The sequence below is a fragment of the Phascolarctos cinereus genome, unplaced genomic scaffold (assembly GCF_003287225.1).
Source record: "Phascolarctos cinereus isolate Bilbo 61053 unplaced genomic scaffold, phaCin_HiC Scaffold_4;HRSCAF=312, whole genome shotgun sequence".
NCBI lineage: Eukaryota > Metazoa > Chordata > Mammalia > Diprotodontia > Phascolarctidae > Phascolarctos > Phascolarctos cinereus.
Window position 1 is genome coordinate 698,261,575 of NW_027555847.1, and position 144,179 is coordinate 698,405,753.

General features: G+C 41.0%; 1 protein-coding gene and 1 long non-coding RNA gene across 2 annotated transcripts; both read left to right on the forward strand.

Annotated features, from left to right (window-relative positions):
* The first annotated feature begins 12,683 nt into the window (after nt 1-12,683).
* On the forward strand, nt 12,684-85,403 carry IFT81 (intraflagellar transport 81). The gene is given in 20 exon segments (XM_020970272.2): nt 12,684-12,844; nt 16,594-16,758; nt 17,659-17,762; nt 18,320-18,500; nt 23,483-23,572; nt 24,411-24,476; nt 24,794-24,904; nt 26,115-26,199; nt 35,202-35,365; nt 36,700-36,795; nt 38,300-38,402; nt 38,405-38,445; nt 68,570-68,719; nt 70,035-70,163; nt 70,894-70,983; nt 78,339-78,425; nt 78,916-78,987; nt 79,069-79,154; nt 83,103-83,148; nt 84,640-85,403. Coding segments are annotated over 19 exon segments (2,028 nt in total). The 5' UTR covers nt 12,684-12,844; nt 16,594-16,614; the 3' UTR covers nt 84,823-85,403.
* A 30,141-nt stretch (nt 85,404-115,544) lies between these two features.
* Nucleotides 115,545-119,350, forward strand: LOC110196849 (uncharacterized). Its single transcript, XR_013486478.1, has 2 exons — nt 115,545-116,350; nt 116,934-119,350. It is a non-coding gene; the product is annotated as an uncharacterized LOC110196849 (long non-coding RNA).
* The last annotated feature ends 24,829 nt before the right edge of the window (nt 119,351-144,179 follow it).

Consider the following 144,179-nt stretch of genomic DNA (forward strand, 5'->3'; position numbering starts at 1 on the left):
GTCTGGTAGGTGGCTGGGGATACAAAAAAATGAAACCATTCACAATAAAGACATACAAAAATGTATATAGTATAAATATTAATATATGCATGTGATATAAATATATAATATTTTATATATACATACATAATTAGTGATTAGTACTTAGATACAAGGTAATTTGACAGAGAGGGAACTGGCAGCCAGGGGAATCAGGAGAGGCTTCGTGCAGAAGATGGCACCTGAGAGGTATCCTAACAGATGAGAGGTGCTCTGTGAGGGGGAGGCAAGGATGGAGTGCATTCCAGGCATGGGGATGACCTGGTTTCAAGTCCAGGCTCTGACACATACTGGTTTTGTCACCTCCTGGGCAAATTACAACAATAACAAACACTTATTAAGTGCCTGCTGTACACCAGGTACTACAGCAAGTGATATAGATACAAAGAAAGGCAAAAATGTGGTTTGGCCCTTGAGGAGCTCCCATTCTAACAGAGGAGGCAACACGCAAATAAGTATGTACGAACGAGACATACCAGGTCAATCTTCTCTTCCCTTCTCTGTCCAGGCCTGTGTGACTGAGGGGTCCTCCTGGCTGAGAAGCCAGATCCCAGAGGACAAACGAAAGGGGGCGACACATCCCTCCCTCTCTCTTGGTTGCCACTCTCCCAGGTAGCAGGATGGCACTTCATAGAGGGATGAAGAAAAGATGGCTCTGCCCACCTGGCACCAAAGTCCATTTTTTTAACAGTGTTATTGTCCTGTTGATACTATATGACTGTAAACCATGGAATAGCACAATTTTCAGAGAATTAATATCAAGGACAGAGAGATATAAAGATGTATGATGGCTGTAGTGAGCAGGCTATAGCCCATTAACAACATCCTGCCCCTCCCATTTGCTACCTGTGTGATCTTGGGTCACTTAATTTCTCTGAAGCAGCTAGGGGTACCATAATGCACAGAGTGCTGGGCCTGGAGTCAGGAAGACCTGAGTTCAAATCCAGCCTCAGACACTTACTAGTTATGTGATCATGGGCAAGTAACTTAAATCTCTGCTTGCCTCAGTTTTCTCATATGTAAAATAAGGATAATCATAGCACCCATCTCCCTAGATAGCTGTGAGGACAAAATTTGTACTTAGCACTTAGCCTGGCACATAATACATTTTTAAAAATTATCCATTTATTTCCTTCCTTCTTTCTTTCCTTCCTTCTTTTTCTTTCTTCTTTCCTTCCTTTTCTTCCTTCCTTCCTTCCTTCTTTCTTTCTTTCCTCCCTTCCTTCTTTTTTTCTTTCCTTCTTTCCTTCCTTTCTCCCTCTGACATTGCCATTGCCTGCTGGTTGGTCTACCTGACTTAAATCTTTCTCCTCTCCTGTTCATGTTCCGATCAGCTTCCATATTGATCTTCCCAAAGTTCAGATCTAACTTTCTCACCTCCTCCACATCTCCCCCACACCCATGTAATCAGTTCCAGTGATTCCCTATTACCTCTAGGATCAGTTATAAACTCTTCCGTTGGGTTCTTAAAGCTCTACATAATTTCCCACCACCATGTTTCCAGTCTTCTTCCACCTTACACCCATACTCCATTCTCCAATATATTCTGCAATCTAATAACCCTGTCCTCCTAGCTGTTTCTCAGACAAAACACTTCTTTAACTGGCTATCCTCCCATTCCTAGAATTCTTTCCCTCCTCCTCTCCATCTCTTGGCTCCTCCAGCTTCCTTCAGGTCCCAGCTAAAGTCCCACCTCTTACAAGAAACCTTTCCTGATTCTCCTTAATGCTAGAGACTTGCTCTTTTTATCTCTAATTTATCCTGTATGTATCTTATTTGTACATAATTGTTTGCGCATTGTCTCTTCCATTAGACTGCAAGCTCCTTGAAAGCAGGGACTGTCTTTTGCCTTTCTTTGTATCCCCAGCATTAGCATGGTAGGAGCCTAAAATGTTTGTTGACTGCCTCATTGACTGACAAGGCCAGTATCCCTTACTGTCCCTCTAGACCTAATAACAGGGCCTTGCATTTAGGAGAAGCTTAATAAATATTTATATATTGAAACTTAGGCTGGGCCCAGGTACCACCTACTCCAGGAAGCTATCCTTGACCCCATCCCATGCTTATCAATCCCTTCTTCCTCACAACTGCCAAAGTGATCTTCCTAAGTCTGACCATCATGGTCCTATTCAAGAAACCCCAGTGGCAGGGGCAGCTAGGTGGTGCAGTGAAGAGCACTCCAGCCTTGGAGTTAGAAGAACCTGAGTTCAAATTCAGCCTTTGACACTTATTAGCTTTGTGACCCTGGGCAAGTCACTTAACCCTGATTGCTTTACCAAAAAACAAACAAACAAACAAAACCAAATTCAAGTGATTCCACATCAACTCCCAGGATCAAAAACAAACTCTTCTGCTTAGTATTTAAAGTCTTTCACAATCCAGTCCCAAGTTGCTTTTCCAATTTTATTGCACATTATGCCCCTCTGCGCATACCCACATGACTCCCTTCTATAGACACCTGAGCTGTCCTTCACACCCTGATTCCTTGCATACTGTTTCTCCAACATAACTCCCCATCTCCTACCTCCCTGTCTTTGCACTGGCGTTCCCAGAACACACTACCTTTTCACTTTCATCTCCAAGAAACTCTAGTTTCCTTTAAGGCTCAGCTCCAGCATCACCCCTACATGAGGCTTTTCCTTAATTCCTTCAGCAGCTAACATGATCTCTTTCAAAGTCATCTTGATTGACCTATCAAGACACATACAACAGTCAGTCGACAAGCATTTATTAGCATGTCCTATGTGCCAGCCGCTGTGCTAAGCACAAAGGACACAAAGAAAGGCAAAAACATGGTCCCTGCCTTCAGGAGCTCAGGTTCCAAGGGAGGAGACAGCATACACATAACTATTCACATACAAATTATTTACAGTGCAAATGGAAATTGATATTGGGGGGCAGAGGGGAGGGGAGAGGCAGGGAGTTCTCCTGAAGAAGGTGGGCTTTGAGCTGCATCTTGAAGGAAGCCAGGGAAGCGAAGGATGCTGAAGTGAGGGGCCAGGGCATTGCAGGCGTGGGGCACAGCCAGGGCAAAGGCACGAAGGCTGGAGAAGGAAGGTGTGTGGGAGAAACTTTAAGCAGCTGGTGTTGTTTCCCGTTAAGAGGACTGAAGTAAGGTAGAAGGGAGTTAAAAGCCAAGCAGAGTTATTGTTGGGTTTTTGCGGGGGGGGGGGTTTTGATCCTGGAGTAATGGGGAGCCACTGGAGGTTACTGAGTGGGAGAAGGTCAGATTTATGCTCCAGCAAATTCACTTTGGCAGGTACATGAAGGATGGATTGTACTGGTTGGTTGGTTGTTCTCAGAGGACCAAAATGATATCGTTGTGTCAGAGTCAAGTTACAGTGCATCTGACTATGGCTGATCAGATCAGTAAGAGCTCAGACGGCTCCATCACAGGTCAGGCACAAATGGTCCATGTGAACATTTGGGGTGGGTTCTCTAAACCTGCACATCTCCTGGTTTCTTTTGAGCTACCACAATTCTGCTTTGCTCATAGAGCACGGCGCCTTCCTCGTTCCAGGTACGTCGTGCTGGGCAGTCCTTTGCTAGCATCTCCTAGGTGGCGCAGTGGATAGAGTACTGGACTTCAATTCAGGATGGTTCATTTTCCTGAGTTCAAATCTGGCGACCCTGGGCAAGTCACTTAATCATACTTGTCTCACTTTCCTCATATACAAAATGTGCTGGAGAAGGAAATGGCAAACCACTCCAACATCTCTGCTAAGAAAGTGCTAAATGGGGCATGAAGAGTCGGACATGACTGAAGAATAGCAAGTATATGGATTGTACTAAAGAGTAACTAGAGGGGCAGCTAGGTGGCGCAGTGGATAGAGTGCCGGCCCTGAAGTCAGGAGGACCTGAGTTCAAATCCAGCCTCAGACCAAACACTTGACACTAGTTGTGTGACCCTGGGCAAGTCACTTAACTCCAATTGCCTTTGAAAAAAAAAAAAGAGCAACTTGAAGCAGAGGGACCAGCTAGAAAGCTATTGCAATTGTCATGAGACTGTTTTCATGCCATGGTGAAGCTCTTCTCAGAATAATGTCTGTCCATGCATAGAACAAAAAACAGGATTGCAAACATGGTTATGCTGAAACAGTCATCAAAACATACTTTCAAACTCTGTGTTCATGTAGCCCAGGTTAAGAGCCCTTTTCTCAGATTATTGTAGGTACTAGAATTGAGCTGCCAGTCCTTTGAGGTAGACAAATGCAAGTTGTCATACTTCATGTCTCCCAGAGTCAGACAGGCTACTGGAACAGGGGACATTGGTGACCTCAGGAGGCCCCTGGCGGATGATGACAGCTCACACCTGTGGTGTTGCAGTTTTGAACCCTGGATCCCCTCCCCTCCACCCCCTATTGTCTTATCAGCATGTGACATCCCAAAGTGGCCAGGACAGGGAACGGGGTGCAAAGAATGCAGCCTGGACAAAAATAAACCTGTCGCACATTCCTTTGGCAGACCCCGGCCCCCTTCCCTCTCCCTGGGCCTGTCCCTGCTGGAGGATTTCAGTGGAGAAAGTCAGCAAATTGGAGTGGGAGTCTACAAAGGCTACACACACACACACACACACACACACACACACACACACACACACACACACACACACAGCCAGAGGGGAAGAGAGGAGGAGAAATGTGGCCTTATATGGATGGGAACGTGCACAGATTGTACATGGTGATGGCTCTGCTTTGGAGAACAGCAGAGGTCAGATACCAGACAGAAGGAAGAAATTAAACACGGGACGGAGAGTGTTCCCGAGCCCTGAAAGCGGGTCTGATTTCATAGAGATCCCTCCAGAATGCTGCCTGTTTTTCCTTTTCTGTGAAGCCTAGCAGGAAGCAAGCACTTAACTCTCTCTGTTTGATTTCCAAGCAAGCCCCTTACTGGAAATTGCTTTGCAGAAGGCCTGGATACTCAGGGCTCTGTTCCTTCCCCATTGAGGTTCTTTTCTGCTAATAAGCATCACAGCTGCTCTTTCCAGCTTGGGTTAGGACATTGGTGCCTGGCCCCAGTGCACTGTGGGAGAGAGATCAATGCTTAGAACACTTAGGATCCAGCACAGTGCCTGCCATGCAGTAGGAACTTAATAAATGCTTGTTGACAACACAGAGCAGAAGGGTGGAATAAAGTGGAGACAGCAAATGGTCTAGATGGAGTCAGAGGGCTCAGGTTCAGATTCCACCTTCTTCCCCCTTTGCTTTGTGACCTTGGACAAGAAATTTCATTTCTCTGGGTCCCAGGCCCCTCTTTTGTAAAATGATAGTGACTGAGAAAGATTGTTCTTTTTTCCAGGTATGGGTTAGACTCCATAGCTCTTCTACAAAGCCCCCACAGACATGAGTGGAAGTGGATTGGCAACACTGAAGACAACTCCTGAGTTGATGAGATCATAGATCAGTTTGAGGATTAAGTATGTCTGACTCTTACAACGATCCTGTGAGGAAGGTGAGACAGGTATGATTGTCTCCATTTGATAGAGGAAACTGAGGCTGAGAGGTCAAGTGATTTGCCCCAAGGTCAACAGTGACAGATTTGAGTCCAGGGTTCTCTTGAGCATGCTTCCTACTATGTTTCTATTCTGCCTCACTGTCTTTCTTAGTTTATAAAATGGGGTCACAATGTGATAATACTGACCATTAAAAAATGTTCACCCAGCTCTGTGCCAGGCACTGTCCTTAGGAGCTAGGGATGAAAATACAAAGAATTTTGAAACCCTCCTTGTTCTCAGGAGCTCATGTTTATGTTTCTGGGAGAAATGATAGCTCATGAATTCACTGGAGCCAAGATGGCGGAGAAAAGGGAGAGACTTGCTGGGGCTCTCCCCAAAACCCTTCCAAAAACCTTTAAATAACATCTCAAAACAAATTCTGGAGTGGCAGAACCCATGAAAGGACAGGATGAAACAATTTCCCAGCCTAAGACAACTTAGGAATGGACTTACTGATCTCACAATTCTGATCATTGTTGGGAATCTCTTTTGAATCCACATTTTCAAAAGAAGGCCAATTATCATAAACTCCCAGTGTCCACAATAGTACCTTGTGAGAGTGACAACACAGACTGACAAAATATCACTACATTTGTAGTCAGTACTCAGTTCAAATCCCAGCTCTGCTACTTGACTGCCTATGTGACCATGGGTGAGTCATTTCATCACTCTGTGCCTCAGTTTCCCCATCTGTAAAATGAGAAAGTTCTACTATAGGGTCTCTAAGGTCCCTTCTGGCTCTAAAACTGATTCTTTGGCATAGAACTCTGGATATTAAAACTAGAGCCCACTACCCACCTCAGATGCCTCCTACATGGGGTGACTATGGGCAAAGCCCCTCAGTTTCCTCATCTGTAAAATGTAGATAATAGCTACTCTTGCACTATCTATGTCACAGGATTTTTCTAAGCAAAGGGCTTATGCCGTATGGTGGTGGCTGACCTTGGAGCCAGGAAGACCTCTGATGCCTCCTGGCTGTGTGACCCTGACAATCTCTTAGAGCCCTTAACACTCTAAGACTATAAATTTTGGAGAACCTGCCAACCTGCATTGGTAGAGGAAGTTCTCTACATCAATTAAATTATAGGTCCATCATTATCCCTAGGTTGCTATAGAAATATGAATTATTGTCACTGTTATTATAGTAAGCATTTAGTAAATACTCACTCCCAACCTGAGGTTGGGAGTCACTAGCATGGTGCAAGGGGAAATCTCACTGCATGAAGGACATGGCAGACTTAAGTCTTCCCTGGTCTCTTCTTTCCCTCCCCATCATCCCTTGTCTTACACAATCTCTGGCTTCTCAGCAGCACAGAAAGCAGCCTCAAAGTCAGCACACTTAACTACTCCCCCTGAAAGCTATAAATACACCAAACGCTCAGCTAGGGAAAAAAAGGACTTGAAAGCCTTCTGAAGGAAAATTATTTGGTTTCTTTTTTTTTTTCTCCCACAAATGGCAAAGTTTTTTTTGTCTTCCTGCTCTGTCTGTCCTATTCCAGGTGCTCTCCTAGGTTGAGAGGGAGGGCCGGGGTTAAGCACCCAAGCTGATGACAAACCAGTCAGCCCACCAGGAGGAAAGAAGGAAGTCTGTGCCCCCAGAAGCCAGGGGAAGCAACTGCATGGAAAGCCTGCCGTTCCAGCAATATACAGAGGAGAAATTCACCAGAAGGCTCATCCTAGTCATACTTTCAGCAGTCTACTTAGATGAGAGGATGTCAGGGCTGGGAGGACCCTTACAATATAGAATGTCAGAGCTGGCCTGAGAACAGAGAATGTCAAAGCTGGGAGGACCCTTACAATATAGAATGTCAGAAGTGGGAGGGGCCTGAGAATAGGAGATGTCAGTGCTGGGAAGACACTCAGAACAGAGAATGTCAGAGCTGGGAGGGGCTTCAGAACATAGAATGTCAGAGCTGGGAGGGCCCTGAGAACAAGGAATGTCAGAGCTGAGAGGACCCTTAGAATATAAAATGTCAGAGCTGGGAGGGGCCTTATAACAGGAGATGTCAGGGCTGGGAGGACAATTAGAACATAGAATGTCAGAGCTAGGAAGGGCCTTGGAACAGCCAATGTTCAAACATATAATGTTACAGATGAAAGTTGATAGCTTCAGAGGCTATTTAGTGTAACCCTTACCACCCTCCTTTTTGTTTTCATTTAAGTATAAGTCTCTCCACTTTGCCCAGACTGGAAGGGCAGGGACTGCTCCCTGGCTCAAACCCACCACTGATCAATTTGGCTTGCTCCATTTCCAACATGGACCTGCTCTTTAGGCTACCTGGTAGCTACCCCCTTTACCCTAGGGCTTAATGATGATGTTAATGATGAGCTTACTACAGACACCCCAGTGGTTTAGCCCTCCATGGCTCAGAACTCCAGAGTTCAAGAGCTCCACCAGCCTCAGCCTCCCTGGTAGCAGGGACTGCAGACATGTACCAGCACCCTGGACCAATCCCCTCAGTTTACAGATGAAGAAGTGAAGCCCAGAGAGTTGTGACTTCCCCAAGGTCACTTAGGTTTTAGTATCATGGAATCCTAGAGACTCTGATGGCTGGAACCTTGACGGTCAGACAACCTTAACCTGAGCTCTGGTAACTTGGGGTGTTTTTTCCTGTAATATTTTGAAAATTTTGATTTAATCTAATAAGTTTTCTTGGTAATCCTATGTATTTTATTTTATGCTTCTAAAAACATGATTTTGAGTAAGGATACAAGTCTTCACCAGACTGTCAAATGAGTCTATGACATAGAAAAAGATCAGAACCCCCAATCTAGTCCAAATACCTCACCTTAAAATTATCAGTCAACCCACAAACATTTATTAAGTGCTTACTATATACCACACACTGCGCTAAGAATTGGGAATATAATAAATACAAAAAAGAAAGATAGTCCGTGCCCTCAAGGAACTTACACTCCAGTGAGGGAAAGCAATACACCAAAGGAAGCTGGAAAGGGGATGGGGGGAAGGTACCTGGGACATGGTCCTGAAATCCCAAAGTAGTACAGTCAGGGAAGAAATGAGGAGAGATGAAGATGAAGCAACTGATGCAAAAGAGGAAAGGACTCATCCTCAAGGTCACGGAGCAAGTAGCTGCCTCCTGCCTCCCATCTTCTGAGTCAAAGGCGAAGTTAGCACTGGGCCTGGACTCAGTGAATCCTGAGTTCAAATCCAGCCTCAGACGCTTCCTAGCTGTGTGACTTTGGGCAAGTCACTTCATCTCTATTTGCCTCAGTTTCCTCACAAATGGGGATCATAATAGCACCTACTTCTTAGGGTTATTGTGAGGAATGAATGAGATAATATTTGTAAATCCCACAGCCTAGTACATAGTAGGCACTCTATCTATCTATCTATCTGGTTATCTATCTAGTGCTTGGAACTCTACTTATTCCCTTCCTTTCTTTCCTCCTTCTCCTCCCCATCCCTTTCCAGCTCTGAGCTTGCCCGAACCATCCCTATGCAGCAGAACAAAGCTTCTGCTTCTGTAGCATAAGATACACTCTCATTAAAACCCCTGGCACATGAATTTATCTGCTGCCTGTCACCTTGGATTACTATTTGCTTTTCAAGAAAGACTTCAATAAGTCAACAAATTTGCAAGTGCCATTCATCATTACTAATGAACACTCCATGGATATTGGCTTAAAGCTGGGACTGTCTAAATAACTAGCCTTATTTCAGTCTCAAATTTAAATTTTTTTAATCTCTAAATAATCCCAATGGCAAGAGCATTAAATGGTGATGAATAGCAGAACGACTTTGCTTCCCAGATCATTCCTGTGGCTGGTTTTCCTTTTTCTAGGGTCTAAGGAATGTGATATGGAAATGGTCAGTATAACCACAGCCCCAGTCTGGATAACATCTTTTGTCCCTGCATTCCTTTAATATTTGTATGCAATCCGGAAATATCTCAGGGTAAAGATGAAAGATTTGAATTTAAAACTAAAATGCAGCCTGGGCCTTAGCTTCACCAGCATCCATGCAGGTGAGTTCTGGTTTGGAAGCCTTGGGAAATGGAGAGGTCTCCAGTGGGGTACCGCACCCCTAGACTTCTGGGAGAGCTAGGCTGGGCTTTGCACCTCCTTATGACCTTGCCTAGCAGGCAAGAGAGAATTCCAAGGGAAGGTCATCACTGATGGAGTCATACAATCACACTTTTAGAGTTGGAAGGGACCTCAGATACCATCTAGGGCCTAGACTAGGCCAATCCCCATCATTTGAGAGATAAGGGACAGACCCAGAGAGAGAAAGTAACTTGTACAACATCACACAAGTAGCAAGTAACAGATTTATTTCAGATCTCTGACTCCAGAGAAGGTGCTCCCCCCGTCTCCCTGGCCCTCCAAAGGAACTCTTCTCAAATTTTCTGGTCTTGGAAGGAAACTTAAGAGACTATCAAGGTGTGTACTGAGGTCCCCAGAGTTTGCTGTGTGGGAACTGAGCTGAGTAGCAAGACTGGAAAGTCTTATCACCTATCTCCTTGAAGGCTGCTCCAGCTGCAAATGCTTTTTCTGAGCCTATCAGGACTATGATTCCTATGGATGGAACTGAGCTGAGTCAGAAGGCAGTAGAAAAAATGCCAGGCTTGGATTTAGAAGATCTGAGTTCAAATTCTGATGCTGTTATTAGCATTTTAGATTTAGATTACTTGGGTGACCCCAAGCAAGTTGCTTTGCCTGTCTTGGACTCAGTTTCCTCCCCTTTGCAATGGGGGATTGGGCTAGAATAACCTCTAAGGTACCTTCCAGCTATAGATGTATGTCCTTACGATCCCTCATTTTATAGGGGAAACTGAGGCCCAGAGAGGGCATTCCTGGAGCTAGGATTCAAACCCAGATTTGCTCTTGACATCCCACCTGAACAGCTTCCTGACCCAGCTCAAATCTTACCTCCTTGGAAAAGTAAGCCTTCCCAGGCCACCATGGTCATTTTCCTTTCTCTGAACACATATGGCAAGGCTCCCAACCAATGATTATTCATCCCTTGTGGTAGAAGGAGGAAATAGAGGAGGCAGCCAACAGCCAATCCCTGTGTCCCTCTGCCAACTGGCCTGTGAATGTAGGAAACATACATCCCAATCTGCACCCTTTCTCTCTCTCTCTTATCTTGGGGGGGGGGAGGAGGCAGGGAATACTGGCACAAAAAGCTCAGGGACGCCTGTGCTAAAGCACTCATTGGTTCCATGTTTTATTCAGCAATTCACAAATACTGTCCCCCAGTGGTCTCTTAGACAGGGATCTCAAACTTCTCAGTCACCTACTGGAAAGAACACAGGATTTAATCCCCTCACATCTTCACATCTCAGTATTCTCCTTGGTAAAATATTAATAATGATGCTTATAGTATCTACTTGTGGTGGAGACTATGAACTACAAATGTGAACTTCCATGAAATGGTGGAAAGAGAGGTGTCATACTAGGTTGGGAGATCTAGGGTCAAATCCCTCCTCTGACATTTACTAACTGAATAGTAATGTCATTTAATCTCTGGGAATCTCAGGCAACACTAGGCTATAAGAATCTTCAATCAACAAACAAACATTTGTTTAAGTTCCGGGGCTACTAAGAAAAAGCAAAAAAAAAAAAAACCAGTCCCTGCCCTCACAGAGCTCACAGTCTAACGGAGGAGACCACTTGTCCTTCAGTCAATAAACATTTATTAAGTGCCTACTGTATGCCAGGCACTGTACTAAGTGCTGGGGTTATAAAGAGAGGCAAAAGCACATCTCTTGCCCTCAAGGAGCTCACAGTCTAATAGAAGAGACAACATATACACGCATGGGATATACACAAGATACAGACAAAGAACACCTATAGGCAGAGAGATAGCCAGGGCGAAGGCATAGATGGAATTTCATATGTGAGGAATAGTGAATGGGTCAGTATGGCTGGACCTTGAAGGTCCCCTTGGAGGAGAGATGTGTGAGAATCCAGAAAGATAAGAAGGGGCCATTGGTGAAGAGCTGAGTTGGTAGAGGACATTCCTCCACCAAGAAGTCCTAGTATAGTATTTGCATTCAGGTCAAAGAGTACTAAACGTGAAATTAGAGAAGCTGGCTGGGTTACAATCCTATGCATACTGCTACTTGTCAATAGCGTGCTTGACCTTGGACAGATCTGTGTATCTGTCAGTCTACTATTCTCTAAAGAGAGAGGGTTGAATTAGATGTCCTTCAAGGGTTCTTCCTGCTTTTGAGCTAATTTTGCCTTCCACCTTACAATAGAAGGTGAGATCCCTAAAGCCAGGCCAATGGCTAGAATGCCTATCTATTTAAGCCGGGACCTTTTTTGTGTCCTGGACCCCTTTAAAGGCAGTATCGTGAAGCCTGCTGACCGTTTCTCAGAATCACTGTTGAAAGCAAATGTAACAATTCCTGACAACCTCCTCATTTTACAGATGGGGTAACATAAACCCAGAGAAATGATTAAAATATCATGGATCTGGCACTGGCAAATCCCCCTGGCAAGGGGTTGGGGTGGGGGGAGTTGCCACCAAACGCCTCCGGGATTGGTCTGGGAAGAGAGAAAACTAACAAGAGATTCATAACATACACAGGATTACAACGGGAACCCATGATCAAGAAATAGTCAAAGTATCGTCCCAAGTCCAGGGACCCGAGGTTAAACATGTGTGATCTAGTCCAATCCCCTCCTTTTAGAGAAATTTGGAGAGGGGGAGTGGAATGCAAAGCTGGGCCTTCTTCCTATAGAGCCAGGGGTCTCTGTCTCCCCCACAGCACGAGATCTGGCAGGCAGCGACGCAGTTTGCAAGACCCAGACTCGCAGGGATACTGCATCCGCAGTCAGCTGCCTTTCACATCTTAATGCAGGCACCTAAATCCACTCTGAGCCTGCGGAGCCCTGAAGGGTAATGGATTGGGTTTTTTTAATCTTTTTTTTTTTTTTAACAATAGCATGCATATAACGGGCCTGGTTCCGATCGCTCTAATTCCAGCCCACTCCGCAGGAAATTACAGCGCCGTGGTCCCCAGGTGCAACCCTCTGCCGCGTACAGAACTGCAACATTCTGGAGCCCGCCTTGCACCCCGCGCACGCGCTTTGCAGCCAGAGCTGGGCGCGCACCTCCTTCCCTCCCCCACCAGCCACGCGCTCCTCAAGGAGAACGGGTGGAGGGCAAGCGTGCACCCTCCCTTCCTCCGTCCCGCCCCGCCGGAAGTGACGAACACCCCGGCCTAGCAACCGTTACCAAGCGGCTCCGTCTCCAGGAGCCCCATACCGAGGCTCTCCCCCGCCCCCAGCTCCAACCCTGGGGAAAAAAAAAAAGTCACGTCGTGAGGAGAAGTGGAGGTAACGCCGACCCCTTCCGGGCTCCGGGCTCGGGGGGCCCCCGCCGCCGTCCTGAAAGGCCCCTTACTCTTCTCCTCGATGCTCCCAGGCTCTGGGGCCTAGGCGAGGCCTGGGGGGTGGGGGGCGGGTACAGGGCGGGCCGGGGGGGGGGGCCCGAGAGAAAGGACGGTGGGGGTAGGGGAACCCGAGGGCCTCACCTCAGCGGGTTTCTTCGCCTCTCTGGCCTCAGTTTCCCCACCCTGAAAAAGGAAGGAGGGGGGCCTAGATAGCCTCTGAGGTTCCTTACAGTGCCAGATCTGTGATACTTAAACATTTTCTCTCTGGGTCTCAGTTTCCCCATCTGTAAAACAAAAGATTTGGACTAAATGGCCTTGAAGGTCCCCTACCAGCTCCAGTCCTGTGATATTTTAACAAATTTTCTGGGTCTCAGTTTCCCCATCTGTAAAACAAAAGAATTGGACTAAATGGCCTCAGTTTCCCCATTGGTAAAATGAGGGGAGTTGGCCCAGGTTGACCTTGAAGGTCCCCTCTAGTTCCAAGTCAATGATCTTGTGATCCTCTAATAATCCCCTCAGCCCCTTCTCTATGACGATTAACCTGGTTATCCACTGGAACCCACCAAGAGAGGATGATTCTGGAGCTCAGGGCAGAAGCCTCAAACTTGCCTTAATGTATATCTCACTTTTTTTTTTTTGATGGGTGGGAGGTGACTGAACCTCAGGGCTGGACACGACCAACCCGACCACCCGTTAAGCAGCATGAGACTTTCCTCTCTAAACAAGTCAGCTGCAGGGATGAGACCAGCATCTGTGTCTCCTGATTCCCCAAACCGAGGGGGTTTTGACTTGGGGGGGGTGTCTATAAACTTACCTCCTTTTCAACCCTATCTCACTCCTGCCCTTATTATATCTGACATACTAGAGCAGTATTGCTTTCTCAAACTTCATAAGATCCAGAGAGGACTTCAGAGGGCCATTTACCCCAATCTCCTAATTTTACAGCTGAGGGAATTGAATGAGGCCCAGGTAAAGTAATGTCTTCAAGGTCACTTAGGTAGTAAGTTAAAAAGGTGGGATTTGAACCCAGGTCTTCTGATTTCCAGATCCAGTGCTCTTTCTACTGTATTAAGCTACTTGAGAAATGTGTGATGTCCTGGTTTTAATTTCTTTCTCCCTTTGGGTTCTAATTTGGGTAAATGGTTTGTGAGTTCGTGTGATGACCTTCTGATGAAATTTGGAGATTAATTGCTTTACTTATTTTTAGAGCAGTGAACCCAGTGGGCAGAAAGATGGGCCTACCTGTTCAGTACATCAGTGTCATGTGCGTGGTGTGCCTTCATTAGGGAGAAATTGAGTATTTGAAAATCAGGATAATAAAACCTTAGAAAACAGAGGACCAGAAGTAGCATCGTTTTACTGTTTTGCAAAGTCATTTTGTTCATTTGTGGATGGCTTTTTAAAAAATCGTTACCAGGATGTATAAGAGGCAGGAATTTGCTTTTCTAGAGGGTATAAAATGAGAACTTGATCTTTGATGTGGGGTCTTACTGTTTTAGGTTTACTCCTTCTACAGGTACAGATCACAACCCATCAGAAATCTTTGATATACAGTTTGTGAATTAGGTGTTTATGTAAATACCATTTTAAAACATGAAAAGCTTGAGTACTTGTCAGGAAGTTCCATTTTCATAAAGGCTTTGATTTTATGGAATGACTCCAAAAACTACAAATCCTTTACTTGTTATCATTGTTTCCTATTATCATTATTGCCTTTGGAGAGGGGGCAAGAAGGTTTTCTTTTTTTTTTTCCCCAACCTCCGCAAAAGATTTACTTGAGCGCCTTAGAGGTGAACTAAGTATTGGTTATACCACCAAGGTCATAGAAGTAGAGATTTGGAACTGGAGGCTTTTTGAAAGTTATACCAAGCTAATAGACTTGTGTCTGACTCCAGAGGACCAGCCTCTGGGGACACTTATCACCTGGAGGTTGACTACCAGTTAATGAATTTTGGGGGCTGCAGCAACTCCAAGAGAGTCATCTAATTTGTGAAGGTGTGATCTGTGTCAATGGAATTGATGAAGTCAGAGATCTTTCAAAGTTCAGACAAATTTTTTTACAAGGGTCCGGCTTTTCAAATATTTGCTTCAAAATACCAAATAAGCATTTGATGTTATCACTTTTTAAGAATTCAAATAATTTATATATTAATATTTTATTAACTCCCACTGGCATAATTTTATATGCCTACTTCAGATTGAGATCCTACTCAAAAAACTCAGTTAAAATTTAATGCTTTCTGTGCTTGTAGGTGGTAAATTTTTCACCACCCCTTCCTTTGCTTAACTAGTAATATATCAGAAGTGGGAAACTTTGGTAGCTTGATAGAGCTAGGCCAATATATAGACCAGATTTTAAATTTAAGATCCTTTCATATTCACAATCCGATTTCCTTTAGTCCAGATCTTATATTTCTAGTACTTGGCCACAAGCCACTGTTAATTTGTATGACTGTTTTTGCTCCTTATTCCTCCAAAACTCAGATCAAACTCTACCTCCTACAGAAGACCTTTCTGGAAGCCTTACTTACCACTCCCCCTCTCCCACACACGTGTTACCTTGTATACTTATAACTTATAACACTTAAATATGAGCCTGCTAGTTTTCCTTTTAGAATGTAGTTGCCAGGAGGCAAGGACTATTGGATTTTTGTCTTTGTGCCCCCTCTTTCCCACCACGGTACCTGACGTATTGTAGTGCTTAATGATTGCTGGTGGGTTAACTGATTGAAGCATCAAATATTCAATTCAACAAATGTGGTCTCAGTAGCTGCTGTGTACAAGTACTGTCCTTGGTGCTGAGGAAGGTCGAAGGATGTTTGTCCAGCTTTTACCTGTGATCTGTTTGAGAGCCATCATTGCTTAGTGGGTAGAAGGTTGAGTCCAATGTGTGCCTCTGACAAATACCAGCTGTGTGACTATGGGATCATTATTGAAGCTCTCTGTTTCCCAGGTGAGATGCTGAATTACAGAGTCGAACATCTGCAAGCTGAAAGAGTTTCCACAGTTATGAAATAAGGCTCAGATACCCTCCTCCCCTGTCTCCCTTTAAAAAAGGATAAGAAGTGAAATAATCATAATAAAAATCAAATGTAATAAGTGTAGAAGAAAAGTACAAACAAAATACTGTAGCATTCAGGGGAAGGAGCTCCCATCCATCTGGGGAAATCATGGAAGACTTCATGGAGGAAATGACATTTGAGCTGGACTTGGAAGAATAGGATGGAGTAGGAGGAAAAGGCTGAGAGATGGGGAGAATACGCTAAGGGAGAAGAGTGGGTTCAGTAAGAGTGAAGAGAGCAGATTATTGTGGGGGATTTCAAGAGGAGCACCGTCCAGAGCAGTGGTTCTAAGTGTGGCCACTCCAACTGGTGGCCGAAGGGAGGTAGAAATGAAGGTTAGTAGAGGTGAGCGTCAGTTAATTTGATAACTTTTTTTCTGTGAGTTACATACTCTGAGTTCTCTGCATTAAAATGTCCCTTTTTCAATATTATTTTTGCTATGTTATACTGTATGGCATTTCCATGTGCTTTGTGATTCTTAATATTCATCTTTTATAACTTTTATTATAACATATATTTATTAATTTTATTTATAATATATTCATTTTGTTATAACTTTTATAACTTTTAAATAACATTTATCATAACTTTTATTTACATCATTGAAGAAGTTTGTATTCTTGTTCTTTAGTATAATTTTAAGGACCCAATTATGAGTGATCAAATCAAATTCATTGTGGAGAAGCTCAATAAGGAGCCTTTTAAGAAGAACTACAATTTAATCACATTTGATTCCCTGGAGCCAATGCAACTGTTACAAGTTCTCAATGATGTTCTTGCTGAGATTGACCCCAAGGTAAGAAGTGAAATTTGAAACAGAACTCAAGTAGAAATTAATTAAGGCCATGGCTGTATCTGCTACATTAGCCTCTCAGACTACAAGTGTAATTGGGCTGCACAGTGTTATAGGAGGGAGCCTGAGCTAGGAATCAAGATCTGGACGCTGCTGCCCGCTCTCACTGTGTCCTTGGGCCGGTAACTTGAATCTCCCACAGCTCCATTTTGCTCCTTTGTGAAATAAGGGAGTTGAACTAAACATCTCTTTACCTCTCTGATCTACTTAGCCCTGGTTAATAGAAACATACAAATGGGGTTGGAAGGGACTTGAGAAATTATCTAGACTAGGCCTCAAGGCCAAAGGTTCTCCACCCCTGATGTAGACCAACCCCTTCATTTTGCAGATGAGAAAACCAGCCCAAAGAGGGGAATTCACTTTTCCCACAGTCACTTAGATGGCTGGTAGATTTGAAATCATGTCATCTGCTTCCAAATCTAGCATGGTTTTTCACTGTGCCATGCTACCAAGGGCCCTTCTACTTTTAAAATTCTGTGACCTATTTGTACCTTATATAGGAATTATTCTCCATTTCCAGGGGTGAGCGTACTAGGCCTTGGAATGGAAATGCTTTCATAATAACTGCTGTTTTGGTGCAGGCTACCACATGCTTATACACTAATCCCTTTCCTTTGTTGGCTGAACATATTTTAGCTTGACAACATAATATGACTCCTGGCCCTATTTGTATGTATAATTTGGGGACCTTGAATGTTTCTGAAATAATACCTGCTTTATAAGAAACTATTGTGTTGCTTAACCTGCAATAAAAGAACAAATTTCATCAACATATTTTTCCTTTTTAATGTGTCCATTGTTCCATATTTGTAAAGTATGTGTTCACTTTTCTTTACTTACTAGCAAGTTGTTGATATAAGAGAGGAGATGCCAGATCAGACAGCTAAGCGGATGTTGAGCCTTCTTGGTATCCTTAAGTATAAACCTCCAGGAAATGCCACTGACATGTAAGAATCTGCTCATTTTTTGCTTCATTAAAACATATATTTTAATAAATTCAAAACTTTATACAGTCTGTTAAGGCAAGTTCAGAATTTTACTATGTTTTAAAATAATATTATACCTCTTATTATGCTTATATTCTGTCATTCAGAAGCCTTATGAGCATTTTTAAGTGGGTGAATTCTTTCCTTTCATCAAAGAAAGTCTAACTAATCAGATTTTCTTTCAGCTGAAATATTTCATCACTTCTGTCCTTTCATAGTTTTTTTTTTAAATAACAATATAAACACCACTTAAGTGAATTAACTGAAATGTTAGTTAAGGTTGACTGAACCAAGTAACACCTTTTTCAGATCTTATCCTAATTCTCAAATAAAACTGGTACTATGCTTGTTATGTGCTTCAATTTTTGGATGATAGATTTGCTTCAGAATAATCGTCTTTTAACTCTTCACAAACTTCATTTTTGACGGTAGTCACACATTAATTGGATTTTGAGCAAATATATCTGTGGCTTCAGTTTTTTTGTTCTTAAATCAGTGAACTTCTCTTGTTTGTTTAGGAGTACCTTTCGCCAGGGTCTGGTTATTGGAAGTAAACCTGTAATTCACCCAGTTCTACACTGGCTTCTTCAGCGGACTAATGAGCTAAAGAAAAGAGCATACTTAGCTCGTTTCTTAATAAAACTTGAGGTCCCAGCTGAGTTCCTTCAGGATGAAACTGTGGCTGACACCAATAAACAGGTACATCTTAAGTAAACTGTGAGTTTTAAAGCCAACTATAGTGGGCTTCTAGGTCTATTCTAAAGGATGTTAATTTCTCTACGTGATACCAGATATCCACAAAAAAAGTGGAAGGTGTTGAAAATATTCAAACATTACCATATATCTAAGAATTGATATAATACACGTCAAATAGCTGAATGATTTTTGTCGTATTATTTCAGTCTTATGTCAACAGAGACATTAGCAAAGTATTTTCCCTTATAAAATTTCTGGGTTGAAAGGTTTATGAGAATTATATTTTATGTTATACTAAGTAACAGAACTATTCAGAAACCTGAGATAAAGTACAATGAAATTACACTATCATGTTCCCATATAACAATTTCCTGTATATAATTACAAGCCAGAGTGCCTCAAAACCTCTGTTAAGAATGAGTTGATTGAGCAATGGCTAGAACATTGTGGTAGACAGTTCTATGGGAGAAATGAAAAGAATTAAAAGACTCATTGTTTGATACTTAAAGAATTTAAACTCTTAATAGGGAGACAAATGAAACATTTTTGACTCTACCCTCCCTCGCTTCCTGTACTCAATCAGTTAAAAAGCGATACTAACTACCTTTGAAATATTTCTAGCATTCATCTTCTCCTTTTTACTGCCATTGCTTTAGTTCAAGCCCTTATCACTTCTAATCTGGAATGTTGTAGTATCCTGCTAACTGGTCCTCCTGACCCTGGTTTCTTCCCCTTTCATCCTTCAGGTAACTGCCAAAGTAATGTTTCTAAAGCATTGGTCTGATCACATTGCCCTGCTGCTCAAAAGTCCTCAGTGGCTCCATATTGCCTACTTAAGTTAAAGCACATACTTTTGGGTCTAGCATTCAAGGCTTTCCACAGCCTGGGTTTTTCCTACAGTCTCCCTTATTTCACTTTCTTTCATGTACTTCCTTTCATGTTCTCTATGCTCTAATTAAGCTTTTTACAATTTTCTGCTTTTATCATGCCCTCTGTAACCTCCATGTCTTTGGATGTGTCGTCTACCTGAAATGGTCTGTTCTCCTGTCTCTGTCTTTTGACATCTTGTCTCTGTCTTTTGACATCCGGAACATCATGGTAGAGTGGAAAGGTCTGGCATCAGGAAAGATTTGAGTTTGTATTCCAACACTGAAGTTACTAGCTGTGTGACTGTGGCTAGGTCACTTAATTTCTAAGCCTTGGTTTTTTTCATATGTAAAAAGGAGGTAATAATACTCAGAAGGTAGTTATAAGAAGCCAATGAGATGCTTTATTAAAGCACTTTATAAACCTGAAAGCACTGTGTAAATATCAGCATTCTTCCCTTCCTGTGTGACTTTGTTCAGGTGTTCCTTTCTAGTGGAGAACATTTGGTGGAAGGTCAACAATAGAAACTCTGGGGCTCAGTTTCCTTGTCTGCCAAATGAAGGGGCTGGACTAGATGATTAGACACTCTGGTTAGTTTTGCTAAATTGATTTTATCCTTCTTATTCTTTGTTAGAGTAGATAGCTCACTGGCTGTCCACTAGAGGGGAGGGAAGAAGGGTGTATGTGGAAAAGATACAAAAACGAGATACTGTTTGAGATAAATCATATTAAAAGTATTAAAGTTCATAATTTTCTAAGGTTGGTAAGAAAAGCAAACAGTAAGAAAAGGGATTTTTTTTCAGTGTATTGGGGAAAAGAGAAGGACCAAAGATGGGATAGGCCTAATGAGATGATGACAATGAACACACACACAGAGAAGATAGAACTACTTAATTCCCATTTTGCTTCTCTTTCCTTTGCCATGGAGAATGGTCTTTAGACTACAATAGGCCCAACCAAAATGACAAATCAGAATTTGAAGCCCAGATAGGAAGGTAGCATGTCCTGAGTGAGTTGAGATCATTAAGCCCAGATGACGGTATATCAGGACATTGAAGGAAATGCAGATTGTGATCGTTGAACCATTGTTAGTGATCTTTGAAAGATTGTGGAGGAGATCTGTAACGCCAGAGTTTGTTCTGATTTTCAAAAAAGTGAAGAATGGCGCCTACAAAGAGCCAACAAGACTCTGTCAAAGGTGGGATATGCCAGACTAATCTTTTCCCCAAGGTGGAATATTGGGCCAAATCTAATAAGAGAAAATTTAATAGGCATAAATAGAAAGTCTTATACTTGGGTTCAAAGAAATCAACTTTAAACACACAAGATGGTGAAGTTTGTTTGAAAGTTTTTAGTGAATTGTAAACCCAGTGAGTTAGCAGTGTGATATGGCAGCTAAAAAAGCTAATGTGATCTTGGGCTGCATTAAGAGAGGCATGGTGTCCAGGATAGGAGGTCATGGTTCTGCTTTGAACTCTGTAGTCAGACCACATCTGGATACGACAAACATTAAGTACCTGCTATGTCCCAGGCATTGTGCTAAGTGTTGGGGATACAAATAAAAAAAGCAGTCTGCGGGAGGTGTGTTTGCTCTGCTTTCTAGCCCTCTGGTCAGAGGGGCAGAAGCAACCAAGGCTCCCGATGGGGTGTGAGTACCAGAGCTGAAGCAGTCTCCATGATGGTGAGTTTATCCTGGGGGCGTTGATGATGGTGGTAGAGTCGAAGCCAAGCCAAGTAGCTAGAGCCAATGACAAGGTGATTGTGTTCAGTCCTGATATCGTGTTTTAGGAAGGAGGGCAGCCTATATGCTGAAGGACACTGAGGTCATGCCATATGAGGATTAGTTAATGTCTGGACTGGACAAAAGAAGACTTAGGAGAAACATGGCAGCTGTCCCCAAGGAACTAGAGGGACTGCACTTGTTCTGCCTGATTCTAGAGGTCTGATTTAGGAACAGGGAGTGAATTTTGCAAAGAAGCAGATTTAAATTTGATGAAAGAAGAAACTTCCTTAGAGCTGTATCAAAATATATAGGTTGCTGTAGACCGAGAGGGTTGTTGGTTTCCTGTCACTTGAAGTCTTTACATCAGAACGGGCTGGCCCTTTGTCAGCAGTGTGGTAAAGGGGATACTATTGAGGCAGAGGTTGGTCTAGAATGCCTCTGAGAACCCTTCCAACTCTGCAATTGTGATTCCTCCAAGAGCCCAAGTTCAGTCAACAAGCCTTGTTGTCGTTCAGTCGATTTTATCAAGTGCAACTCTTCATGACCCTGTGGACCATACTGTCTGTGGGCTTTTCTTGGCAAAGATACTGGAATGGTTTGCCATTTCCTTCTTCAGTGGATTAAGGCAAAGCAGAGGCTAAGTGACTTGCCCAGGGTCACACAGCTAGTAAATGTTCAAGGCCAGATTTGAGCTCCAGGCCCAGAGCTCTATCCTCTGAGCCACCTAGCTGCCTCCTCAACAATCATTTCTTAAGCTCTTATTTAGGTGCCAGACACTAGTAAGTGCTAGGGATACAAATATAAGCAAAGAGACAACCCTTGCCCTCAAGGAGCTTTCATTCTAATGGAGGAAAATAACATATCAAAGGAACTGAATGTTGGTGGGGAGTGAGAAGGGGTGGGGAAGGTACTCACTAGGAGATATGGTGGAGAAAGTCCAGAGTCTGTAGTGGAGCACAGAGAAGAATGAAGACATGTCTGTCCTGGGCACTTTCCTTAAAATGGAAATTCTAGGAAGAATCAACCAGTCAGAAGAAGGGATTGAAGTAGTAGAGTGTACTTACAGGGTGAGGAGAATGCATTAGCAGAATGAACTTCCTGTTGTGAGACGGTGGAGAAAGTCTAGACAGTCAGGAGTAGAACCTGAGGAGGAATGAAGGCTCTCTGAGCCTTCTGTCATTGAGGTTTCTCAAAAGGATCCTTCTTGCCTTCAGTCTCTTCATTCACTCCATAAGACCTCTCTCTCTTTTGCTGTCAGTTACTTAAATTACTATCATGTTAGCCAACTCCAGGCACTTTTCATCACACCTTGGGTAACACTGGATGTTTTCAGGTTTTATTGATGGGACTTTTGTTCCAATCAAGATAATGTTTGTGATTCTGACCATTATTGATTTGGCCACTTGGAGCAAACTGAATAAAACATAATGAAAAAAAATTTTAAATAAAAACCTGTTATCGTTGTTTGTTTAAATATCTCAACTCTATCATATTATAAGCCTACAGTTTTATTTGTTGGATATATTCGTGAATAATGTTGTAAGAAATGAATTCCTCTGGAAGAAATTTATTAGTTTTACTGTATATACTCAGTTAATTAACCAAACAATTATAGATTATAAAGATTTGCTTCTTATAAAGCGGATCAGAGAGGTTTAAAATTGGAAGTCAATTATTTATTTTAATTCTTTGAATTGTGATAGCATACTGAATTGAACATTTATACTCACAAGTTTTTTTTAACTTTATTTCTTCAAGTACAATACGAGTTATATGTGTACTTTCTTCAGTGTGATATGTTTTATATTATGTATGGTATGCTCCCAAGTCACCTTTTGGTTTGAAGGGACTATACAGTGTCTTATGCACTCAATAAATCATTTAGTAACAGCAGTGATTAAGAAAATATGTTGATTATCTTCTTCAGTAAGAAGTACTAGATATTTAATGTGTGAATTGTTTAGAATGTTGAAGGAAAGAAAAAGGCTTAATTTCCTGTCATCTTCTTGTGGGGAAAAAAACCAACCTACTTTCTTCTCTAAATTCTTCCTTGATTTAAAGCTCCATTTTAAGGGCCTTGTAAGTTAGCAACCATGTTTTTAGAATGCTATACATAGAAAGTGATTTATTAAGAATATATAAATGCTAGGTGGTGCCGTGGATAGAGCACCAGCCCTGTAGTCAGGAAGACCTGAGTTCAAATCCGGCCTCAGACACTTGACACTTACTAGCTGTGTGACCCTGGGCAAGTCACTTAACCCCATTGCCTAGCCCCCAAAAAAAATAAAGAAAGAAAGAAAGAAATAATATACAAATTAGTATTAAATAATCTAATTAGGAAAGACCAATTGGACACAGGAATACATTTGTGGATTTCTTTTTCTTATGTTTTTAGTATGAAGAACTGATGGAAGGTTTCAAAACCTTACATAAAGAATGTGAACAACTCAAAACATCTGGATTTTCTACTGCAGAAATACGAAGGGTAAATACGAGAGGAAATGATAACTAGTTTAGGGGTATTTAGATAGCTTGAGATTACTTTTCCCTTCTAATTGAGGGGACTTTTCTGTCTCATTTAGTGTGAATTGTAGACTAAGCAGTAACAATTGGCAAGTTTCCCCAGAGAATGGGTCTTCGCTGAAGAAGGCACCAATAAAGTCAGAGTTGCGTTGCCTTTTGTGCGCTGCATGGACAAAGACCATGGAATTCTTTTTTTTAATATTTGTTGTTAGTAAGCTACTGGTACTTTTTTTTTTTGAGAAGCTTTAGAGAGTTGGTCAGAAGGGAGAGTGGGTTATTTATTAGGGACATTATTTTCAAGAAGGGGATAGATTTATTAGCAAAACTGGATAAAATTCGCTGTCTTGAGAAGGCCACTGTCTGGAAATAATTTTCATGGAAAATTGGCAGATTATAGGTCATTGTGATTCTACTCCGGGTTTTAGTATTTAACCAGTGCAAAATAGATGTAATTGCTGCAGTTCTTGAGGGATTAGGACACGTGTACCTCCCCTAGAAAGGTTTTTTTGTAAAAATCTCATGCTTATATTTGGAACCAGCACAGAAAACGTATTGTTGGCAACTTTACCTTGTTTCGTTCTAACCTGTTTTGGTTGCTTTTCTTGATTGAATGTCATGCTGCCAACTAAATTTTCCTACATAAACAGCCATAGGGAGAGAATAGAAGAGTGCACATTCTAACAGAGACTCTATTTTCCTTAGTGTTGTAGCTGTGAATTAGGAATATGGCAATAGTGTTTTATGCATGTCAGACTTACAGCCCATTGTCATTTTTAAGTATCTCCTCAATTGCTTTTTAGGACATCAGTGCAATGGAGGAAGAAAAAGATCAGCTCATTAAAAGAGTAGAACGTTTGAAGAAAAGGGTAAGGAAAAAGTTAACAATGGAAGGCATAAGTGTCCCAGTCCAAGGACTTGAAAAGCTTTAGGAATGCAAACAAGGATTAAGATGAACATAATGTTCATACAAGGATGAAATCAAGAACCTAATTGATGGAGAGGAAATCTCTGCATGGAGAAGTCCAGAGCTTTTCAAGGTCCCTAAGTCCAGAACCTTGCTGTCATATGGGAACACTAATGTTTACCAAAAGAAAATGCTCAGTGGATTTCTGAGTCACGTTATCATACCGCTTTTGTTCTCCACCCTGACAGTGATCTGGACTATGGATTGCTTTTTCTCTAGGTGGAGACAGTGCAGAATCATCAGCGGATGCTTAAAATAGCACGACAACTTCGAGTTGAAAAAGAGAGAGAAGAATTTTTAGCACAACAGAAACAGGAACAAAAGAACCAGGTATTTACCAGAAAGTCCCTATAATAACAATAACAGATAGTTTTTCCTGATAATAATCCACATGAAAGGAAAAGTGAAATTTCAGAATTTATTATAAAAGTTCCCTCAGGTCTATGTGAACATTTTGGCTTCTAGCGTTATGATGAAATAAAAATATTATACTAAAAAGAGCATTTTAGAGTGGGGGGTAGGCATTGCTCTTATCTGTAATGTTGATTCAGGTGGTCCTGATGCCCTGCCCTACACTTCAGGTGTCACAGCCATCAAACAGATCATTACTGCTGAATCCGGTTCACAAGGCCCAAACCCCAGCAGCTCTGTCACCTGCTTGCCTCTGGCACCGTCCTCAGAGCCGTCCTTGGCTCAGTCTGAAATCCTCACTATCAGATAAGGTCTCTGAATCCTTGAGGGTTCCCTTGGATCGTATAGACTGAACGCAAGTGATTACTATCAAAATTCAGAAAAAGATACAAAGAGATCTTGGTATAAAAATGAATTTAGTTTATGTTTAGCTATAAAGTTGGGGCTTTAACTTATTGGGCCCTATCTTGAAGTCTGAGTTAATTACAAGTAAAACGTGTTTGATTTCAAGCTAGTTCTTTCCTTGCTAATTTGGTAGTTCGTATATTTGTTTTTAGATTCAGCCTAACAGTGCAAATAATTTACTTCAGTTGAGCAACTTCTTGGTCCAAGCTTCAGAATGATAATTTTATATTTGCCTAGACGTTTCTTCTTCTAAGCTATTAACTTAATGAATACTCAGATTCTCTGCCTTTGAAAAAAATGTAAATTGCCCCAAAGTAGACATATAAGCTTCTTTTATTAACAAGTATGTATCGACAGCAGGGTTATGGTCTCACTCCCTCTGGACCTGATGCTTTTCTTAGCATACGTGCTTGAGTTGTCATAGCTTTTGCGGCTAAGATCAGACTATTGGCTTATTTTGAACTTCCAGTCCAGTAAGAACCCCAACAAACTATAAAAAAGAAAATGAAATCCATGAAAACAAGACTCAGAAAATAAAAGGTAAAAAGGCTGTAAAAGCTTCTTTACACTGAAAAGGTATGGCAAGAGCCCATGATATTTGACTTAAATCATTTCTCTGGTCCTTATTAGTGGTCATGTGAGGTTTGTATTTTTCATTGCACGAGCTTATAAATGGAATGATTCAGTGGGATATCTAAGTAATGCATCTGACTGTATTTTGAAGCTTTTTCATGCAGTACAGAGACTGCAAAGAGTGCAGAACCAGCTGAAAAGTATGCGGCATGCGGCAGCAGATGCAAAGCCAGAAAGTAAGTGAAGGTTACCTGGCGAAAGGTGTCTTGACGTGTTGGGGATTCTCAGGACAAAAGAAAAGATGTTTCAGTTGTGTTTTGTTGGGGAGACCAGTGATTTATTCATGGGCACTGATTAATGAGCTTTGGTTGAGGAATATTTGTCTAATTTAGAACACTATCTATAGCTTCCCAACTAGCTATCAGGACATTAATGAAGACATTTTTGGTGTGAAGCTTTGTCCTATGTTCCCTTGGTACCATTTTCTAGGTTTTAAATCTAGAGGGTAGAAGGAATAGAGACCTTAACTATGACATATTAATGTAAGTCAGGATGAATGGTGTAGCTGGACAAGTAAATGGATGTAAGGCATTGGGAGAGTACTGGACCCCCCCCTTAATAGGCTTCAGCAAGTTCACAAATTGATCACCAACTAAATACCAGTGTTTTAGGTCTAGAGTAAGGCATGACACGTGATGTGGGGCCATTGAAACTGAATATTACCCATAACTCAGTGATTTGGATCCATACTGTTAATGAGACCAAAGTACTTGCTCCAATCTCCTTCTGCCGTCTGCACTGAGATAATTTCTGTTCCATCATAGTTAGGTGACATCTACTGGCATCTTTCAAGTGTGATGTTGAGTCAAAGGGGAGACCTAGAAAGTCAGTGTGGAGCAGGATAAAGCAGTGGAAGGATATCAGAAAGCACATAGCTTCTGGAACGGGGGATCGGTAGTGTTGTCCTCGAATAGGAAAGATAGCTCTTAAATGACCACTGTACTCTACTGTACTGCCACCGTAAGATAATAATCAGATTCACTACTCATGAAACTGTGTATTTGGGAGAGACTGTAGATGCATATGGTCCCTGTCTTGACTTCAACCACTCTAAGTTCATTAACAGTGTCAATGTAGGCAAGGAAGATGTTGGTGATGATGATTATAACAATGATAAGGAGAACTGATATTTATATAGCGCTTACTTTGTTCCAGCCACTGTGCTAAGCACTTTATAATTATTTTATTTGATCCTCACAATAACCCTGAGAGGTAGGTGCTATTATTATCATCACCTTTTTACAGATGAGGAAACTGACGCAAATGGTTGTGACTTGCCCAGGGTCACATCTCTGGTAAGTCTGAGGTCAGATTTGAACTGACTCCAGGTCTGGTGCTTTATCAACTACATCATCTGAAGACAGTATCTGCAAACTACTTTGTATTGAGTTGCCAGTGTCTCCTTATTCTCTCTCATTACTGTCTGTAATCTTTAGCAAGATATTTAACTTTGCACCCAGAAAAAAAAATCTCTGTAAAATTAACTTTTTTCCTAAATGCTTAACTGATAGCATTTTATTGGTCTGTCTGGCATATACTATTTGATAGAGATTATTTTACCTTGAGGCTATGAATATCAGAGAAATATCTTCAAAACAAATCTGTTGTTAGGATCCTTTTTCTTACTGAATCAGTATATAATTTGCTTTCCTATGCCTGACCATTGCTGAGAAAATAATAAAACCAGTAGTTACTAGTGACTTTTTAGAAATAACAAAAATGGGACAAAGGACCCAAAGGTTTGGGATAGTGAAGAAAAAGTTGATCATTTAAGTGCAGTATGCTTGCACTATGCTATCCTGTGATTCTGCAGTATCGGTGATTCTTCATCTCATTTATCTAAATATTTCTTGGTATAAGTGTTCTTGTAGTGGAATAGTGTTAGCTATGATAGGGCTAGAATAAAGATCACTAACTTCTGAATTATGGCAGAATATATTTGCAGATAGACTGTAGAAGTATAGTATGGGAACTTATGACATATGCCTTTCAGATGCCCTTTCTGAAGAATTTTCTTTATTTTGCTTTGAATTTCCATTATTGCATAAATATAAAGTATATAGGCCAGAAGGAAGAAAGAAGTACTTAATCTTTCAGTCTTTAGTATAATGGACAGATACAGGTATTATTTTTCCCATTGGTTTCTGATGGTATTAAAATTTTGATCCAAGTAATATAACTATCTATGTATAGAGAAGCTCATCACCGATAAGAGTTAGGTTAATTCTGAGGTCACTTGGTGAGGCTGTTTTGGGCGGAGGGGGTGACCACATCAACCTAGAAAAGAAAAAACAAAATAGCTTCTTCCTCTTCTGTAGTGCCAGTGGCAGAGTGGTTTGAAAGGGGCAGAGAGTGCCAAGAACCACAGTTTTAGACCATAAACGGATTGCAGTTTGACCATTGGTACCCTAAATGTGAGATCCTTGTCCAGTGATCATGAAGGAGACATATTACTGGAGGAACTGAATCATATTAATCTTGATATTCTTGTTATAAACAAAACCAAAGTAAAGGAAGTTGCAACTAAATGGAAGGATAGCTTGCAAAAACTTCTTGGAGAGGCACAGAGAAGAGTTGGCAAGGGGACTTTATTATACACCCAAAGTCAACAAGAAACATTTCATAAACTATTCTAGTCATCAAGTATTGCAGTAGTGGTGATACATGTTGCAAAGAAACCACCATGAAAATAATCATAGTTTACGCACCAATGTTGGTTGTGTTGAGGTTGAAAAAGAGGTAGAGAGACTCCACAAAGATCTTGATGAGCTCTTCCAAATTAAATCAGCATACATTCTCTTGGTGGCTTTAATGCAAAGGTAGGAAAAGATGAGGCTAGTGAGAGATATTTGGAAAAGAAACCATGGTTCAGGAAGAAGAAACGAGAAAAGCCGGAGACTTGGAGATTACACTGAAGCCTCACGCATCAATATCAGGAACATTTTCAGATTGGTAGGTGCAGGACGTCATAAAACCCAAATGATGCCGTGAAGTATGACATAGAATACATAGTTATAGGTAGGAAAAAGTTTGTCATTGATATGGTAGTCATCTCTGAACCACCCACCTGTCAAGTCAGATTGTCAACTTAGAACACTAAGTTCAGAATTATTAAAAAAACAAGAAAAAAAATAATCATGACAAGGTATGGCATAAAATTGAAACAACCCTAAAATATTTAAACAAGTAATTGAAAATCATAAATGAGAAATGTACAACAGAAATGATATCAACACTGGTTATATATATTTACATATATAACATATATATATATGTGTGTGTGTGTGTGTGTGTATATATATATAATATATATATATATATATATATATATATATATTTATGCAGAAGTTTAACTAGTAGAAGTTTTTTGCCACAACAGGGAGACCAAAGGAGCCTAGAAAATGCCTTAGTGAATATCCGACTTACTTGCCAGAAAGAGATTACTGCCAAAGGCAGTAAAACATTTAGAATGTAAGCACCTGTTAAGATATAAACTTGTTTGTGAAATCAAACAGAGAAGGGTGTTGGGCAATTTATGAGCAGTATAGTCCCAAAGCAGAGAGAAGCAGTGAAAGATAAAACTTGTCAAGACATCCAATTTAAGCAAAGTCATCCCGATGGTATGGAAGGAGGAAAACAGGCAGAAGAAAAATGGAAAAAGATTTGTAAAATTCATTATAAAAAACTTTTCTCCATCAGGGATGGTGGTTGGACACTAATATTACTGTACAAGGTGTGTTTGTACAGGGAGATAAGATAACACAGATGAGAAAAGCAGCCATATTTAACCAACTGTATTTAGAAGAGATCCATGTGAAAGCAACACAATTGTGAGGAAATTGAAAGATCAATATATGTGGCAGCTGAAGGAAGGGAAGATATCAAAAGTTTGGGGGGAAAATCTGATCAAATACTGAAAAAAGAGTACTGAGAGTGTATCAATAACGTTTGACCCATATGCTCACACTCTCATCTACACAAAAAGCTTTATGAGAGTAATACACAAATCGAGGGTGTGTTTGATGAAGGTATGAATAGGGAACAAGCAGATTTTTGTGAATGTTATTCAATGATGGATCACGTTTTTACCATTTTCCAGTTAACTGAGAATATAAGATCCCATTATGTTTAGCATAATTTGGTAGAACAAAATGCCACCCTGTAAGCTGTTTTTCAGCAGAGTATCTCCAAAGAACAAAATCATTCAAGATTCCTTGGAAGATATTGAAAAGAGAAATAACCCTGTTCAATAGCCCTCTGATCATAAACATACAAAGCCAAAAATAGAGATTTGTGCTCACTGAAGGTGTTCACTTTGATGAAGCAGATCTGGCATGTAGATTCTATTTTGGAAGAGGGATTCCATGTGGGTGGTGAGGTCCTCCAGATGCTCATGATCACAGATGATATCAAGCCCCAGAATATTGCGAAACTTCCTGGAAGAGATCTGTAATCACTCAAAGGAGTTTGGCCTGATGAACCTTATGGGAAAGAACAAGAGGTTAAAGAGTGAGTTTTGCCCAGATTATCAACATGAATTTGAATGGACAACTTACAGTGCTTGTCCATCAGTATTTGTGTCTGGGACATAATACAGATCTGTACAGTGAGTTGAGCCCAGAGTTGCACAGGAAGAGAAAACTGGGTTACCTTCAGGAAGTTGGAAAGCTCTTCTAATAGTCCCAAACTTCCCATGAAAGTCAAGGCCCATTTCTTTTTTTGGAACAGCATTCTACCAGTGTTGCTACATGGCAGTGAGACTTGGTATACAACAGTTTTTAAAGAATTATAAATGAATATCCGACAGGAAGTAATGAAGAAGTGGAAGCTGAGTAAGAGCACACTACAGCAAGTAACAAGCGCGAAATTCCAGAGAAGGGCAGGAGTATAAGATGTCGTCAAGGAATTGTATGACAAGCAAAGACGGGCCGATCACATGGGGATGGCAGGGGATGACGGGTGGACAGCCAGAGTGTCTTTACAATGTTAGGAGAAAGAAAGGAAGGCCTTCTAACATGTTAAATGTGGGACCCACATGGTGAACTTCTAGGAGGGCCTGGACAGGAGTCTTAGGCCTAGATGGTTGTGATCTGCATTGTAGGGAAGGAGCTTTCAAACTGATGAGATCACAGATTCGTTTGAGTATTTGAGAATGTGATTTTTTAAATGCACTCTTTTTGGCCTTTTTGGTGAGGCAATCAGGGTTCAATGACTTGCCCGGGGTCTACCAGCTAGTAAGTGTCAAGTGTCTGAGGCTGGATTTGAACACTGGTCCTCCTGACTCAAGGCCAGAGCTGTATCCACTGCGCCACCTAGCTGCCCCGAAATGCACTTTTTGTCACAGTCTATTGCTTGCGTTGATACGTGGCAGTAGCTGCTAGGCTAAGATACAGGTTGGTCAGTTGGTGGTACTTTGACAGTTTGATGAGTCCGGGTTTTACTGATGTGGGTACTCCCTGCTCTGTTACAGATTTGAGTCCTTCCACATCATCTCATCTTGTGCAGGTCTTGCCGGTGTCTTTCCATAAATCTTTTTAGAGGATTCATCCAGCACGCTGCTTTTGATGCTCCATTGTACCATTCATCCTGTCAGTCTGACTTTGGCTTGCCGAAAGCACAGGTCCAACCATATCACCTCCAAGCCACCGGTCTCCATTGGCTCCCTCTTACCCTAGGATCAAATATTAATTCCTCTGGTTGGCTTAATACATTCTTAGCACATAGTAGGCATTTAATAAACTCTTGATTTGACTTGTCAAGAATTTAAAGCTCACCACCACTTGGCTGCAACCTACCTTTACAGTCTTCTTATACATTACTCTCCTCAGTGTATTCTGTGGTTACTGCCTGTCCCCAATGCCTGGAGTACTCGCTCTTTTCCCCTCTGCTTCTTAGACTTCCTGGATTCGTTCAAGATGCAAGTCCAATGTTGCCTTTTGTAGTAGGCCTTCCCCAGGCTCCCCAGGTACTAGTGCCTGAGTCTCTACGGTTACTTTGTATCCATTCTGCCTCACTTGTATATACCTGTTGTCTCCTTCATTCCAATGTAAGCTTCTTGAGGGCAGCAGCTCTTTTCAGCTGAGTTGTCTGCTGTTGTTACTAGGTCTGTAGACAGTTGCCATTCCATTACATGCCTGTCTCTCGCTTCCAAAGGTAAGGGAAGAAAATACCACTCCCTCATCCCTGCTTCCCTTTGGAAGAGGAGGAATGCTGTTCCATTACACCAGCTCTTCAGCCTGGGAAGAGGAGAAAAACATTTCATTATGTACCATTCCCTCAGGCCAAGTTTCCTGCTTGGTCTTCCTCCCTCTGGAAGAGGAGAAATGCCATTGGCTCCAGCAACAGAGCTTGCTGGAAGTGAGATCTTAACCGCAAGGTCTTAGTGTTGTTCAGGCTACTGATCTCCTTGGTGAACTGCTATGGCAGACTGCTTGTGTGGAGGGTCTTCACTTCAGTTTTCCCTCTTCTCACTTTGTAGCACCTAGTTAGCTATACCCAACTTTCTCTTCTCTTATTAACTTCTTGTCTTTTTTTCACTAATTTACTTTTACTCTTTATCTTATTTAAGAGCTGCCTTTTTCTGAGTCCTTCTATTTCTTTTCTTCCTCAAGTCTTTCTGATGAAGACCTTTCTCAGTTATACTCCTTCTCCTTCAACTTCTCAAGTCCTCTCAAATTTCCCCTTCCCAAATTCAGTCTTCTTTATAATTCCAAAGCCTTCCAAATCATCTTCATAATTCTTTCTCTTTCCACACAAACTTCTTCCGTGTGTAGTATGTGTCTGTTACCTTTTAAAGAAAGGAAAACCTAGTAATGAAATAGCTTAGATCAAAAAGATTTGATAGGAATGCTGCTTAGTTATTTTGTGACTTTCTATCTTCAGTTCTCCCTCAGTTCTTCCCCCAACCAAAAAAAAAAATCTGAAAACCTTAATGGAAAACATGAGGTTTGCTGTTAATATCTTTACATGGTTCGGAAAACATAACTAAAAATAATTTCAAGGCATTGGGCCAATTTTATTGTATAATTTACGTATGTAGATTACCTAAAGCTGGAAAGTCAGTATTTTTTAAAAGCCAAATCAGAATTTGTAAGTGTGTAATGGAAAGATTTCAAATAAGCTTCCAACAAGTATGCCCAAAGGGCTGTAAAACTGCATACCCTTTGGCCCAGCGATACCACTACTAGAACTGTATCCCAAAGAGATAAAAGGAAAAAGACCTATGTGTACACGAATATTTACAGCAGCTCTTTTTGTTGTAGCAAAGGATTAGAAACTGAAGGGATTCCCATGAATTGGGGAATGGCTGAACAAGTTGTGGTATATGATTGTGATGGCATTCTACTACTCAGTAATAAATGATGAGCAGGTTGGTTTCAGAGGAAAAAAAAACCTGGGAAGATTTATTATATGAACCGATGCAAAGTGAAGTGAGCAGGACCAGGAGAACATTGTACATAGTAACAACAATATTGTAACAGCGATCAGCTGTGAAAGACTTAGCTACGCTGATCAATGATCCAAGGCAATTCCAAAGGACTCGAAGAAAAAAATGCTATCCAACTCCAAAGAGAGAATTGTTGAACTCTTGAGTGCAGATTGAAGCACGCTTTTTTCATTTTTCTTTGTTTTTTGCTTTTTATTTATTTTTGCAGAATGGCTAATATGGAAATATATTTTGCATAAACAAAGAAATAATCTTCTATCTTAGCTCTTTAGTATAAGAGTTTAAAATGCAACTAATTTTTTAAAAAACAAACATTTTTGTATATATATGTACATATACGTTGTGCCAAAATAAAAAATTTAAACTATAATAATAAATCAGTACTAATACCCCTGACATTTATATAGAATTTTAAGATTTACAAAGCACTTTACCTTTATTATCTCATTCAGTCTCACTTTATAGAATTTAAGTAGCAGCCCGATTATGACTAAGATTTCAGAAGATAAAATATACTCAAACAAACATTAAAAACCCAGAATGAATTGTGAATGTAACTAGTTTCAGGTTTTAACTTGTTTTATGTTTTGCAATGTCATATTACTGGTTTGAAATTAAGAAATTCCATCACAAACTTTACTACCATTTTTGAAATAGTGATGATTTAGTAGTTAGGCCCAAGCCTGACCATTTCACTCCCTTGAGAAGAAGCTCCAGTGGCTCTTAGTTCCCCCTAGAAAAACGCAAACTCTTCTCTTTCATATTTAAAGCACTTTGCAGTCGGGCTGCAACCTACCTTTTCAGGCTTATAAGACAGTCTTGTCCCTCACATACTTTCTTGTTGTTCCCTATTTATGCCCTCTCTCCAAATCTGCGCCTTTGCCCAGGACCTAGAATGGCCCTCTGTTCCCCTCTGACTTTTAGAATCCCCAACTTCCTTCCAGGCCCAGCTTATACATCATCTCTTGCACAGCGCCTATCCTGGATCTCCCTCCCTTTCCTCCATCCCTGGCTGTAAGGATTATGTTGTATTTTCTTCTGCATGTCCATGCTGTTTCCCACCACAAGAATGTAAGTTCCTGAGGGCAGGAACCATTTTAGATTTCTTTTTGATTTCCAGTACTTAGCATACTTTGTAGCATGTAGTAACAGGTCTTTAATAAATGAGTGGTGAATGTATGAATGAATAAAAATGTAGCTTACTTGTATCTTTTTGCATCATTAAAATGTAAACTAAGATTATATGACTTGTCTTTGTGGGGCTGACTTTGTAACTCTAAAAAGAGAGCCTAAAACTTGAATAAACATGTAAAACAGGAATAGAAGTATTATTTGACCAGAGGTCAGACTGTTATCCAAGAATTCCATTTGTTTATTTGTATCTACCCTGGAACCAGCAGAGAGACAGTTTTCTCCTTTTCTGACTTAGAATTTTTTTTTAATAGTGGAGCCAAAAAGAATGAACCAGATAGAGAGTGTATGCTATTTTAAGTTTGTAGTTCCTTTCAGAAAACTTCCTTCTTCAGTTCTAATTATCATCATCATAATCATCATCAAAAGCACTTCTATAGCTAACTTTGTATTGTAGTTAGTTATACAGTGTACTGAATAATTTAAACACAATCAGGGTCCTCTAGCTCTTCCTGTCTGAGATGGAGGGCCGGGAGTATATCCTTGTGCCCTCTGCATTTTCAGCTGAATTACCCATTAATTTGATTTAATGTTTTTAAGGTGTAATGAAGAGACTTGAAGAGGAGATAAAGTTTAATTCATATATGGTATCTGAAAAATTTCCCAAAGAATTGGATAATAAGAAAAAAGAAATGCATTTCTTACAGAAAGTAGTTTCAGAGCCAGCTATGGGACATTCTGATCTCCTTGAACTTGAAGCCAAGGTATTGCAGAACAAATCATTTACTTTTATTCCCTATCCCATCACATCCCCTCCAAAATCATATCCCATCCCTGTTTATTTTAGAAGTTTGTTTTATAAAGTTTTATAAAGTATTCTCAACTCTTGAAATTAGGATCTATAAATTTTAGCAAGAATGACAACTTCCTTTGTAAGTAATTGTGAAATGTGGAGCAGTTACTTAATTTGTGCTTTTGTATTGTGAAAATGAGGAAGTAATTTATTTTTACATGAGAAGAGATCTTAACTTATGCATATGTATTGTCTCAGATTTTGTATTTTAATACAGTCATGTAGTGCAAAAATAATCTGTATATTCAGTCATCTTTCATTTACATTTTCATTTCAAATAGCAACATCATAGCTAACTTCTCCTTCAAAGCTAATGTAATGTATCTGATTAGTCGTTTATGCCAGATACTGCATTATTAAAATTTAAAACTATAATTCTCAAGGAAATCCTTGATCATAGTAGGATTTGGGGTTCTTAAGTAATAAACATTAATCAGACACATTTTTTAAATGATCACTTGTATTGAAAGACAATTTTAACTTAATGATTTGCTATTCCAATACTTCATGACTAAATACCTTATAAAAAGAAGCAATCATAGAAAAACAAGACATATTTATGAGCCAGTGAAGATAATGTATATTTCTATCCCATTCATTCTTTTAACTAACCTCAATTGATGAAACATCTAAGAGAGATTTGAAGGACCTTGATTTATTCCTGCATTAGATTGACTGAAAGCCATGCCATTATAATATGTTATTACTTATAAAAGCTTTTAATATCTGGACTCTGGATTTAATCAGCTTTAGTTTTCTAAAAATACATGTTTGTGTAAAACATATGTGTGTGTATATGTATATATATATGTATATATATATATATATACACACCAGTTTTTTCACCCAAGATCTATAAAATCATCTTTTTATGAAATATAATAGTTATAGAAATTTCATGGAAATGCACTGAATTACCAATTCATTGTGATACAGTATAGAACAATACAATACAATAAGTAATTGAAATTATATTGGAATTAAATTACTCTTTTGCCAAATGCCCCAGGGTACGTGAAAAGTGTATAGCACACCACATTTTCCATTTAGGAAGGAGTTCCTCCTATTAAATCATTAACAGTATTGCTTCTTGTGCATTTGGATACTGCTAAGAGGTATAGAGTTAAAGAATGGTTTGGTCCGATCATATTTGGTTTGTGTAGTCAAATGGATTCCCAGCTCAGAGAAGCATGGGAAAAACTTAATCTCTCTGTCTTCTTTTTTTAAACCTTGGACTTGTTTCAGATAAATGAAGTGAACACCCAGATCAATCAGCTCATTGAAAAGAAAATGATGAGAAATGAGCCAATTGAAGGCAAACTTTCATTGTATAGGCAACAGGTAAGAGTTCCAGCTGTTTAGAGTTGTAATACTAGTGCATTTAGAGTTGTAATACTATCACAGAGCTGCCTTTAAAAAACTCTGGAATGTGCTATCTGTGGGTTTCAAGTGAGAAGGAAGTAAAGAACAAATGTTCTTTTTCATTACTAATCTACAGATAAGAATTTGTAGAAAAACTACAAAAGGTGTGTGTTCAAGTATGAAACTGAATATATTTCCTGATAATGACTAGTTTCCTTAGAGTCTGCCTTCTGTAGAATTTCTTTTCTGCTTCCCTCTGTGAACATGAAGTTTTATTACGTTTTTCACGAAGATTCCTTTGGACCTTTAAATTTTTTCAAAATGTAACGAATTTAAAAGTATCATAACTTTTCTAGTTAAAGCTTCTTTAGGTTCGTCTGCGTAAATAAATGAGGGTACAGCGTTCAGAACTTTTTATTTTAGCAACAGCTATTAGATTGTCCTCCATGGAAGTCCTCCGTTGATGCCTCATTGTGGCATTGATTCCGGAAGGCCATGCTGGTAGAGCACAAAGCCTGGCAAGTCTTGGGTTGTCTCCTAGAGGACCCCTTGGCTGGAACTCTCTGCTGATTCCAGGGCAGATACAAATAAACAGTGATAAGGGAAAGGCTTGTCATTAGTTTGATTGAAGAATGATGAATCTTTCAGCCATAGTGACTCACAGGCCTTGATACAAAAGTGTACATGAATTGTGGTCTGGGTTAATGGAGAAAAGACTCGTAGGCAAACAAAAATCATGGATCCTTGACCTATTAGATTATGTGGTAGTTTGGGTTTTGATCAAATGCCTTTGGTAAGTGTGCTGCATCATAGCTAACTAGAAAGAGCTTCGGTGCCTCCTCTGGGTGGAGAACGTTTTACAGCCTTGGTTTTTTGTTTTGTTTGCCATGTTTAAGCTACCAAATAAAGCCCTCTGGGGACCTTGCAGCATTTTCTGAAAAGCTTGTACAAGAATCCTCATGGCTCTTGAATATTTTCAAAGAGCTATGTGCACCACTCCATATATAGACAGTTTGCCAGGTATTTTGACCTAGGATCCATGGCTCACTTCGGGAAGCCTCTCAATAGTTTCTAGTCAGTACAAAAGTCAGCAGTCATGGGTACAAGCAGAAATCAACCTAGTAGAAGCCTTGTCTAAATACAGTTAATCAATGGCACAGCTAGTTTTGAAACCTGTATTTGGACTATTAAAATTTAACCAAATAAAATAGAAACTTGGCAATATATTTCAATGTACTTACCTTCTTAATTAAGTGTATGTCATTTAGATCAATATTTAATTTCTTTGTGTACTCTGATTTAAGGAACTAACAATGTATGAGGGAATCAAGAATAACCCCAATATTGTTAATTTATCAGATTATCCACAGTGACTTACTTTCACTGCGGATAATTGAATTGATTTCATTATCCAACTAATTTTATTAGTGAGTAACAAGGCACCATTTTGTTGAACTGATGACAATATACAATGAACACACAGGCATCGATAATTTCTCATAAAAAAGAAGCCAAAGCTGAGGAACTCCAGGAAGCCAAGGAGAAGCTGTCCAACCTGGAGCGGGAAGTATCAATGAAGGCGACCCAGACCGGGAGTTTGATGGGACCGAAGTTCTGAAAGGAGACGAGGTAAATGCGCTGTTATTGGACAGAGCTATTAATGCACTTGTCATTCCAAGTTTGAATTAACCTAAAAAGCCAATTTATTAAAATAATGAAACTGAATAAAATAGTAGAATATAGCTTATAAACCTTTAAAAAGAAAATGAAAATGTTTTCATACTATTCCTGAGGTTTCCTTGATATAACATGACATTCAGAAATTTTCAAATTAATTATTTTTAAATAGTTATAGTCTGCTGTTTTTATTTTAAAACCAAATTATCTTTATTATTGGCTTTACTAGTAACTTCACAAATCAGAAATGTCCAAAATGAAGCAAAGTAAATGGGTATCAGTCAATAAATGTATAATTGTAGTTAAGTCTGTAGGATTGGCCAAGGCAATACAGTACATATAGTGGTAAAAACACCAAACTGTTGTCAAGGAGTCTGAAGACCTGAATTTTAATCATGTCTGTGCAGTCACTTCATATCTGTATGACCTTGGAGAAGTCACTTAATCTCACTGTACTTTAGTTTCTTCATCTGTAAAATGAAGGTATTGAACTAGAATGACTACTAAGTTCTGTGACCTTAAATTGTTCAGAAAAAGAAATTGACCAAGAGGTTTCTATCCGAACAGTGCTTGGCCATTAGAACCTGAACTATCACAACAATCATCTAGCTAATAAAAATGAAATAATGTCTTACACTTTGGTAGTACTTTTAAAATTTTTAATTGTTTTCACATTTTTTCCTCTTAATTGCCCAGTTATGTTGGACAAATTATATTTTCCAGATTTACAGAACTAAAGCAGAGAATTTAGTTGATTTGCCCAAGTTGACAAAGTGATTTAGTTACAGTGATGCAAACAGAAACTGTCTCCTGTCACTCAGCTTACTGTTTTTTCCCATGATATTAGAATTCTAGTCATAGAAGTTCTGCACATGCAGATAGTATCCGTACTTGAGTATCAAAAAATTTCTCAGTATTTATATGCTACCTGCATTAGCTTCATTTGGTTTTCATCCGTAAATCAGGTATTAGTGCCTGCTATGTGTTAGGGACTCTACTGTGCTGTACAGTTAGAATACAAATACAAAAACAAAAGTCTCCACTTACAGGGAGCCTGGATTCTAACGGTGTGGGAAATGTGTAGACATATAAATGAGTACAGAATATATACGGAGTAAATGCAGAATAATTTCTAAGGACAGGGCATTAGCAGCTGGGGATTAGAAAAAGCTCATAAAAGAGGGGTGCCTGAACTGAGCTTTGAAGAAAGCTTGGGATTCTCAGAGGCCAAGGCAAAGAAGGGGTGCGGTCCTGGGCCAGGGATTGCCCTGTGCAGAGGCACAGAGGTGAGTAAGGGAACATTGAGCTGGAAGAACAGCAAGAAAGCCGGTTTGGTTATCAATAAATCAAGCACTTAGTAAATACTTACCACGTACTTCTGCTAAGTTCTGGGGCTACAAAGACCAAAGTTCCTGCCCTCAAGGAGCTTACAGTAGGACAAGGAAGAGCGCAGATGCATGTACAGGGAAGCCACTGCAACTGTGCCAAGACTTTTGGGACGCCCTGTATAAGTGTATGTAGAATATATGTGTACAGAATGGATGCCAGGTAGTTAGGGGGATCAGGAAAGGCTTCAGGCAGAAGACAGCACTTAAGCTGAGTTTTGAAGGAAACCGGGGATTCCAGGAGGCAGAGGGAAGGAGGAGAGCATTCCAGCATGGAGGGCAGCCAGGGCAGAGGCCAGAGAGGGAAACGAAAACTCATATGTGGGGAAGGTGCTGGGCTGTCGAGTGTGTGGTATGTAAGAAGACTGGAAAGGAAGGAAGAGGCTCTGTTGTGAAGACAGAAGTGACAGAGAACTCCTCAAGCTTTTCTTCTTTTTTCTTTTCATTTTTGAATTATAAACTGGACAGTCATCAAATCATGAACATTCATATGTATACGAAGAATAGAAAAAGAGGGTTGCATATGAAATCGTACAGTTTGGGCTTTTATTTTTTTTTGCGTAAATGATAATGTTGCAGTCCTCACACTGCCCTTCTTGTCTGTGTCTTCTTCTAAACTTCTTTCTGCTCCCTTCCATATGTTTATGTGTTTTACAGATCATCTTTTTTTTTTTTTGGCATCAGCATCACTCCTTCCCCCAATAAAAGTCATTCCTTGTAACAAATTAGTTTAATCAAACAAAACAGATTTATGTTTATTGGCCTTGTCTGAAACTGTAGGTCTCAGTCTGTCTCTGCAGTCCATCCCTTCTCCTCCAAGAGGGGACTCGTGCATCTTCATCAGTCATTTGACTAGAGGTCAGCTGCCTTTGAGTGTTGTTTTCATTTTCTTTATTATCTTCATTGAGTATATTAGTATTCTCCTTGTTTCATTCTGTATCACTTTATAAAAAGTCTTCTTTCTCCAAATTCCTTATATTGTTTCTTATGCTATAATAAATTTAGATAACACTGTTCAGTCATTTACCAATTGATGGGCACTTAACTTTTCCCCATTTCTTTGTGACAGCAAAAAGTACTGCTATGGTATTTTGGGGTATATATGGAACTTTTCTTTAGAGCTTTGACCTCCTTGATGTATGTGCCCGTTATAGGGGTCGATGGGTCAAAGAATAACTTTTCTCAAATAATTCTCAATTATTGTTCAGACAGTTGGATCATCAGTAGTTTATCAAATATGCCTTCTTAATTATAGCTAGCATTTATATAGTGCTTACTGTGTGCTGTGCTAAGCACATTACAATTATTGATCCTCACAACAACCCTGGTAGGTAGGTACTATTATTATCCCCAGTTTACAAATGAGGAAACTGAACTGACAGAGGTTATGTGACTTGCCCAGGGTCACAAAGCTAATAAGTGTGTGAGGCTGGATTTAAACTCACTCTTCCTGACCCCCTGTGCAGTGCTCTATCCATTATGCCACCTAGCTTTCTCATTAACAAAAGTTAATTCAGAGGCACCTAATTAAATTCAACAAATGTTTATTGAGCGCTCACTTTGAATAAAGTACTATTTTGGATAGACTTAGAGAGATTTTGACATTGAAGGAAGGAAAGATAAGGGAGTGTTTTATGGATGCCCTTTCCTTTCTCAGTCAATTAGGATGTGAGCCCATTTACTGAGATTGAATTAGGAAGTTGACAATGAAATGTTTATAACACTCACTAGAGGAAATCAACAAGAAATAAATTGCCAAACCCATAGTGTGTCCCCCCACTAAGGTTAGATAGCGTCAATTTATTATGCACCAAATCAACCTGGTTTTGTTATTTTATTTTGCTTCATTTCATTTTATTTCATTTTACTTTTTGGCCATGAATAGCAGTCTGGAAGTGAGAGTTGAAAATGCAGGCTGTAGGGATTACCCAGGTCTGGGAATTGTCAAAGCAACAAGGGAAGGTATTTTGGCAAGGTATTTTAGGAAATATAGAAAACACATTAAAGTAACTGATTGTGGGGCACAGCAGGTCAGTAAGGCCATGGGGGACTGAGAAAAAGGGAGAAGTTGGCCAGCTGCAGGTCACAAAGGAAGACTGACAGGTTTGAGATTTTGAAGGCATGGAGCACTTTTGAGTGATCAGGTTCAAGTATGTCAGTGGATGTTTAAAGTGGAATGGAGAAAGGTCCTTGGAATTCAAGAGACGAAGAATGTGAGGCAAGAATGTTGAAAGGATTATAAAGATGAATATCAATATTGGTGAGGATAATGGCCCAAGGAAGGAAAAGGAAAACTTTGAACCAAGAATTGCATCATTGAAGTCATCAAAACCTCGGGTTTTTGCTTGGAAGATATTGAAGTTGGCAACATACCATCACTATTTCAAGACTAAATCAATTCTTAGTACAATGCCATTTTTCTCTGTACTACTAATTGTGGTCCTTTGGCTTGCCTTTTGATGTATCAAGGGAGTAGTATCCAGTGGGCCTAAGAAGACAATACTTGCTTGGAATATTTCCCTTTGGCCTTTAGCATCAATGCCCACATTTCCTGATGCTAAGAGAGTATTTTTAATGACGTTTGGAAGCTGACAGTCTGTGTTCTATGATAGCCCTACTGTTCAGGGGTGGGGGTGGGGGTGGGGGATGATTAATTACCCAGTGGAGAACCTGCCATCTACTAACAGTTTGCTCTTTTCCCACACACAAAAAAGTGCTGCACAACAATGGAGTATAATTCATAGGCACTGTACATGTATGAGGACATATTTGACACAGTGCTTGTAATTCAGTAAAATTAGACCATCTGCTGATGAGCTTTAAGCCAAGATATTCTATGTTATTTTTGAAAATGCATGGTAAACAGGATAAGTCCCTTAAGACTGCAAAAGGGCAAATGTAATGCTCATTTATTTCAAAAGATTTAAAAAAATGCCTCTGATTATCATGATAGGTAGAGTTGATTTTGATAGAATGCCTAGACAGTTATTAGAACAAACCATCCAATACTCATTTGACAGTTAACTGAGAGAACAGAAAGTACTGGGGAGCAGTCAGTGTGATTTTGTGAAGAGCAAATTATGATATGCCAGTTTTACTTCCTACTTTGATAAGGTGATAGGTCATGAGGAAAATATGTGGGAAGCAAAATATGTATTATGTAACATATGATTTTCAGGAAAGTTTCTGATCTTCTCATAGTTTCAACTATAATTGGGAAGTATGTTCCATTCCACTCTTATTAGAGTTCTTATAGTTGGCTAATAAGTGGCTTAGTGAGCGTCAACATGTGATTGATATCCCACAGGGGTCAGTTCTGACATCTAAATTTTTACCACAAAAGACCCTGCCTTTTCTTAAGAAGGTGTAACTGTCAGGCTACCATGAAACAGCTCACAAGCAGTGTGTGTGGATGACGTGAATAATATCACAAATTGGATGTAAACTAAAGTAGGAATGAGAGAGGTCTTGTGCTAAAAAACTAAGAACAAGGCATTTTGAATTTGAAAAAAAGAATCATTAGTAACTTTAAGCAGACTTAGGGGGAGACGTGATAGCTGGCTTCAAGTATTTGAAGGATTGTCATGTGGGAGGAAGGATTAAACCTGTTCTGCTTGACCCCAGAGTATGTGACTAGGAGCAGTGGGTGGAAATATGTAGAGAGGCCAATTTAAGCTTGATGTCAAGAAGAAGTTCCTATCAGAGCTGTGTCAGAGTGGAACGAGTTGCCTTTGGAGGTAATGTGCTCCTGCTCCTGTTCGTCCTCCCCTCTTGAGGTCTTGAAGCAGAGATGGATGACTACTTTGTTAGATAGGTGGCAGGGATTCTCATTGAAAGGAAAGGTTGGACTCAGTGGCCTCTGGGGTCCCTCTGTGTCTGATATTCTGAGTTTCTATGATTCTGGGAATATGTGTGAGTAAGATTGTACAGGGAATAGATACTTGAACCACTTATTTGTGGAGGTTAGCAACCAGAGGAATGAGAAAGACTATACAGTGGATAGAAAATGTTAACAGTAGCTAAGAGGTATATGACCTTGGTCCCTCATATTGCTATGACATTTACTATCTCTTTCTATTTGGGGGTTTCAGAACCAAAACTGAAGCAACTGTGTAATTCCTCCTAAGTACTCTATCTACAATTAATATACATTCCCACCAACTAGGTGGGAGTACTTTGCTTATGTACTAGCTTAACAGTTAGACTTCCCATGGACCTAGTTAATTTAGACAAAGAGATCTTTTTCTTTCATTTATGTTATTTTGAAATAAAAATGATAGTTCTTACTCAAATGCTCACGTGGGTCTCGAATATCATCAGTATGGGAGTCGGCTCCAGAGATGTAAATCACAACTCATAAAGTCATGACAAAGGGTCCCGCTGTGCTTGAGGCTTCCCTCACTTCTTCATGATGTCGTGAGGACGCAGGTAGAACACTCTTGCCTTCCCTCCTGTGATCCCTCATTAGTGCAGTTGACCAAACCACTTTCCCTTCCTAGCATATAAATCCTTGATTATATATTTTGTTCCTTGCTGTTCTTCAGAGTTCCTTTTTGATTACACATTTCAGCTTGCACTCTCCATTGCCCTCTGTGTGATACTCACTTTTCACAGGAAGTTTGGAGTCATTAAAGGAGCTTTGCAGTTTCCCAATCCAGCCTGCTCTCCTGTTCAACTCTATCCACCTCCTTGTTCATCAGTACTTCCAGGCCCCATATATGAACTCCTGGATAAGCTCCTTAAGTCATCCATCCACATGCATGTTGAAATATGGGCAGTAGATGTGCTTCATCTGCTTGGTCTTTCCTGTATGGATGGATGCACCAAGCTCCTTTGCATGATTTCAGATCTCTTCCAGGAGCCCCTGTGGTGCTCTGGGGCTTGACAGAATTAGCACAGCGTCATCTGCAAACAGGAGCGTCTGGAGGATTCTATTATCCTTGGGGACTCTGCTGGATCTCCTCCGTTCCAGCTCGTAGCGCATGCCTGGCACATAGTAGGCCGTTTATTAAGTGTTTATTGACTGACTGTTACAGCAGTGAATAACTTCGACAAATATCTGTCTCCCTATTTTATGCCTCAGCTGATGTTTATTATTAAAAGGTCATTAAACAGGGCTGTTGATGTGTGGAGATGAAACAGCGTGTTATACCCTCATCAGGAGTGCCCCTGATTCACACGTATAGATGATTCTCCTTAAGATTTTGTGTAGATGCGAAAGTCAGCACATGGGTCGGTGGTTGTTGCTGTTCTAGCTGTTGTGTTTTTTCAGTGTTGATAAGGTCTGAGTTTTTTCCCCACACATTTTTGTATCTTTCCCCTCCTTTGGGTACCTGGTGTATCCATCCTTCTATGCCTTCAAAACTGTCTCACTGCCAGCATAGGTCTTCTCTGTATTAGTTCAATTTGACTGCTTTTCCTGTTTTTGTTCTCTTCGGTGACATTTCTTCCTCTTCCATAAGCATATCTGAGACTGTCATCTTAGGGTCCAAGTAATATTCTATTGTCGTTAATGGAAAAAATTGTGTTTAAATGATTTTCCTAAATCTCTTTGGTTTTTCTTGTTTGTAGTTTTTCCATTTTTAATCCCGTAATGCATCTGCAATGACTTTGCTTAGTTGGACATCTGGCCAAGCTTTCTTTAAACCTGTTTTGCCCTCCATTACTTCTCTCTACTTAATGAGACCGCTCATAATCATCCATCATCCTTCTTCATAAGATTTTACAAGTGAGCTTATTTTCTATGCCAGTGTTACCTTTGGCATCCTCTCTCTCTGTTTGACGAGTAAGTCTGATGTCTGCTGACTAAGCCACTTTGGGGGCTCTTTTGATCTCATTGTGAAGATTAATTTACATTGCTGGTAAAATTACTTGATGCTGATGTCATTTCTGTTGTTCGTAACTCATTTCTGACTTTCCACTATGAGTTTAAATAGTTCAGGAATAAGTTGTTTCAGTTGTATACCATATCTTTTTCTCATTCTTTTTTTTTTAAACTAATTCTGATCTTAGCTTTAATGAGTTGATAGCCTAACTGTACATTAACAGCTGACTCAAGGATAATTCCTACATCACTAGCATGTCTTTCTCTGTCCTTTAATATATAATCTGTTTAATTCTCTCTTGTGTTATTTGTCATTTGTCATGTACCATACTGCCAATTCTTTTCTTAATGGAAGTATTCATGATATAGAGGCATAAGAATTTTGTATAATCTACAAGGATTTTGTCTGTCTCATTCCTTCTTTCTGAACTGTGCTTTCCCTTATATTTCCACCCCATCCTCATCTTTTCCCACCTTTGTACCATGTATCGGAATATACATTGATTTAATTGGAGGGTCTTGTCAGTTTCTTCATAGAATTTCTTGACTACTTTGTCTTCAGCAACCAGTGTTGGTGCATCAACTGCAGTTATTTTCATGGCGCTCTTTTTGCAATATATATTATTAGTACCATAATATATGATGACCAGGTATTCCACAAAATAATATTTCCTGTTACCATCGGGCATACAATAAAACCCATTCTTTTCTTTACCTTATGAGCCATCCTTCTATTCAGCTGCAACTACCTTCTTTCTTTTCATTTCATGTATAGTATGCTGTATGGCACAGTGGATAGAGCACTGGGGCTAGAGTCAGGAAGACTCATATTCCTGAGTTCAAATCTGGCCTCAGATACTTACTAGCCAGGTGATCCTGGGCAAGTCACTTTTCATCTGTACAATGACCTAGAGAAGGAAATGGCAAAACCACTCCACTGTCTTTGCTGAGAAAACCCCAGATGGTGTCATGAAGAGTCAGACATGACTGCAAAATGACTGAACGTGGCATGTATATCAAGATTAATATTATTCATCTCCCCTAACAGCATGTCCACTTGTTGGTTATTGAACAATCTGTCAGTCAATAAACCTTTATTAATGTGCCTTGGGGTGGGGGGGTGCCGCTATCTGACAGGGAATCATTGGAATATAATGGAGAAGTAATAATGGGGAAAGGATTGTAGCCAGGTGGGAAATGAAGAGATCGCTGGCCTGGTGTCCTCTTTAAATGGAGGTTTTGAGAGGAGCTCTTCACTCCCACCCTCCAACGAGAGAGGTTCCGGGGCAGAGGATACTGATGAGGTGTGAGGACCAGGGCTGATACAGTCTTGTAGGGTGATGACATTTCTGGTGATGAGTTCTTAGGACATGACAGAAAAGTCCAGAGGAGTGCACAAGGAGCTCACATTTGGAGCAACAGCAATCGAATTGAAGTGTATTGATGATCTGAAAACTGTGTGCTGCTTAGCACTTTCTGCCCTGTCGTTGCCCCTCTGCCACCATCACCACAGAAGCAGAAGAACCATTTTCTAAGTTTGCTTTGTTTTGTTGGGTTGCCATGGCCAAAAAAAGTTCATCATCAGATGAGCCTGCTGATGCCTCTCCATAGTTGATTCAGAAAACAAATAAAGATGATAACTTTAATCAGTATTCTTGAGTGTTTGGTTTTAAAATATTTTATAATATTAGAACTAAATTTTTAAAAAAGTAGTGACTGTCTCACTGATATTAATTGCCATCCATTGTTGCCTGGTCTAGCCCGAATTTACTGTATATACTTGTTGGAGAGAGATCATTTCAAAGTGCCCTCAATTTCTGAGTCTTTTCCTTCCGTTCCAAGGACAAGTTTGTATCTGTGGTTTTACAGCATTTTCAGAAACACTCGAAAACAACTTTTCTCATCTGCCAGCAGTTTCTTTTCACCCTTTGGCCTTTTCTCTCTGAGAATTTCATTTTTATAGTGTTTTAAGGTTTCTAACGTGCTTTCCTCATCAAAACCCCAAGAGCTGTAGAGTAAAGGCAATATTACCCTCTTTGTACAGATGAGGAAACAGAAACAAAGTGGCCTACTGAAGGCCATGCAACCATGTGGTTTCTCTGACTCCCAACCCAGCGCTTTCTCCGCTAGAACCTGGTCACTTCTCAACAAGCATCTGGAATGCCTACTCTGTCTTTATTCCACAAGAGAAACAGAAGGAAAAAAGGAAAGACGATAACTGACAACATTGGTGTTAACATAAATACCTTTGGGGCAGCTAGGAGGCTCAGTGGATAGAGCCCCAGTCTTGGGGTCAGGAGGACTGAGTTCAAATGCGACTTCAGACATGTGACACTCTGCTGTGTGACCCAGGGCAAGCCACTTAACCCCAGTTGCCTCGTCAAAAAACAAAAACAAAAACAAATACCTTTGATGTGAAAGAATTTCTCCTTAAACTCATATTTTCAACTTTTGCATTAAATTTTTTTCCTATTGGCAGTTATGGCTAATTTTGCCTGAATTTGAAATGAATGGTGTCTTAAGAAGCATAATATATGCATTTGCTTTTTATAGTGCATGTAGAATTATTTTTAAAATCTTAGCTGTAGTAAGACAGAGCTCTTAAAAACACATTTAAGCAGAGCAGAGCAAAAGAAGTCATTTGTAGCTGATTGTATAACTCAAGGAGAATTGATCAATGGACTAGGGTCATCTGAGAAAAGACTCTGGAAAAATGCCACCAGGTGTTCCTCCTCTGGCCCTGGCCCTGGTTAATCCTTTTATCAATGATATGAGCAAAACCAGAGATTTAATAAATGGGGAATGAATTCTAAGTGAATGAAGTCATACTTATCAAGTTTTCAGATAAAATAAAGCTGGGAGTAGAAAAAATTCAGTTTAGGCTAAAAAAATAGCTGACATTTATATCACTTTCAATGCTTGCAAAGTGCTTTGCACATATCATCTCATTTGATTCTTATAATAGGCCTACACCATTGCTCCTATAGATGGTATTGTCCCCATTTTACAGATGAATTAATGAAAGCAAAGAGGTTAAGTGATTTGTCCATGATCACCCAGCAAGTAAGTGTCACAGGTGGCATTCAAACCCAGGCCTCTCCTGATTCCAAGTCTAGTGCTGTTTCCAGGACGCCATACTTCCTCTGTTTGAAAAATCAATTGTGTAAACTCACGTTGGGGAGGGAGGGGGACCTGTAGCCTTGAGGCCATATATGGCCCTCTTTGTCCTCAAGTGTGGCCCTTTGACTGAATCCAAACTTCACAAAACAAATCCCCTTCATAAAAGGATTTGTTCTGTAAAACTTGGACTCAGTTAAAATGCCCCACCCCAAGGGCCTAGAAGGCCACATGTGGTCTCAGGGCCCCAGGTTCCCTACCCCTGGGACAGAGGATGCCTGGCATGTCAATTCATGTGGGTTTTAGTTACCACAAACTTATTATAAGCCAACAGTACGATATAGCTTCTATAAAAGCTAACATATTCCTAGGCTGTGTTCATTAGAAATTCAATGTCCATATTATAGTCAGACTATATCTGTAGCAGTATATTCAGTACATGTGCCATGATTTCAGAAGATTGCTGACAGATAAGACTTGTTCCAAAGGAGAGTGTCAGAATGATGAGGGTTCTGGAAACTCCTTTGAGATAAAGTGAATTTGGTGAAAAAAATGTGTAGAAGAATTGGGGTTTATCATGGAGACTACGGGAAGACAGGATCACTTGTTTTCTGGGGCTCTCATGTGAAAGAGGGAGTAGCTCTGAGTAGATTTGTTCTTTGTTGCCCAGAGGCCAGAAATAGGACCAGTTCAATATTAAGTTCCCATTATATACAAGAATAAACTGTCCCTACCGTCCTCCTAGCTGTCATCACGTATCTCTTCTCCCTTTTGCAGCTAAACTCCTTGAGAAGGTTGCCTACGATGGCTGCCTCCGTTTCCTTTCCTCTCGCTCTCTCAGTTCTCCAAAATGTGCCTTCTGGCCTCGTCGTTCACCTGCACCTGGTCTGCCAGACCCAGTGCTCTTTTCTCAGTCCTCATTCATCTTGACCTCTGCAGTCTTTGGCACTGTCTATTATCCTCTTCTCCTTGATACTTTCTCCTCTCAAGTTTTGGTGGCACTGCTCTCTCTTAATTCCCCTTCTGCCTATCTAACCACTCCTCCTCAGTCTCCTTGGCTGGCTTTTCACACCCACTAACCATGAGTGTTCCCCAAGGCTCTACCGTCCCCCCCCCATTCACCTTCTATACTCTTTTCCTTGGTGATTTCATCAGTTCCCATGGAATCAACTATTATCTCTGTGCAGACGATTATCAGATTTATTTGTCCAGCCCTAACCTCTCTCTTGACCTCTATTTCCCATCTCCAACTGCCCATTAGATACCTCAAATTCAATGTCCCATAGGCAGCTTAAACTTAACATATCCAAAACTGCGCCACCATCCTCCTGGTCACCCAGGCTCACAACCTAGGTGTCGTTCTCAACTTCTTACTGTCTCTTGCCCCCGTATCTAATCAGTTGTCAAATCCTGTCATTTCTACCTTTATAACATCTCTTATATGTGATCCCTTATCTCCACTGTGACACTGCCACCACCCTGGTGTTAGTCCCTCGTGACCTCACACCTAAACCACTGTAATAGCCTGCTGGTGAGTCTAACTGCCTCAGGTGTCTTCACTCTCCAGGCCATCCTCCATGCAATAATCAAATTGCTCTTCCTGAAGTACAGGTCTGACCATGTCACATACCTTCCATTCAGTAAACTCCAGTGGTAATCTGTTGCCTCTAGAATCAAATATAGAATCCCTTGTTTAGCTTTTCCTTCCTACCCTTTCACTTTTCTTACACCCTTCTCCCACCATGTACTCTGAGATCCAGTGGTCCTCACCTCCTTGCTCTTCCTCACACTCCATCTCTTTTTTTTTAAATTTTTTAAATTAATTAATTTATTTTTAGTTTTCAACATTCACTTCCACAAGATTTTGAGTTCCAAATTTTCTCCCCATCTCATCTCTCCCTTCACCCCAAGATGGCATGCATTCTAATCTGCCTTCCCTTCTATCTCTCCCCCCCACTTTTCTCTTATCCCTTTCCCCTTCAGTTTTCCTGTAGGGCAAGATAGATTTCTGTATCCCATTTCTTGTATATCTTATTTCCCATTTGCATGTGAAAACAATTTTTTTAACTTTTGTTTTTAAAACTTTGGGTTCCAAATTTTCTCCTTTCCTCCCTCCCCACCCACCCTCATTGAGAAGGCAAGCAACTGGATAGAGGTTATACATGTGTAGTCATGCAAAATACTTCCATAGTAGTCACGTTGGGAAAAACTAAGTATATTTCACTTCATCCTATCGTTTCCCCCATTTATTCTATTTTCTCTTTTGACCCTGTCCCTCCTTAGAAGTGTTTGCTTCTGATTACCCCTCCCCCAATCTACCCTCCCTTTTATCATCCTCCTGCTCTCTTGACCCCTTCTTCCCCCACTATTTTCCTGTAGGGTAAGATACATTTCCATACCCCATGGCACACTCCATCTCTTGATGAGTGTTTTCCTCTGGCTGTCCGCCATGCCTAGAATGCTTTCCCTCCTCATCTCCACCTCCTAGCTTCCCTAACTTCATTTAAGTCTCAGCTAAAGCCCCACCTTCTCCAGGAAGCCTTTTCCAGTCCTCCTTCATCTTGTGCCTTCCCTCTGAGATTAGTTCGCGCTTACCCTTTTTGTCCATAGTTGTTTGCATGTTGTCTCCCCACCTTAGACTGTGATCTCCTTGAGCGCAGAAGCTGTCTTTTGCCATTTTTTTTTTGTATCTCCAGCCCTTAGCACAAAGCGTGGCACATAGTAGGCACTTAATAAATGACTGAATGACTGACTGAGGGAGTTTACACTCTAAAGGAGGCTGTAGCATGAGCTTGGGCATAATACAAGGTCAGAAGTGAAGGGGACAAGGAAGAGATCACATGAAGTGCTGGAGGAGTATTTGAGAAGTGAAGGAACACACAACAGCTGGGGAGATCAGAGGAGGCCACTCGAGCAGCAGATGTGGGAGCTCAGTGGAGCCTTTAAGGAAGATGGGGAATCTGAAACACAGAAATCCAGAATCCCAGAGCTAGAAGGAACCGATGAGCCTGGCCCCTTCCTTTTACAAAAGAGCAGCCTGAGGCGTTCCACAGAAGGTGTGTGTCAGAGCTGGGATTTGAACTCAGGTCCTTTACCTCGAAATACACCTCACAGATGAGGAAAAGAGAAGAACTGCTACTTTTGAGAGATGGCCTACACACATGCATCTACATGGAACAACAAAAACTTAATTTGAATGAAATGTAGAATGTGGGAAGAGAAGGATGGAATAATAGATTGGAACCAGACTGTGACTGGTCAGTAGTTGGATTTTTTCCTGGAGGTATCTTGGAGCTATTGAAAGCTTTTGAGCTGGGAAAGTGACATGATTAAGCCTATGCCTGATGAAGGCTTGCTGGCAGTATTGTGGAGGATGGATTGGAGAGAGAAGACATCAGAGTGAGGGAGAGCGGTGACTAGAAGTTACAGCTAGGCAAGAGTTTAGCCTTATAGATAACTTGAATTATTCATTCATGGAATGTCTTATCAAGTAATGAGCTCCTTTTTACTGGAAGTATTCAAGTAGAGACCCCAGTGTGTTATAGAAAGTATCCCTCCATTAGGTTAGAGTTTAGACTCTAAAGCCTCTTGCTAGGATTGAGAAGTAAACCCTTTTGATCCGGTGCTATAACTGCTTGATGGGAGCCATTTTCTCCCCTGGGTTTCTCCATATCTCTGCATTTAACGATTTCTTATCCAAACTTCTCACTCCTAATAATGCTGCCCTTGGCACCTGGCCTGCCCAGATCTGTAGCCCAATGACTGTCTTGAGGATTCTTGGGAGAACTGGGCTGTGAGTCAGAAGACCCTGGTTGTGCTCTGGCCTCTAACACCAAATTGGACAAATTACTTCACCTCTCTGTGCTCTTATGTCCTCATGTGTAAAATGAGGAGGGGAGATCCAGTGTTTTCCCTGCTCCCTTCCATCTCCATTGTTCTGTGGTCAGTTACTCTCTTGGCAATTTCTCCAGTTTTTGAAAGGTCAGTCCTAGCTTGTATTTCAAGTGGATTGATATATGAGATAACATGTGTACAGCATTTTGCAAACATTAAAGTGCTAGGTGAATGCCAGCTGTATCATTAACATTATGATTATTGGCATTATTATATTGCTTTCTCCGTGAGTATAACAAGGAATTTCTATTATCAGTAACAGTAAGGGGAAAAAAAACGTGGATGTTTGCATCAACAGCAGGTGGTTGACAAGTTTTGTTATATAGCAAACGACACAGATTCTAGAGCAAAACCTCCTGCCCGGTTGTGAAGTCTTTACAAAGGGCTTGCGAGGGCCAGTGAACCCAGAGGAAAGCTGGCAAGTGTGGTGGCAGCTGTCAGATCTTGAAAAATTAGAAATCAAATTGTGACACTTCAAAGGGGAGATGCTTCAGTTACAAGTGATCCCTGGGTAAACCTTGGATATTTTTAGATCCTTTCAAATCATATTGTACTCTTTAGCTTTCACAGCAAGGCCTGGTGGCCCTAAATGTTCCTGAGAGTTGGAACAGAATAGAATCAAAGTAAATTTGGCTTCACCTGATGAATTATAAAGTAACACATTAAACAATATAGTCCAGGTCATACTGTAATTTTAAAATTCAGATTTGGGAGGAATTTTGCATTTTCTTTTCTTTCTGGAGAGCTATTTGATTTGTTTGCCAGAATTGTTTTAAGCTGTACAAGAAGTATAACAACAGCTGGTGGTATTTTGATTTATATGGCAGTACAGAGGCCTTGGAAGATAGTGTGAATACATTTCAGAGGCATGTCCCAATCCAGAGTTCAGAAAAGGACAAATTTCTCTCAGTACACCAGATCCTTTTTCATGAATCATCCACAGTAGCTGTGTTTAGTGACCCCTCTACCATCTGTACTGTTTATATTTTATTTTCTAATGCTGATCAGACACAAAATATAATACAGATAGAAAAAGGTCAGAATGCTATTTGTTGAGTTACATGGTACCGGTTGGGGTAGGTGACTTGAAAAGAATGCTGTTTTGGCATGAAATAATCAAAGTGTGTTGGCTGATCCAGAGCAGACCTTCAGGAGTCCGCATGATTTATTGGAGAGTTTTTGATGCTGACAAAAAAGATTGCTTTTTCATTTTCTCTTGAAGTCTAGGATCAAAAAGAGAAGATACACTATGACAAAAAGAAGACAATGTTTTGTGCATTTCCCATACAATTCTAAAATAGACTTTGATACTTGTCCTTGGCCTAGTCTTATAATTTTCCTGGGCTTTGAGAAAAGTAGCGTTATAGTATAACTGACATAAGAATAGAGCCTATTGAAAAAAGGGAAGCCAGTCACTGACTGGCTAGAACAAGGGGTTGAAGGCAAGAGAAATGGCTTATCTCATTTTTCTTTCTGACATGTATAACCTTGGATGAGTTGTCCTATTTTCTCTTTACCTGTTTCCTTCTATATAACATGGGAAGATGGCTATTTTTAGCACTTTGTGATTCTGAGATAAACAGTACAAAATATGTTATTATACCATTGTCTCTTACGTGCCAGTCTTCAACCTTACAATTCGTTGCTATGGAAATAGCAACTTGTCACATTAGAGATAAAGGTAGGAAGTTTACCGAAGGAGCAAAAGATCCTTTTTTCCGTATAAATATCTACAGTGATAGCTGCCTAGAGGAGACACTGTAATGGGCTAGATAGATTTAAAACATAGGCCTAACATTTGCTTTTGAAGTGGATATGTATGTAGATAGTACTGAAGAAAAACAAGGTCATTATATATGGAGACAGCCTGCGTTAAAACAGCAGGCAGAGTTTAGTCATTTGGGCCAAAGGCTTTATAAACACATGAAATGGAAAGAAAAGAAACACTACTGTCAAACTCCTCTGTAAATAATAATAAATACAAAGAAACTGATTCTATAGAATTGTTAGTGAAGTGAGAAGTTTGCACTAAAAAGCATTTATTTGTTATTGAAACCAAACTTGTGCTGTATTTCAGATATAAAATGCTGTTTCCCATGACTGAATGCTCTCTCAGCACCCTTTGGTAGGAATTAAGGCATTAACCTTGACCTCAGCATCTGGCATGGTAACTTTGTAATAAAACACTGTCCAAATTATTAGCACTATATACTATAATGGGCCCTCCTAGCCAGTGGCAAGCTTCCTAGAAAATACTTGGCAGTTCATATTTAATGAATAACTTACTTGATTTGACCAATTTGACAACATGCCATGAGATGTTTTTTTTTCTTTTAATGTAGCAAGAGGTTATTCTTTGGGTTCTGTGCTAGACTTTGCTGATCTATGTGATTTCTTATCATCTTCCAATAATGATCCCAATGGTTTGGTCCAAAAGAGACCTCTCAGAGCTTCGCTTCATTCTGTTTGAAGTGCTTGCAGATCTTTTATTGCTTTACTATTTGGACTAACTAAACAGTAACCATCTACTTAACTCCTTGCACATTTCTGGATTCACCTTAAGACATTCAGAAGCTGCTAACATTGTTAATTATTATTATCCATATTCTGTTTATTCAGAACTCAGATATACTTATGTCTTATTTAGAAGCTATAATGTATACTTTTATTTCAGATAAATAGTATTCTTCCTAAAACTTGACAGTGTCACAGGGGTAGGGAGCCTGCAGCCTCAAGGCCACATGTGGCCCTCTAGGACCTCAAGTTGAGGTCCTTTGATTAACAGTCCTGGAGGGCCACATGTGGCCTCGAGGCCATAGGTTCCCCACCTCTAGATGCCTTTATATACTAAAAGTATACTAAAGTACTTTACAAAATACTTGGTAAGCTGTATGCAAGAAACAGTTCCTAAACTGATCACTGTATTATGTTACATCCCATCCTTGTAACAGATAAGGATAATAAATAAATGTTTTCTGCAGCTAAAGTTCAGGAGATCATTATGGAGATGGAATTAATTATCCTCTTGGAGTATTATGCCTTTAAAATGTTGGCTTTAAATGACTATAATCTGATTAATTACTAAATTAAATCACATGAGGATCTGTGCCAGTTAAAATACCATCATCTTCACTACACAGAACTATCAGTAACTCCAAGTTCTTACTATTTGACAGTTTATTCAGAACTTTGATACCTTATGATACGTGTCATGTGTATCTTTGAAGACTGAGCTTTTAGAAGCCGATGATGAACTGACAACTTGTTTTAGCATCGAAATGTGCATTATTCTGTGATGTGCAAAAACTTTTTAATTTGATGTAATCAAAATTATCTATTTTGCATCCTGTAATGTTCTCTATCTCTTGTTTGGTCATAAATCTGACAAGTAAAATATTCCATCCTCACCCACTTTGCTTATATGACCCTTTATAGCAAAATCATGTACCCATTTTGACCTTAACTTGGTATACAGTGTGCGATGTTGGCCTATACCTAGTTTCTACCATACTGCTTTCCAATTTTCCCAGCAATTTCTTTCAGATAGTGAGTTCTTGTCCCCTAAGCTTTATCTTTGAGTTTATCAAACACTAGATTATTATGGTCATTTACCACTGTCTTGTGTACCTAATATATTCCATTTATCCACCACTCTGTTTCTTAGCCAGTACCAGATTATTTTAATGATTACCACTTTAAATAGAGTTTGAGATCCGGTTTTGCTAAGCCTACTTCCTTCACATTATTTTTTCATTGATTCCCTTGATATTCTTGACCTTATGTTCTCTCAGATGAATTTTGTTATTATTTTTCTAGCTCTGTAAAATAATTTTTGGTAATTTGATTGGTATGGCCCTGAGTAAGTATATTCATTTGTATAGAATTATAATTTTTATTGTATTGACTTAGCATACCCATGATCAATGAATATTTCTCCAGTTGTTTAGATCTGACTTTATTTGTGTGAAAAGTGTTTTGTAAGTGTTCATATAGTTTGTGGGTTTGTGTTGGCAAGTAGACTCCCAAGAATTTTATGTTGTCTGCAGTTATTTTAAATGGAATTTCTCTTTCTTTCTCTTCCTGCTGGACTTTGTTGGTAATATATATATATATTCATATATATATATATACACACATATACACACACACACACACACACACACACACACACACATATAATGATAATTTATTTGGGTTTATTTTATATCCTGCAACTTGGGGCAGCTGGGTGGAGAGAGTGCCAGGCCTGGAGTCAGGAAGATCTGAGTTCATATCTGGCCTCAGACACTTACTAGCCATGTGACCCTGGACAAGTCACTTAACCCTGTTTGCCTCCATTTTCTCATTTGTAAACTGAGCTGAGGGAAGTTGCAGACTGCTTCAGTATGGGGTCACAGAGAGTTAGACCCCACTGAAACAACTGATCAAGAACAGCAACAACAACAAAAACCAAAAAACTTTGCTGAAGTTGTTAATTATTTCAACTACTTTTTTAATTGATACTCTAATATTCTCAAAATATACCATCATATCATCATCTGTAAAGAGTGATATTTTTGTGTCCTCAATGCCTATTCTAATTCCTTCAATATCTTTTTCTTGTCTTAATACCATAGCTAGCATTTCTAGAATGATATTGAATAATAGTAGTGGTGATGGGCATCTATGCTTTACCCCCTGATCTTAGTGGAAAGGCTTCTAGCTTATCCCCATTACAGATAATGCTTGCTGATGTTTTAGATAGATACTACTTATCATTGTAAGGAAAGTTCCATTTATTCCTATGCTTCCCTTTGTTTTTAATAAGAATGAGTGTTGTGTGTTGTCAAAAGCTTCTTTTGCATCTGTTGAGATAATCATATGATTTTTGTTGGTTGTGTTATTGATATGATCAGTTATGCTGATAGTTTTCCTAATATTGAGCCAACCTTATTATAAATCCCACCTGGTCACAGTGTATCATCTCTTTTTTTTTAAATAGTATTTTAGTTTTCCAATTACATGGGAAGACAATTTTTAATGTTAATTTTTGAGTTCCAGAATTCTCCATCCCTTCCTCCTTTCTCCATCCCTAAAAAGATAAGATTGTAAAATAGGTTATATATGTGCAATCATGTAAAATATATTTCTATATTAGTTATGTTGTGAAAGAAAAAATAGACCAAAAGGAAAAAAAAACACAAAAAAAAGGTAAAGAAAGTGAAAATAGTATGCTTTGATCTGCATTCAAGACTCCATCAGTTCTTTTTTTGGATGTGGATAGCATTTTCTATCATGAGACCTTTGGAATTGTCTTAGATCATTGTATTGCTAAGAAGAACTAAGTTATTTATAGTTGATCATCACACAATGTTGCTGTTACTGTGTATGTACAATGTTCTCATGGTTCTGCTCACTTCACTTTGTCTCAGTTTATGTAAGTCAGATTTTTCTGAAATCTGCCTGCTTTTCATTTCTTGTATTCCATTACATTCATATGCCACAACTTGTTCAGCCATTCCCCAAATGATGGGCATCTCCTCAGTTTCCAATTCTTTGTCACCACAAAAAGAGCCGCTATAAATATTTTTGTACATGTGGGTCCTTTTCCCTTTTTTATTATCTCTTTGGGATACAGACATAGTATATGGTCTTTGTGATATATTGCTATAATCTCCTTAAAGTTTGTTTAAAATTTTTACATCAATATTCATTAGGGAAATTAGTCTATAGTTTTCTTTCTCTGTTTTTGCTGTTCCTGGTTTATGTATCAGCAGCATATTTGTGTCACAAAAGGAATTTGGTGGGACTCCTTCTTTATCTATTTTTCCAGATAGTTTATATAGTATTGGAATTAATTCTTCTTTAAAGGTTTGGTAGAATTCACTTGTAAATCCATCTGATCCTGGAGACTTTTTCTTAGGGACCTCATTGATGAGTTTTCAATTTGTTTTTCTAAAATAGGGTTAAGTATTTTATTTCTTCTTCTATTAATCTGGGAAATTTATATTTTTTATAAGTATTCATTCATTTCACATAGATTGTCAGATTCATTGGCATATAATTGGACAAAAAAGCTCCCAGTAATTGCTTTAATTTCATCTTCATTGGTGGTGACATCACCCTTTTCATTTTTGATGCTGCTAATTTGTTTTTCTTCTTTAAAAAAAAAAAATTAACCAGTACTTTATTCTGTTGTTTGTTTGTTTTTCATAAAAAACCAGCTCCTAGTTTTATCAGTTCAATGGTTTTCTTACTTTTGGTTTTGTTAATCTCTCCTCTGATTTTCAGGATTTCCAATTTGGTTTTTAATTGGGATTTTTAACTTGTTCTTTTTCTAGTTTTTTTAGTTTCAGGCTCAGTTCATTGATCTGCTTTTTCTCTACTTTATTGATGTAAGCATTTAGAGATACAAAATTTCCCCTAAATACTGCTTTGGCTGCATCCCATAAATGTTGGTATTGTTTCATTGTTGTCATTTTCTTTAATGAAATTTTTTATTGTTTCTATGATTTGTTCTTTGACCTGCTCATTCTTTATTATTAGATTAGTTTCCAATTAATTTCTGATCTATGTTTCCACAGCCCTTTTTTGAATAAAATTTCAATTGCATTATGGTCTGAAACATATGCATTTAATATTTCTGCTTTTCTGCATTTGGTTGTGAGGTTTTTATGCCCTTATAACATTGTCAGTTTTTGTGAAAGTGTCATGTTCAGCTGAGAAAAAGGTGTCCTCCTTTCTATTCCCTTTTAGTTTTCTTCAGAGGTCTATCATATCTAACTTTTCTAAAAGTCTGTTCATCTCCTATATCATCTTCTTCTTCATTTTATTTATTAGATTTATCTAGTTCTGATAGGGGAAAGTTGAGGTCCCCTGCTAGTATAGTTATACTGTCTATTTCCTTCTATAACTCAATTAACTGTTCCTTTAAGAACCTGGATGCTATACCATTTGGTGCATATATGTTTAATATCGATATTACTTCATTTTCTATGGTACCTTTTACCAAAATGTAGTTTCCCTGCTTATCTCTCTTAATTCGGTTTATTTTTGCATTTGCTTTCTCTGAAATCATAATTACTACCCCTACTTTTTTTTTTAATTTCAGCTGAAGCATAATAGACTCCCACTAGCCCCTTATTTTTACTCTTTGTGTCTCTCTGTTTCAAATGTAAGTGAAAATTGTTGGATTGTGGTTTTTAATCCATTCTGCTATCTGCTTCCATTTTGTGGGTGAGTTCATCCCATTCACATTCACAGTTATGATTATTAACTGTATATTTCCCTCCATCCTATTTTTCCCTGTTTATCCTCTCTCTGTCTCTCTGTTTTTCTCTCCCTCCCTATCCTCTATCCCTTCTCTAAAGTTTGTTTTGCTTCTGACTGCTGCTTCCCATAATCCGCCCTCCCATCTATCAGTCCCTCTTCCCCTTTTATAGATTTCTTTATTCAGCAGAGTGTGTATGTTATGTCCTCTTTAAGCCAATTCCAGTGAGAGTAAAGTTCAAGCATTTCCCACCACTGCTACCCCCATCTTCCCCTCTACCAAATAGGCTTTTCTTTTTGTGCCTCTTTTATGTCAGGTAATTTTCCCCATTCTTCCTTTCCGTTCCCTCTTCTCCCAGAGCATCCTTCTTTCTCACTCCTTAATTTTATTTTATTTTTAAAGTCGTTCCCTCATAGCTATCTCATACCTCTGCCCTTTTGCTAGCTATACTCCTTATAATTGTCCTAATAATGATAAAGTTCTTAGGCATTATAATTATCATCTTCCCAAATAGGACTATAAACATCTTAATTTTATTGGTTCCCTTATGATTTCTCTTTCATGTTTACCTTTTTGTGCTTTTCTTAAATCTTATGTTTCTATTTAGTGCTAATCTTTTCATCAGGAATACTTGAAGGTCCTCTATTTCATTTAATAACCATTTCCTCCCTCAAAGGATTATACTCAATTTTTCTGGATAGGTTACTCTTGGTTGTAATCCTAGCTCCATTGTCTTCTGGAATATCATATTCCAAGCCCTCTAATCCTTTAATGTGCAAGCTGCTAAATCTTGTTTTCCTGACTGTGGCTCCATGATATTTTAATTGTTTTTCTGGCTATTTGCAATATTTTCTCTTTTACCTAGGGGCTCTAGAATTTGGCTGTTACATTCCTGGGAATTGTCATTTTGGGACCTCTTTCAGGAGGTGATCAGTGGATTCTTTCCATTTCTATTTTACGCTGTGGTTCTAGTATATCAGTGTAGTTTTCCTTGATAATTTCTAGAAATGTGTTGTGTAGGCTCTTTTTTGGATCATGGTTTTCAGGTAGTCCAGCAATTCCTAAATTATTTTTCGTAATTCTCTTTTCCAGGTCAGTTGTTTTTCCAATGAGTTATTTCACATTTTCTTCTATTTTTTCATTCCTTTGATTTTGTTTTATTGTTTCTGTCTCATAGAGTCATTAGCTTCCACTTGACCAATTTTTATTTTTAAGGAATTATTTTCTTCAGTATTTTTTTGTGCCTCTTTAACCAAGCTATTGACTCTGTTTTCTTAATTTTCTTGTGTCATTCTCATTTCTTTTCCTACTTTTTCTCTACATCTCTTATTTAATTTTTAAAGTCTTTTTGAGCTCTTCCAGGAGTTCATGTTGGGCTTGTATCCAATCTACATTTTTCTTTGAGACTTTGCTTGTGGCGTCCTTGACATGTCTTTTTCTGGGTTTCTGTCTTGTTCTTCCCTGTCACCATAGCAACTTGCGGTCAGGTTCTTCTTCTGTTGTTTGTTTATTTTTCCAGTGCATACTGGAGCAGCCAGGCGGCATAGTGGATAGAGTGCCAGGCCCGAAGATAGGAAGAATCATCTTCCTGAGTTCAAATCTGGCCTCAGACACTTAGTAGCTGTGTGACCCTGGGCAAGTCACTTAAACCCCGTTGGGGCAGCTAGATGGTGCAGTGGATAAAGTACTAGGCCTGGAGTTAGCAAGGCCTGAATTCAAATCCAGTCTCAGACACGTAATAACTGTGTGACCCTGGGCAAGTCACTTCACCCTGTTTGCCTTAGTTTCCTCATCTGTAAAGTGAGCTGGAGAAGAAAATGGCAAACCAGTCCAATGTCTTTGCCAAGAAAACGCTAAATGGAGTCAAGAAGAGTTAGACATGAGTGAACAGCAGCAAATGTTTCTCTAACCTATTTCTTGACTTTGAACTTTGTATTCAAGTTCTACTCTGCTCCCAGGGTGGAGAGGACACTGTCTTAAGCCTCAGGCCTTTCTTGCTGCTGTGTTTAGAGCTAGATCTAGAGATCTGTGGGTTTTCAGTCCTTCCAAGGCACATTGTTCCCCTGTAGCCACCAGCACTAGCTTTCCTCCTAGCCCTGGGACTGTAACTGCGTCCCCTGCTTTCCTGCAACCGTTATTGCTGATATTCCCCTCAGTCTTGGAATTGAGACCAGGAGCCCTACTTTCCCATGAATTCCTCCTGTCCACCTTTGAACCATGGCCAATGTCCCTGCAGCCTCAAGTGCTGTCAGGTTTGGTTTTTTTGGCCCTGGGCCCGTGACCCAGAATTGCATCTGGGCAATGCAACAGGGTCCTGAACCCGGTGCCAGGAAAGGGTCCCCTGCAATCTCCTTCTGACAAGTTATTCGACCGCCCGCTCCCCCAGCCACCGTGATCGAGGGGTGAGAACTCCCAAAGAGGCTGCCGCTGCCAAGCCTGTGCTACCTGAGCTGCGCTGAACTCCCAGAGCCCCTCGCCACCCAGGTGAGACAGGCCTTTCCTGCCGACCTGAGTTGTCTTGGGCTGGAAAATTGTTTCACCAGACCTGTTGTTGGTTCTACTGCTCCAGAATTCTGGGAATTTGGGAGAGCCCAGCCAAGTGCTCCTCTGTGCTGCCATCTTGGCTCTGCCTGTGTCATATACCTCTTAAGTGGTATCTGGCCCCATCTCTCCCTGCTCCCTCCCCAGCATACACATCAGGGCCTAGCAAAGTGCTAGTACGTGCTCTCAGTGAATGCTTGTTTCATCGCATAGAATGCTAATAGTAACAGCCTGGGAAGGTAGAGTACAGGTCACAAGCCTCTTTGGACTTGTCCTTGCCATGCCATCTCCCTGCCAAAAAAGAGTTTTCAAATAGTCATTTAACCCCTTTACTGCAGTAGTTCTAGACTATAAAGAATTTTCAATGAAGAAAGTGTTTGGTGTAGTAATTGTGTTGTTACTGGATCCCAAAACAACCATCACAATATCCTTCTGTTCCGCTTTGAAGGAATACTTCATATTGTATTCTAGAAAAAAAAATAATAAGAGGTCCTTTTTTTAATTATAAAAAGATTTGAACTGAATTTGCTTGGTCATTTAATTAATGAGCCTCAACATATTCACATTGATTTCATAAATCTGTCTTACAAAATTATGTAATAGATAATCCATGTGTGACCACAGTAATTAGAGTAAAATCAATTATAGCAGAAAGTTCACTTAGGCCTAGCATGCTTTTGAAATTATTCATCTCTCTTCTAAATCTTTCATAGTTGGTCAAAGTATATGAACAGGCAGTTTTCAGAAGAAGAAATCAAAGCAGTTAATAGTCACATGGAAAAAATGCTCTAAATCACTAATAATTAGACAAATTCAAATTAAAACAGCTCTGAAGTACCCACCTCACACTCATCAGATTGGCTAACCTGACAGAAAAGGAAAATGACAAATACTAGAGGGGATGTGAGAAAATAGGGACACTAATGCACTGTTGGTGGAGTTGTGAACTGGTCCAACCATTCTGGAGAACAATTTGAAACTATGCCCAAAGGGCTACAAAACTGTGCATACCCTTTGACTCAGTAATACCATTCCTAGATCTGTACCCTAAGGACATCAAAGAAAAATGAAAAGGATCTATCTGTACAAAAATACTTGTAGCGGCTCTTTTTGTGGTGGCAAAGAATTGGAAATTGAAGTCATGCCCATCAGTTGGAGAATGGCTGAACAACTATATGATTGTGATGGAGTGCTATGGTGCTATGAGAAATGATGAACAGGATGGTTTTAGAAAAACCTCGAAAGGCATATATGAACTGATGCAAAGCAAAGTGAGCAGACCCAGGAGCACATTGCGCACACGAGGTTAACAGCTATATTGTAACAATAATCAGTTGTGAAAGACTTAGCAACTCTGATCAATACAGTGATCTGCCACATTTCCAAAGGACTCATCGGCCTCCAGAGAGAACTGATGGAATCTCCGTACAGATTAAAGTATATTTTTTCCACTTTCTTTATTTTTATTGCTTTTTTTTGCAGTGTGGCTAATGTGTAAATGTTTCATATAATTTCATATGTATAATCAGTATTGTATTTCTTGCCTTCTCAGTGGGTGAGAGAAGGGGTAGGAGGGAGGGGGATTATTTGGAATTGAAAAAACAAATTTTAAATTTAAATAAATATATAAATGAACCTTGCACAGTCAAGTCTACACAACCAAGGTAAAGTAGTGGATTTATCTATTATGCACTAAGTTTGTATAGCTTTGGGTAATCTTAAAAATAAATACATAAATGACAGAATAAATAAAGTGAGGCTTAATTGGTCTTCAGTTTTGGGGGTGAGTTTGATCATCATAGAGGTACACTGGAATGAATACTGCACTCAGAGTCAGAGGACCTGACTTCAAATCTTAACTCTCCTACTTATTTCCTTTGTGACCTGGGGACATTAATAATCTTTCTGGGTATATTGGACTAAATGATCTCCGGATCCCTTCCAGCCCTGAGTCAGGGACTCTCAATTTCTATGGGGAAGTTTTTGTCAATTTCTCCTCCGTTTAATAATAATGATAATTTCTTTGGTGCTTTACAGATCACAAAGCACTTTCCCCACAGTATCCTGTGATATTGGTATAGTACAGGTTTTGTGATTCCACTTTACAGATGAGAAAATAGAGACGCAGAGGTAAAATGACTTACCAGGGTCCACACTGGTAACAAGTATTAAAGTCTAGATCTGAACACAAGTCTCCTGACCTTAAGTCCTTTATCTATAGCGAAGCTACCTCTCTAAATGTAATGTGTTGTTATTAGTAGGATATTTATGTTGCCATTTTCTTTCTTAATGTACTGATTTTTCTTCCTTTCATTGTCAGCTACTAGATACTTTAGTAATTGTTAAAGGACCTCTCTTGAGGGCCAAGCTTGTGGCAGTGCTAGGTGCCTTAATGCAAGGTAGGGAAGCTGAAGAAGATCGGGGTGAGCTTGGGGGGGTGTCAGTCTGGTTCAGAACCTAGCCTCTGGAGCTCTAGAAAAGGTCCTGGAAAGAAGACAGAGGCTGGAAGGCAAGTGACCAGGATCGGGGCTTGGGTGGCGCACTGGGAACTATTCTAATTTAGCTGACATTTTTCTTCGTATCTTTTACTTCCTCTTTTAAATGAGTGAGAACATCACGTATCCTGTTTATCTTTGCATTACCCACAGCAACTAGAGAAGTTTGCTGCATTGTATACAGCAGGTGCTTAAATAATGGCTGGGCAGTGTGTCCAGCATGCCATTTTTTGCAGCTAGCTCCACAATATCAGTTTCTAAAGAAACATCAGCTGATATGGATAAACCCATTTTCTAGATGACTTCACAGTTGTCATGATGCTTTAAATATACCTATCCTTATGTGAAAGTATTTTTTCTAAAATAGTTATGATTTTTTTTTTACTGAACTAATAGTGCTTTAAGCACCATTGAATCAGAAAGATTTCTGACATTCATTAAAACTGCACTAGGATGAAGGGTTGGGCAGCTAAATGGCACGGTAGACAGACCCCCGGGCCTGGAGTCAGGAAAACCTGAGTTCAAATGCCACCTCAGACACTACCTGTGTGACCCTGGACAAGTCACTTCACCTTGTTTGCCTCAGTTTCCTCAACTGTAAAATGAGCTAGAGAAGGAAATGGCAAACCATTCCAGTCTCTCTGCCGAGAAAACCCCGAATGGGGTCACGGAGAGTCGGACACAACAGAAACGAGCAAACAAACACAAAAGAATAAGGGGCGGGGCGGTGAGGTGGCGCAGTGGATAGAGCACCAACCCTGGAGTCAGGAGGACCCGAGTCCACATCCAGCCTCAGACACTTGACATTTACCAGCTGTGTGACCCTGAGCAAGTCACTTAACCCCAATTGCCACACACACACATACATACACACACACACACACACACACACACACACACACACACACACAAAAGAATAAGGGGAAGGAGGGAAACCAACCCCATAATATGTTACTTATGAGAAGCACATGTGAAAAAGCAAACTCCCCCCCAAAGGAGAGACCAGAGTGAGAACAAGTGACGGTAAAATACTTTTTCCTGTAGTAGATCTTGGCCTGGAGGACTGATACCCTTGTTTTGACTGGAGCATGTGAAGATTAATTCTTTTGTTAAGGGAGTACTACCCTAGAATGCCTGAGCACTTTGTTTTTCCTGAGAACAAAAGTCCTGGAAATATGTATTACTTTTTCTTGTTAGTTGCATATATTTAAGTGTATGGTTAAAAAAAAAAAGCAGACGGTAGTGGTCTCCACACCCTGGTACCCAGCTGTTCCTTTTTTGATGTGGTGGGATGATTTATTCAACCTTGACTCTCCTTGCCACTGATAGTATGTACGATGTAAAATGGCATAGAGTTAGAAGCTTCGTGTAGTCCAATCTGCATATGGAGCACATTGAGTAATTTGTGGGTTTGTTCTTTCACCAAAAACTTTTATAGCTTTTCTCTTTAAAAATAGTTTTGGAGTACTGCAAGATAGAAAAAGCTCTGGCCTAGATCTTACAAAGGATGGCAGATGAACAGAGCTGATTTCATTTTGGGCACTTTGCCCAGGACACTTTTAATAGAACATATAGTTACTCTAGGGATTCTGAATCTATGGTCATGTCAGACTTGAGCATTAATTCTTCAAAAAGGAAATTCACAAGTTATTAGACACTAGTTAACTTTCATGCAATTTAAATTTTTGAAACTGGTTCTCATTTACTGTGAATGGCTTAGCCTTCTTTATTAACGAAACATTTAGAATCATCTTTCTCCCCTAATTCATAATATGGCTTCCAAATTCTTTTAAAATTTTTGAAGTAGAAAATCTTTTTCAGAGGGCCAAAAACTGGCACTGCAAGATTATTTAATATTAGAACTTTAGGTTAAGCCCCTTATGAATTGTCTGGCAATTTTCTTGCATATTCAAGAATCAGTACATTGAGAAAAACCATACTTTATAAATATTTAAATTTTATAAAGTGGAATATGTTTTTTAAAATCTTAAAATTTTAATAATATCTAGAAGAATTAGCCTTTAAAACACTGAACATTTTAAAAATAAGATAATTTCAAGAAAGATTCAATTCCATAAATATTTCCTAAGTGCCTAATATATGCCACACATTATGCAAATAATTATTTTGAATTGGCATGGATGGTTTTATATTTTTTAAAGCAGCAAGCTAAGTTCTTTCTGTTGAAAATCTTCATTAATAAACTAAACTTAATAGAAGTATGATAGTATGTATACAGTTTATGGTACACAGCAAAAAGCAGCTGAAATGTATATATGTGAGTATTATATGAGCTTACAAAAGAGGAATGCTGTGTCATACTCTGCAGTTTCAGAAGTATCAGAAACTCTTCCTGTTGGTTGGAAAGTTTTCAGGTGCTTTCCCTAAAAGCCACCAACTGGGAGTGGTGTTATAGTGTTAGCCATGAAATTCTTTTAAATACTCCACTGCCTTCTGTCCATGGCATTTTGTTTTTCAAGCTATTTGGCACAAACTTCGTAAGTACATATTCTTTCCGTAGTGATGGCACATTTGACTGTAATACCACTTTTTACTAGCAATGATAGCTAACCCCATGACACGATTTACCTCTATAAGTCTTCCTAGCAGCCTTGAGTCTCCTACAGCTTTCCAGCACTGGAAGGTGCATTTTATCCTGATGACCCAGACGCAAAGATCACGGCTTCTTAGTATGCATGAATTTCCCAAATGACAAATAGTAACTACAGTTGTTCAACTTCGTTTTTAATCCTAGTGTGTCTCGTGGTCTGCTCCTAAAAAGAACATAGCTATTGACCACCATTTAAAATTGGAGCCCTCTTTCCTTCTTTGTCTCCTACCCATTCACTTATTTCTTTTTAACGTGTGAATAAATGAATTCTGTCGTATAGAATGGATACAACAACTCACAACTTACTCCAGCCATTTGTTTCTATTGCCAGACCCTTATGGCAAGACAACATTCTTTTTGCTTTGGACCATTGTAAAGCCTTTGTAAATGAAAAGGACCAAAAATTAAAAATAAATAAAAATAAAAAGGACCAAGATTTCACACATTTGCATTAAATCTTGGGGGCTATTTAGGTGATCAATTTCATTTAGCCTATGATTTTAAAGTATTTTTTAAATGTGGTGGTCCCAGATTTCCTAATTCAGTCAAATGATTGCTGTTACCTAACTTTGTGACACATGAAATAAAGTTTTATGGCCTGTTGGGAAGTATAGCAGCAATAATAATGAGTATTTATACACCCTCCAAGGTTTGCAGAGAGGTTTACAAATATAATCTCCTCTTGAACTCACAACAGTCCAGGGAGGTAGGTGCTGTTTTTATCCCTATTCTTAAACGTGAAGAAATTAAGGCAGACAGAGATGAGGTGACTTGCCCAGGGTCACCCAGCTAGCTAAGTGTCTGAAGCTGGATTTCAACTCAGTTCTTTCTGAGTCCTGGTCCCATGCTCTATCCAGTGTGCCACCTAGATGCCTCAAGTGCAAGAGAAAATAACGTTATTCAACAATTTCTCCACTCTGCAAATAGAATTACGTGTCACTATATTCTCCTTTCTTCCAGTTTAAACGTTACGTTAGTAAACTTCGGAGTAAGAGTACAGTTTTCAAAAAGAAGCATCAGATAATAGCTGAATTTAAAGCGGAGTTTGGCCTTCTGCAGAGGACAGAGGAGCTGTTAAAGCAGCGGCACGAGAACATTCAGCATCAGCTGGTAACAGAACATCATCTGGCTCTCCCCCGGGTCCTTGTCAACATAAGAGCAAGAAGATACATGGATTTGTATCTCTCTGCTAAGTCAGCATTTTTCCTGATAAAACCAGGAAATTTGTGTTATTTGTTTAACTGCAAAGGAAAAAGCACTGGAGTCTGACGATTTAGTTTTGCCTTATGTTATAGAAATTCTTGTAAGATTGGTACTTTCTTTAGATTATTTTAGCCCCCACTTGAGCACATCTACTGATTTTGGTTGGCTCTCATGGAAGATGTTAGAACCCAAAATAAATACTAAGGTGTATGTCACAATAGGACACCCCCATCTTTTAAAATCTTGTCTTTTGACCATAGTAGTTACCATCCAGGCTCAATCTTTGGCAGCCAGGGTCCTCAGATGTACAGTTCTCATCTACTATATCCACTTTCCTCCTTAATCCTCTGTATTTGCATTTTTTCCTCTCCCCTAGCCAGTCATTAGACACTGTTCCCTCTGAAGTTCTCAATGACTTCTTTCCAAAGTCCTTTGCATTTTTGCAATCCTCGTTTTCTTTTTACTTTTTAATCTCTTCCAGGCTTTTGTGACCCTTCACACTTTCTAAAAGAAAGCATAGTTTTGCCTTTTTGTGAAGCATTCACTTAATAATTTCATTATAGGCAAACTTTTTTTTATGGACTGCTGCTTTTGGCATCTGTCTTTTATATATGATAATCATACATACATACACATTTACAACCTTTAATTTCCACCTTTAGTACAGATATAAGTATCGCAATATAAATTTTTTTAGTAAATAAAAGCCCCCCAAATTGATGAAATTAAAATGTCAGGGAGGAAAATGAAAATCTAGAACCAACCAAAACTTGTCTGGCTTCTGTGATAGAAAAATAAAGTGAGTGGTTTCTCATTTCTGTCATTTATGGAGCTACAAATAAGAAGGACACATGGAAGCCAAACACAGAGAGGCCAGTGTTCACCACCTGAGGATTCCCTTAGGCAAAGGTGCTGCAACTCTTGTGGTGTTCCTATTTGTAGATGCCATTGATCATTAATGTGGATTTTAAATCTAACCCTGAAAACATATCTTTTACATGCCGGTAAATACCACAGGTAAATTAAGTGTGCTTGTACCCACACAGGCATATAAATCTCTTGGATTTCAAGATGTGCAATGTGCTTTTAGGATTCTCATTAAATTTGTTCATTTGCCTATTTGATGCTATGCCATAATTAAATCTGTGAATTTGTTTTGTGAATTTCCAGGGCTTTCATATGCATTCTGTGGGATTTTCTTTTTCTTTTCTTTGCTCACCAGCAAACCATTGAGGACAAAAGAGGCATCTCTGGCTACAGCTACACCCAGGAGGAGCTAGAGAGGGTATCTGCACTAAAGAGTGAAGTGGATGAAGTAAAAGGACGAACACTGGATGGCATGTCGGAAATGGTGATTCTGTGGCTTGTTTCTCTTCGTTTATTGGGTGTCTAGGAAGCAGATGACAAACTGAAAAACAATGCAAAAAAACCCAATTCTGGACAAAATAAAGAGGAGTGGTTTCCAAGTAAAGTGTGACTGCATATTCAGACTGCCTTTATAAAATGTTTTGATACCAATGCACAAGTTCTCTATGGTACCTAGTAAAAATAATTGCAGGTCCAGTGTTTGCTTTTGGGGAAAGGTTCTAACTTTTGGCATCTCTCCAACATGTAATATTTTTCAGAGTTCTTCATCTCATCAACCTTTTTTTTTCTTAATAGTATTTTATTTTTTTCTAATTACATGTAAATATAGTTTTCAGTACTCATTTTGGTAAAATTTTGATTTCTCAGTTTTACTCCCTCCCCTCTCCCCTCCCCAAGGCAGCAAGCAGTCTGATATAGATTATACATGTACAGTCATGTTAAACATATTTCTACATTAGTCTTCATCAATCTTTTTTAAAAATTTCCATCATTAGGGGCAGCTAGGTGGCACAGTGGATAGAGCACCAGCCCTGGATTCAGGAGGACCTGAGTTCAAAATCTGGCCTCAGACACATAACACTTAACTAGCTGTGTGACCCTGGGCAAGTCACTTAACCCCATTGCCTAGCCAAAAAAAAAAAAATTCCATCATTATAATGAGATTATTAATCTAACAGTAGCACATGTGTTCATGCTTTTTGTTCTGGTAACAGGTAAAAAAACTGAATTCACTGGTGGCTGAAAAGAAGTCAGCATTAGCCCCAATTATCAAAGAGCTAAGACAGTTGCGACAGAATTGCCAGGTAGGTAGCACTAGTGGGGAGACACTGTCTGTAAACACGTTGGTATTCTGTATTGTAAATGTGTTCTTTCCTGTTTACTGAGCCGAGTCATGGAAATTATGATTCATCAAAAATGAAGGAGTAAATTATGTGTCATTAAAAGGGTTTTGTGTAATTTATTTTACTCAATTGTTGTAGACTTTAGGTTATCTGAAGAAATTATCTTAAACACAAATCAGTTAGATGACATTCCCAAGTTAACTTTTATGCAAGTAAGTGCTATAAATATATAGTCACACTCTTCTGTGACCAGGTGAAGCCTGAGAGCCTGCTGATGTGGAATGGTGCCAGGCTAACTCCAGAATAATGAAGTTACTGTGTGGTGTTCCATCATATCTTGTGATATGTAATGAGATGACATTACTTGGAAGTTAGTTCTTCCCGCCCCTTTAAAGATTAGCAGACTGAAGGTAAGTACACACCACAAATCCAGGTCATTTGGCCTCAGCCATTTGATATTAGCAGCATTCATTTAATCTCTCCACATTACAAATTTAGTTTTGAATCCCATCTGTTTTAATAGTGTGATGTATGCCTTGAGGATATAACGCTAAAATTATCATTAGAGCCAACAGTCTTTCAGTGACTAAATAGTGTCAGCTTCCAGTATTAGGACTATTGAAGGTCCATGAAGCACAGCAAATTTAGAATAAGTTTTATACCCTGCTGTGCCAAAGATGAGTTTTAGCATGGAATATGCCGTAATAGCTAAACTCTACTAACTGTGGAAAGTGATCTGAAATAAATGTAGCGCTCCCTCTGGACTACTCCCCTAACTTGTTGGGAGTCCCCAGAAGGTAGTTGTTAAAATTGATGGGCCAGCATCCTAACACCGTGGCTCACAAGTCCCCATATGGGGTGCTTTCTATTAACAGTCAGCCAGTAGATACAATTGGCCCTTAGCAAAGGCATTTTGCTAAGATAGCATTTTTTTTTAAAGTAGCACATGGTCAGACAGTCACCCGCAGCTGTCTCACCACAGGGCCTTGATATCTTTTCTGTCCACATGAAGTTCTCACAAAGCCCTACCCTGGGTAGGTTGCTTAACTGGGCTCCTAAAACCTGCTTTTCCCCTGGGGTTGTACTGCTAGGACAAAGGGTTTTAAGGTATAGAAAGTCCCTTCTCCCACTTGTCCGCCCCACAGCTAGGCTCTAGTCGGTGCAAATAGGAATCCCGTGAAGTGGTCACATGCGTTTGAATTCACACTGTCAAAAGTTACAATTATGCAAAATGCGGTCATTGGTTCCAGCCCAGTGGACATAGGCTGCATGAATAATAAATTAAGGTTGCTTATGTATCTGATGAAAAGGCATTTGAAATTTCCTTTGCTGTTCTTCCCAACTTTCTAGATCTCTGTTTATCTTGCTGTGGAACAGAGGTGTCAAACAGAAACAGATCCCTGCAGGTGCAAACCCAGCAGCAGAGGTGTCAGACTCACAACCCACCAGCTGCTGGGTTTGGGCTGACATGCCTGCCTTTGCCTTGTCACTTTGACCTTTGCTGACTCCTCTAACCTGACTTTAGGACAACCTAAATTGGAACCTTAGAATTAGAGGAGACTTTAGAGGTCACTTAGTCCACCTTCTCGCCTTTTGTAAAAAACCTTTTTCAACACCCTGGACAGTTGGGTGTCTGGGCTTGTGTTGCCTCATCCCTCAGCTGGCCTTGTGATTTTCTTAACTGTTTAACACTTTTAACCATTCTCTCCTCCTGGATACATTCTCCTCTCTTGGCCTCCCTAATACTACTCTTTCCTGGTTCTCCTCCTCCCCATCTGACCATTCCTTCTCAGTTTGCTTTGCTGGTTTGTCACCCAGATCACACCCCCTAAACATGAGTATTCTCTAGGGCTCTATCCTAAGCCCCCTACTCTTCTTTCTTCTTGTCTTCTTGGGAACCTCAGTCAGCCCTTGTGGGTTTAATTATCAGCTCTGTGCCAGTGACTCCCAGATCTATTTATCCAGACCCCATCTCACCCCTGAGCTTCAGTTCTGCATCAACTGGCATCAGTGTGTCCAATGGATGCATTGGTGTCCCATAGGAATCTCAAACTCAACATCCAAAGCAAATCATTCCCCCAGACTGCAGCCCTCTTCCCATACTTCTTTCCTTCTGTCAAAGGTGTCACCATTTTTCCAATTTCCAAGGTTCATAACCTTGTGACTCCTCACTCTCCCTCCATGCAACCTCTGGTTGCCAAAACTGGCCATTTCTTCCTCCACAACATCTCTTGCATCTCACCCTTGTCTTTGCTCACACAGCCACCACCTTAGCTGAAGCAATCACCACCTCCTGCCTAGGTTATTTCAATAGATTCCTAATTGGCCTTTCTGCTCCAAGTTTCTTCCCCACTCCACTTTCCACAGACCGTGTCACTCGCATAGTCACTGAACTCCAGTGACTCCATAATGCCTTGAATCAAATAGCAGTATTCTCTTTAGCTTATAAAGCCCTTGTCAGTCTTGTCTCAACCTATCTTTCTAGACTCATTGTACGATACTCTCCCTCCCATACTGCAGTCCAGCCAAACTTGACTTCTCTCTGTTCCTCTTACACTAGACTCTACTTCCTGCCTCCACGCTTTTGCTCTAGCTGTTGCCCCATGCCTATAATGCCCTCCCTCCTCACCTCTGTCTCATATCATCCCCCTTGTCCTTCAAGATTCAGTTCCAGTACTACTTTCTACCTTTTCTGATCTCTTCAGTTGCTAATTCCCTCCCTCTCAAGCTCCCTTGTATTGAACTGTTTTGCATTTATTTGTATTTGTTCACGTTCTATTGAGGCTGTGTATATTTATATGTATACATCTTGTCTCTCCCATTGGAATGTAAATTCCTTGCCGGTTCAGGTTGCTTCATTCTTGTATTTGCTTCCTTCATGCCTAGCACAGTGCCTAACTTACTTAGTTCTTCCTTAATAAATACTCATTGGTTGTCGTGATCGATTAACTGTGTGCTGCTCTCTCTTCTCAGTGGAGTGTAAACTCCTTAAGGGCAGGGACAATTTTGTTTTTTGCCCTTGTTTTCTTCCAGTGTCTAGCACATGACTTGTATACGTTAGATGTTTAATAAACATGCATTCAAGTGCATTGAACCACTGTAATTAAACACAAAATTTAAGTTGAAGAAACATCTGAAGTAGCATATGCAATGTCATGGTATTGTCTTCTGGTATGCAAGTTATATACCCTATTTGTCTGCTGTAATTTTTATATATTGGTTATACATGTGGTGAGTCACATACTGAATCATATGCCTTAACAAATTTAAATGCTTGGAAATGTTATAGGAATGTCATTTTTTTCTTTCTTTGATTCCTTCCACGGCCTTCTCTGCACATTGCCTCAGTCCCAAACTCTAGCAGTATACTATTGTCTTCTTCTCTCTCCTCCACTGCCACTGAATCCCCTCTCAGTCAGAGGAATAATTTAGCAATCTAAGCATTTTCTTTTAAGGTTTCTGTCTGCTACTGCTCAGTTTTTCCAGTTGGCGCTTAAGATCACAGCTGGAAAGCTGGATGAAGCCTTGGAAAGGGCATCTGAGCCAGCTTCTTATTTTATGGGCAAGGAGGCTAAGCCAGGGATTACACAGAGAATAAGGATCAGAGGCAGGATTTGAATTCAGGACTACTTAATCACAGTGATAAATGGTATGACCGTCATGAGTTCTTCTTTTGCTTTCAGCCCCAAAATAATCTTGATGTTTCTCTAGCACATTTTTAGGAAATTTCCCATGAATTGCCACCCTATTTCCTTATTAACTTGTATATTGTGATACATTTGACCAGTGGCATTGATTATAAAATACAACATGGTGGAGCTGCTCAGTACTCCGTTTAGTGTTCTGTTTTAAAATCAACCAGAAAGCAGTAACTTGAAAAAATATTGTATTAGACGTTTTACGGAGATAGGTCTAATGGACCTGTGACTTCACTGGAACTCTCAAATGAGAAAACTGCCTTTACCAATTTGAAGTCCAGAGCCTTCTCTGCTATTCATAGGCTTAGAGAGCAGCTCAGAGTACTAAGAGGTTTAGTGACTCACCCTGGGTCACATGGCCAGGACAAGCCAGATGCAGGACTGGCACTCAAGCCTTCCTTGCTCCAACGCTTGCTCTCTGTTGTCCCATGCTTCCTCTCTAGACTTTTTATCTAGAATATGTTATACTATTCCTAGTACCCTCAGCCTCCATTTGCTCCATTCTGCTGCTGTCATAGTGAAGCAGGAAGGATAGTACCACTCTGAGGGCATTTTTATATTTATACCTATTGCATGTATCCCCAAGGCCAAAACATCCCTATCGAGTGTCCAAGCCACTGGGAATTAGGCTTTCCACACTTAAAGATAAGGTCTTTGCTAGGGTCATGTTTGAAGTACAATATGCCAGGCCTCAGGCTTCACTGCTAGTTACTGACCATCTAGGCATGGATGCCATGATGAAATATTGGAGCAGGGCTGTAATTAAATCACCATGATCATGAATTACTACAGACGGGAGGAAAAGCTATAATACGTAGTCATACTTTAGATAGCACATAGATTAATTTTTATGGATAAATCTTTATTCCTAGTCTCCCACAACTGCTAGTACCTTCACACATAAAACTACCTCGTATTTATTTAGTATGTATACATATATATACTATATGTACATATCATCTCCCTCAAAAGAATGCAAGCTCCTTGAGGGAAGGTACTGTTTCATTTTTGACTTTGTATTTCCACCATCTAGTATAGTACCTGGCATACAGACACAGTAGGAGCTTAATAAATTTTTTAAATTAAGATTAACTTCTCTTAAATATCTTTATTAATATTAAGGGAAATGAAACGAGCATTTATTAAGCGCTTTCCATGTGCCAGGCACTGTGTTAAATGCTTTACAAGCACTATCTCAGTTGGTTCTCACAGCCACTCTGGCAGGTAGGTATTATTAAGATCCCCCATTTTACAATTGAGGAAACTGAAGCAGACAGAGATTAAGTGATTTGTCCAGGGTGACACAGCTAGTGTGTCACCCATAGTCTAAGGCCAGATTTGAACTCAGATTTTCCTTTCTCCAGGCCCAGCATTCTATCCATTCCACCACCTAGCTGCTTCTAAGAAGTAATGAACATTCCTATAAAATAGAAGAGGATAGCAGAAGAGATTAGAAACCAGAATCCAACAAAATATCATTTATGAGAAACATACTTGAAGCATAAAGTTACATAGTTAAAATAATCAAAATCTATGTTTCAGCTGAACTTAAAAAAGCAGGGAAAGCAATCATAATCTCAGATCAGACAATAATTAAAATAGACTTGATTAAAAGAAATAAATAGAACTGCATTAGGCTGAAAGGTACACTAGACGGTGAGTCAATATCAGTGCTTAAGATAAATGCGCTGAATGACATAGCATCTAAATACCTAAAAGCTAATGAATTACAGGGAGACAGAAATAATAAAACTATAATAGTGGGAGACTTTAATATATCCCTTTCAGATCTAGACAAATCTAATAAAAATAAACAAGAAAAGTTAAAAAACTGAGCAGACTTTTAGAAAAGTTAGATATGATTGATCTCTCACATTACTGAATGGAAATAAAAGGGAGCTTATGTATTTTTCATTTGGTTATGGCACCATTATAAAAATGCAAATGAGAAAACATATAAAGCATATGTAAATTTTAAAGCACTATATAAATGTGAGCTAACATTATTATTATTAAGATTGACCATAGATCAGAGCATAGAAAAAACTCATAAAAACAAAAGAGGTAATAAACATCCTTTATTGACCACAATGTAATAAAAATTATTTTTAATAAGGAATGTTGGATAAAGGATTAAACATCAATTAGATTAATTACTCCTTAAGAACTGGTGAATCAAAGAACAAATCTTAGAAACAGTAAGTATTACCATTAAAAATAATGGCAACAATGAGATAACATACTAGAATTTGGGAAATGTAGTCGAAGTAATCATTAGAGGAAAATGTATATCACTAAACATTTTCATCAACAAAAAAAAAGAAAAAAATCAAAGAATTGGGCATGGAGCTAAAAATGTAGAAAACAAAAAATTTAGATAACCTCAAGTAAATACTATAATAGAAATTCTGAAAATCAGAGAAAAGATTAACAAAATTGAAAGCAAAACAAAGCCAATCATTAAGTTATTTTTTAAAAACTAGGATTTTTTTTTTTGAGGAGGGAAGAAAATAAAATAGATAAGCCATTGACTAATTTGATTTTCAAAAGACAACTAGAGATAAGGACTATGAAGAAAAATAGGAGAGGCAGCTAGGTGGCACAGTGGATAGAGCACTGGCCCTGAATTCAAGAGGACCTGAGTTCAAATCCACCCTCAGACACATAACACTTATTAGCTGTGTGACCCTGGGCAAGTCACTTAACCCCATTGCCTAGCCAAAAAAAAGAAAAAAAGGGAAACAGCTAGGTGGTGCAGTAGGTAGAGCACCAGTCCTGGAGTCAAGAGGACCTGAGTTCAAGTGTGATGTCGGACACTTAGAGCTGTGTGACCCTGGGCAAGTCGCTTAGTCCCAATTGTCTCCAAAAGAAAGAAAGGAAAAAAGGAAAAGAAAGAAAGAAAAATAGGAGAAGTTGACAAATGTGGGAAATAGAAATGGCTGATCTGGGTCTACAATAAAATGCTTGTCAAGTTGGAAATTAGAATTAATGTCCATTGGGAGAAATATTGAACACATGAGGCACAGGTTTTTATTGCAAGGAAAATTAACATACTAAAAGTTTAAGTATGGTCCATTGAACATAACTGACAGATTTCTTATTTTTCATTAATAAAATCTTGTTTTTGGAAAGAAAAGTTCTAAATATAATTTAAAATGTATTCTGCAAAGTAGAGTATGTTTTTTACTAGTACTTCAAATCTTTCCTAATGCATTTAAGGTGATGTTTCTGTGAGCCCCCTCCAAAACCCTAAGTAACCTAATATTTAATGGTGCTTTTTCCCCCCTAGTATTGGTCTTTGTTGTATACATGATGAGCTTATCAGATTTAAAGCATAAAATCTTTATGACTGCTGAGTGGCACAAGCCAGCCAAATGTGATGGCACTAAATAAACATTATAGAAACATTAGAAGAAAGTCTGTATGTTGTTTATTAAACTGATCTCTTAATATGCGACTTGAGTAACTGCCTCATCGGTAATGATTCTCATATGTCCCCTGGGTTTACAGAAACTATTCCGAGTCTAAGGCTCAGTTACAGGATTAATAATAGCAGGTACTGCTTTAAAGCTGAATCCTAGTTTTCATTTTCACAGTTCTCTGCCCTTTTCCTACCAGGAACTGACACAGGAGTGTGAGGAAAAGAAAACGCAGTATGACAGCTGTGCAGCAGGTCTGGAGAGTAATCGGTCCAAACTTGAGCAGGTGAGGACAATGGTTTTGACCGCATAAAGTGTCATTAATGGCAGTAGCTCCTCCTGCTATAAAACACGTCCTCCAGCAGCCCTGTACTGCTGGTGGGTACGTATTTCTTCCATGGTCGGTTGGCGTGCTCATTTGCCCAAGTCTTCCTGTGTTCACTCTCCTTTGCTATGTTGGGCCGGAATCCATTACCTGTGGAAGAGTCTTCGTCCAGCCAGCTATCTTCTGAACTTTGACCTTTCTTCTCACTTTGATGTCAGTCTTTGCTTCATTGTGTTTTGGAGTAAACTCACAGCTTTCTCCATAGTCATAAACCATGTACACTTGAAAGTCCTTACATACATAGATAGCATCTGTTGGTATTTCAGCTAAGTTAAGATAACTAAAGGAAAAATTGTTAGAAAATTGTATTTTTTAAGCTAAGCTTAATGAAAGAGAAGGTTGTTTCTTTTTAACGTGTTGAAGAATGCTGCCCATTCTTATCCCATTGTAGGAAGTTAGAGGGCTTCGGGAAGAATGTCTTCAAGAAGAAAGTCGATACCATTATACAAACTGCATGATTGAGGTAAGATAAGGGAAAATGAATTAGAAACTTTGGAGAGAGTTTTCATCATCAGGGTCTTCAAAGCTCTCTGTTTCCATTTAGAATCTAGAAGTACAGCTGCGGCGTGCAACTGACGAGCTGAAAGCCTACGTCTCCTCCGATCAGCAGGAAAAACGCAAGGCCATTAGGCGAGTCTATTTCTTATTCCCGACAACTTCATTCTGGACTACTGGATTTCCTTAGTGTAGTTCAGTTAGGAAAGTCTTTAGTTCAGAAATGGGCATGTTCAGGTGTAAATTTTGGGCATTACTGTTTTGTTCCTGCGTATTGTTCAAATAGTTCTGCTCAGTTGTCCATTCTGTTCAGTTGCTGGTTTAACCTTTTTAAAAAAATTAAATTTTGCTGAATTGACCAATTGTTTTGTTGTATAGTCATATCCTAAAAATCACTGGAAAATTCTCATGCCCCAAATCATTCCACTTATAATACGTACTAGGAAAATTGAGATTGCAGATTTCATATTAGAAGCAAAAGCAATTCTACTCTAGGATTTTAAAGCCTAGAAGTTTGGGATAAGAGGCAGAGGTCCCCAGCACTCCCCTGGCCCAGAGTAAATGCTTAATATTAATAAACTCTTCTGTTCACATGTCTGGCCTGCTTTCGAAGATCTCTTGGTACTGTATTCTTTTCTGAGGGTGGGACTAGAGCGTCCCGAAGGTCTCTTCCAGGTCTCATTTCTGTAAAACCTTGTCTGAGTGATGAGTCTCAAAGATAATTCAGGGGAACTTGGTTTAAAGTAGCGTGTTTCCAGCCCACCAAATGGTAGTCTCAAGTTGGAGCTGGACCAACTCAGGCAGCACTAAGGAAATCATAGCCCCATGCAGCTGGTTGGGGATATCTTCTTAATGCCATCACGATCCAAGCTTTGTTCTCCTTTCTGTGGATCCATCTTATTCCTGATTGAAAACCTTTTGGAAGCATAGAGCTTTGCTTCTTTGGACACATGTCTTGTGGGCAAAGCCCCAGTTGCCTACCTGGCTGTTGCTTTGTGCCCCAGAAGTGGCAGCACTTTCAACATTCAAATTTTATTGAGCACCTGCCATGTGTAATACCCAATAAATTGTGGTGAAGAATGAAAATAAGTACAAATTCTAGTAGCCTTTGCATGGCTTTGTTCAGCTCTTGAACATGCTGGGAATATAGTATGATAAGCAAACCACAGCATAAACACGAGCTGTTTTGTTTGAGTTGTCGACAGAATAAGTTGAAGTTTTCCCATTCCAAAAATAATTATTTTGCCTTGACCTTCCAGATTTAGAGTAAGGTTCTTTTGTCTTCATCCATATGGCAGCAATTTTGAAGTGATAGTTTTCTTAGAAAGGTAATGGACTTAAGAAACAGGGTTTCTTTCCAGAATTTAAATATCTTTTTAATTTGCATGGGAATTTAAGAGGGGCTCAAAGTATACTGTTTATAAAACAAGTACTTTCCTAAGGCTATAACATATGGGACCAAAAATGTACTTATTCAGATGTCTTTATTGAATGTCAACTCAGCTCAAATCTGCATGGTCAATGCTAAGGAATGTGAAAAGTTAATTTTGGCCTCTAAGAATAGAAAGTTTTTAAAAATTAAGTTACATTCCTTCCAATGTTGTCATTATAAATAGTAAAGAAGAAAATGTTACTGCTGAACTTTCTGATCAGTTTTCCAGTTAAGATGCTTTACTTCATTCCTTTATCATAATTTCCTACCATTTTGTTGGTTTTCTTCCCCCCCAAAATATTATTGTGTCAAGAGTAGAATTATATAGGGGCAGGTAGGTGGCGCAGTGGATAGAACACAGGCCCTGGATGCAGGAAGACTTGAGTTCAAATCAGGGCTCAAACACTTGACACTAGCTGTGTGACCCTGGGCAAGTCACTTAACCCTATTGCCTAGCCAAAAAAAAAAAAAGAGTAGAATTATATATGAGAACATTGAAACATTGAGAGACACTTGAAAAAAATGTCAAAGATTTGTAGCTTTTTTCTGGCACAACCACAGATGAAAGCGATTAGTGTGGTTTAAAATTTGTGTCTAGTGTCCCAATTTTTATTTTGAAAAAAAGGATATAATTTTCTTTGTTGTTGCTGTTGTTCGTGTTTAAAGAATTTTTGCCCTTTGAGAAACTGAAAAAATCTACAGTAATTAATGATAACAAGTCAGAGTTGTTTCTTAATATTTACAAAGTGCTTTCCCCTCAATAACTCTACAAGACAGGTCATACGGATGTTATAATGCCCATTTTTAGATGAAGAAACAGACATAGGTAGAGTGACTTGCCCAAAGTCACAGTAGTGAGGCTGAGATTCAAATGCAGGTCTTAACTTTTCACTGTCTGAATTCAGATTTTTCATAGTTCTAACACAATCCGTGAATTGTTTTCATGTAATATTTACTCTCCAAGAATAGCTTTAACTGAGCCGTGGTCTAAAAGTGGCCACATTCAGTAACATGATTATTGCTGTTACCTAGTTTTAATTCAGTAGATGGAAAATGAACCCAGTGAACTTGTGGTTTACTTCTGCACCCCCACTCTTAGTTACTACAGACCTTCTCAACATTAAACAGTTTCCAATTGGTTTTCCCAGTATTTCCTTGAACTTTAGCACGCTACGTGACCTTGTTTACTGATTTACAGAAGTAAAAACAAGAGTTGAGTTACTAACATTAGCCAAGCCCATACCATTGGAGCATGGACTGCACCATCCTACACAACTTTTTATAGCACATTATACTGTAGGAGCAGTAGAGCTGGGAACATCCTGCTGGCTATCAGATTGGATATATAATTGTGGTCATTACATAATATCCCCAATCTGTAGTTTTTATGGCATTTTGGCCTCACATCTATTCATTCTTCCTACACATTTTAATCTTCAGTTGTATCATTCTTCGTTCTTATATCCTCAGCCCTTACTACAGGACCTTGTACATAGTAGGTACTTAATGAGTACTTCTGATTGATCCAATATTTTGTATCTTCTTAACTGTCACTGTTCCAGCCAGGTCTGCCTCCCTGTTTGTTAAGTAGCCATCTTTCTTCACCCAAGACTGCTCTAGTCTTTTTTTTTTTATTCCCCAGATTGTTTTCTGAATTTTATTTTATTCAAAATACAATAACATACTCTTGATCAAAGATAGCAAAAACCCAATTATTCCAGTCTTATGTTTATTCCAGATGTGGGGCCCCAGTATCTGCCTGGGTCTTCCAGGACATCTATAGCTTTGTCCCAACCCCACATCCTTTGTTCTCCTTTGCCCTTCCTATATCAAGCCATTTTAAACCTCATTGGCAGCCTCATCTTGCGATGAGCACATATTCAATTGTAGTGGAACTTCTATGTAAAAGCAGTTCAATATATGCTTGTACAGTATCGGTTCTTTGTTTAAATACAAATTGTTTTAAAATCTCTTTAAAATTATGAAGTGACATTTACAGGAATGTGTTAATGTTGTCTTAAAAGAAGATTAAACAAGGGGCAACTAGGTGGCTCAATGAATAGAGTACTGTCTCTGGAGTCAGGAGGAGCTGAGTTCAAATCCAGCATCAGACATTCAACACTTGCTAGCTGTGTGACCCTGGGCAAGTCACTGAACCCCATTGCCTAGCCAAAAAAAAAAACCCAGAAAATAAACTTCTATTTAAAAAAAGAAGATTAAACAGAAACAGTATTGAACATATTCATTCTCTTCATTTTTCTGTGAGAGGCAACATGTTGTAGTAGATAATAAAGGGCTTATTGATTAGCGATTGGGAGCTGTCTAAGACTGCAGGACAGGCGAGTCGAGGATATAGATCATTCAGCAGAGGAAGTCTCTTGACTAGGAGTTCCCCACACCCATGAAATCACAAAATGTTCTTTAAAATATTTGTAACTTTATTTTCCTCCTTAAATTACCATTTCCTGGGACTAAACAAAGTTGAGGAAGATAAAAGTACTTACTATTAAAATACTATAAGGGGACACTACTTCCATGTGTAAGCACTGTAAACTACGTAGAACTTTGAGATCGAGTTGTTAATGTTACTGAGTTACACGAGCAAATCAGTTCAAAGAAACTGAAGCTAACTTATTGTCTTGGCTCCTTAGGGACCAGTATACCAAGAGTATTGCTGAACAAGAAAATCTTGGGAAGGTAAGAACACGCATTCATTCGAGACCACCTGTCTACCAACGCGCAGACTATCAGTGCTCAGACCGCGCTGTGAGTCCGCGTTTGGAGAGCGCCGTGTAGGGTGTGGGCAGAAGCTCTGTCCTTAGCTGATTCCCTTAAGGCTACATTGGCCTTCTGAAAGACCCCCGAATAATGACACAATGAGCAGCTGGTCCAGACTTGAAATGATGTATTGACAGTCCTCAATTAGTTTACTAATCCGTTAACACAAATCATAATAACCCCAAAACTAATATATTCATTAATTCCATCTTTCTTCCCCATCAGAACTTTGTCAGAGCTACTGAAAATAATATTTACTCTCCTGAATGTTCCCAGCACTCTTTTCTCTTGCCCACCTTCTGGTAGAGGAATCATTGAGCACTGAAATGACCAAGAGATCAGTAGAAAAGGTCTTGAGAATCAGGCCCTGAATGTGTTTATAGCATTATCAGCACTATGAAACTGAAAGATTTTAGCCCCTGTTGTCATTAGAAATTATCTAAATGTATTAAAAAAGTCATAGGTAACATTAAGAGTTAGCATGGGGACATGGAAATACCACTGGAATGAGAGTTTGGAGACAGGTTCTGGCCCAGTTCTGCCACCAACAGACAGCACGGCCTTAGGCAAATCACTCTCATTCTCTAGACTTCCCCTGTCTCTCTTAGAATATATTTATTTCCTTTTTTTTCTTTGTGAGGTAGTCAGGGTTAAGTGACTTGCCCAGGGTCACACAGCTAGTAAATGTCAAGTGTCTGGAATATATTTATTTCTTAAACACTTTCTCTGTCTTTACAAATGTGTGTCTCTGTTTCTCCCTTGTGTTCCTCTGATCTTTCTTCTTCTCTTTATATTGTTATTTCTATAATGCATTTCTTTGGGTTTCTGTGTTTGTATCTCTGAACACTTCTCAGTCAACTCTGTTCTACCTTCCTGTCTCTCCCTTAACTAGACACAATAATGAAACAAGATGTAATTTGATTGTTCTTATCATATACATGTTTGTATTCTTTGTTCTTGATGCAACTCCATAAGCATTTATTGAGTAACCAGTAATTTTAAAAACTGCCACTGCCACATTTTTAAGTTATTCCAGTCCTTGATAACAAAAGCAGTATATATCGAGATTTTTTGCTTATCTCCACATTTCCTTTTGTTGCCTATTATTAGACCTTTTCCCTTTTTCTAGCAAAAGCTATTTGGAGAATTTTCGTTTTCTAGGCTCACACTGAATATTTCGCTTGTGCTCCTCTGCAAGATATACTCTCTGTCAACACTTTCATTTTTAAATTTGTGGTATCTCATTACAATTAAAATTGTTGCTTATTTCAGTGATCTCAGTTTTGATGAATCCTACGACATCCTGGGTAGAGTTTAGCCTAGTAGTCAAATGTGTGAAATTCAGTATATTCGTGTGACTAAAAGTTGTCCTTCTACTTAGATTCATTTATCCTTGATATTTTGTACCAGAAACTTCGGGAAAAACAAAAAACTGTACGAGAAAGCCATGGTCCCAATATGAAGCAAGCTAAAATGTGGCGTGACTTTGAGCAATTGATGGAGTGTAAGAAACAGTGCTTTCTGAAACAACAAAACCAAACCTCCATTGGTCAGGTAATTCAGGAGGGAGGCGAGGACCGACTGATACTCTGAATTCCCGTGTAATCTCTTTGGGTTGACAATAGGTATTAGTGATCATCTTTTCCCTTTGGTGTTTGTTGTTTGTTTGTTTGTTTTTTTACTTGAAAACAATCTATCACTTTTTATAGAATATGTTGGTTACAAATTAGCTTTTCCCTAATGACTTTTTATGGAAAGTCATCTTAGGGCTTAGATTTGGCGCTTTGTTCAGTTTCTTTATTTAAAGAAATAGGCATTTTTTTTCTGTTTAACCATTAGTAATGTCTTCTGGTTTTATTGGACAGGTGACTGAGTTTCACAACCTGGATATTTAAACGTGTGCCCATTAAGAAACATGTAGTTTTATAAAACAGCATAATAACCCCAAACTCTTAATGTTTCTCTTAATCTTTTATTAACTTTAGAGGAGTCCTTTAGGAACTTTTCTCTCTTGTTTTAAAGAAACATTTATCTGAGGTTCATCAGTTCCTTCAGTTTTCTTCAGAGTTTCTTTTTCTTCTGTTAAATATAAGTAAAATTAAATTTATTTTAATGTGTTAATAGCTTTGTTCTGTTCATGTAACTTAAAGACCAATAAAACTTGTTGCAAGTACCATGACTGTTTCTTTTTTAAATGACAATAGGCACTAGTGTCCAGATGTATCATTTTTATAGTAGCTTTCCAAACTGTAGCGTGAATGGAAATTAAGGAGAATTGTATGAAATCATAATTTAGAGCTAGCAAGGGTCGTTTAGTCCAACCTCCTAATCTTATAAAAACCAAGGAAACCAAGGCAGGGGAGGTGGTGTGAGTGACATGGAAGTCACAGGAGCCAAGATTTAAAACAAGGTCTTCTGACTTCCAGTCTCGTGTTTGCACCATTACATCCAAGTTCTTGTCACAAGTATTCTACAGTAAAGTGGCCTTAGGAACGATTACTTTAAGGGACACAGCTGTTAGAAAAGTCAGCATCATCTCGTACACAAACAGTCGTGAATGGGATTCAGGAGTACAGGACATTACTCCAAACCCAACTTCTGCCTCATTTGGGCAAGATAACGTGAAGCTGTCTGTACTTTGGATTTTTTCTCATCTAGACTTTGAGGCCTTCAAGGGAAAGGACTAATCGTCTTCTGGTCTCTCATTTTTCATGTCTACATTGGCTCCTGTAAAACCTTTTGTCTATACTTTGGGGCATGTGCAGATTGAGCTGATTTTAGCAATCCTAAAGAATCATTAAGTAGTTAAAGCAGAAAGTGGGAGAATTGAAAAAACCGGGGGCAGTTAGGTGGCACAGTGGATACAGCTCCGGCCTTAGAGTCAGGAGGACCTGAGTTCAAATCTGGCCTTAGACACATAATACCTAGTAGCTGTGTGACCCTGGGCAAGTCACTTAACCCCATTGCCTAACCAAAAAAAAAAAAAAGAATTGGAAAAACCGAGTTCAAATGCTGCCTCTGATGCTTACTGCTTATATGACCCTGGGCCAGTTATTTAACCTCCATTTTCTCACCTGTAAAATGAGCAGGATTGGACTAATGAACCCTAGTCCTATGACCTGTGATGTTTTGGATTAGATCGATGTAAAGCCAACGTTTGAATTAAACTCATAACGGAAGTGGCCTCCATTAAAACGTTGACGTACACAGAAGTGCACGTTCCTGTGAATGCTGGTGAAAAACAATAGTTGACATTTATGTCACACTTAAAGGTCTGCAGAATGTTTCAGTCACTTTCTCCTTTGATCCTCACAACAGGCATGTTAGGATAGTGACTAGAATATTATTATCCCCACTTTGCAGGTGAGGACACTATTGCTCAGATTAAGTAACTTGCCTGCATTCATAGAGCTAAGTGCCTGAGGCCAAGTTTGAACTCAGACTTCCACAGATTATCCGGGTCCAGGGTCTTCTATGTCACGGTCATCTTAGTAAACAGGAAGAACTTTTACCTTATACAAGTACTGTTTCAAGGGTGGTTTTGAGGTCTGTTTTCTGTAATACAGAAAGTAGTGGGCTGCATTTAAATGTGGATTTTAAAGAGTTGGGAAGAATCTTGATTGCATGTAGTTCTAATAGCAATGATGGCAAGAGGGGATGAAATTCATAAGAACAAGGAGCCATGGTTTGAAGCTACAGACACTGTAACAGGGATACATCTTACTGGAATTTTTTTTAGTAAGAAAAGAAATTTCCTACAAGTAAAATAATGCATGGGAAAAAACGTCTTTAGTTTTATGAGAACTTTTACCTAGCTAGTTGTTTTTGTACAATGTTGATTACTATTCTGTGGCTATAACCCAACAGGTAAATAAAAATCACACTAGGACAGAAATAAACATGTTTTATTTTGTGAAGTAGAAACATCTCAGGGTAGAAGCTGATGTACATATGTAGATGGTGTATGATCTGTGTTGGGAGTTTTCACAGAGAGAAAATTATAAGCCTTCAACTTAGTGACCTATATGTTTTGTGTGTCTATTCACACATAACAACATATGTTTGGTAGATACACACACACACACACACACACGAGCTAGGTTCCCAAGGACTCTCTGCCAGTGTAGGGCAACCTCTAGCATGAGAAGCTAGAAAGGCTTTCATTACAGGCTCCATAACAGACCTGAAATCTTTCTCCATGGACTACTCTGGCTCAGTTAGGAGGGGTCATCACCAGGTTGGATTCAGGTAATGAATGTTTCAACCACAGCAACTCCAGAAGGCCAAATGTCAGTAGCGTGCAGTCTGTATTGATAGGGGATGGAGGAAGTGACCCACATCAGCAAAGTCACAGAGCCTTGAGGCACTGAATAGGAAAGCATATGTGTATGTATATATACATACAAATATAGGCATGTGTGTGTATACTCAGTGCTTTAAAGATCCATGTTGGATGGATAGGTGGATAGATAGATAGGCAGGCAGACAGGTAGTTAGGTAAATAGAGATAGATAGATTAGATAGTAGGTTCTGTGTATCAGATATTGTATACCTGCCAGATAGGTAGGTACGTATACATCAGCAGCACTTATTAAGAGCCTAACATGTTCCAGGTGTTGTCCTGGGAATGCAAAGAAAGACAAAAACATAGCTCCTCGCTTCAAGGAGCTCAAAATCTGGTGGACACAAAATGTGAACAACTACGCACATATGAGATCTAGATATTGTTAAAGGGAATTTCCTTGCTGGGAACTCCCTCCAGTAAAATCATAGACCCAAACCCTCCCCCCCCCAAAAAAATAGGGGGGGGTGTGGGGGGGTGTGGGTGTGGTGGGGGGGGGGTGTGCGTGTGTGAACGTTTGAGAAAAAATGTTAAACCTCTGTTTGGGACTTGGATTGTTATCTCCCTATGCAGGATCTGGATATGCTCATTCGACCCATTTTTTATTCAGTGTAGATCTCTTAAGGAAAAGATGGTTTACTTGGATAGTTGTGGAAGAATCATAGGATCGCAGATTCGGAGCCAGAAGGAACTTTGGAAGCCCTCATTTTACAGATGAGGAACCTGAAGCACAGAGAGATTTAAGTGACTTGCCCAGGGTCACAGAGCTAGTATGTAGTGGAATGGGACAGGAATCCAGGTCTTCCTAACTCTGGGTCCAGAGCCTTGTCCACTATGCACACCCCCTTTGTGCTGGCCTATGAAAGGGAGTCCTCATAGAAGATTTAGCAGGGCCCTTTTCTTTTTGGTTTTGTTTTGTTTTGTTTTGTTTTTTGGTGGGAGGTGGTAGAGATCTGAACCCTATGAATAAATCACAGTACTAGCAAAGCGGTAAAGGCCAGGACTTTTGTTCCCTCATGTCTTAGCTTTCATCCTTTGTGGCTACCGTGCCTTTAAGAGCTACATGTGTAGTTCTGTCACGCCCAAGAGTTTGGCACTGCTGAAGAGTTCTCCTCTCCTCGGCAGAAGGATAGTTTCCAATCAGTCCACAAGCACTTTTTAAGTACCTACTGTGGAACCAGGTACTGCTCTATGTGCTCTATTTTAAAAACAAGACAACCCCTGTCCTCGATTCCACAGGGGAGAAGGAAATACAAGATACATACAGAATTATTTGGGGATCACTTTCTAAATTATATCTTAAGAGATGTCTCTCCAAGAAGTGGGCACTGCCTAAGAGCTCCCCTTCTCTTTATAGAAGGTGAGGGTGGAAGAAATCCCTCTGCTTGTCCACATTGGTCTCCTCTCCTGGCTCCATGCTCTGAGAGGCTGTGTGCTTCTGTTACTCTCTCCCAACACTGGTCCAGGCACTCGGCATCTGGGCACCTCCTCATGAGGAGTCCGTTGAGAACGCCTGTACTTCCCATGTGCCTCTGTCTCAAGGCAGCCATCCATCCCCTGGGGAATCAGGTCTGCTATCATTTCTACTCCTCTCCAAGAAAGGAAGAGGACACAGGCCAAGTCCACTGTGAAGACTCCTCCTGATGAACCTCTCTAAAGGGGTGGCTCCTTCCACAACACACTGTCCCAGTGATCCGAGTGAGCCCATGAGCATGTCTACTCCCTGCGTAAGAAGATATATTGAAGCCCCAAACAAAGCCTCACTATCCTATAAGTTCATCAGGTTGATCAGGGAACTCCCTTGAACAGTGCCCCCCACACACATATATGCGTGTATTTAAAGAGCTTACTTATTAAATACCATCCTGAAAGTATACATATACATACCTATGTATATGTCAATGTACGGGCATATATGATTATATATCCTTATAGAACATGATATTCTACCCATGTCAATATGTCATGATATAATATTTTGCTATTATAACATTTATTATTATAGCATTTAATAATATTTCAGGGTACTATTTAATAAGACATCTCTATTCCTTTTCCCACAAATGAAAAGAGTAGTCATTGAAAACCCAGCCCAGTGAATGTTCAGTGTTTTCATTTGGCCTCCTACTGTCTCTGAAAAACATTCTTCATTTAAAAAAAAAAATGTCAGTGGCAGATACTCCAAGGAGTATCATGGATAAGTCTGCTAATCTGATTAGTGCTAGCCATATTCATTCTGCTTTGAAAGAGGCTGTGGATTCACCTTGTTGGCAGCTCCAGCCATACTTTACTAACTGAAGTAGGATGTCATCATCCCTCCAAGAAAATTGAAAAATGAAAGCAGCTACATGGCCAGCTATCATTTTCACGTAGCATTGATCAAGCTTAATAGCTTGGGTTTGGTGACTTTACAGACAGTGATTTGACTGGAGCGTTCAAAATCTCTGACTAACTCAGACAGGTCCTTTATAGATGACCCTTTTAGAAGAAGAGCTCGTTACATTTTTTTTTTCCTTTCGGGATGGATAGGCTTACTGGGCATTTGGTAATATTATTTATTCGTTCTGGAAAATAGTTTGTCTTCCTTGGGGCAGGGGAGAAGGAGAAGAAATGGGGAATAGCCTGTCAAAACTGCTTTTGCATTCACAGATTTCCTACTTCTAAGACTTAGTGCTGCCAACAGTTGTATGGGACGCATCGTAGGAACTGTACATTTCAAAAGGCCACTGCTCCTCTTGCTTTCTCTGCTGGATCAGGAAGAAATCCAACTTTAAAGGTTGTCTTTTTATTTTAAAGAGTTAAAATAGTATTATTGATATTTGTTGTAGATCTTCATGCTCGCTCCAAAATAAAATACTTTCTATTTTCAGACAGTGTAGCAGCAGCTGGGTCTCTAGAAAAAGGCCTAAAAATGTAGGGAAACCCAAGTGAGCCCAAGGAAGTAGCAAGTAATCCTTTCCTGTCCTTCTACTTATTGCCTTCCGTCCTCGGGATTTCTCAGAGAGGGACAATGAAAATGAAATGCCATTTCACTGAAATCCCAGAGAAGCCCCAAATATACCCCTCAGCCCAATTAGTTTAATATACATACAGTTCTTAGAAAAATGTAGACTCTGGGTGAATTACCAAACTCTTGGCTATCTTTTAGCCTGACATAATAGAGGAGCCCTTTCTGGTAACCTAGGGAAAACAAGCTGTAGAAACATGTTACTCAGACTTCCAAAATGTTTTCAGAATTGTTCTGAATTGAATTTGAAATGGGTGACAGGCCAAAGCCATCTTTAGGAAGAACAAAATAAAAATGCAAATTGAAAAATGTTTTTTGTTTTGGAGGTGTTTACCATACACCTCCTTGCCTTGTTACCACCAGGCATTCAGCCATCTTAGTGACCAATCTGATGAGTGTAAATAAAAGACTTGTTTCTACAAAGGGTTCCAGGTGCTCACGTCATTTCTCTTCTCTGGAATAAAGGAGTGTTTAGCCTGAAGGAGCCAGTAAGACAGCAGTCTAATGATTAAGTCTCCTAAAGTTTGTTCTCTTATACTTTTTAAATCTTTCATTGTGTTGAAAACTCGATTATCAACTTAAGACAGCCTTCTTTGCCAACTTCGTATTTTTTAGTGACAGACAATTCATAGCAGCTTGGGAAGGAAATAACCTAGTGCCTTTGGGGCCTGTGTATCCCCTCTGACCCCAGCCTAAGCCCCTTCCCTTTCTCTTTCCCCTGTAAGAACTGTTACATGTATTGTGTGCAGTGCAGGAGGTAGGTGGGTTGTCACGTCTGGAGACGATGGAAAGAGGTCATTTCAAATTATCTGTGTTTTTGTAATCCTTGACCCCACCCCCATCTCAAGGCTTAAAAATATACAAAGTTGACTTCATCTAGGGTTTAGTTCCAACACATTCTGGCAAAGAGATTAAAAAGTAAAATATAGTGCCGGAATGACATTTAAGAGACCTACAAGTTTTTTGTTGTTGGGTTTTGTTTTGGTTTTTTCTGCTCATGTGTGCCCTCTGTTGGCAATCCTAAAGCAGTTACACAGCAGAGTCCCTCTGAGAGTGTGCCATTTTCCTTTCTGGGTTGGTGGAATCATTTGGTATGCCACAGGCACGTGGAACTGTGGAGGGGAACCTGTATTCACCATTAGAAGCATAGGAGTTAAGTTATCCATGTTTTCCCATGAAAATACTAGTTTTTGCTTCCATTGAGAGGTAACGGCCAGTTGATTTGATAGTTGACTTGATCTCGGCAAAAGAGAATCACAGAGTTGGAAGAAACCTTCCAGACCATCTAGTCTAACCCCTCCCTCCCCTAACTGCCTGCCTGACTCAGAGTCTTCTACTCCTGGCTGAAGACATCACATTACACAGGTATTTTGGAGAGGTCGTGTGGCATAGTGGGTGGGTAGAGAGCCAGACTTGGGAGTTAGAAAGACCAGGTTCAGATTCCACCTCCGGACTCATAGTAGCTCTGGAACCCTGCAAAGGACAAAACACTGCCAAGACAACTCTCTAAGACAAAAATGGAAAAGTAGTTGCTGATGTACATTGGAAGAGAGCACCTTCTCATCGAAAGTTCCCTACATCAATTAAGTCATGAGTCTAGGCCAAAAAATAAATACATTTATTTTATATTTATGTGTAATTACATTTAGTTTGTGTTTACATCTGTTTATGTTTATATAATTATATATACTATATATTTAAATAAATATATTCATCTATATTTAAATAAATATCTTTATATATGCTACATATTTAAATAAAGATGTTTATATATTATCTATTTAAATAAATACATTTACTTGCACTTACTATGGAATTAAATAAATATATTTATACATTATCTATTTAAATACATATATTTACACATACTATGTAGTTAAAGAAATATATTTCTATATTATTTATTTAAATAAATGCATTTATTTCTATATTATCTATTTTAATAAATGTTACTGAAGCTCATTGGCTTATGAGGCAATCTGTTGCTTTATTGTATAGCCCAGCCATGTTACCTTCAGTTCTTCTGAAAAGGAGTGGAAGATTAAAAAGGGAAGGTGAAGGTGGAGGAGGGGGACTGAGAGGAGAAAAGATCTGTAATACAGTTGTCCAATTTAAGAAGAATAAAATTAACAGTGGCAGGATTTTTATTTTCCAGAGTTCTGGAATAAATATTACACAATGGAGAGAAAAGGCAATAGAGTGACCAGTTCTGTCCACTAAGGCCTTCCAAGGTCATCGTCGTGGCATGAAGGTGGCCCTGTGTTTTCAAAGGCTGTGGCAGGAGGGAACAGAGCTCTAGCAGGTCTTTCCAAGCTAGAATGGCTTAGATATTGGCCCAGTATGTTTGTCCAAGAACTAGCCTGGCTAAATTTGAAGAGGAGACTAGATTTAGGATCCAAAGCAACTCAACAGCTGTCTTTTGAACCATAAAGTGGGGAGAACCATGTTAGTTAGCCAGATGAAGAGAACACAAAACCGGTGAAACCTGCTAAACTCAACCCGGTATGACCCAGTTTCACAAAGCATTTACTCATCACCCACTATGTATAGTGGCACCATGCTAGGCTCTGAGGCCACACACACATCAGCTGAAATGTAAACCTGTCAAATGAAACATGGAAATGATCATTATAGACTTGGAGCAGATTGAAACTTCATATTACTTAAATGTTTCTATGTGTATTTATTTGAACTATATGAGTATTGAAATAGACAAAACAATCCATTGAAATATCAAAAATATATTTTACTTAATCATGTAAACTCTTCAGAAAAATATTTATACTTTTCTTGTCTCCCCTGAGTAGAAATGCTGAGTCTAGACAAAAGAAATCAGCAAGATGAATTTTGTCTAAAAGGAGAGTTCAGTATGTATGTGAGAGAGAAAGCAGAACCACCTTATAACACAGATGATTATTACTATTATTATTATTATTATTATTATTATTATTATACAGATTCAGTTATTTTTCTAATCAAATCATTTCCCCTGCAATATGACCTACAATCAAAGTCTTCTATGATATGGCTAACCAGTAGGCTAGATGTTAGCCTTTCAGTTCAATTCAGTAATAAAACAAGGTTATTTTGTGCCTACTATGTGTTGGTCACTGTTATATACAAAGGTGGAAAAAAACAAACAAACAAGGTGTCTGTCCTTGGTATCTTACATTGAAGTGGGGGAGGGGACCCTCATGAACACAAATAATCTTGATACATGGCAAGAAGATTGTGTTAATAAGGGCACAGAGAGACTTAGCCAAGTACTCCAAGAAGACCCAATGAAGAAGAAGGACTGAGTGAGTGGAGGGTAAGGCCTCATGGACAGACAGAGCTATGAGAGGAATCTATTTCAGGCAAAGGCACCGAGTCAGGAGAAGACAAGATGGTGGCAGGAGTTCGGTGCTGCTGAACATAGTATATGAGGGGAAAAACGTGAAACAAGACTGGAAAAGTCCGGTGGAAGCGCATCATGGAGGGCCTTGAATGCCATGCTAAGAAGTTTGCATAAGCCGTGGGAAATCCCTAAAATTTGGGCCACAGAGCAGCGTGGTTAACCCTGGAGATTAGGAAGATAAATGTGTTAGCTGTGCAAAGATGGATTGGAGACGGAGGAGATCTGACCACCACCAGCTAAGAGGCAGGGGAAGCGGGGTAAGGACCTGAACCAGAGTGAGATCAGTGAGAGTGAAGAGGAGGGATGGGAGACAAATGGTGGAGAGGGTGAGAGAGAGGGCAAAGCCAAGGATGGGGATGGTACAATAGCTAACATTTATAGAGTGCCTTGGGTTTGCTTTGTAAGTAATCTCATTTTATCCTCACAACAGTCCTGGGAGGTAAGGGCTAATATTATCCCCATTTTACAATTGAGGAAAGTGAGGCAGACAGGTCAGATGACTTGCCCAGGATCACACAGCTAATGTCTAAGGCTGGATTTGAACTCAGGTTTTCCTGACCCCTGGTCCAACACTCTTCCCTTGCCCCATCAGGCTGCCTCTTAGATAATTCCAAGGGTTGAACAGTGGCGGTGCTATGCATAGAAATCAGAAAGCTGGAAGAAGGGACAGTTTTGAGGGGGAAGATGATTTTAGTTTTCGACTCGAGTTTTATGGTACATCTAAGTAAAATGGTCCAGCAAAGAGTTAGAGATGTTGGGAGAGCTCAGAGGAGAGATTGGGCCTGGAGATGTAGGTAGAGGAGTTATCTGCTTAGAAACATCCTGGTATTTTGTTTGGTTTTTATATTTTTAAGGGAAGAGAATAGAAGCCGCAAACCAAAGACCATTTGAATGGGCTTTTGATTTCTGGCAAAATTCTAGGACATATTAAAGGGACAGCTAGCAGACATCTAGAAAAAATAATGATCCCAAAGGGCCAGCCCAGCTTCATCCCAAACAGATCTGACCAACTGTATTTCCTTTTTTTTTTTTTTTTGCAACACAGGTTTTGGCTGTATGGAAATCTGTATATATAGTTTACTGATATTTTAGAAAAGCATTTGACTAAGTCTGTTATTTCTGTTCTTGTGCCAAAGACAGAGTTGTGGGCTAGAATGGCATTTGTGAAAAATGATCATTGAAGCCAAGTTAGTGAAGAGCCTCGAGTATACTCCATGTGAGGATTGGTCAGTCAAAATATGTAGGCTGGAGAAAGGAAGACTTCAGGAGTGGGGCGTAGGGCGGGGTGAAGGCCACCTTTCATGTGGAGAGAGAGAGAGCTAGTACAAGTTGGCTTGGATAACTCCTGGGATGTGGCTCCCCCGTTTTGTGATTCTGGGTAGACAAGGTTGCTAGTAGAGAGAACAGTAGGAGAAGAGAAGAGAATCAGTCAAGAAGACAGCCTTGCACAATCCCCACACTTGGGGTTCAAGAGGATGCTGGACCATCAGTGAAGGCAAACAAGGATCATGGTGACACAGGGAGGCAGTGAAGCAGGAGGGGACATGAAAGCCCAGGGCGGCAGGAGCTGGCCTGTCCCTCCAAACACACTTCAACCTCTGCACTAGCATTTTCTGATCTAATGATATCTGTACTTTGAATTTCCTACAAGATTTCCAAGAACATTTTTTTCGCTGCCATGACAGTTATGATAAGAAAAAAAGTGTTTTGGCAGCTAGGTGGTAGAGTAAATAGAGTGCTGGACTTGGGGTCAAATCCTGTCTCTGACACTGGCTGGGTGACCTGGACAAGACACTTCATGCCCCTCAGCCTCAGTTTCCTCTTCTGTAAAATGGGATCACAGTAGCACCCACCACACAGACTAGTTGTAAGGATCAAATGGTATAACATCTAAGTAGGTGTTCAGTTGGTTTTCAGTTGTGTCTGACTCTTCGTGACCCTATTTGGGGTTTTCTTGGCAGAGATCCTTTGCCATTTCCTTCTCCAGCTCATTTTATAGATAAGGAAACTGAAGGAAACAGGGCTAAGGGACTTATCCAGGGTCACCTAGCTAGTAATTGTCTGAGGCTGGATTTGAACTCAGGAAAATGAATCTTCTTGACTCCCAGCCTCACGCTCTGTGTACTCTGGTGCCACCTAAATTCTAGCTGTTATTAAAACAAGCTTTAAGAACTGTACTCATATATTGGCACACTTGGTTGTCTTAGATAAGAGGACCAGTAATCAATGAAGTTTTGAACTGAGCATCAGCTGTGTGGCCAACACTTTGCTTGGGTCTATGTAGAAGATCCTATTCCTCCCTTCAAAGAGAGTATTGTTGCTATTATCCTTATGACAGGATTAAACTACACAGGATAGTAACAGACAACAGAAGGCTATATGGTCAGGGGTCGAATTTTGTAATTCAGTTGAGCGGGAAGCCAGTGAATGTCGGCGTAGAAGAAGGCACCATCAGCCGGGCTTTGGAAAATGGCAAGCGTTTTTCTCAGCAGAGAGGGGAGAATTCTAAGAGGAGAGAATGACGTTTATAAAGGGCTCACTACGTGCAAGCCACTGGGCTAAGTAGTGGGATACAAAAATGAGACATCACAAGTCTCTGCCTTCCGGGAGCTTCCAGTGTAATGGAAGAACTTACAGTCGTCAACAAGCAAATCTTTATACACCTTCAATGTTTGCACAACATAGCCCTGTGGGAGATGCAAAGAAGTATGAGGCGTTTAAAGCCTGTCTGGGACCACAAGATGTGTGTGTGTGCGTGTGTGTCTAAGTCACAGGGACTGGACCTGTGATTTTATGAGCGTTGGGAAATCCTGGATGAGAACATTCCTCCTACCAATGCAACCTTCCACCTTCTCTCCAACTTGGAGCCTTATATAGGAAGGAGGTGTCAGAGGCAAGCCACTGAGCAAAAATTAAATAGAGTACAATATAATTGCTAAATGAGTAATAATAGGTGCTTTAGGAGTTGAAAAGAGAGTTCACCATTAGTTGGAATAGTCAAGGAAGACCATAGAGGAGGCGAGATTTGAACTAAGGTTTTTAAGAACAAATATGATTGGGGCAAAGGCTGAGGAGGGGTAATGTGAAGGACCTCCTTGGGAACAATGAGAAAACCAATTCTATTGGAGAGAAGATTTCCATTGGAAAGTCATGGAAGATAGGGTTGGCAAACATTGTTGGAGGAGAGAATACAGCAGGTTTTTTATATTGTCATGAACTATCGGCCACTTGATCTGAAATCACTAAAATTATCTTTAAATATTCCCCACTTCTTTTTAAATGGAATAAAATAGTCACACCCGGAAGAGAAAGACCTCTACTAGAACGGCAGCTCCCAAAGGCAAAGCCAATGTCTTAATCAGGACCTGGCCCCATCCCTGGCATGCAGTAAGTCCTGTGAAGACAACAGTCATCTATCTACAGATTTATGTGCTAGAGTAAGAACCCTACGATGAGGAAATGGGATGTGAGACCGTGGTGTTGCATGTATCATTAGGTTATCATCATGTGATGTCCAGTCAGTTGCCAGGACTCATTGGCTCCAAATCTGTGTGCTCACAACTCCTTCTATTTTCTTTCTTTTGCCAGTAACTTTTTTTTCCAGATTTCCGAAAGGTACCCCATCACTTTTTGCAGTGACAAGGGACTCATTGATGCAGCTGTAAAGTCGAAAAGCTGTGTTTTTATTGGAGGATGTTTTATTCCCTCCCCAAATTTGGTAAGATTTCCTCCATTTCTGAGGGGCCACGGGGAGAATTGGAAAGTAGAAAAAAAAAAACTTCAAAGCTTTTGTTGTTTCAAAGGGCTTGGCAATTTTTACTGAGAGAGGGGAATAAATGGTCTTAATGTCCTTCTCACAGCTGCCAAAGATATTCTCAGCCTTTAAAGAGATGCACTTGCAAGTGACTTGGGAGTGTCAAACCAATGTCCAACTTTTATTCTGACACTTCTTAAAGAATTTGATTGAAACTATATATGTCCAGATAACATTCAGCCAAGTGCCCCTCTTGCGTTTGTTTCAAGATATTTTTGGAAACAACAGAGGCGACCTTGGGCTCAGCTGCTTTTCCAATTTAGGACTTCTCTGGGGCTGCTGAATAATATTTCTCAAACACTCCGAATCCAGCAAATGGCTAAACATTCATGTATAGTGTTATCTAGTTTTCTTCCCCCACCCCATATGTTCTCTTGCTACATGCACCTATTAGCGTTCTAATCATTGCCTTCAAAATGTACTTATGAAAGCACATGCGCTTTCCCTCAGAGTGCCTCTCAGTGACCTTAATTGAACTATACTAAAATATGTTCATGTGTATTGTGTATATGTATGTGTGTTTCTCTCTCTGTGTGTAGTTTATGTACTTCTTAGAAACAAAAAGTAACTGGGAGTTAATTCCTTGTCTTTTGTTACTAACATCAAAAGTCTGGTTGGAAGCCAGGGTTCACAGGGACTTGATGTCAGGTCTAAATGAGGACTTCGGTCATTGTGATCCCTTTCAAGGGGCACCGCCACCTGTCCAGATCATAGGAGAGAAAAAAATATTGCTGACCCTAACCTCAAGCTTCAACCTCAAGGTTAAACTGTGCTCTCTACATCTCATCTGAGGAGAGTGAAGTTTTCTTCTGTCTTTGGGGGTGACAGTTTTTGCGTTTAGAATTTTTAAAAAAATTTTTCAGTCTCTCACTTATCAACTAACTGACTCTTCTCATTTGCCCTGACAGCCATGGGGCTTCAGATGAGGCAGTACTTCAGAGGAAGGATTACTGTGGCGGTGGTTTCTGTTTTCTCTGAGTCGCCCAAGACGTCACAGTCAAGGTGTGTACAGTTGTAGAACAGATTCTGGGCGAGATGGGTTCGTGGGATATTCCCAATAACAAGGTAGCATGAAGTCCGGAAGTCTTTAGGCAAAGGCTGGAAGGTCCTTCATCCCAGGTGTTGCACAAGAGCCTCCTGGTGAGGTACACGTTGGACCGTTTGGCCTCCCAGAGCCCATCTGACCCTGGGATTCCAGAATTCCATATGAACATACACACTCATGGAAATATATAAGCACATGGCCCCTACTTCCCACGTAGAAGAATTCATTGTTCTTGAAGATGCCTCATGACTTGGTCTGGAATCAAGTTAAGACGTCAGCAGGAAGTGATCACACCCGAATTTGATGACCAAAACTTATTCCTCACTTAAGGCATTTTAAAGCATGCTTTTCCAAGTCACGTGGCAGTGGTCCTTTTTCAATTATCAAAAAACTTCATATCACCATCATGCTACATTTCTTTTTTTCAAAAGCCTGTGGTTTTTTTTTTTAAATCTGACATTTACTCTTTTATACAAACAGGTTTTTCATGGGTGTGGCTTCCCTGTGTAAATTTTCATTCTTTTATGGATGTTGAACTAGAAGTCTGAGCTAATTCACTCCATTGCCCTGATTAAATAAATAGGAGCTGATCATGCCCTGGTAATGGACTTTACAGGCTAAGACGTACAGTTTCCTCCTCCCCGTACCACAGACTCTTCCATCCACTTGTATGCTGTTAGGTTGTCAATGTGTACCTTTAAAGTGAGAGGGGAAACAAGATGATTTTTCTCCAGTCTACAACATGCTTCTGAGATCCAAGGACTCTTTACAAGGTAAAAGCTGAATCATTTTTAAAATCACAATTTCAGAGTTGGAGAGGACATTGGAGGCCACCTAATCCAACCACTATTTGAATAAGACTGTCCCTGACAAGTTGAAACTCCAGCTGTTGTTTAAAGGCCTCTGGTGAAGGGGAGCCCTGTCCTTCCTGAGGTCTTCCCTACACTTTCCTCCTCCTCCATGTGTGAAGGCTCTCTCCTGCCTCAGTTTCCCTTATACTGTGTGTGCCTATGCTATGTCCTCATGTAGTAACAGGGGATTCCCCCTCGCTGGAAGTCTAAAAGCAAAGACAAGATGACTCTTGCTGCATATGTTGAAAAGAGGATCTTGGCCCTGACTCGGCTGAGTCTCGATAGCCTCTGGGACGCCAGGAGTCTATGATTTCCTAAAAATGCCAGCAGTAGAACATCAGCTCCTTGGAAGCAGAATTGTTTCGTTTTTGTCTTTGTATTCCCAGCGCTTGGCACTGTGCCTGATATGTGTCAATGAACACGTGAGAGAGGATTCTGAGCACCAAATCTCAGCGGCCCCCTAGTCCAACCCCGACCTGGCCGCAGGTCCCTTCCACAGCATTCCCAACAAGCATGCTCCAGCTTTCCCTTGAAGACCCTCCAGTGAGGAAGAAGCAAGCTTCCCAAGGTCATCCATCCCACTTTGGGTCAGCTCTCATTTGGTAAGAGAGTGTTTTCTTATATCACACCGAAATGTTCTTCATTCTAATTTCCATCACTTCCTGTTCTGTCCCCTGGGGCCGAGGAGAGCAAATCTGAGCCCTCTAACCACATGACAGCAGCCATGTCCCCCAACCCAGATCTCTTCCCCAGGCTGAGCATCTCCACTTCCTTTGGCTAATCCTCTTATGGTGTAATCCTGGCATCCTTCGCCATGTTGATGGAACTCCTCTGGACGCTGTCTAGCTCAACAGTACTCTTCATAAAATGTGTCCATTGATCATACTCACATCGAGCTTGCTGTCCACTAAAACTTTCAGGGCTTTTTTGCATATGTTGGATCACAGGGTCATGGGAGTGTGAGCTTAAAGAGAACAGGGACTTCAGAACTCTTCTTAAAAATAAGGAAAAAGGGGGACAGCTAGGTGGCACAGTGGATAGAACACCAGCCCTGGATTCAGGAGGACCTGAGTTCAAATCCGGCCTCAGACACATAACACTTACTAGCTGTGTGACCCTGGGCAAGTCACTTAACCCCCACTGCCCAACCAAAAACAAAACAAAGAAATAAGGAAACGGGCCCAGAGAGCCTGAATTCACAGAAGTAGTCGGAGAGCCGGAATCAAAACCCGTGTCCTCAGACTTCAAATGCTGCCTTCTTTCCACTCCACCCCTTTGCTGCCTGACTAGGTCTGTCCTAACCTGGGCTTTTGAAATGGATTTTTTTCCCCATTTAGTTATTCATTTATTTATTCCCATTAAATTTCATCTTCTTTGATTTAGCCCAAGTGTAAGTTTATGTGAAGGGACTGTTCATTTTCAAAACCAAGCTGTGTCTTTCATTCCCTAGGACCAAACACAAAGCTCGAAGCAAAGGAAGCACAGTATTTCCTGGGGCAGCTAAGCTAATTGTATGTACCAGTACCCTTTGGCACTAGGACCTCTAACCAAACTCTCTCTGTCCCCAGAAACTCTGAGTCAAATGAATGCCTCCTTTGATGTTCAGTGGAACTGAGTGCTTAAGAATAAGCACCTCTCTGTCAAGCTGCCTAAGACAGGAAAGATTTCTAGCAACTGCCGCACAGACCTGTTTCTCTAAACCCTTACCATCTGAGCCTGCCTCCTGAGAAATCCATACTCGGATCCCTCCGAGCTGGTACAGAATCAGGTTTATCCAAATGTTTGGGGGGTCACTGGATCAAGGACATTCTTTGTGTGCCCATAAATCCTACCTTGGTCTTTCTCCAGGGTTAGCCCAAGATGTGTTTGTTTATTGGGAACAAATCTATGTGTTTCCAGCAAAAACTTGTAAAAATTCTTTCCCCTGTCTCTTCCCTTCTCCATTTTCTTTTCCTCTTCTCCTTCCATTTTATCTCCCTGTTGGATGCCTTTCTCATTTATTCTTCTCTCTTTTTCTTACACCATCCCCCTTTCCTTAACAATCTTACTCTTCTTGCTAGAGACAAGTTAGATTTCTACCTTCTTAAGTTGTGATGGTTTCTAAGGGGTCACCAGAGTTGGGCAAAGAGTTTCTTTTTCATTTGGGAAAAAAATGCAATTGTGACTCATCTCTCCCTTTTAGAGGAAGATTTAGATTAATTCAGTTTCCCAGGGGCTTTGGAAAGTGCTTTGAGCTCTTAACATGAGGCTGCTCTGTAAATACTCAGTGAACTGATCTCTCTTCTCTGCAGAGCTCTAAGGATCAGCTTAGTGGAAAAAAATCTGTCCATGTTTCTCTGGCTCAGCACTGTCACAACCAGGGCTACAACTGGGTAGGTTTCATCCTTCCTAGGGTGTAATTTCACTGGGGAGATGGGGCTAACACTGATTGCCTTAGCCCCGTGGCAGTCCATGGCAACAGGTAGCTTTTTTTTTTTATTTTGGAGCCCCTGTCATAATGATGGAGATACCAATAGGCCAGAATAGCATATGTTGTCTTGATCACAGTCTGATTTCTAGGATGTCAGGGACGCCTAATTGTTGCTGGTGTAAGATGAGGTGGTGTAATAATTATGAAAGGCATACAGGACTTCAAATCAGGGCTAGTGCATTTGCCCAAGCACATTTGACACTCACCTGATCACATAAATAGAGTATCCAGGGGCCCATCCCATGAATGGACAGAATTATCTTTCACCAAAGAATATGGAACTGCCCACTTCCCAGTGGCCTCACTCAGCCAGGCCTGGGCATAGAAGGGAGGCCTCAGAGCTCTGCCACATGAACCCTGGTGGCTGGGGCTTAATCCAGGGGCACCGTGAATTTGTTTTGATAGCTGTTTCAATATAATTGGTTTCCTTGGCAATCCTATGTATTTTAATGCATTTAAAAACATTGTTCTGAGGAGCCTTTATCAGACTTCCAGAAGAGTCCAGGACACAAAAAAAGGTGGTGAGCCCCTGCTCTAGAGAAAGGCAAGGGCACCTCATTCAGCTTCACAGCTGCCATGAGCCATTTGCCCACGCGGCTCATCTCTACATCCTGTGTTCAGGCTTCCACATCTTAAAACAGAGTCACTGTCTCCCAGCTATGATTTAAGTTCCTTGCTGAACATCTAATCTCAGAAGTAATTCCCACCAGACTTAGTATGTAAAGTGTAGAGGTGACGGCCTCTACCATTAAGATAGGCACAAGAGGTCTGCCTGGTGGCTTTTAAAGGCCCTGATGATGCAGAGGAAAGATATGAGGCGATTGTGCTCACAGCTGATCTCTCTTGTGAGTGCAAGGAGCAATGCGAGGCTTTTCATGTGTCACATCAGATTGTCAGAGAAACTTAGGCGTAAATGTTTCTATTTTGGAAGTTTGTTGGCGATCGGGATCACAAAAAGCCCTTCTTGGCTCTTGGCATCAGTGCCTGACTCACAAGATGGATTCCGTGACCTTTCCAGTTTGCTAAAAGGGGAAGCTGGTGGACGGTGACACTAGTGAACAGATGAATTTGCTTGAAATAACATCAGTCATCGGCTCAGAAGGAGGACAAATGGCCCAGCGGCTCATGGGCCAGATTTCAGGTTTGTTTCAAAAGAAAAAGTCTGATGAAAAATTCTCCCTTCACCTCATGGAGATGTTTCAGGCCACAGACTTAAACTTCCCCTCCTCACATTTGCTGCAGAATTGGGCAGGGACCAAAAAGTGAAAATTATTGCAAAATTAGGCCAACTGGACTGTTTTCATTTCTGCATCAGCATGGAAAAGAAACAAAGATAAATGTAATCAGCAAGGTTTGTTTTTTTCCTTCATCACACTTTAAAAATCTCTCCAAGTTCACATATGCATTTCCCTAGCAGAAGAAAAGTAATTGTTGAGTAATGCTAATTATACAGTTGTTTTAGTCCTCACTGTCTCGTGCTCTAAGCCTCTGGACCAACCAGCCTGTCACCCGTATGCAGGTAGTAGGCACGTTGGCTGTTCCAGGACACAAGCAAACGTGCTTTCTGACAATGAGAAGTAAGATGAAGTGTCCTCATTCAAGCTTCCAGGCTCCCTTGACAATAAATCACTGAGACAGGTGTATAAAATAGGGCTGTCTCAGTGATAGGATGACTATTTGACCCTAGATTAGAAGCTCAACCCTTATCGTGTCTTGTTATGGTTGTAGTTTGCTCTTTGTTCTGAAAGAGGACCATGATACCAGGGAGATGATGACATGACTTGCAAGTGAATTGGATTTAAGTGAGGGAAGGCCATGCAGAGTCACCAGCCTCACTGTCTCCTCGGGAGCCATCTGGGTCCAGTGGCCCGACACAGATCAGGACGACTGGAGATGGCTCAGGATGCAGTGGGACTTCGGCCTTTTTAAGCCAAGGTCTTTCCTAGTTCTCACTTTGACTGAGCCAACACCCATTCAGTGATTTGGGCTGTTTTAAGAAGGGAGCCAAGGGATAGCCCCCTTTAATCCAAAAAAAAAAAATTGAACTGGTAGGGGAAGACTCTCAGGGTTTCTGGACAAAAGAGAAACAATTACTACTTATATTCACTCTGAGCCAGGTGCCCCCCCCCCAAAAAAAAGTGTGCTTGGGTAGGGACCTATTGGTAGGCCCTGAGGGGAAACCTCCTGTGGGCCTTTTACGCTGGAGGGGCCTTGTGATCACTGATTTTAGTTTCCAGAATCTTGGAAAAGCATTTTTCCCATCGTTGTTCAGTCATGTAAGACTCTTCATGACCCCTTTTTGGGGGTTTATTCACAAAGATACTGGAGTGGTTGCTATTTTCTTCTCCAACTTATTTTACAGATGAGGAAACTGAGGCAAACAGGGTTAAGTGACTTGCCCAGGGTCACATAGCTAATAAGCATCTGAGGTTGGATTTGAATTCAGGTCTTCCTAACTCCAAGCCTGGTGCTCTATCCACTGCGACACCTAACTGCCCTTATTGAATCTTTTAGAAATCAATTATAATCCATCCTCAAAGCTAAGTTAAAAACAAACATGAAAAACAACTCGTGGTGTCTACAGACATTTTCTCCAATCTGCTAGGCCTCTGTCAAACACATCCCTAATTTATCATTCCTCATCCTGCTATTTAAAGACGGGCTCCCATAAACTGCAGAAACTCCCTCCCCATTCAGTAGGAGAAGCTTGTCAAAGGAGCGTGGGGAATATTTGGTGACGTATTACTCTGTTTGAAATTAATGAAGTTATTTTTATTTCCTACGTGCACGTGCACAGTAAACTCTAGCCTGGGTTCTGTGGACTTGCTTTTTCATAATTTGACAATGCTGTTGCAATGGAACTGGTTTCCTTGGTCATCCTACGCATTTTGTGCACTTAAAACCATCATTCTGAGGAGAAGTCCCTAAGGCTTTGCCCAGCTGGACGCAAGACAGCTTTAAAACAATCGCCGTTCTAGAATTCATCTCCTTTTATTTTGAATAAGAGGCAGAAAAAGGTTTATTGACAACCAAGGGATCCAGAGACCAAAAAAGGTTGGGAATCCTTGAGTGAAGAGCGTGCAGGGGCCAGCAGTAGACTCCCTTCCAGATTTCCATAGAGACATAAGCAATAGCAGTAAAAAGAAGTTGTGTTGGCTCCAATTTTTGGCCCCGACTCCCCATTGCCTCCGGCCCTTATGTGCTTTCTTTCAAACACCGGTTCTGTCGGCACATGTTCCTTGGAATTCTCGCTCCCGTGTACATCTCAGCGCCCCTTTTCCATTTTTTGTTCCCAGTTTTCCTGCAGCCATATTTGCACCTGACCTGAAGGTTCTCCCTGTTATGTTATCTTCTTATGGTGCCTCTCTCCTCAGCATGTAAACACGTATTGGGGGCGGGGGGGGAAATTAATGATCTAAGGAGAGTGTCTAAGAGGGACATCTCTGGGAGGAGGACCTAGGGCCCACTGGCCACCGGCCTGCCTGGCAAAACACCTATGTCAGTGGACCCCTGTGGTGGAACAGAGGGGTTCCATCATGTTCTCATGTAGGGTCTCTCTGGTAGATCCCCCCAAGCTGCTGCCACCACTCACAGACCAAAGGGGAATCTCTCCCCTATCAAAACTGGGTCCTGGATGCGGCTTTCCCCCTTCCTCCCCAGAGGGACAACTCGTCCACCCTAAGCACTACAGTCCATCACAGCCATGTCAGACTCAGAATCAGAGTCCTGCTGGCTGTGCGATGACTTAGAAAATCACAGATTTACCTGTTTGTATGTTTTTATTTTGTTACACATTTCCCAGTTACATTGTGCTCTGGTTCTGGCCACACTTGCAGTTTCGTGGGCCTTTGCAGCCTGCCTTGTGAGCCTGACCCCTCTGAACTCCGGTACATACCTATAGACGGTTTCATGCAGAGCAAACTGTACTGTGAAGTTAAGGCTCATTGGCTTAGAGGAGCCCAGTCGTAGGACCGGAAAGGAACCTCAGAGACCATGTGGCCCCACCCCCTCATTTCACATGAGGAAACTGAGGCCCAAGGAGGAAAGAGGTCTTGTGGAAGATTAGGAAACATCAGAGGCAGAATTTGAACCCGGGTGCCCTGAATCCAGAACCAGGGCTCGTCTCAAGGGGATAAAAGGCAGCATGATGTTTCAGAAGAGCCCTAGAGTGTGGCTCCTGGCCAGCTGGAGGAGCAGCCTCAGTTTCCTCATCTGGGACACAGGGGTCATAATGCTCTCACTCTCTACCTCCCAGGCGTGTCTTGAGGAAAATGCTTTGTCACCTGCACCCTGCTGCTGTTGTGATGGAACACGCCTGTGCTGGGCCTGGGGCAGAAGATGCCGTTCAAACCTGGACTTTGACCCTTCAGTCCCTTCACCTCCCAGGGTGTGAATGACGTCCCCTGTGCAATGAAGAGGCTGCATGATGATCCCTGAAGGGCCTTCCAGGTCTAACGTTCCTGCTTCTATTATTATTTGAGCCATAAACTATTTATTGTGAAGGACTTGGATCAGTCCAGGTCAGGTTACTCAGGTCTAGATGCACTCAATCAGCCCTCTGGCTGAGGCCCCTGGAGGTTCACCCGGGTACTGGCTGCTGGCTGCTCCCTCCTTTAATCCCCGGAGTTTCTGCCAGGCCTCTGAAAAGGCCCTTGTCACTCCTTTTCAGCTCACCTTTCCAGGGCCACCTTCCGTGCACCTCCATGCTGCGCCCCATCCCCCTCCCCTCACTGCTCTCTGGCCTGGGCCCAGGGCCCACTTTCCAGTTCTAGACACCCTTGACATTTCTACAGACAATTTCTTTGCTGCACGGTGGCCTTTCCACTGTCACATTTACGCACACACACACAGCCTCTGGCGTCTGTCACCCTTAAAGCATACTCAAGACCCTAGTTCTTGAACCCCAGTCACTTCAGCCCTATCTCTAGGGTGCCATCCTGCCACAGGAAAGAATAGCATTCATGTGGAACCCCCATCTGCCTACCACTCTGCATAGCCACTGCCTCCTGTTTTCCTTCTACCTGTGATCCTGAGCTCACATACATAAATATATTGTTTCAAATTAAGATATAAATATATATTATATACATGTTTATATATATTTAAATTAAAATATAAATTTATATTATTAACAATAGCTAACATACATATAGCACTGTGCTAAGGGCTTCACAATTATTTCATTTGATCCTCACAACAACCTGGGAGGTAGCTACTATTATCCCCATTTTACAGATGAGGAAACTGAGGCAAATAGTGAAGTGACTTGCCCTGAGTCACACAGCTGATAAACAAGAGGTCATATTTGAACTCGGACCTTGCTGACTCCAGGCCCTGGGGCCCGTGTGCTGCTCCACCTAGCTGCCATACATAGATTTATATATATATTTGAGAATACATAATATACTCATTTTATATCTATTATAAAGATAAAATTAGTTTGTGTGTATATGTATATACACACACATACAGAAAACAGTTAAATACAAAATAGTTTGGGAGAGAGGGCCCTAGCAAATGGAACCAAAAAAGGCTTTGGCTCACAGAACGAGAGGGATTCTACACAGCAGAGGTTAGGAGGGAATGCAGTCCAGGCATATGGGATGGCCAGTTCAAAGACACCGAGACCAGAAGATGGAGTGTCATGATAAGGAAACAGAGACAAACCCAATTTGGCAGGAGAGTAGAGCCCAGGAAGGGGAGTGAGGCCTCATGAGATGGGGAAATATAGGTTCGGGCCAGGTTGGGCAGGGCTTTGAACAGAGGAGTTTCTATTTGATCCCAGAGGCAATCAGAAGCCCCTGGAATTAGTTGAGTATGGGACTCCTGGTCGGATTTGTGCTTAAGGAAAATTCCATTGATAGCAGCGTATACATAAGATGGACATTCGGTGGTTCCTACGGCCCATCAAATGAAACCCAAAGTCCTTAGCCTATCCCTGAAGGCCCTCTACAACATGATTCCAACATACCTTCCCAGTCCACGCAAATTGGGCTAGTCATGACTTCCCCAAATGCATCCCGTGCTTTCCCGCCTCCACGTTTTTGATTGCAGTGTTCCCTTTTCCTGTAATGCCCTTCCCCCCCAGAACTGCCTATTGAAACCCTGTTCATCCTTCAGGTTCTGCCTTGGTCGGGCCACATGTGGGGTGTCTCATTCAGCTCTGGGCTGAACAGTTTAGGAAGGATGTTGATAAAGCTGAAGAGTGTTGGGAAGATAAACTAGGATGGGCTCGAGTCCACTAGATTGGAGAGATTGTGGGCGACTAGCCTGGAGGAAAGAAGATCTCCATCTTGGGAAAAGCTATCAAGTGTTCTGCTTGGCCCAGAGGGCAGAACCAGAACCAGGAGAAAGATGCAAAAAAAAAAAGCTAATTTGGGTTTGATGTCAGGAAGCAACTTCCTGACAAAAAGAGCTGTCCAACAATGGACTGAGCTGCCTTTGACCCCAATGCGTTGTCCTTCATTGGAGCCAGATGATTACTTGTTGGCCATGTAAGAGTGAGGAGACCTTTGGGGGTCCGGGTTGGATTAAATGGCCACCAAGGTCCCTTCCAACTCTGAAATTCTGTTGCTCTGTCCACCTCACTGCCTTCTCCTTGAAAGCCAGTCCTTGGTTTCCTCCTCCCCATTCCCCCAGGCTGAAAGTGTTCTCTCCTGTCACGGAATTTTCTTTTATCCCTCTGCTAGTGATTGCCAATATTTACATGGTGCTTTTAAGAATTGCAAAGCGCTGTACACACATTATTTCATCTGACCCTTACTGGGGTCCCAACCCGCTCAGCTCTGTCTTTGTGAAATTTGGGGAAAACAGCATGTCAATCAAGTATTTGTTGATTTGACCATGAACCAGACCCTGTGCTAGGTGCTGGTTAGAGGTAGAGACTGCAAGTACATAATGTCCATTTTACAGATGAAAAGACAGAGGCTCAAAGACCCACTCTTGCTTACACAGCTACTAATTAGGTGTGAGAGGCAGGATTTGAACTCAGCCCTTCCCAACTCCAAGCCCAGTATTCCTTCTACCTTCTCTCTGCTTCTCCCAGAATTGTCTTCATTTCATCTCTTAACCTGAATATGAAACAAGGAGCTCACAGAGCAGGAACCAGAGCATCATTATGTCCCCCTGCACGTCTGGCTGATGCCTTACACGTAGTAGGCACCTCCATCAGCGTTTTCTTTATCACTGAAGTGAAAGTAGGATAGACACACATGTGGTATTTGCAAAGCTCTTGTCTGGAAAGCTGTTCCCCAGAGGCTCAGACAGCCTGTTTTTGATGGGAGGCTTAATGGCTACATGTCTCGTCATTCCTCTGAGACCACAGACAGGGAAGCTGCTGAGGTTTTCTTCTCTGACCAGTATCCACTTGACCTGGGGAAGGACAGCCTGGGAGTTTGCTTTGCTACCTGGGGAGAAACACTGGCCCCAATTCTGAAAAGAAAGCTGCTGCCTACCAGGTCCAATTGCAGTGACTCGCTAAACAGACTGCTTGCAACTGTTTTTCAGTAGTCAAGGTTTCCCAGGCTCCCTTCTGAAAGGCTTGGGAACATTGGCCGGGAGTTTTAATCAGAGAGCTACCCCAAAGGAAAAACAACAACAACCCTATCCACAAAAAACAGCAAGAGGGCTCTGAGGTCTCTTCTTCCAGACCTCTCCCCAGCCCAGAAACTCTCTAGCAGGTTCTGGTACCAAGCCAGCAGCCCCAAGGGTCAGTTGTTTTTCTTTCAGTTTTCCTTTCCCCTCTGAACTCTCTGTGAGTGGCTGCTTGGCGTGGGTCACAGGTTATGGGAGAAAAGAAGGCCCTAGCTGCCCCAGTCTGCCTTCAGAATAATGAATGAATCGGTCTGGTGCAGCCTGAGACAATTGCAGAGCACTTTTATTCAAGATTTGGGGGGCTGAAAGGCAGGTTGATGGCAGAGTCTTAGAATCAATAAACTGTTAAAAATCAGAGAGAATCCTCCCAATTCCTGGACCTTCAGTGTCCTCTTCTCATTTTATTCATATAGTAGGAGATCCATTTTGCAGATGGGTAATAAATCTTTAAGCAATCAATCAAGGGCCACATCCTATGGGAAGACTCTCTTAGTCCTCCCAGCTCCCAGTGCCATCCCATCTAGGGTTACCTTCCCTCTTTTTTTTTTGTATTTTCTGATATATAGTTTATCAATATAAAATTCTCTCTCCAATTAGAATGCATGCTCCTTGAGGACTTGGACTGGATGACCTCCCTTCCAACTCACCCAGAGAACTGGGGTCAACTCAACTCAATAAACATTTATTGAACACCTAGTAAGTGTAAGACACAGTGCTTAGCCCTGGGGATACAAGAAAAGGCAAAAATATGTCCTTACCCTCAAGAAGCTTCAGCTGTAGTGAGTGAGACAATATGCAAACACCTTCACTTTCAATTCACTGGACTGGGAGCTTCTGAAGATCAGGGATTCTCTTTTCTATATGTGTCCTCAACACTTAATCTTAGTATGTTGTAAGTGATTAATAAATGCTTACCTCATTCAAACAAGATGGACGCAGTAGTCATTGGAAATAATCTCAGGAGGAAGGCATTAGCAATAAGGGGACTGGGAAAGTCTTTTTGCCAAACTATTTTAGCCGATAATTGAAGAAAGCCAGGAGGTGACGATGATAAGAGAGAGCATTCCAGACATGAGGTCACTCAGTGAAAAGTCACAGAGCTGGGAGATGGAGTGTCTTGTGCAAGGAAGAACAAGAAGACCAGTGTCATAAGATTGAAGACTACAGGGAGGGTAGTGAGATGGCAATAGACTGGGAAAGTAGGAAGGAGGCAAGGTATGAAGGGTTTTAAAACAAGGCATTTTATATTGGATTCTGGCCATAAGGAGCCAGGGGATGCGGAAGAACTGGAATTCTAATCACCTGTGCCAACCTCCTCATTCCCTACCCATTTATTAACTATAGTTTGGTTGGCCCATTGAAATAACACACATCCCTATTAAAAGACCATCGAGTAATAAATATGTCGGGCAGCCTCTTAGTTCACATAATGGAATGAGTCCTCGATTTAGAATCCCAGTTCTGCTACTTTCTAGTTGTGTGACCTTGGGCAGGTCATTGTTTCCCCGATATCCTCAATTTCTTCATCTTTAAAATGAGAAATTAGGTGTCTTCTAGTTCTAAGCCCTTTGACTCTCCATGTAGTGAGCTCTTCAGATCAGTGGCCACCAAAGATGGCGGAACCTGGTCTAGCATGCTAGCCTTTATGTTCAAGATCCTCCCCAATCTGACCTTGCTGAGAAAAAAGTAAAGGAGAGGAAGATGACTTTGATGATGCCACCATGGTGCAGTGTCTATTTACCTGCTAATGTGCTAATTGTTTCAGGCCTGGAAGGGAGAGAACATGGAGCTCCTAGCGTGGGCCAGGTTGCACATCCATCCCGATTTCCACTACCCTAGTCTCTTCTCTAACCCCTTCTCACTCCAGTGAGCACTTACAGTGCCCGTTCCAGCTAGTCCCAAGTATGAGTTGGAGTCTGGGAGTCTGGGAGAGTATAATGGATGCTGTCCTTAGAACATCTGCCCAGGCAGAGGAGCGACAGAGCATCTTTTAAACCTTTCAAGAGTTTCCCCACTTCCTTTTTCCACCCACCCCAGGATGGAAGACTGACCACAGGCAAAATCCAAGAGGCAGAGGGAAAGGGGAAGAGGAGAGGAGAACAGATTATTCTGATTCCTCTTTGACTGATGCAGAGGTATTTTCCCAAATCAAATCAACAAGCATTCGTTACTAAACCCTTCCTATGTGCCCGGTAATGGGCTAAAAAGCTGGGGACACAGTTACAAGCAGAAAGAGAGCATCCCTGCACTCAAGAAGCTTACATTCTATTGGGGGAAGATAAATGTATAGGAAGTTGAAAGGGGGAAGTGGAGAAGGGTGGAGAAAATGGAGAAAGTCTCAGGTCTGGAGAGGAAGTAAGACATGGTCGGCCTGGATGCTTTCCTAAAAATGAGGGTTCTGGGAGGAGGGAACCGGTCAGTAAAGTGGCAACCAGCAGAGGAATGACCTGCTGAGCGAGAAAAAATGCAAAATGGTCAAGATATTCCCCCTTTCCCAATTTTGGAATCCATGTATCAAGAAGGAAAATGCCCAAAACAGAAGCCCCTGTTTCCAGCCTTCAAAGCCGTTCTTTTTAGTTTGGGGTATTTCCTATTGTTTGAAGGTTGCCTTGCAACCCTTTGGCCTGGAAGGTTTCAACAATATCGAATTTCTCTGCTTAGCAGCAACGGTAGCCAAGGATAACTGAACATAAACCTTTCATTCTCTTTTCTCAGAATCTATGCATTAAGAACTGCTTTCAACAGAATGGTCCCTGCCCCCTGGCTTGCTGTGCTGGGGTGGGGGTGGAGGGTGGAGAAGTAGAACATTATGTGTTCTCTTATCTTTCCTCCAAGTGGAACGGGACAAGCACCAGAATGGGAAAACAAAATCTCTGGCTATTAATACATCTTAACTTTTCTAGCACATGCATTGGCATTGTTTATTTGGTTTTAAAAAAAAAAAAGGGAAGGATATTTTTCTCTGACCTCTGTGCATCTTCCGCCAGCTGGGAGGGAACCAGCCCCCAGAGTGCCCTCGGAAAAGTGAAAGGGGCTAGGGCATAACATCCAGTTGACACTTGAAGGGGAAAACCAGATGCCACAGCGCAGAAAATTAGGGACCTGAAAGAGCATGTCAGATCCTTAATCCTGAAGGGTTTGGGTGCCCTACTCTGCCACTTGTCAGCTGGGTGACTTTGGGTGAGCATCCAGGCATGACTATCCCATGACTATGCCAGAGATAGTCTCCTCATCCATCTATAAAGAGAGGTTGTTGGGATTAAGTGGCCAATCTCTTTAGAAAGCTAAAAGCTACGAGAGTGATCCCAGGGCAGCTAGGAGGCGCAGTGGATAGAGTACCGGCCTTGGAGTTGGGAGGACCTGAGTTCAAATCCGGATTCAGACACACAATATGCACGAGCTGTGGGACCCTGGGCAAGTCACTTAACCCCGTTGCCTCACAAAAAAGAAGAAGAAGAGTGATCTCCCCCCTCAGAGAACTCTCTTTGTATCCCTCAAGTACAGATCACGAATATTTATATAAATCTTAAAATAAGGTTTACAAAGCACCACACAGACAGTATTTCATTTGAACCTGACAGGAATCCCATCCAGCTGGCATCGGTGTTTGGGGAAAGCCACATGCCAAGCAGACAACAAGTGTTGATTAATTAAGCACACTTTGCACAGCCCCCCTCACTTAAATCCGACTCACCCGCCTCCCTGATGTCATGGCCCTCTTTGAGAATAAAGGACAAATGACAACATCTGGATACCAGACACTGGGCTAAATGCCGGGTAAAGGCAGAGTTTACAAGAGCAGTTTTAGTATGCCCATTTTACAGATGAAAAAACAGAGGCTCAGAGACTTATTCATGCTTACACAGCTACTAAGTCAGTGTCCGAGGTGGAATTTGATAGGATAGAGAATGAACAGGGAGAGGTGCTGGACCCAGGACTTCATCAGCATAGAGAACTCCCAGGTGAAAAAACTCCCTCTAGCATTGAAAGTCCACCTTCTCTGCAATTCCTAGTCTGAGATGCAGGAGTTCTTCACCTCTTCGTGTGTCCTGGACCCCTCCTACAGTGTTGGGTGAAGCCTACAAATCAGAATAGTGAGCACAGAGTCCTGGATTCAGGAGGACCTGAGTTCAAATCCAGCCTCAGACACATAACACTTACTAGCTGTGTGACCCTGGGCAAGTCACTTAACCCCATTGCCTAGCCCCCCCCAAAAAAAAATCAGAATAGTGTTCTTAAATGCATAAAATAAAATACATAAGATTATAGAGAAGACCAATTACATCAAAATATGGTTGTCAAAATATATTTTTTAAAAAGTTCACAGCCCCCAGGTTAGGACCTTGTATCTCAGAGAGGTTGCCCAGAACACAGAGGCTGGTTAGATGGCTTGCAGCCAGTGTGGAGCAGGTCTTCCTGGTCTTCCTGGTTTGGAAGCCAGTTCTTTTTCCATTATGCCACATGGCCTTTTATTGAAATGTCAGTCAGACAATAAACATTTATTAAGCCCCTGCTCTATGCCAGGCACTGTGCTGGGGATACCCAAACAAACAAAATACAGTCTTGGTCCTGAAGGAGCTCACAAAAGCTAAATCACTTTACAAATATTCTCTCATTTTATCTTCACAACAACCCTGAGAGGTAAGTACTGCTATTGCCAACCCCATTTTACAGGTGAGGAAACCAAGGCAGACAAAGGTTAAGCAACTTTCTCAGGGACACAGCTAGAAGTAGCTAAGACGATTTGAACTCAGGTCTTCCTGACTCCAGATGCAACTTCACTCAGCAATCTGAGTAGCAGGTTGTTAGAATTACAGATTCAGAAACTGAAGGCTGGAACCTCTGGGAAAGTCACTTGCCTAAAGTCACACAATAACTCAGGGGGCAGAGCTTGGATTAGAACCTGGTTCTCCCAAGTTCTGATCTGATCCAGCAGCAGGGCAGCCACTCCCTGCTGCCTCTTGGTGATGGTCTGGAATGTTGATCCAACCTTTCATTAGATTTAGAATCAGAGAATTTAAAGGGAGTGAGGTCAGCTCAGTAGTTCTGCTTCCAGGTAGGACTATCTATCCCATGACTATCCTGGAAACATGGGACTCCCTCTCTCCACGTGTCAAAGGGGCTTCCATGAGGGTTTGGAAATTTACCCAAGCCTTCCAGAAATTCAAAGCCTCTTTCAGCATGCAGAATTTCCCCTGGTGCTTCCCACATTACTGGTTTCATAAAAAAGACTTTTAGGAGCCAGTAAGTAAAGATTGGTACAAAGATTTTCTGGGCAAGGACAAGGGAGGGGAGAAGAATAAAAATGCTAACTTTTCCCAATTGCTGACTCTAGCTAGTCTTTCCTGCCTCTAGTTTCTAATTCCTCTGTCACACTATTACCCAGGGGCAGGTAGGTGGTGCAGTGGACAGAGCCTGGAATCAGGAAGACCTGACTTCAAATCCAGCCTAAGACACTTAGCAGCTGTGTGATTCCGGGCAAGTTACTTTTAACTCAGTTTCCCCATCTCTAAACTAAGGATAATAACCTCACGTACCTCCCAGTAAGGGTCAAATAAGGTGCCAATTGTAAAGTGCTTGGCACTGTGCCTGGCACATAGTAAACACTATATCAATGTTAGCTATTATTATTAACTTAATAATTCACAATGATGACCATATCACCCCCAAGAACAAAAGCCTTACATTTCTCCTATTTTCCTCCAAAATCCCTAAAATGCCACCAGTGAAGACTCCCCAGTGGGGCTCCAGTCTATTTCTCCAGGTTTATTTCACATTCTCCAGTAGCATGTAAGTCCCTTGAAGACTAATATTCATTTTGTCTTTGTACCCCCATCACTTGGCCCGGTGCCAGGCACTTTCTAAATAGGAAATAAAACACTTGTTGGATGGGACTGGACTGGACTAGATAGGAGGAAGGAAGGAGCTTCTGCTGTGATGGCCATTTACAAGGAAGAGGTTTGAACCATGAAGAGGTGTGTCCATATGTTGACAGCTTTAGCAGCTCTCTGAGTCAGAAGATTGCTTAATCTGGCACAAAAGAAAGGATTTTCTTCTTTCTTCTTTCCCCACCCCTCCATTTTAAAGTTCCTCAAACTGACATTTCATTGGCAGCGAAGGCAAAACCTGAAAGGACATTTGCTGGCTCACAGCTGAGGGCAGAGCCAGCAGGAGGGGCTAAAAGCCCTTGTCCCCATCCGTACTTGGGGCATTGCTCTTTCGGGTCTCTTAGGCACCCAACCTAAATGCTTGCATGCCCTGTTGCCCTGGGTAGGGGCCAGGCTTTTGGAGAGAGGAGGCAAGCTGGTTAATGATAAGCCTGCCTTCTGAAAAGAAGCCAGGAGTTGGAAGCTTTCATTTATGGGTGTGCTCAAAGACATCTAAGCCCACCCCCCAAAAAACCCTCTTTGTCACTCCAGAGGTGATCGTCTGGCCTCTTGGCTCTCAGCAGTCTCTGTGTACCCTCATCCGAGTGGAGCGCCCACTCACGAGCCGCTGGGGATCTCTGATAAATCAGGAACATGGGGCAAAGACGCGGCAAGAAGAGAGGAGTGTCTGCTTCCTGGCAGGGCTGTCTTCACCAAGAGCAAATAAGGGCAAAGGTTGGTGTGCTAACATGCTGCCTAACCCATCTTTCCTGCCAGGTCAGAGGCCTGGATTCCCCCAATCTTGCCGCATCATGCTGGAGTCACCACGGAATAAATGGAACTGACAGAGAATGAATCATTCTGTCCTTTTCCTCCACCCTAACCCTACTACCCCAGATTAAATTCCCGAGTCAGGAAACTGAAGGTTTCAATACAGGGTTATAACCACTCTGGACCCCAATTGGAAGACTCTCCCTTCTTCCTTTTTCATTAACTGGATTTATTTATGATAACATTGTTGAATTCAAAATGGAGGAAAAGTTAAGGTAACAAGCATTTTGTCCTGATGGTGGCTTGGGAAAGTCTGCTTTATGGGGCAAAACTCAAGTATAGATAGGCAGGGGCCAGATAAACAAGATTATACCATAGGGAATTAGGTATTTCAGAGGTAAGGTTTGAGAAGTATATGACAAAAAGCGTTTAGGCTAGGGAATCTTAACCTGGAATCTATGAACTTAAAAAATATACATTTTGATCACTGCATTTCAATGTAATTGATTTCCATTGTAATCCTATGCGTGTTAATTTATGCATTTAGAAACATTTTTCTGAAAAAGGATCCACGGGTTTCACCAGACTGCCAGAGGGGGTCATGACACAAGAAAGGTGAAGAGCACTTGATCGAGGGGGAACTTCCCAGTAAAGACCATCCATCCATCTCTTTCCTATCCCAAACTGGGATAATTTCCTACCCCCACCCCCTTTCAGGAATATTGGTCTGGACTAAGGAGGGCCCGGAAGGTTCTGGGCAGGTCTTCTTGGCTCAGGGTAACCCCAAAGTTTGGCTTGGGGCTCTCAGAGTGTTATAACTTCTATGTTGATATTTTTTCCAAAATAAACGTTTTGGGTAAGAATTACTCCCAGCACAGTAATCCTTTCTATAGCATCCCATGGCATCTCTGGAAAGCTGAAGGAGCTGATATCTCTCCCTCGACTTCAATTGTCCCTCTCTTTAGTGAGATGATCACTTTAATGTTAATATGGTTATATCCTAGATGGTTATGTATTCATTACTAAGAGTGGCATTTTCATAGCTTTCTGCCTGCATAGCCAATGTAAGCTCCTTACCTTTATTCGTATATGCTTTGTATCAGCCATAATGCAGTTTCCCTATCTGTCCAATTAGGAGCAAATTATTTCATTATCGTCATTATTATTTGCTATTGTAATGTGTGTTGAAGTCATTAAGGAAGAGGATATTCAAAACTCATGCATTGCTGGTGGAACTGAGAATTGGTCCAGTTATTCTAGAAAGCCTTTTGGAATTAAGCGAAGAGAATGATGTCCATACCCATTGACTCAGAGATTCCATTGATAGGCACATGCCCAAGGGGGTCAAAGACAGAAAGAAAGGCCCCATAGATGCCAAAATATTTATAGCAGCACTTTTTATAGCAAAGAACTAGAAATAGAAGATACCATCAATTGGGAATAGCCAAATAAATTGCGGTACATGAATGTAATGGAATATTTCTGTGCTACAGGAAACAATGGATATGATCTACTCTAGCTCCTCCTATCCCTGAGTCTTTTCACTGGCCATCTCACATGCCTGAAATACACTCCTTGCTTACCATTGCTTCCTTTAAGATAGAGATCAGGGCCTAGCCATACCAGATCTCAAACTCAATCTGCTACTGGCTAACAAATAGAGTAGTGGATCAATGGAATAGATTAGGTACACAATACACAGTAGGTAATGACCATAGTAATACAGCGTTTGGTAAACAGCAAAGATCCAAGCTTTCAGGACAAAAACCTCACCATTTGACAAAAACTGAGAAGTGGCTTGGCAGACGCTAGGTATAGATCAACATCTCACCCTGTATACCAAGATAAGGTCGAAATGGGTTTGTGATTTAGACATAAAGGGTGATAACCATAAACAAATCAAGGGAGCATGGAATAGTTTACCTGTCAGATCTATTGATAAAGGAAGAATTTATGACCAAACTTGTAGGATGTAAAATGGATAATTCTGATTACATTAAATTAAAAAGATTTTGCACCAACAAAACCAATGTAGTCAAGATTAGAAGGAAAGCAGAAAACTAAGGGAAAATTTTTTTAACAGTAAGTTTCTCTGATAAAGGCCCCATTTCTCAAATATATAGAGAACTGAGTCAAATTTATAAGAATACAAGTCATTCCCCAATTGATGAATGGTCAAAGGATATGAACAGGCAGTTTTCAGACAAAGAAATCAAAGCTATCTATAGTCACATGAAAAAATGCTCTAAATCACTGTTGATTAGAGAAATGCAAATTAAAACAACTCTGAGGTACCACCTCACATCTACCAGATTGACTAATATGACAGAAAAGGAAAATAACATGTTGGAGGAAATGTGAGAAAATTGAGACACTAATGCATTGTTGATGGAATGTGAACTGATCTAACCAGTCTGGACAGCAATTTGCGCAAAGGGCTATCAAACTGTGCATTCCCTTTGACCCAGCAATACCACTACCACTGTATACCAAAGAGATTTTTTAAAAAAGGGAAAAGGACCTATACGTACAAAAAAATTACCGCATCTCTTCTTGTGATAGCAAAGACGTGGAAACTGAGGGGATTCCCATCATTTGAGGAATGGCTGAACAAGCTATGGTATACAGTTATGATAGAATATTATTGTGCTATAAGAAATGATGAACAGGATGTTTTCAGAAAAACTTAGAAGACTCACACAAACTGATACAAAGTGAAGTAAGCAGAACCAGGGGTAACAACAATATTGTATTGTATGGTGATCAGCTGTGGACGACTTAGCTCTTCTCAGCAGTGCAATGATCCAAGACAACTCTGAAGGACTTAGGATGAAAAATGTTATCCAACCCCAGAGAAAGAACTGATGGAGTTGGAACACAGATCAAAGCACGCTATTTTTTTTTTTACTTTATGTTTGTGTGTTTGTCTGCATTTTCTTTCACAACATGACTAATATGGAAATATGTTTTTCATGATTGCCTGTGCATATCCTTTATCGAATTGCTTGCTGTCTTAGGGAGCGAGTAAGGGTGGGAGGGGGAGGAAGAATTTGGAACTAAAATTTTTTGAATGAATGTTAAAAATTGTTTTTACACATAATTGGAAAAAACAAAATACTTTAAAATAATATAATAAAAATTATAAAAATAAAAAAAGGTACAGATCAGGTACCATTTTCTACATGAAGCTTGCCCTGATACCCCAACAGTTGGTACCCTCCCTCCTAAACTTGCCTGTATCTAACTACTTTGCACGTATTTGCATTTATTCACTTCATATGTGTTCTATATCTATTTTAACACCCACTTGTCTCCATTAGAATGTAAACTCATGGATAGTAAGGATTATTCTTTGTACTCATATCCCAAGCACACAGTAGGTGCCTAATAAATACCTGTTGATTGAACAAATGCAAAGGGAGGTCAGAAGAAACAGGAGAAGAGTGCACACACTCACTGCAACAATGTAAACGGAAAGCAAGATGATAGAGTGTTCAGAACAGAATACCGGGACGTTATAAAGACTAAGCCCAGCCCTAGAGAAGAGCTAGGGAAGGCACCTCCTGTCACACCTTTGAAACTATGGAGGACATGGCGATGGAATGCTTAGATGAGGCATTTTTCAATATGTTGGTTACTTTTGCTACCCTTGTTTTCTTCTTTATTATAAAGGATGGCGGCTCTCTGGGGAGGAGATCAGAGGATGGCTGCAATAGGAAACATGGTATGGTAAAAACAAAAGCTATCAATAATTTTTGTTTTTAGACAAAGAAGCTATGTAGGACGAAGGATGATCAAAGTCTCTCTTTCTTCTGTCCATTCCAAAACGTGACCACTCTGGCCACCTGAATAAAGCAGCTCCCTGGGCATTTCTCTTTAAACTTTGTGGGTACTGTTCCCTGAAACCCTGGAAGGTTTGAATTTATTTCCACATCAGACGTCCAGCCTATGTATCCTTAGGAAATCTAAGGATTTGGAGACTCTATGATTGTTAAGTCTAACCTCGGCACAGGCTTGATGTAGTCTGTATATAAACAGCAAGCATTCTGTGGGAGGGGCTCACAGAATATTGGGTTTGGAAGGGCCCCCAGGGGCATTCTAGTCCATAAATGAAAAAAAAAAAGCCCTTTCTGGATCATGACTTTGTCATCCAGTGGGCTACTCATTCCTCCCTGTTATGCATCAGCTGCTGGTCTGGAAAGTGTGCCATATGTCCCTCTATCCAAATTATTGATAAAAACAAAAAACAAATAACATTAAGTGACACAAAGCCTAGCATAGATCCCTGGGTCACTCCACTGCAGACCTCCATAAAAACTGATGCAGTCATTAATGATGACCTTCTGTGTCCAGAACTCAGCTCCTACTGCACCATCGCCCAACTCACATCCCTCCATCTTGTCTTGTCGTTAGAGTGTGAAACCCTTGACTACAAAGGCTATTCTGCCTTCATCTTTGTACTCTAGCACCTGCCACAATGCAAGGTATATAGTAGGTGCTTAATAAATGCTTTCTCATTTGATGCCCTGTCAAATCCTTTACTAAAATCGAGGTAAACTACATCTATAATATAATGGCAGGGCAGATAGAGTGGAGACAGCCAGGGGGCACCATAGTGCATAGAACACTGGGCCTGGAATCAGGAAGACCTGAGTGCAAATCCAGCCTCAGACACTTACTGTGTGACCCTGGGCATGTCACGTAATCTCTCTGAGCCTCAGTTTCCTAATCTGTAAAATGGGGATAGTAATACACCTAACCTCCAAGGGTAATTGTCAGGATCAAATAAGATGATATTTGTAAAGCACTTTGCAAACGTTAAAGTGCCATATAAATGCTAACTATTACTATTGTTATTATCATTATTATCACCAGTCTGGTAAACCTTATTGAAAAAGAAAATATGGTGAGTCTGGCATGACCAGCCTTACTGGTTCTTTATTAGAGGCAGCAAGATGGTGCAGTGGATAGAGCATCAGTCCTGGAGTCAGCAAGATCTGAATTCAAATCTGGTCTCAGACACTTATTGTATGACCCTATAACAGTCATTTCACCTCCGCTGCCTCAGTTTCCCAGACCAAAATAGGGATAATAGTACTTACCTTTCAGGGTTGTCATGAGGATCAAATGAGACACTATTTGTAAAGTATTTGGCACATAGTAGGTGCTTAATACTTACTCCCTTCTGTGTGATTACTGTTACCTTTTCTTTTTTTTTAGCTAGGCAATGGGGTTAAGTGACTTGCCCAGGGTCACACAGCTAGTAAGTGTTATGTGTCTGAGGCCGGATTTGAACTCAGGTCCTTCTGAATCCAGGGCCGGTGCTCTATCCACTGCGCCACCTAGCTGCCCCCCACTGCTACCTCTTCTATATGTACACTCGCTGTCCCTTTGATTCGTTACAGGATCTTTCCAGGAATAGAAATCAAGGTCACTGGCCTGTAGTTTGTAGACACTGCTTCCCTTTTGTCGAAAAGCAGGACGCCGTTTGCCTTTCTCTCCTCCTGGAGGACCTCTCCCGCCGTCTTTTAAAGACAGAGGGTTTAGCTGTCACACCCCATGTAGCCAGTAGTCTCAGGCTGTGGAAACTGGTTTCTCTGCTCTGCTCTGATCTTGGCTCTCAGTCACAATAAGAGAATATGTACAGGGGAAATGGTGGCCATCCTCATCTTTCTGAAGGGATGTCAGAGGGCACAAGGAGTGACCTTATTCTGCTCAGACCCAGGGGGCATAACTGGGTGGAAGTTAAGTCAACAAAAATTTATTTATTAAGCACCTTCTGTGTGCCAGGCACTGCATTAAGAGCTGGCAATATAGGCCAAAAAACCCAAAACCCAGTCGCTGCCGTCAGGGAGCTCACAGTCTAAGAAGGGAGATAAGATGCAAACAACTACATGAGAACAAGAGAGGAAATAAATTAGGAGTATCTCAGAGGGAAGGCATCAGCTTTAAGGGGGATTGGAGAATGTGGAAGCCTTGCAGAAAATGGGATTTTAATTGGATTTTGCTTCTACAAAAACAGTTCCTCTTGATGTCAGCAACAACTTGCTAGCAGTTGTTCGGAATGGAGGGCCTTGAGAGGCACCAGGCTCCCCCCGATTAGAGTGGACAGAATGATGGACTTGGCGTCAGACAGACAGACCCAGGTTCAAATCCTGCCCCTCATGCTTCCTAGCTGTGGGACCCTGCACAATCACTAGGTCACCAATGCTTTTATCTGCAAAATAAGGATAATAACACCTGTGGTTTGTAGCTTACGGTGTTACTCGGAGACTCAAGGGTTGTAAGCAAAGTAGCTTGTAAATCCGCACATGCTATGTAGCTGACAGCTGTTCTTGTCGTTGTTATTAGCTTGTAGCAGAGGAATGTCTTTCAAGTACCAGCCAGCTCAGAGATTCAGAGGCCCTATATTGCAACAGGAAGAGGACTGCATGTGGAATCAGAGGTCCTGGGTTCAAATTCCCACTCTGTCCTTACTGCCTGCGTGATCTTGGACATTATTGGTTATTGACTCTCTGGGCCTCAGTTTTCCCATACGTTAAATGGGAGGTCAGAATAGGTGCTCTCTATGGTCCCTCCCAGCTCTGCCACTCTATGACCCAAACATTCCATAGAGCATTTTTATGTCCCCAGCACCTTGCACAGGACTTGACATGCAGTAGGTGCTTAATAAATGCTTATTGGTCCCTAGCACAGTGCCTGGCACAGAGTTGTTGTTGTTTAGTCATTTTTCAGTCCTGTTCAAGTCTCCATGACCCCATCTGGGGTTTTCTTGGCAGAGATACTGGACTGGTTTGCCATTTCCTTCTCCAGCTCATTTTATAGATGAGGAAACTGAGGCAAATGGGGTGAAGTGACTTGCCCAGGGTGCACAGCTAGTAAGCATCTGAGGCTGGATTTGAACTCAGGTCTTCCTGATGCCAGGCCCAGCACAGAGTAGATGCCCAATGTACTCTCACTGAGTTGAACTGAAGTGAATCCTGTGATCTCTAACCTTTTATGTTCCCATCAGTCTTATATGGTTTTCATTTTCCAGTATTCCTTTTAAGGCAGCAGGGAAAAGAAGGAGAGAATCTCAGAATGGAGAGAGGTACCCATTGTGTAGCAGATGCTTCTTGGAGTCTGGAGTCCTTATGGTTTATGATCTGTGAGACCATCAGAGGAAGCTGTTAGCCTTTGGAGCCCAGGACCCCACAGGATTTCCAGAACTTGGGTGGGAACAGTAAAGTCAGAAGAACATTCTTCCTTCCCTCTGTTCCCATCCACAAGACCCAGCTGTCTGGCCACATCTGTGGTATTCTGGGAAAGCACCAGCACCAGCAGCACCACAGCCCTGAGCTGCCCATTCCCACAGCCATCCCCGGTGTGGAAAGAGGCCAGAGGAAAGAACTTTCCCACCCGCTTCCCCGTGCCGCAGCTGGAGTGGCCTGGAAACCCAAGACGTGAAACCCTGCCTGCTGGAGACTCCCAGCGAAGCCAGCTAAGCCGTGCAGAATGTCAAGCGTTTCCTCAGCTCAGCGGGAAGACTTTCTCCAGCCCATGTCCTGCTCTGGACGTAGGGAGCTCATCCCAGGCTGCCAGAATGTCACAGCTAGAAGGGATCTCATGGCCTCGTCCCCAACTTTAAAGAGGAAGAAACAGAAACTAGGAAAGTGGCCTTCTACGATCCCACAACCAGCCAATGGCAGGAAACTCAGATACCTCGGCTCTTGCTCCAACATCTACACACACCATCGACACCCTGTATCCCAGTTGGTCTAGATCAGGGGTGGGGAACTTATGGCCTTGAGGCCACATGTGGCCCTGTAGGTCCTCAAGTGTGGCTTTTTGACTGAATACAAACCTCTAGGCGTTGAGAAGGGCAGTGTGCCTTGGAAGTGAGGTAACAGACAATGTGACTTCCCTAGATGCTCCCAACCTAATGGAACCATGGCCAAGGTCAGTACCAGTCAGTCAGTCAGCCAGTCAATAAGCATTTGTTAAGCACTTACTATGTGGTGGTCACTCCGGGGATACAAAGAAAAGTAAACATAACCCCTGTCCTCAAGAAGCTTACATTCGAATGGGGGAAACAACGTGCAAAAAACCCTGTACATACAAGTATTCTCAGGGCAGCTGGGTGGCTCAGTGGATAGAGCATTGGGCTTGGAATGAGGAAGACTCATCTTCATGAGTTCAAATCTGGCCTCAGGTACTTACTAGCTGGGTGACCCTGGGCAAGTCCCTTCACCTCATTTGCCTCAGTTTCCTCACCTGTAAAATAAGCTGGAGAAGGAAATGGCAAACCAAACCACTCCCGGATCTCTGCCAAGAAAACCCCAGATGCGGTCAGGAAGAATTGGATGTGACTGAAACGACTCGACAAGAAATCATATTCTCACCCGGTGTGGTCTCAAGGCCATTCACTATCCTGGCTGCCTTCTTCTGAATGATCTCCTGATGATCAATGTCCCTCCTACAACACGGCCCCCAGGACTGAGCACAATCCTCTGGACGTGGTCTGAAGGGAGGGCAAAAGGAGGGAGGACACAGGAGAGAACATGACCTCCAATCCGGAAGCCGCATCTCTCTTACCGTAGCGGAAGATAGACAGGACTATAAGAAGCCCTAATTATATGCTTTTTCATGCAGTCATTCATTCATGTTGACTTGTTGGCTGCTGCTTCAACTGATAATGATGTTGATAACAAGAACTCTCTCAGCTCCTCTTGGTGGCAACTGGGTTCTAGGGCTATCAACCACTAGTGGCACTTCTGTAGGCATAGACTGGCATAGCGTAAAGATCCCTAACCTGGGAATTAGGAGAGTGGGATTGAGTCTGTTATGTCACTAATGTAGGGCAGCTGGGTGATGCCATAGTGCACAGAACCAGGCCTGGAGTCAAGAAGACTCCTCTTCCTGAGTTCAAATCCAGCCCCAGACACATACTAGCTGTGTGACCCTGGGCAGGTCACTTAACCTTGTTTGCCTCAGTTCCTCATCTGTAAAACGAGCTGTAGAAGGAAATGGCAAACCACTCCAGGATCTTTGTCAAGAAAATCCCAGGGGCAGCTAGGTGGCACAGTGGATAGAGCACCGGCCCTTAAGTCAGGAGGACCTGAGTTCAAATTTGGCCTCAGACCAAACACTTGACACTTGCTAGCTGTGTGACCCTGGGCAAGTCACTTAACCCCAATTGCCTAAAAAAGAAAAAATCCCAAATGGGGTCACAGAGAGTCAGACAAAGACTGAAAAGCGACTAGACAACGACTTTGCATGAGCTTGGGCAAGTCACAGGAATCTTGATCTAGAAGCTGAAAGGGACCTCGGGGCCATCTGGCCCAACCCCTTAATTTTACAGCTGGGGAAACCGAGACCAGAGAGGTGAAGGGATTTGCCCACAATCCCATAGATAGATTTGAACTCAAGACCTCTGTCTACAGAGCCGGTGCTTTTCAACTATACCACTTTCTTACCTAATTGGGAAGGACCTTAAAGGTAATCTAGTCCAATGCCCTCATTTTATAAAGAAGGAATATGAGGCCTAGAGAGGCCAAGGGCGTGAGATCAAATCCCACTTGTGATGCTTAATCTCACTGGCTTCACTGGGCTCCAGTTTCCTCCCTGTAGAATGAGGGATTGAACAAGATGATGTCTGCAGTCCCTTTCAGCTCTAGACAGAGGATTCTGTGACTGTCTGAAGTTCTCTGACTTTGATGATGATTTGGGGCCTTCCTCCTTCCTCCTATAGAACATCCTTACCACCAGGTGCCTAGACAGGTCATCCCACCCACCGCTTCTGCGGTCCCATTCAACAGACCCGTCAATATCTTTGCCCTTCCAGTCCCTCAGCCTCATCCCTGTCCTGATGTCCCCTGGTTAATAAGCAACTCGCAGAGCTGCCTGGGTGTGTAAGAAGTTACGGCAGTCACCGGCCCAAGGGGCAGCAAATGACTGGGGCCCTTCTGAATGCCAGTGAGAAGCCCCCCTGGATCCAATCGTCCTGTTAATCTCTGCTGTCTGATCCTTGGTGGCAAGACCACATCACTGGCTGGAGAAGGAGGCTGGGAGGTAGAACTCACCACATTACATGGGATGGTGGGAAGAAGGCCTCCCATGCAATAAGCAGATCCACTGGGAGACTTAGGAAATGATGGGGACAAGAATCCACATGAGATGAAGAAAGCTGGGGGAAGGAATGTCCCCAACAAGGAGATCATGGGTCCATCAAAATAGGGAAGCATGAACTCATCATTGCTGAAGCCTAGAGACCTTCAATGTAGTAGAAACCATAAGGGGCATCCAAACACCTGCGTTCAGATTTTAACTGACAGTACTAGTTGCGTCAACAAGCATTTATCAAGCTCCTACTGCGTACCAGACATTGTGCTAAATGTGCTAAAAAAAAAAAAGACAAAAACAATCCCTTCTCTCCAGAAGCTCACAGTCTAGTGGGGGAGATAATATGCAAACGACCATGTACCAAGGAGATATTTTCAGGATAAATTGGAAATAATATCAGAGGGAGGGAAGGCACCAATGTCAAGGAGGACCAGGAAAGGTCTGCTGCATGAGGTGGGATTATAGCTGAGGCTTCAAGAAAGCCCAGGAAGCCAGGAGGCAGAGACAAAGAAAGGGAGAAACACCCAGGCATAGGGCACAGCCAGGGGAAAGGCAGGGTGTTGGGAACTGGACAAAAACGAAACTGAGGCCTTTGCAGTGGGTTTGTAGGTAACAGGGATCCTCTGGAGTTGATTGAATAGGGGGTGACCCACGATCTCCGAAGATCACTTTGACAACTGAGTGGAAGAGAGACCAGAGTGGGGAAGGACCTGAAGCAAGCAGGCCAATCAGGAGATTATTGCAGTAGTCCAGGGGTGAGGATGAGGGCTTGCATTAGGAGGGGTGACATGGTTGGAGGAGAAAAGAGGGGAATGAGGAGATAGAGGAGAGATGTTGTGAAGGCAGGAAGAGCAGGGTTTAACCACAGACTGGACGTGAGAGGTAAAGAGAGCATGAATAATGGAGGATGATCCCAAGGACAGCAAGCTTGGGTGACTGGGAGGATGGTGGTTCCCTGGACATGGGGGATGGGGAAGTAGGAAGAAGGGATGGTCTGGGCAGGGGGTGGGGTGGGGAGATGATGAGTTCAGTTTGGTAAGTGCTGAGTTCAAGTCTTCTAGGAGACATCCAGTTCCAGATGTCCAGGAGATAGCTGGAGACTTGATTCTAGAACTCAGGAGAAAAGTTGGGGTTAAATAAATAGATTTCAAAATCATCAGTTTAGACATTATCATTGAAACTTATGAGAACTTGGTGGCTCTGGGCAAGTCAAGCAGTCAGGGCAAAGAGTGCTAGACTTGGAATCAGGAAGACCTGAGTTCAAATCCAGCCATAGAGACTTCTTAGCTATGTGACCCTGGTTAAGTCACTTAACAGCTGTCTGCCTCAGTTTCCTCAATTGTAAAATGAGGATGATAATCAGCACCTACCTTCTAGGGTTGTTGTGAGGATCAAGTGAAATAATATTTGGAAAGTACTTTGCAAAAGTTAAGGAGCTATGTACACGCTAGTTCATTTGAGCCCCACAATAACATTGTGAGGTTAGGATACTACTATAGGAGGATACTACTATAGTATTCCCATACTATAGGATAGTAATATGCTCATTTTACAGATGAGGAAACTGAGGCTCGGGTGGATGAAACGACTTGCCCGTGGTCACACACATAGCAAGCTTGTAAGGCAGGATTTCAAGCAGATATTCCTAGCTCCCCAGTCCAGCTCTCTATATACATCACACTGTTTTTTCTTTTCTTTTTTTTCTTTTTAGAGGCAATCAGGGTTAAGTGACTTTCCCAGGGAGACGCAGCTGGGAAGTGTCTGAGGTTGGATTTGAACTCAGGCCCTCTTGACTCCAGGGCTGGTGCTCTATCCACTTCACTACCTAGCTGCCCTTCTCCCCCACCCCCCATTACATTGCTTTCGATGGAGTTAAGCTTCTCCTATCTCTGTTGCTTGAAACCCAATCTAAAGATCAACTTCTTTTTCCTTTCTCCCTTCTTCATTTCTGTTTGATGGCTAAGTGCTATGGAGTTAGGTAGCCTAGAAATATCATAGCAGAGGGCAGGCAACCTGACTTGTGGTCTGAACCCACCTCTCCCAGGATACTCTCTTGGAGCCTAAGGTGGCCATTGTCAAGCCCTTAATCACCTTCAGATCTTCTCTGGGGAGCTGTTTCCAAAGGTGCCTTTCAGAGGCTGCCCTGGGCCATTCCGAAGTGTACAATATCTCTCACTTAATCCGTATCCCAGTGGCACACCAATTGAAGCCATAACTAGGGTGGAGTTAGCAATGCTTTGCCCAAAGGGCACTTACAGCATTTCCAGCCCTGCAGCAATATGAAACAACTGAACTTAGCACCTACTTTATGAGAATAATTAGTGAAGAACATTTTGAAAGACTTAAGATCTCTGATCAATAAGGTAAGACCAGCCAGGATTCCAGAGGACCTACTTCCTGCCAGAAAGATAGAGACTCAATATGCAGAATGAGACACACACTTCTGGACATGGACAATGCTAGAATTTGGTTTATTTGATTATTCATCATTATTACAAGGGTTCCTCTGCCCCAGTGAAGGGTAGGGAGTGGGAGGGAGGGAAAATAAATCCTTGTATTTGAAAAACATAAAATTTAATTTAGAAAAAATGCTTAAGTGAAAGAGAGAATAAAAGTAATTAACTGGAAAAAAAGAATAATTAGTTAAAATAGGAAACTATCAAGGCTATACTTCCTCCTCTCCCCAAGGCATCCCCTGAATCCCCTTTTGTTCTCCCTTTTTTTACTTGGTGACCTCATCAGTTCCCACGGATCCAACCATCACCTCTACATTGTTTGTTGTTGTCCTTTGGTCTCAGATCTATTTATCCAGACTTCACGGAGCAGTGGATAGGATTTGGAATCAAGAAGACTCATCTTCATAAGCTCAAATCCGTCCTCAGAAACTTACTAGCTGTGTGACCCTGGGCAAATCATTTAACCCTGTTTGCCTCAGTTTCCTCATCTGTAAAATGAGCTGGAGAAGGAAATATCAAACTACTCCAGTATCTTTGCTAAGAAAACTCCAAATGGGTTCACAACTAAACAACAAAATCTTTTTCTCAGACTCCAGTCATGGATCAGCAACTGCCTCTTGGACACCTTGAACTGGATGTCCCACAGACATCTTAAACTCTTCGTGTTTAAAACAGAACTCATTGTGTTTCTCCCTACATCCTCCCCTCTTCCCAATTACCCTGTTGCTATTGAAGGCACCTCCATCCTCCTCGCCCCCAGGCTCACAACCTTGGTGTGGTGCTTAACTCAGCACACTCTCTCATCCCATACCCCCCACCCCATATCCAATCTGTTGCCAGGTTCTATTGCTTCTATCTTTCACATCTCTCCTTGCCCTCAAGGAGCTTGTGGTCTAATAGGATTGAATAATATACCAACTCAAGACAACTGTAATATACGTTATGTCTTTCCATGGATCAACATAGATCACATTAAAAGGTCATTTTAATAGACTTTTATTAATGTTTTGCTTTCACATTGCCTAGACACCCCCCCAAAACCCTCTTCCCTCTCCTACATCCCTTATGAAAAAGAGAAAGAGAAAAATCAATAAAATTAGTTAATGCTTTGAAAAAATTTGGCATTCTATGTGATGTTCTATAAAGCAATGAAGGGAAGCATCCATATATCTCTTCTTTGGGGGACAAACTTATCCTTTGTAATTTTGCAACATTCATTTTAGGTTGTTTTGTGATTGGTCTTCCCATGTACACTGTTGTCATGACTGTGTCTATCATTCTTCCAGCTCTGCTTCCTTGACTTTGTATCAACCAGTTCATTTAAGTCTTTTCCCATTTCTCTGCATTCATCATGTTCATCATTTCTTACAGCACAGGAATATTCCAAAGTCATTCCTCAGTCAATGGACATCTACTTCATTTCCAGATCTTGGCTACCACAAGAAAAAAATGCTACTATGAACATTTTGGTGGATATGGAACTTTTCTTTTCACCAATGTCCTCCTTGGAGTTTTTATGCAGGTCATTTTAATAGATTTTCTGATTCTATCACCTTGCTGTCCCACAGTATATGGCTTTAGGCAAATCATTTCACACACAGCCCCCCCCCCCGTGTCCTCAATCTATAAATAGCAGGGGTTGGACTAGATGTCCTTTAAGTTCCTTTCCAGCTCTAGATCAAGAATCTAGGTGGCTTCAATCTGCGTTCAGACTCCACAGTTCTTTCTCTGCATGTGGATAGCATTTTCCCTCATGAGACCTTTGGAGATGTCTTAGATCCTTGTATTGCTGAGAAGGGTTAAGTTTATCAATATTAGTCATCGAACAATGTGGCTACTATTATGTACAACGGTCACTTGGTTCTTCTCATTTCACTCAGCATCAGACCATACAAGTCTTTCCAGGTTTTTCTGAAGTCAGCCTGCTCATCGTTTCTTATAGCACAATGGTATTCCATTACATTCATATACCACAACTTGATCAGCCATTCCCAATGGATGGGCATCCTCTCAATTTCCAGTTCTTTGCCACCACAAAAAGAGCTGCTATAAATATTTTTGTACATGTGGGTCCTTTTCCCATTTGTATGATCTCTTTGGGATATAGCCCTAGAAGTGATATTGCTAGATCAAAGGGTATGCACATTTTTACAGCCCTTTGGGCATCAATTATCGTCTTCTGCAAGTGGGCTTTCCTGCTCCCCCAGCTGCCAGTGTCTTCACTTCCAAACTTACCTGGCATCTGCTTAGTATGATGGGTTTGGGGTATATTTACATAGATAGATAGATAGACAGACAGACAGACAGACAGACAGACAGACAGACAGATAGATAGATGGATAGATAGATATACATACATATATATACACACAATATATAATGTACATATATGTAACATATAGTATATAATATACATATATTTATAATTGTGTAATGTGTTATTACATTGTACATTTATAATATACATATATTTATGATACATTTATACATATATGTGTATGTATATATCTATATAGTATATAATATATACACATATTTACAATATTTATATATATATACATGTGTATATAATATACCCACATATTATCTATTATGTATGCATGTCATCTCCATCAGCATGTAAGCTCCTTGAGGGGAAGGATCATTTTGGTTTTCCTTTGCATCCCCAGCTCCAAACACAGCGCCTGCATGCAGTAGGTGCCTACTCAGTGCTCACTTCTCAGACAAGCCAGATGTTTTGAAAGTAATATGTGGAATATAGGACAGCTAGATTGTTCAATGGACTGGAGTTAGGATGACCTGAGTTCAAATCTGGCCTCAGATACTTAGCTGTGTGACCCTGGGTAAGTCACTTAACTTGGTTTGCCTCAGTTTCCTCATCTGTAAAATGAGCTGGAGAAGAAAATGGCAATCTCTGCCATGAAAACCAAATGGGATCAGGACAAGTTGGATATGACTGAACAACAACAATGTGGAATTCATTATATACTTTCAAAAAATCACCCAACATGAAATAGAGACTCAGTTTCATATAAAATGCTCTTTTCGTGTCCACTGGGTGTATGGACGTGCTTTTTGGGGCTGGTTAAGTTCAGAATTTAAAAGAAGTTTAAACTAAAAAAGAAATCAACAAATGCTTGCTTGCTATGTATATACTTTAAAGTAAATGGGTGTAAAATAAATGCAAAAGTTAATGGGTGGGCGGGGAGGGACACTAGCAGGCAGCTGGGGAAGGCCTTCACTCCTTTTGAATCCCAATTATTTTTCCCTTTCAGACCTCTCCAAGTCTCTCCCCTTCTCCTTTCTCTCATCCTATAAATAAGCCCTCCCGAAATGGCTCCCAGGCTCCCTCTGTTCCAGCTCCCCGGTACTTCCTCTGGCAAACTTCTTTTGGTCTCAAAGACCATAACGCAGGAACCCTAGCACCCAACCTAGAGAAAAATCACTCAACCACTGTATTCACCACCAGAACTGTCCTCCTTCCTGCTGTTCCTCCAAGCCCCTCCTCTCCTGCCCTAGCTCCCATTTCTCCCTGGAAGGGGTGACATTTGTTCATGACAAGTCCTGGCCCTCCCTCTGAATTATGTGCTTACTTGATACCATGGGGCTCTTAGCTTGTCCTCACTCAGTTATCACCTAGCCTAAGATAGACTTTCAGCTTCTCTAATCTTTCCCCATAACCCAACCTAGTCCCCACCCCATCCTCTCCCCTTAGCTCCTTAATCAAATTAAGAGAATGAAGAGGATTTAGATACAGTCACTAAATATGTTTCTGGACAGGCAAGCTAGAAGGGAAGGGGAGGAATAGGAAAGGGGATGAGATTCCTGGTTGGAATGTGGTCTCTAAAGAGCCTTCTTCCTATAGAAACAGCCCTTTGAAGCCCCTAAAATAATTCATACTTGGAGAGGGCCTCAGCTGTCTCAGAAAACTCTTCATAGACATTATCTCATTAGCTAAGGAGCCCGGGGGCAGAGTACCCACTCCCCACAAAAACCCAGCCAGTCCACATGCATGCATTGGTGAGCCACCCCTACTGAGCTTCCCACACTTCCCAGGACTCGGGGATGGGCTCAGTACAATTGGAGGGGGCCAGTCATGCCTCTGCGAGTGAACCTGGGCTGGGGTGTGTTTGGCACAATTTCCCTGTTTCATGTTCACATAGATGTTTTAAGGGAAGTTATTACTGAGAGGAATTGTCTCTGCCATGCCTTCAGGCATCTTTCTTATTACAGTCAGTGAAGAGCAAGTTCAGGCTCAGCTTTTGAAGGAAGCTTCCATCTTATAATTCAAGCCACTGAGGCACAGAGATAGGGAACCTGAGCTGGGTCCATGGGGTCCTTCAGGACCAGACATGAACTTGAACCTCAGAGCCATCTCCCTTCACAGACCAGGAGCTCATGCCCTGGCACAGGAGCTCTTAACCTGGGGTTCAGGGACTAACTTCAGGGGTCCTTGAACTTGGAAGGAAAAAATAGTGACTTACTTGTTGTTGTTCAGTTGTATCGGACTGTGACCCCATTTTGGGGTTTTCTTGGCAAAGATATTGGAGTGATTTGCCATTTCTTCTCATTTTACAGATAAGGAGACTGAGGTTTAACGCCCAGGATCACACAGTAAATGTCTGAGGCCAAATTTGAACTCAGGCCTTCCTAACTCCGGGCCCTCCATTCTATCCCCTGAGCCACCCAGCTGCCCAATAACATCTTTATTTCACCATAATTGGTTTCCTTTGTCATTCTATATATTTTATTTTGTGCATTTAAAAATATGATTCTGAGGAGGGCTCCGTACATTTCACCAGACTGCCCAAGGGGTCCTTAACAAGAAAAAGATTAAGAACCCCTGCCCAAATGTTTCCCTTGGAGAAGTCTAGCCTTTGTGTAATCAAAACTGCCTAATAAATGCTTGTTGACTGAATGGGGTGTGCTGTTTATTGAGTTATTATATGAGAAAAAAGAATGTAACTCCCCTGGGAAGGAATAGCAGAGTGGATGGGCCTTCTGGCAAAGGGCAGCTATTTCCTGAATAACATTGTGATTTTTTTCCTTGAGTTTCGAGGCTCCGTGTTTGGGTTGCTTTACTCCAGGGACACCAGAAAGCCTAAAGCTGTCTCCGAGCCCCAGAAACTTCAGGGAAGCCACCTGATCTGGCTGGAGTTGGGGACCAAGGTTTGGCAGAATGAAGAGAGGAAAGGGGGCCAGAGTCCTTCACTATGCCTCAACTTGGACTTGGGGCCTGAGGCAGGAGATGGAGCCCCAACCTGAGCTCCAAGTACAAATCCTTTTCATTGTCATCTTAGCTCCTGGTAGGGGCCAAAGAGAGACCTGGGAGGGAAATACCAAGATGGATTCAGAGCAGTCCATGGAAACTTTATGTCCTGGATAGTGTCAACACTGAAGTCACTGAGAAATTAAAACAGGACCATGAAGTGCTTACACCCTATCTCCCAGGGTTGTTGTGGGCAAAGAGCCTCTCATACCTTATAGGGTCATTGCAAGGCAAGTGGTGGTGGCTATTATGTTCACTGTGTATAATTAATAGATTATATTAAAAGGATGAGGCATGGCTCCTGCCTCCTGGAAGAGTTTGAAATCAAATTGGAGAGACTCTTCTGGTATCCCAGCCTGGTAACCCCAGTGATAGTCTCTCTACTTGTCATTCTCCTTCACCTCACACATCCAGTTCATCGCTGGCTAGTGTTGTTTCTACTCCATAACATTTCTCCTATAGATCCCTTCTCACCACTCATGTGGCCATCACCCTGGTTGAGCCTTCATTGCCTCCCAGCTGGAATAGTGCAATGGCCTCCTGGTTGGCCTCCCTGCCTCAAGTCTCTCTCTACTCCAATCCATCCTACAAGTCAACAAGCACATTCTAGGTACCTGGTCCCATGTTAAATGCTGGGGATACAAAAATGGGCATGCACATATACACATATGCACGCACACACACACAACATGCCCACACATACACGTGCACACACACAGCTGCCAAAATGACTTTCCTCATTTGCTGATCTGGCCATGTCACTCCCCAGCTCAATAAATTCCAATGGCTACCTACTGCCTTGAGGAAAAAATATAAACCCTCCTGTTTGGTCCTTTACAATTTTGCCCTTTATCTCTTGGCCTTGACCTCTATTTCCTGCCTCATTCTACAATATTCCCCTTCCTGCATGCTGCAGCAGTACTTTCTGTTCTTCACACAATACTCCACTTCTCATCTCCGTGTCTTTGCACTGGCCATTCTCCCATGCCTGGAAGGCATTCCCTCCTTGCTTCTACTTAAGAGAATCACTTCCTTGGAGAAGCAGCTAACTTATTATCTTCTCTATGAAGCCTTTCCTGATTCCCCAGATGCAAACGCCCTCCCTCCATAACTACCTGATGTTTCACCAGTCTTGTATTTATTTTGTATTTGTCCTATATGTTCGTCAATACGTATGTGTTATCATCCTTTAATAGAATGCAAGCTCCTCAAGAAACAACAATGAATGATATACTTATTTTAATATGTTGGTGGATATGTAATCTCACTGATGTAGACTGTGCTTTCACTGGGACAGATCACAACTCATCCACACTTGTTCATTCCTATCTGGGCCCTCCCGTCCTTCCCCCACAGAGAACCTCACCATAGTGTTGGAGGCCTCCATGTAAGTCTCCCCATATTTTGTGGGTCCTGGGGCAGCACTGAGGCCATGCATCTGTTAGCCTTCAATCTTGCCACTTGCCTGGCCCCGCTCCTTCTGCAATCAGACATTTCCTTAATGAGATCTTTTAGGTCACTAATTGTGTTCAAGTTATTATTGGAAATACAGCCTGTTCACACCCATCATGTGTCTCTCCATTGCCCTTTGGGTGATCTGAGGCTCAGATTCTTCAGAGATCATGGTGTTCCAAGGGTGTCCTATAGGAGAAAGGGGTATCTAATTAAGGCCTAAATTGCGCAGCACAGACTTCACGTGTGGTAGGCAAAAAAGAGAGCTATTGGGGTAAGTATAGGAAATAGAATACCAGCCCTGGAGTCAGGAGAACCTAAGTCCAAATCTGATCTTACTAGTTGTATGATCCTGAGCAAGTCACTTAACCCTGATAGCCAGAGAGACAGAGAGAGAGAGAGAGAGGGAGAGAGAGAGAGAGAGAGTTATTCCTACAGATGGCTTCATAGAGGAAGCAGGATCTGAGCTGGTTCTTAGCTGATAGATGGATAGTTGGATGGTTGGATGGATGGATGGATGGATGGATGCATGTGTGAAAAAGCACTTACTATGTGCAAAACATCAGTGATACAAATAGAAAGACAAGACAGTCCCTAACTTTAAGGAGCTCACTTTCTAAAGGGGAAAGACAACAGAATGTGTGTAGGAGAGGGAATTCTTAGAGGATAGAGCAGTAGAGCAAAGACCCTTCAGCAGAAGTCAGCCTGGTATGGTGCCAGGAATGGTACAGTAAATGTTCTCCCTCTGCAGTTCCTGACTATTAGAATCCTTAGCCTCCTTCCACACTCAGTCAAAACAAGTCAACAAATATGTACTGAGTGCCTAGTATGTGCCGGGCACTGTGCTAAGCACGGAGGATACAAAGGAAGACAAAGGACAGTCCCCCTTCTTGAGGAGCCCATCTTCTAATGGGAGAGACAACAGGCAAACAGCTGTGTGCATACAAGATGCTTACCAGTCTTGTCTCAAACACCTGCCTCTGCCTTTCTCCGTCCCCCCAGCTCCTACTGCCGTCCTCTCTAAGGTTACCTTGTATCTCTTCTGTATGCATCTTATATGTTGTTAACATTGTCTCCACCATTAAATCAAATGAGCCCTGAAGGTAGGAACAGTTTTTGCCTTTCTTTGTATCCCCAGTGCTTAGCATGATCCTTGATACATAGTAAATATTTAATAAAAGCTTGTTGATTGATTGATTGATTGATTGATTGAAGAAGAATTTAAAGGAGTAGAATTTGTATGGACAGCTGAGTCACATGCCACAAGCATGGCAGAAGTAGCAAACAGAGAAGCCCACTGGAATTGCCCAGAAGGTCCCTACAGTAAGAACGCAGGATTTAAAATCAGAAGACTTGGGGTAATATCCCAGCTCTGCTACTTATTACCCTGGTGACCTGAGGCCTTAATTGCTTCATCAGTGACATGAATTCTTTCTCTGATGCCTCCATTTGCACCAGCAGGTCGGGTTTTCCAGAGTGTGGCTGCTACTTATTCCATTAGGGTTTGGGTTTTTTTTTTCTTTCTAATGCTATAGTTTGATACCCCCACCCATCAGTGTGTTGTTCCTATGATTACTGATTGATATTAATTAGCCATCAAGACAATTCATTTTAAAGCCTGGAAAGACTTACACGAACTGATGCAAAGTGAAGTGAGCAGAACCAAAAGGACATTGCACACAGTAACAGCAACATTGTGTGACGATCAACCATGATTGGCTTAGCTCTTCTCAGCAATACAATGATTCAAGATAATTCCAAAAGATTCATGATGGAAAATGCCATCCACAACCAGAGAAAGAATTGATGGAGTTGGAATGCAAATTCAAGCATGCTATTTTCACTTTCTTTATTTTTTCATAGTTTTTTTTTCTTTTGCTCTGTTTCTTCTTATATGACATGACTAATATGGAAATGTTTTACATAGTTGCACATATATAGCCTATATCAAATTGCTTACCATCTTAGGGAAGACAGGGGGAAGGAGAGAGAGAAAATTTGGAGCTCGAAATTTTATTAAAAAATGAATGTTAAAAAAAGACAATTCATTTTTAGAAAGAGGTCTTTACCAGAATAGCATAGTAAGAACATCCGGTACAAAGCATCCCCTCCAAAGTATGTGACACTGTGCCCAGCACCTCCAGTCCAGAGTAAGGTGGGCCAGGCCTCAGACAGCACATGCAACCAAGAATGTAACTCATAGCCCGTGATTGCTGGAAGTCCTTTTCTCCCCATTTGTGGAGAACTCATTAATTTCCCCTTAGGCATGGTGTAACTTTCTGTTAGATTCCTTGTAGATACCTGAAGCTGCCCTGCCTTGGTGTGTCTACTTTGACCAATGCAGATATGATGTCAAATGTCCCGGGACATAACAAGGACTGAGATGTTCAAAATATTCCCACCCTCTAAAATTCACAAGGGCCTCTTCTGATCAAAGTGAGTATAGGAGGGAGGTTACCTGAAGCTAGGACTCTTCACTTCCTGTCTCTCCTCCAACTCCCATGTGACAGTTCCTTCTCAGAGACATAGCTGGAATGGTTCCTTGTCCTCTCCCTTACCAGACACTTGCATGATCATTCCAAATTAGCTCAGTGGTTTTATGCAAATCCCACAGAGCATGACCAATGCAAACTGACTTCCTGTCTCCTGTCACACCTCTTGAAATACATTTAGTTGAAATGCCTTTGAATGGTTGATCCAACAGATATCTTTCAACCTACACAAATTTTCCTCTATTAAAGGTCTCAGGGCTTAGTAGGAGTGGAGCAGCTAAGTGGCGCCATAGTGGATAGAGAATACTGAACTTACACTGAACTTAGGATCAGGAAGACATCTTCATGAGTTCAAATCTGGCCTCAGACACTTACCCTGTTTACACAAATCCCGTTTGCCTCAGTTCCTCATCTGTAAAATGAACTGGAGAAGGAAATGGCAAACCACCCTGGTATCCTTGCCAAGAAAACCCCAAATGGGGTCATGGAGAGTCAGACATGACTGAGCAGCAACAGGAGTGGGGTAATTCATCTACTCGATGGACTTCTATCTTTGCATTTAAAATGAGAGATTGGTGACCTCTGAATTCCCTTCCAATTCTAGATCTATGGTTATTAGCTAGCATTTCTACAGTGCTTTAAGTTTTACAAAATACTTTACAATATTATCTCATTTGATCTTTACAACAACCTGATAAAGTAGGTGTAATTTTTAAAATTTAGCATTTTATTTTCCCCAATTACATGTAAAAACAATTTCTAACATTCATTTAAAATTTTTTTGAGTTCCAAATCCTCTCTTTCCATCCTACCCCTTCCCCGCTCATTGAGAAGGCAAGCAATCTGATGTAGGTTATATATGTGCAGTCATGGAAAACATATTTCTATGTTAGTCATGTTGTAACTGACAGACAAAAAAAAAACAAGAAAAATAAAGTAAAGAAAAGGTATACTTTGATTTGCATTCAGATGCCTATTGGTTCTTTCTCTGGAGGTGGATATCATTTGTCATCATAAGTCCTTCAGAATTGTCTTGGATCATTGTATTGCTGAGAACAGCTAAGTCATTCACAATTAATCATCATAAAATATTGCTGTTATAATGTTCTCAATGTATACAATGTCCTCTTGGTTCTGCTCACTTTGCTTTGCATCAATTCATGTAAGTCTTTCCAGGTTTTTCTGAGAACATCCTTCTCATCATTTCTTACAGTACAATAGTATCCCCTCATAATAATATGCAACAACTTGTTCAGCCATTCCCCAATTGATGGACACCCCTTCTATTTCCAATTCTTTGCCACCAATAAAAAAAAACTGCTATAATTTTGTATATACAGGTCTTTTTCCTTTTTGTTTTTTGTTGGGTTTTTTTTTATCTCTTTGGTATTTAGACCTAGTTATGGTATTGCTGGGTCAAAGGGTATGCATGGTTTTATAGCCCTTTGAGCATAGTTCCAAATTGCTCTACAGAATGGTTGAGTCAGTATACAACTTCACCAACAGTACATCAGTGTCTCAGTTTTCCTATGTCCTCTCCAACATTTGTCATTTCCCTTTTCTGTCATATTAGCCAATCTGATAGGTGTGGGGTGGTATCTCAGAGTTGTTTTAATTTGCATTTCTCTAATCAACAGTGATTTAGAGCATTTGTTCATAGGACTATAGATAGCTTTGATTACTTCATATGAAAACTGCCTGTTCATATCCTTTGACCATTTATCAATTGAGAGATGGCTCTTATTTCTATAAATTTGACTCAGTTCTCTACATATTTGAAAAATGAGGTCTTTATCAGAGAAACTTTCCATAAATTTTTTCACAGTTGTTATTAACTATGTATTTCCCTCCATTCTATTTCCCCCCATTTGCCCTTCTCTCTGTCTCTGTCTGTCTGTCTGTCTCTCTCCCTCTCCTTCCACCCTGTCCATTCTCAAAAGTGTTTGCTTCTGAGTTTTACTTCTCCCAATCTGCCTTCCCTTCTATTAGCCACCACCACCCTTCTTTTATCCCTTTTCCCTTGGTAGGTGCTATTATAAACCTCATTTTACAGATGGAGAAACCGGGGCAAATAGAGGTTAAGTGACTTGCCCAGGGTCACAGCTAATAAGTATGTGAGGCAGAATTCAAACTCAGGTCTTTTTCTGACTCTTAAGTCTAGAGATCTATGATCTACCTATAATCCTAAGCGTCAGGGGATTGAGCCAGATGGTCTCTGGCCACATTCTGCCCTAAACAAAATGCTCTATGGTCTCTAGTGCCCTTAAACATAGTAGTTTCATCAGAGCAGTGAGAACAGTATAAAATATAATTAAGAGAAATAGAGAAGTACTAAGTTGGGGGAAATGTTATGGCAAATATCATAAAGGAAAAATTGATATCTAAAGTGTTTAAGATTAAAAATGGAATGAATACCCAGCCCTTAAAACATATTACAAAGCCATTATCAACAGAATTATCTGGTACCAGGCAAAACAATAGGGAACTTCCAAACTGATGAGATCAGGGACACATTTGGGTGGATGGAGAACCCCGCTATGCTGGGAGTCAGGAAGACCTAAGTTCAACCCCAGCCTCGGATATTCACTAGGTGGGTGACCTTGGGCAAGTCCCTTAAGATCTCTCGTAATATATGTACAATACTTTATATACCTTAGAGCACTGCATAAATGCTAGCTACTATTATTATTCCACCTCTTCCTCTGCAAAATGAGGGGGTTGGACTCAGTGGGCTCCAAAGTTTCTTTACACTCTAAATCTATGATTCTAGATTAGGGACAAGAGAAGATATGGGGTCTAGAGCTGGACAAAACCTTAGAACCCACTGAGTCCATCCCTCATTTCAACCAATTGATATTTATTAAGAACCTACAATGCTCCAGGCATTATGCTAAGGGCTAGGGGTACAAATACAAAAAAAAAGAGACGGTCCCTCTCTTAAGGAGCTTGCAATCTAATAGAGAAAGACAACACACAGAAGGAAGCTGAAAGGGGGTGAAATGGGGGGGGCGGGGAGAGAAGGTACCTGGGGGCATGGTGGCAAAGTCAGAGACATTCCAAAATACCAGGTGAGAAACGAGGAGCTGGTCCGACCTGAGCTTCCTCCTTGCATGCAGGTTTGGGAGTGCACAGCCCCACCCTCCAATCAGAAGGATACAGGTTGCTGATGAGGTAGAGTGCCAGGGTTGATGGGATCTTTCAAGATGATGAGGTTTTCCCAGGATAATGAGTTTCCTGAGGCATGATGGAGAAGTCAGACAGAGGACCCAAAGTAAGTGTAGCCAGGTGAGATGTAGGCAGATGCACCTGACTACATTAAAATAAATTTTATACAACAAAACCTAATTTAAAGAAAATAGAAATAACAGGTTGGAGCACACATGACAAATATGACAGATGAAGAGGGCAGTGAGGTGGTGCCACAGTGGACAGAGCACTGGTCTTGGATTGAGGAAGACTCATCGTCATGAGTTCCAATTCCATCTCAGGCTCTTATTAGCTATGTGACCCTGGGCAAGTCATTTAATCCTGTTTGCCTCAGCTCCTCATCTGGAAAACGAGCTGGAGAAGAAAATAGCAATATTAGAGTATGTTTCCAAGAAAACCCCAAATGGGATCATGGAGAGTTGGACGTGACTGAAAATGACTGAACAATAATATGACAGGTGAAAACCTGACATCTAAAATAAAATAATATTTTAAAATTCCTGATGGATAAATGGTTGAGAAAGTCAGGTCAGAAAGTTTTCAAAAGAGGAGCTCAAAGTGTTAAGAAACACTTGAAAAATCTCAACTCCAATGAGTTAAAACTACTAAGGGGCACAACCTCATGCCCATCAAATTGGCAAAAATAATGAATTCAAAGCAACAAATCCAATGTTCAATTTCTCCAATACCAACTTGTGAAAAACCAAGGAGAGTCATTCCTTGCTCGTGGAATTGCAGATTTGGTAGAATCTTATGAGAGAGTGTTCTGGGGGGAGGTCCTCCCGGTCTTTATCTCTCCATGGGAAGATGCTAAGGAGCATGATCCAGGAGAATCATGATGACATCTGGAAGTATCTTGGAGAGACTGGAAAGCATGTGTAGACATTCCCTAACTAGTTCTGGAGAGCCAATCATGCAGTGAAAGGGAGGCATATGTGCCATAAATGCTCTGATCCCTCTCCCAGAGCCAGACTGCTTTATCCCTTCTTGGGTATCTCTTCTCCACTGACATAAGCTCAAGCCCCGACCAGCAATGTTCCCTTCCATTGTTAGGAGACCAGTGACTAGTACCTCATATCCATTTACCCATTTAACATAAATTTGCTTTTTAAAAAAGCAATATTTCCTTCAAGCATATACCAAGGGGAAATGTACAAACATTTTCTCCAATACTTCTGACACCTAATCTCTCCTACACCACCTCGGTCTCTGGGGTATTAAGCTCAGAACATAGCGTTGGCCCCACCAAGCTCACGATTGTTAGGTGAGTCCTTCCTCTGGGATGGGGTCCTAAAGGACATGCCTGAAGGTCAATCCTCAATCCTCAGGCTATCAAGGCTACAATGGCTATGGAACCCAGATTCTGGGACACCAGGATGCCAGAGTCATGAGTTTAACAGGCTACTCCTATCTCTCTGTTACCTGTAGGCTAATCTAGGGACTGACTTCTTTCTCCTTTATCTGTTCTTCATTTCTTTTTGATGGCTAGATACTATGGAGATAGGTGTCCTGGGTATAAGAAAATGCAGCCTGACCTGTGATCTGAACTCAATTCTCCCGGAGAGAGAACTCTCCCTGAGCCAATTCATTGTTAAGGTCATGATCACCTATAAAATCTCCTACAGGAGAGCCCATTTCCAAAAGTGCCCTTGTTGAGACTTCACTGTGACATTTTGAATTTAGAAAGCCCTGTACAAACATATCTTACTTAACCCTTATCACAGTAGCACCCAAGGGAGAAAGCCATAATGAAAGTAGAGTGATCAGAGCTTTGCCCAAAGGGCACCAAAATCTAGAAGGCATTAAGAACATTTTCAGCCCTTTAACAACAGAAATAATTGAGTTCAGTACCTAGTTAAGGTACTAGCTAAATGATACCTTAGCTAAGAGCAATTTTGGAAGACTTAAGAACTTGGCTCAACACAGTGATCAACTAGGGTTCCAGAGAACCAGTGAAAAAGAACTGTTGCCCATCTCCTACTGGAGGGGGAATATACTAATTACACAGAATTTAGACATACGTTTGAGGACTTGGCCAATGTGGGAATTTGTTTTGCTTGACTATGAATATCTGTTACCTAGGTTTTGTTTTGCTTTGGAGGGGGGAGGGAAAGAAAATAAATGCTTATTAATTGAAAAAATAAAATGTAAAAAAAATTATTTTAGGTCAAGAGGAGAATTAAAGCAGTTAACTGGAAAAAAAAAGTTAACATAGGAAACTGTCAAGTGATGCGCTTCCTCCAAGGTGTTCTCCAAGGCTCTGTCCTGGGCCCTCTTCTCTTCTCCTTCCGTATTCTCAATTGGTGGTCTCATCAGCTCCCATGGATTCAGTTATCATCTCTATGCTAATAATGCTCAGATCTACTTATCCAGCCCTCATCTCGCCAGGGCTCAAGTCCCATCAAAGTCCCAACTTTTAGACATAACAGATTGTAGATAATCTCAAACAGCATCATTCCAAAAGAGAATTCATTTTCTCGTCCTTCTCCTCTACTTTCCCACTGCTGTCTAGGGCACTACCAATCTCTCAGTCATCTCGGCTTGAAACCTCATTGTCATCCTTGCTCCCTCACTCACATTAACACCAAATACCTTTTTCTCCAAATATTCCTTTTTTTTTTTTTAAAGAGGCCGTTCTTTGCCTCATTTCTTATTAAGCCTTAATCACTGAATGGGTGTTGCCTCAGTCAAACTGAGACCTGTTAAAGGCTTTAGCTTGTAAAAGCCAAGGTCCCCCACTGCACCCTGAGCCATTTCCAGTTGTCCTAATCTGAGATCTGTATACCTGATCTATATCTGGCCACTGGACCCAGATA